The 142,139-nt window shown below is 46.2% G+C and overlaps 4 protein-coding genes across 7 annotated transcripts; 3 read left to right on the forward strand and 1 right to left on the reverse strand.

Annotated features, from left to right (window-relative positions):
- The first annotated feature begins 3,597 nt into the window (after nt 1–3,597).
- LOC142070179 (beta-1,4 N-acetylgalactosaminyltransferase 2-like) lies at nt 3,598–26,600 on the forward strand. Of its 2 annotated transcripts, none has more exons than XM_075123581.1 (10): nt 3,598–3,764; nt 12,923–13,060; nt 14,046–14,152; nt 15,014–15,051; nt 16,253–16,433; nt 17,091–17,177; nt 17,884–18,071; nt 19,927–20,067; nt 21,591–21,810; nt 25,126–26,600. In XM_075123581.1, the coding sequence occupies exons 1-10, from the start codon at nt 3,646–3,648 to the stop codon at nt 25,335–25,337; spliced, it is 1,431 nt and encodes a 476-aa protein (XP_074979682.1). In that variant the 5' UTR covers nt 3,598–3,645; the 3' UTR covers nt 25,338–26,600. The 2 variants fall into 2 exon arrangements, with proteins under 2 accessions (XP_074979682.1, XP_074979683.1); XM_075123582.1 differs by lacking the exon at nt 3,598–3,764 and adding an exon at nt 7,413–7,671.
- A 2,123-nt stretch (nt 26,601–28,723) lies between these two features.
- On the reverse strand, nt 28,724–94,641 carry IGF2BP1 (insulin like growth factor 2 mRNA binding protein 1). Of its 2 annotated transcripts, XM_048830239.2 has the most exons (15): nt 94,059–94,641; nt 92,685–92,745; nt 53,864–53,912; nt 52,595–52,646; nt 50,641–50,704; nt 48,390–48,671; nt 47,271–47,405; nt 46,804–46,926; nt 45,513–45,648; nt 44,395–44,517; nt 43,399–43,515; nt 42,496–42,570; nt 41,372–41,503; nt 40,587–40,700; nt 28,724–39,205 (listed from the first exon to the last, which is right to left on the reverse strand). In XM_048830239.2, the coding sequence occupies exons 1-15, from the start codon at nt 94,231–94,233 to the stop codon at nt 39,113–39,115; spliced, it is 1,731 nt and encodes a 576-aa protein (XP_048686196.1). In that variant the 5' UTR covers nt 94,234–94,641; the 3' UTR covers nt 28,724–39,112. The 2 variants fall into 2 exon arrangements, with proteins under 2 accessions (XP_048686196.1, XP_048686198.1); XM_048830241.2 differs by lacking the exon at nt 92,685–92,745 and having other exon boundaries at nt 94,059–94,186.
- Nucleotides 94,642–118,482: 23,841 nt separating this feature from the next.
- On the forward strand, nt 118,483–123,779 carry GIP (gastric inhibitory polypeptide). Its single transcript, XM_048829654.2, has 5 exons — nt 118,483–118,569; nt 119,224–119,370; nt 119,699–119,830; nt 121,304–121,396; nt 123,614–123,779. The coding sequence occupies exons 1-5, from the start codon at nt 118,496–118,498 to the stop codon at nt 123,621–123,623; spliced, it is 456 nt and encodes a 151-aa protein (XP_048685611.2). The 5' UTR covers nt 118,483–118,495; the 3' UTR covers nt 123,624–123,779.
- Nucleotides 123,780–129,390: 5,611 nt separating this feature from the next.
- SNF8 (SNF8 subunit of ESCRT-II) lies at nt 129,391–141,184 on the forward strand. 2 transcript variants are annotated; one of them, XM_048830170.2, is made up of 8 exons: nt 129,391–129,529; nt 132,481–132,531; nt 136,021–136,159; nt 136,984–137,088; nt 138,201–138,273; nt 139,432–139,573; nt 139,867–139,941; nt 140,640–141,184. In XM_048830170.2, the coding sequence occupies exons 1-8, from the start codon at nt 129,476–129,478 to the stop codon at nt 140,775–140,777; spliced, it is 777 nt and encodes a 258-aa protein (XP_048686127.1). In that variant the 5' UTR covers nt 129,391–129,475; the 3' UTR covers nt 140,778–141,184. The 2 variants fall into 2 exon arrangements, with proteins under 2 accessions (XP_048686127.1, XP_048686126.2); XM_048830169.2 differs by lacking the exons at nt 129,391–129,529; nt 132,481–132,531 and adding an exon at nt 132,789–132,839.
- Nucleotides 141,185–142,139: the final 955 nt, after the last annotated feature.

A 142,139-nucleotide genomic window follows, 5' to 3' on the forward strand; every position in this document is an offset into this window, starting at 1 on the left:
ATATTCTATGATATCAGAAGCGTAGCCGTGTTAGTCTGTATCCATGTTTGTAGTTAAAACATAGTTGTCTATGTATATCTCTACTAGTGGTCTATGTATATTTCTATTATTTGAACAGTGACGAAACCAAGGGGTTTGGGGGAATTCTTGTGTGAGAAATTGGAAAGGAGTGGCATGGCCGCTGGAGGAAACTGATTCAAACAACAGAACTGTGTCGTAAGAGTACAAAAGCACCGTTTGTAAGCTGAACCCTGATGCAGAGCAACCAAAGTGCACTGCCGTAGACTCTCCCAGCCAATTCACACCCCAACTCATCCTAAATGGTAAACCAACCCACAAAGCAAAGTGCAGAACAAAAGCCATTAAGCAGGAATTTGCTGTATCTGAAGAGTGACCAAAGTCCACAAAGAACAGCTCAACACTGAGGAGCTGACATAGCCATGAAAACCCTGAAATGTGGAACGGTAGCTGCTATATCTAACACACTATTTCTCTGTTTTGGGATGAGAGAACAGACATGGCTGCTTGACTTTTCCAGTTCCTTCTAGAGACTATGCAGATAATCCAGGTAGCACTACTCAAAGCATATGAAGACCCTAACTCTGCAAAGAGTTATTGCCCACTATCCTTCCTTTGTTCAACCTGCAAGGTGTGTGAGCAGAGGATAATGGGTAGGACAGTGCTAATAGTCGAAGGGCGTTTCTCTCCAGGATGTCCTTGCTGTTGCCAAGCTGTAAACCTAACTCAATACATTGAAGATGGTTTTGAAACCTATAAAATTACAGAGGCTGTATATTGATTTTTTTAACACTGTAGTACGTCTACTGAAACTTGCAAGAATTTTGAGAAATAGCAGGATGGTCCAGGTCCTCTCTCTGTTTTGAGAATCAATGTTTCTTTGTCGAGGTGGGTGGTAAGAAAAGTTTATGGTGTACTCAATAGAATGGCCTGCCCCCACATTCAGTGCTCTCACCTTTGTTTCTTATTGTATCCACAAATGACCAACCAGAACTCCCTGATGTGTGAAGATTCATTTGTGCAGATGATATTTGCATTGCTACCTGCCAGGAAAGATTTGAGGACACTGAGTGCATTCTAACTGGTTCCTTGAGTACACATGCAAAATACTATTGCACGTGGATTCTGAATGCCTACCCTAGTAAGACAAAAGTGTGAAGGGCCAGATTAACACACCGGGGCCATAGGCAAACACCCATTTTGGGGTTGCAGTGCAAACTCTGACAAACTCACTACACCAAACACATGTCTTATATTTTACCTTACAGAATATTTATCCATAAAGAGTATCTACAGACAGCTTGTTGGATCATATTAAAGAAGTTCTGTATTAAAATCACAAATGAGTTTGATTCCCCATAGTTTAAATTCCAGGGTATTACTAATTAAGAGGTCTCTTGGTTTTTGGTACTGTTTCTCTCCCTCTATGTGTGAAACTTGCAAGCTGCTAATTGCGTTAGTACATTCTAAGACAGAGTCTGTTCTCAAAGCAATTCACACAGAGAGACTCAAAGCAATACTCTGTAACAACAGAAACGGCACCCAGAGACTCCCCGCCGTTTTGTTGTATTAACAATTGTGATTAAAACAGAGATAGAGGATGTATGTGGATGGATGCTTGGTGTGGATAATAACTGAATGATCAGGGAGGTGCCAGCCTAAGAATCCAGTGTCCATCAGCTGAAGAAGGCGTCAAGTGGAAATAACCAGAGGACCCCCCGCAGAGGGCAGACTGGAATCCACCCAACAGCCTCAAGAATGGGAGAACCAAAGAACAAGATAACATCTAGCAGCACGGAGCTGTCAGGAATGTGCCATCTGCTGATTGATTCAGCAACAGCATGATGAAGCAATTCCCATAGATTGGCATAGGAAGAAATTCCTATAAAAATAGACTCTAGAAAGTGAGAACTTTGGGGTCTGATTCTGCAAACCAACTTCCAGGAGCATCAGATGAGCAACTCTAAGGCTGGTAACTATGATGATAACCTTGCAGAACACAGGTTCTGCAAGGTAAAAAAGGAATATTATCACAGGGAAATGCTTCAAAGGGTCTCGAAGATTAGGGTACACACCTTGTTAACCCACAAGGTGAGGACAGGGCTGGCATAGCCCAGAAGAGAGTGCTTGACTGGGTGAAAGGCTGGTGGTGTTAGGAAGTTGCAGCCACCATCTTCAATGAAGCAATGTAGCCCGGCCATTTTTCGTGAGTTTCCCTGAAGATCTTATGCACCGACCAGCCTCTGCTGACAGAAACTTCAGCTGGGGGGGGGGGGAAATGCTGAAAATAATGAAGTATGTGTATAGTTATCTCTTTTATTTCCCAAAGCTACCTGTTACACCAGATCTACTCACAAAAACAGGCAGTGGGGAGGGATGTGCATTCTGGTTGCTTTGTGGCATTCTAAAGTGTGTGTGGATGCGGGTGGGTGGGAAGCAGCCATAAAAGCTAAATCTTTTTAAAATCTGCAAGTTGATATTTCGAATAGAGTGAAGATATGAAGTATGGCGTGCTAAGTTATATGAAGATATGAAGTATGGCCTGTTGAGTTCTGTGTTTAGTGTGCATGCATTAAATTTTTAACTTGAAAACAATAAGATAATTCCCGAACAAAACAATATTAAGACTGAGTACATATCAGGAATTCTGTATTAAATACATTACAGAGATGTTGTTATTTATGCAAAATACCAAGTGCTATAAACCTAGGAAGTTCATTTTTAAGGCTACGTATTTAAGAGAAATCCAAATGTATTTACTCTGAATTTCCTGGGTTTATAATGTTTGGGGGAAGAGAGTTTTGTTTTTGGGGGATTTTTTTTATATATTTACAGCATCTCTGTAATGTATTTAACCGGGAATTACTGACATGTACTCTCAGCCTTTGCGCCATCTTAATGTAGTCTTTGGGGAATAATAAAGGTTGTGAATGGCAGAAATACTAACTGTGGTGTCTGGAGGAAGTGGCCTATAATTCAGGGTGTTCTTGCTCTGAGTCCAGCGCACCTTTCCCCTGTGTCACAGTCCAAATGGGTCAGCAGAACCCTCGGTGTGGATTCTAGGAGAGGCATTTGGTAGGTGGGGGAATGAAAGTAGCAGCAGGGATGCACTAGGAGAACTAATAAGATCTGTCTTAATATCTATTCTTAGCCAATAATTGCAACTAGTCAACAGGTAAATTCTTAACTAGTCATGCTCTAAAGGACACAGGGCTGTCTGGTTTAATAACACCCTCAAAAAGTTCAGAGAAAAAACACAATAAAATACAACAGTTTTTGTCTGAAGCTCATAAGTTTCTGTCTGAACAACTGTCCTATAATTGGTATAAGCAGCTTCCCAGCATGGGTAGTCAGTCTTTCCTAAGTATAATCAAGGAAGGAGGCTTTTTTATTTGTTTGGCAGAAAATTCATCTGAACATGAACAAGAGATTCAGATCTGCTGGGTGTGGGTGGAAGGGAGAAAAACCGAAGGTGAAATGCGTTAGAGTTTGGAAATGCAGCCACAGAGCTAACAGCTTCTAAATGCTGCCTCGTTGCTTACTGAAATCTTCCTTTCGTCTGTTTAATGCAGTATGAAATACTTCCTTATCCTGGTCTCGTGTACAGTGGTTGTGGTTTTGGCCTCCATGCACTGGCAGAGGCCAGCTGAAAATCAGATCAAGGGAGAAATTTCAGAGGCTCGGTCTGACATGAAACTTCTGTCTCCAGAAAAATACAAGTCCTTGTTTACCTACAATGGAATTTGGTAAGTTCCCTTGCTGATATTAACTGCTTCAATTGTTCTTCGTAGCTAGATTTGTGCAAATACTGCAAAGGAAAAGGTTGGCTAATGTTTGTTTGAATTGTTAGATTTGCTCCAGCTGTTAATGCCCATATTGCAGAAAGTTAATTTCAGGTTTGGGTTGGGGACCCCAGTTTGAGAAACACTGCAGAGAAATCCCACATTTTTTGCTGGGCATAAATGGCATACATTTCAACATCCATGAAATTTGCTATTTATGCCATGACGCACCTGCAAAAAATGTGGGTTTTCTCAACGATTTTAAGTAGACCCATCATGATTGATGCAATAATAGCTAGGTAGAAATGGGATTCAAATTAACTTTCCTTCCTCTTCCCTGTTGTTGTTTGACAAAATAGCAACTGCTCTCTCTCTGCCACCTGGCTCAGCTGCATCTTTGTTTTCACACAACACCTAATGGCCCCAAGAGAAATGAATAATAAAAGATAACAGGGCACAAATTGGTCCCTCCCATGCACTTTGATCTTTCCTGTTTTCTGCCTGTGGCATACAATGGGTTAGCTTCCTGAGGGCTGTAGTACTTTTGGTCTAATTCTGGCTGTTGGGGTGGGGGTGACCGAGTGGTGTTTAGTGCCTTGTGATACATAGGCCAGGCAAAATGATCTCATGATCCTGTCTGGCCTTAAACTCTGACTTCATTCCTGAAAATTTTGACAGGTTTCAGAGTAACAGCCGTGTTAGTCTGTATTTGCAAAAAGAAAAGGAGTACTTGTGGCACCTTAGAGACTAACCAATTTATATGAGCATAAGCTTTCATGAGCTACAGCTCACTTCGTCGGATGCAATGAACTGTAGCTCACGAAAGCTTATGCTCAAATAAATTGGTTAGTCTCTAAGGTGCCACAAGTCCTCCTTTTCTTATTCCTGAAAATGAGCCTGGAGTGCTGGCCTTTTATTTCACAGGCAATTGGAAAACAGCTACAGCTTCCTCCCAGAAATCTATTCGTCAGGGGCAGTGTGGTCTAGTACAGGGGTTCTCAAACGTCATTGCACTGCGACCCCCTTCTGACAATAAAAATTACGACACGACTCCAGGAGAGGGGACTGAAGTCGGAGCCCACCCAAGCCGCCCTGTCCCGGGTGGTGTGTGTGTGTGTAACCTAAGCCCCACCACCGAGGGCTGAAGCCAGGGCTATCCTTAGTCACATGCAGCGTATGCGGCTGTGTAGGGCACCCAGACATGTGGGGCACCATTCCCCACACGGGCCCCTGCTGGAATCCTCTCTTCTCCAGCTCCTCCCCCACACTGGGCTGACGGGCTTCTCCCCGCCCCCAACCCCGCCCCACCCTCACTTGCTCCTCAGCCGGCTCTGCCGCCCCAGCCCCGGGGAGCCCAGAGTGGCATGGACGGTCACTGGCAGCATGGTGGCCCGGCCCACCACTGCCTGGAGCAGAGTCCCTGCCTGCCTGCGTCGCTTGGTCTCCGATGGGGGCCGGGCCGCGCCGGGGCCAGGACAGGAGGAGCCAAACTTCCACTTGAGTCAGCGAGGGGAGCCGGGCCAAGCGGCGGGGTGAGGGGGACTTAAGGTGACCGTGCGCTCATGGTCTCTCACACTTCCCTAACACACACACACACTCTGCCTCTCACGAGTCACAGTCCCCCAATACAGATTGTCACACACACACACACAGAGTCTCACTCTCCCCAACACACACAGTCCGACAGTCACACAGTCCCCCAACACACAGTGTCACACACACACACTGGCTCTCTCTCTCTCACACTCACACGCACACACTTGTATTATTGTTATTACTGCTTGGTACTTCCTGTCCAAATGCTCATGGTGAGTCAGGAGTGGTGAGGAGCTGCTGGAGGGCCGTGGGCTCTGGCAAGATGCAGCCCCCATGTGGCCTTGAGCCACTGCCGCAGCGTCTGCGGTGTATGAAGCTCGGTGTGTGTCAGCAATGGGGGGGAGCTCTGGGGGTCCGCGGGTGGGGGTGGTGGCTGTGCCCCTTCGACACGCTGGGGTCAGTGGTGCCGGCTGGGAACCGCCTTCAGTGAAGCATAGGGGCACCAGTTTAATAATACTGCAAAGGGCTCCATAAATCTGAAGGACAGCCCTGGCTGAAGCCCTCGGGCTTCTGCCCCGGGCGGTGGGGCTCGCGCTTCGGCTTCGGTCCCGGGCTCCAGCAAATCTAAGGCCAGCCCTGACAACCCCATTAAAACAGGGTCGTGACCCACTTGGGGGTCCTGATAATAACCAGAAAGACAGAGGGGGGTGAGGTAATATCTTTTATTGAAAAAAGAAAAGGAGGACTTGTGGCACCTTAGAGACTAACCAATTTATTTGAGCGTAAGCTTTCGTGAGCTACAGCTCACTTCATCGGATATGCTCACGAAAGCTTGAGTGAAGAGCATATGATTTAAAGAGTCAAGGTAAACTAAGTGTGGGACGGAAAACAAAGGCACAAAGGGGGGGTGAGGGAATATCTTTTATTGGACCAACTTCCATTGGTGAGAGAGACGAGTGTTGACACTTACACAAAGCTCCTCTTCAGGCCTGCTTTATGTAAGCGCAAAAGCTTCTCTCTCTTGCCAACAGAAGTTGATTCAATAAAAGATATCACCTCACCTGCCTTCTCTTTCTAATATCCTAGGATCAACATGGCTTCAATAATGCTGTATATAATAACCACCAAAACAAGCATCTGGCTTGGGGAAGGCGCAGCGGAAGCTTCCTAATAGTTGGGGGGGGGGCACTAGCTCCCGAACCATGCCCTCCCCCCCCCCCATGCTGCCTCTTACCCTCCGCTCCCAAAACTCCATCCCCACTCACTCCTCTCCGCTCCCTCCACCCCCACCTCCTCAATTGCTCGCCCTTACGGCCAGTAAAAAGTGGGAGGGCTTGGGGGATTGGTGATAGGAAATGTGGAGTCTTTCACCTTGAGGTCTCTGGACTGAATCCATGCTGGGCTCGTAGCAAGTGAAAATACTTTCCACGTGAATTTTCTTCAGTGGCCTGGGTGAGATGAGACAGTACGTCTGAGTCCAGTTCTCAGGAACTCTTTTATATGTCTATTGAAGACAACCTCCCTGCTACAACTGGCATTAGTTGGCATAACGATTGAGTGAGCCATAGAGTCTTCTCAATCTCCCTGTCATTCCTATTGACGCTTCTAGTCAGGGCTGAGGCAGGGTGGGTTGGAGAAGCCGCCCGACTGCTGCTTGGCCTCTACCTGCTTTTGGAAGATCTCACCCTCCAGCACCTTACATGCTAAGGTCCAGATTTTCCAAAAAGATCAGCGCACAACGTGCTGAACTCTGCGCTGAGCGCTCTGGAAAGTCTGACCACTTCCTCAGGGACCTAAATGGGTGCCAAGGTCTGTTGAAAAATCTGGCCTCAGTAGAGCGACACGGAACAAACCTCACGTGTCCTTTATCGGGTAGAAGTGTGCAATAGACAGCAGCTCCAATTTCTCTCCTGCCTGGAGTCTAATAGGGGTGGGATGGGCCTACTAGTGTACTCACAAGCTCCGCCCACAAGCTGAGCTCTGCCCATCAGCCAAGCTCCCCCAAGGTGAGATGCCAAAACAAAGATAAAAGCCTGCTTGCAGCAGATCATATGCAACTTGTTTTCCTGTCTTGCCTGCTCTACTTTGCAGTGACAGAGTGTCATAAATATAAAGGGAAGGGTAAACACCTCTAAAATCCCTCCTGGCCAGAGGAAAAACCCTTTTACCTGTAAAGGGTTAAGAAGCTAGGATAACCTCGCTGGGCACCTGACCAAAATGACCAATGAGGAGACAAGATACTTTCAAAAGCTGCGGGGAGGGAGAAACAAAGCCTCTCTCTCTTTTGTGTGATGCTTTTGCCGGGGACAGAACAGGAATGGAGTCTTAGAATTTAGTAAGTAATCTAGCTAGATATGCATTAGATTCTGATTCCTGTAAATGGCTGAGAAAATAAGCTGTGCTGAATGGAATGTATATTCCTGTTTTTGTGTCTTTTTGTAACTTAAGGTTTTGCCTAGAGGGATTCTCTATGTTTTGAATCTGATTACCCTGTAAGGTATTTACCATCTTGATTTTACAGAGGTGATTCTTTTACTTTTTTTTTTTCAATTAAAATTCTTCTTTTAAGAACCTGATTGTTTTTTCATTGTTCTTAAGATCCAAGGGTTTGGGTCTGTGTTCACCTATGCAAATTGGTGAAGATTTTTATCAAGCCTTCCCCAGGAAAGGGGGTGTAGGGTTTGGGGAGGATTTTGGGGAGAAAGATGTTTCCAAGCAGGCTCTTTCCCGGTTATATATCTGTTAGACGATTGGTGGTGGCAGCAATAAAGTCCAAGGGCAAAAGGTAAAATAGTTTGTACCTTGGGGAAGTTTTAACCTAAACTGGTAAAAATAAGCTTAGGGTGTTTCCATGCAGGTCCCCACATCTGTAACCTAGAGTTCAGAGTGGGGAAGGAACCTTGACACAGAGTTATTGATGCTGACACTAAACTTGCAATTATTAGGCTTCTATTTTCTCCCAGAACTATTATGTCGGGCTGCCTGCAGATACAGGAGACCATGCCACATGACTTTATGCTCCTCCACCATTAGCAGTTTATCTTTGTAATGGTGACACTTTTTTTTTCCTTTTAAAACGAAAGCTCTGACTCTGGAGCGCAGGATGGCCCCATCCAATAAACGTACCAATTTGCTGAATAACCATGTAGCAGCCCAGTTCAACTCCTGCCTTCTTACTCTCTCAGCAATTGCGCTGCAAAGCACTGACTGTGGCCCGTAAAGGCGGAGCAGGAATTGGAGACATAGTCATGAACAGCAAGAGACAAGGAGGAGACTTAGATAAGCAGAAGAAGTAGAGATGGGTGTTGCATAAGCCTATCGTTTCATAGAGCTTGAAAAGCACATTAGATCCTATGAATGTAGCAGTAGTGAAATGCAGCCACTTCTGGGGTGGAAGGAAACAGCACACTACACCAGTAAGGGGAAGAGAGTTTTTTTTTTTTTTTTTTTTTTTGCCCGAGGATGTTATAAAAATATCATGGCACTTTCCCCCCCTAACTGACGCTTTATTTTTCTTAAGACTCTGGCCCTTATTTTTTAATCTCTCGTTGGCTTCCCACCAGAATTCTGCGACTGGACCTCAGTGGGGTGGCTTGGCTTTCCTTTATGCTGATGGGTAGGTGTAAAGTACCTGCACTTTCAAACTTGCCACTACATCGTTGTTGTCAAATACCTTTCTAATTTGCGGTATAAGGGTGTTGGTCTCAGGATATTAGAGAGACAGGGTGGATGAGGTGTAATATCTTTCACTGGACCAACTGCTGTTGGTGAAAGAGATTCTTCTGGTGAAAGATATTACCTCACCCACCTTGTTTCTTTAAACTCCAGTAGAATCATAGAATCATAGAATATCAGGGTTGGAAGGGACCTCAGGAGGTCATCTAGTCCAACCCCCTGCTCGAAGCAGGACCAATTCCCAGTTAAATCATCCCAGCCAGGGCTTTGTCAAGCCTGACCTTAAAAACCTCTAAGGAAGGAGATTCTACCACCTCCCTAGGTAACGCATTCCAGTGTTTCACCACCCTCTTAGTGAAAAAGTTTTTCCTAATATCCAACCAAAACCTCCCCCACTGCAACTTGAGACCATTACTCCTCGTTCTGTCATCTGCTACCATTGAGAACAGTCTAGAACCATCCTCTTTGGAACCCTCTTTCAGGTAGTTGAAAGCAGCTATCAAATCCCCCCTCATTCTTCTCTTCTGCAGACTAAACAATCCCAGCTCCCTCAGCCTCTCCTCATAAGTCATGTGTTCTAGACCCCTAATCATTTTTGTTGCCCTTCGCTGGACTCTCACCAATTTATCCACATCCTTCTTGAAGTGTGGGGCCCAAAACTGGACACAGTACTCCAGATGAGGCCTCACCAATGTCGAATAGAGGAGGATGATCACGTCCCTCGATCTGCTCGCTATGCCCCTACTTATACATCCCAAAATGCCATTGGCCTTCTTGGCAACAAGGGCACACTGCTGACTCATATCCAGCTTCTCGTCCACTGTCACCCCTAGGTCCTTTTCCGCAGAACTGCTGCCTAGCCATTCGGTCCCTAGTCTGTAGCGGTGCATTGGGTTCTTCTGTCCTAAGTGCAGGACCCTGCACTTATCCTTATTGAACCTCATCAGATTTCTTTTGGCCCAATCCTCCAATTTGTCTAGGTCCTTCTGTATCCTATCCCTCCCTCCAGCATATCTACCACTCCTCCCAGTTTAGTATCATCCGCAAATTTGCTGAGAGTGCAATCCACACCATCCTCCAGATCATTTATGAAGATATTGAACAAAACCGGCCCCAGGACCGACCCCTGGGGCACTCCACTTGACACCGGCTGCCAACTAGACATGGAGCCATTGATCACTACCCGTTGAGCCCGACAATGTAGCCAGCTTTCTACCCACCTTATAGTGCATTCATCCAGCCCATACTTCCTTAACTTGCTGACAAGAATACTGTGGGAGACCGTGTCAAAAGCTTTGCTAAAGTCAAGAAACAATACATCCACTGCTTTCCCTTCATCCACAGAACCAGTAATCTCATCATAAAAGGCGATTAGAGTAGTCAGGCATGACCTTCCCTTGGTGAATCCATGCTGGCTGTTCCTGATCACTTTCCTCTCATGCAAGTGCTTCAGGATTGATTCTTTGAGGACCTGCTCCATGATTTTTCCAAGGACTGAGGTGAGGCTGACTGGCCTGTAGTTCCCAGGATCCTCCTTCTTCCCTTTTTTAAAGATTGGCATTACATTAGCCTTTTTCCAGTCATCCGGGACTTCCCCCGTTCGCCACGAGTTTTCAAAGATAATGGCCAATGGCTCTGCAATCACAGCCGCCAATTTCTTCAGCACTCTCGGATGCAACTTGTCCGGCCCCATGGACTTGTGCACGTCCAGCTTTTCTAAATAGTCCCTAACCACCTCTAACTCCACAGAGGGCTGGCCATCTCTTCCCCATTTTGTGATGCCCAGCGCAGCAGTCTGGGAGCTGACCTTGTTAGTGAAGACAGAGGCAAAAAAAGCATTGAGTACATTAGCTTTTTCCACATCCTCTGTCACTAGGTTGCCTCCCTCATTCAGTAAGGGGCCCACAGGTTCCTTGGCTTTCTTCTTGTTGCCAACATACCTGAAGAAACCCTTCTTGTTACTCTTGACATCTCTTGCTAGCTGCAGCTCCAGGTGCGATTTGGCCCTCCTGATATCATTCCTACATGCCCGAGCAATATTTTTATACTCTTCCCTGGTCATATGTCCAACCTTCCACTTATTGTAAGCTTCTTTTTTATGTTTAAGATCCGCTAGGATTTCACCATTAAGCCAAGCTGGTCGCCTGCCATATTTACTATTCTTTCGACTCATCGGGATGGTTTGTCCCTGTAACCTCAACAGGGATTCCTTGAAATACAGCCAGCTCTCCTGGACTCCTTTCCCCTTCATGTTAGTCCCCCAGGGGATCCTGGCCATCCATTCCCTGAGGGAGTCGAAGTCTGCTTACAAAGAGGTTCCACACCCACAAGAGTGATTAACTGGGGTGTTGTGCACAGTGCTTGCATGGGGTTGGGCTAGGAGGGAATGTGGTATAGCAGGATGTTTCTTGGGGAGCAATGGAGTTCAATGGGAGGCAGGCAGGTTACAATATCTAGGAGGGGTGGGGGAAAGAAGAAGTAGGCTGTGGAGTCAGCCGCAGGTAAGGTATTTATTGCTGAGGGTCAACTTGCTCACCCCTAACAAACAAAGTTGGTCTTGCAACTTCTCACTGGACTCGGAGAGCTGCCTAAGGCACTATCAAGTCTGCCAGCCAAGGGACCTGCAAATAATTGATCTGTTCCCAGAAAGAGGAAGCTCAGACACAAGCCCCTCCATGCAAACCCAAGTATGTGTAGCTCCCCTATTGTCTCTAGTCACCTCTAACAGTGGAAAAGAGGCAGCTGAGCGACTTATGGGAGCTTTATTGCTAATGGCTTGCTGGGATTTATTGTTGCTCGACACCCGTTCTTGCAGGGAGACAGTGAAGCCTGGTGTGTCACAACCTCCATCAAGCGTATTACGGATTATGTCCAGATTTTCCAATGATCCCTGAGGCACATGCCCATGTGGTTGCTTGTTTTGTTGCTTGAGCTGGTTGTGGTTAGAGATATAGAGGGTTGCATTTGACCTGACCCAGCTTCTGGGATGAAAGAGGGGACTCTTTACTCTCTGTTCTGGATCTTAAGTGGGTTTGGAGTTTCCCTCCTCTTTATGTTCTGTCCCTATCCCTTCTGCATGCTGGATAGGAGGGCAGTGGTCACCTCTCCTAGCTACTGGAAAGATGGCCCCAGTCTGTCATTACCAGAAACTCTCTCCTCTGGCAGGGAGTGGAATCTTGCAGCATTGCTCCCTTCCCCATGGGGAGGAGGCATCCAGCGAGAGAGATTAGGTGACTTTTCTGAGTTCACAGAGAGCCTGTGGCAGATCTAGGAATAGAACCTGGATCTCCTAACTCCCAGTTCAGTATTTCATAGGGTTCTCCTTTCCAAACTGGGAAGAAGTGGTGGTGCATGGCCACTGGTTCTCTATCCCAAATGTTGGCTCTGGTTTTAAGAATGATGGAGTGGGTGGGGGGTTGTTTTGTTTTATGGCCCTTACGTTGAGCTGCAGCTTTCCTGGGCTCTCTCTGTAAAAAAAGCTAGTGTCAGTGGCTCTGTGCATTTACACCAGCTGAGAATCTGGCCCAAATGTCCTACAGTGTAACCCAACTTTCTTACAAAGGAAGCTACATTCACCTGCCAGGGCAGGATGGGATCCTATTCGCGTTTTAGCTCTGGCTCAGTCATGATGTTCCCATCCAGAGCTGAACATCCTGCAGTGCTGGGAAGGTAGTGTCCAGCTGAGATCAGAACTTTGCCAGTGTGCATTTGAAACAAGGGTTTCATGTCCATGGTTGGTGGGTTAGGCCCATATCACTAATATATATACACACGCCCATATAGATACAGGCCTAACCCACCAAGCTTGGCCATATGCATATTATTTTCAAAAGGTCACAAAACAGCAGATTCTCCCAGTGTCCTTGTACAAGCTGAGCCTTCTGGGTTTTCTTTTTTTTCCCTCTCTTCAGGCTAGCTCCAAAGAATCAGTGTGAGTGCGCCAAAGCTGACCGTGTGCATGTCTACCAGATGGAAGATTATATTGATAAGAAAGACCTTGCCTCCATTAAAGAGAGGCGACAGAGGGAGTTGGAGCACTATCAGAAAAGGTAAAGGGATTCTCCTGTCTCTCGACCTGTCCAGCCTGCATCTTTCCTGGCACTAAATTCATGTGGGAAAGTCTCATGAACTGAAGCCTTGGGGTTGAGTTGTACTGAGGTAGAAGAAACAGCTATGGAGGAAAGCAGAAATGATCCTTTCAGCTGTTACCATCAGTGATGGGGTATACAAATCCCACACTGGGCACCAACGGGATAAGGGATTATTTGGGGTTTAGCCAGCCCTGCCCCACCACACTTGCAGCAAATCCTCCATCTGCTGGAGGAATTAAAAGACACAGGGAGTTAGCTCCTTTGAGAGGCAGAGAGCTCCAGCTAAGCAGACCTGCAGCCCATAGCTCCAGTAGCATAGAGCAGAGGGAAGCCTAAAGATCTGATGCAGCTGCGCAAAGGGGCCCTCCCTGAGGGAAGGTAGGACCCATCCCAGAGAAAACCAGAGAGGGAAGTATCCCTGTGGACCCTGGACATAGTAGCCCCCTCTTACTTATTTTGGTTTGGACTTCCCCAACACGGGAAAGCCTCGCATCCCTCCTGCCCCCGTTAGTCCAAGGAAGAGGCCCAGGGAGGACAGCCTTAAGCAGCCTTGGTTGCCAGACCATTGGTAGCCCAAAGTACCCAAGTCGGAGCCTGGTGGAGTGGGAGGGCCCCTCCCCACAATCCCCTTAGCAGTCGGGGGTTGCACTCATGACCACTAGGCCATGCTCCCCAACCAGACCCTGAGTGAGCACCATTACATCATCTAAACCACGACCTACTCAGCACCCAATTTACGCACTCCACGTATCCTGAAAATCTGGTTGCTTCGTTTGGTGCCCCAGTGGGAGATGGTTTCTTTTCAAATTCCAGCTGCAAGCATCCAACAGATAGGGGATGTTGGTAGAAAGAAGTACTCATTCAAACTGTTTTACTGTTAACACAATTTTCATAATCCTTTATCCTCCCGACGCTGACTCTGTTCTATTCGCATTTGTTCCAGATACCCCTCAATGACTCAAGATCTACTAATAGCCAAACCAAACCTGCCATTAAGCTATCCTATTCAAGGAGTAGAGGTGATGCCACTACACACGATTAGGATTCCAGGTATACTTGTCCTGTGCCTTTTCATAGCCTGCTCATGGGCTCAACTTCCAGTGAAGTCTAAGACCTTGTCTCTTGTACATACCCTCTATATGAAAGAGGGGGGCTTTGTTCTTCATTGCACCTGTATTGGACTTGGCTTACTCTGAAGACCCAACCCTTCATACAAAACTGCTGAATTCAAAATCCATTCGCTGATACCCAGAGATCTGTTTTCCTTCCAGTAAAGTGCACAAAATGTCTGGGATGGGTTCTTAGAAGAATAACCATGTGGCACTTTGTATACAGAGCATTTTAAAAAACAATTATGAAAGGGGCTGAAACATCGAAGATCCCATCTGCATTTCACAATAAATCTCCCTTGACTCGTTTGTCATCTGAGCGCAGACCGGCTCTTCTATCTGAATGCAAAATGCTTTCTTGAAGAGCTCTGTGGTAGTTGGTTTTAAATTCCTCTTCCACTTATTTAATTGCTTCAAATGTTGTAATCTTGCAAAATTATTGATCTTTGGCTTTTATAAGGTGCAAGGAGAGGTGGAAACCTAAAGGCTGGCTCTCCAGCTGGTGTAAATCAGTGTAGCTCCGTTGCTTCCCTGGCTTATGCTTGCTGATGATCTAGCCCTAAATCTTTAGAGCTGCCCCAATGCAAAAATACTACTGACATCTCTAGATTTCTTCCAGGATAAAATTGAGGGGGGAAAATGCATAGAGAAGAGCTGATGTTCTATTTGTATCCAGCTCTGTGATCCCAGTTCAGGTGGGCTGACTGGAGTCTTGTTAGGGAACAATAATCACTTGAGTCAAAACACTGGCTTTAGGCTTGTTACTTACTGACCTTATGTATGTTTCCCTTTGTTCTTCAAGGGCTTGGTTTGCATGGAGTGACTGAAGAAAAGTACCAGGTATATTTCACGATGTTGCAGGGAAGTTTGTAGTCCAGGGTTACCTTGGCAAGTGCGTAACATGCTTTGAGATCTCTCTGCATGAAAGGTGCATTAGTTTTACATTTCTCATGAGGTTTTCCTTCTATTACGAAGGTGGGCTTGATTTCCCAGCCTTGTATTAGTATAGTAGCATTTGGGTATGTCTCCAATCCCGGCCCGGATAGAGAGACTCTCACTAGCTTTACTGGAGTTAGGGTGCTAAAAGTAGCAGTGTGGACATTGCAGGATAGATGGTGGGTCGGGCTAGCCATCTGAGCTCCAACCTGAGTGGGTGGGCGGCAGGCAGGCTTGGACTCGGGATCCAGCCTGAGCGGCCACCTGTGCCACAGTATGCCACACTGCTACCTTTAGTGCGCTAGCTCGAGGGAAGCTAGCATGAGTCCGTCGACCTGGGCTGGGAGGCATCATCCCAGCTGCAGTCTAGGCACAGACAAATCCTTAGAGATCTTACGAAGATCGGGGCCCCACTGTGCCAGGCACTATACAAATACATAGGGCTGGTCTATGCTCAGGCCATGTCTACACACGGAATGCTCTACCCGCATAGGTATAATGGTAAGGCATACTGGCAAGGTGGTCCAAGTGCAGACATGGCTATACCAGCAAAGCTGTGATGTTTCTGGTATAACTTATCTCACACACCTGAGCAAAACCAGCTGTATGGCAAAGGCGGGCATGCCATGGTAGAACTGTTTCTATGCTAGGGGCTTTTGCTGGCATAGCTCTGTCGGTCAGGGATCACAGCTTTTCACACCCCTGGCTGACATAGGTACACTGGCAGAAGTCTGTCATGTAGACGCAGCCTTCAAGTTTTGCTGCTCCATGCTGGCATAGTTAAAGCAACAACCCCCCCTAGTGCAGATGGAGATATACTGTTATAAAAGTGCTTCTGCCAGTACAGGTTATTCCAAACCACCTCGTACATTGGGGGTGGGAAGGTGGCCGTTCTACTGACCTCCACAGGGATGTCGTCTTTTTAGTGAAACCAGGTGAGGATAGTGGTGGGGTCAGAGCTCTCTTCTTTCCCTTTAAATAAGACAGTTATTAAAGAGATGGCCATGTGATTGACCCAGATCAGGGAGGGAGGAGAGGGGAAGCCTTGTGATTTTACCATGACACCTAAGATTTCCACCTCCGTGCCGCACGGCACTTAACGCAGGTGATCCTGCGAGCATCTCTGGGAACCCTCAATACACTTGCTGATGTCTCTGACGATGTTGTGAGTGGACGGGGCGAGAAAGAGCTGATCATCTTGACCTCAGATGTGGAGCTGCTGAATTTCATCCTTGAGCATGTCACATACACCAGTGTGGTCTACCAGCTCACTGCAGTAGATATGAGTGAGTATCGACTGGACGATTTCTTCATCCCATCCTTGGCAGTTTTCCATCAGTTTCTCGAGTGTTACTAGGCCACTTTCAAGCATCTGCTAAACTAACTTTACCTCCAAGAAGGAATCTTTCTGAAAGACCCATTATTTAACACAGCATGAGCAGAGAAATAGATGCAGGATGCTGCCATCTTCCATAGCTGTCTCTTTCAAAGCTTTGGCAGAGATTGGTGAGGTCAGTCATCATCCTCGAGAAGCTAAAGCCCCCTTCAATGCCCTGCTTCCTAGTGAATCAGGGCTTCAGTCTTTTTGGCTTCTAATTACACATGAGGTGAAGCAAGACTGCCAAGCCAGGAGAATTCCTGGTACTTGTCAAAAAAATTTATCCAGTTCTTTGAGTCAGTGGAAGAAGGGGTCTTTCAAAGAACTCTTTCTAGGCTTCCCACTTGTCCATTTTCCATCACTGAGGCTGGAAGGTCATTTAACACTATATAAAATGAGGGGGGCCACTTTTATCTATTCCAGCCTAAAGCATTGCCAGGGAACAAATGGATTTCCAATCAAGGTTCTTAGTTGGAGGTTTCCACTGTGTCATCAAAGATCTCCAGAATACCTGAAGACTTATGAGTGATGCAACTTTCCTATTCTGCTTTTCTTGTTTTCCAAGTGAGTTTCGAGAGCAGACATCATGTGGCTCAGTTTCCTGTGATCATCCGACAGCCCAGCCTTCCAAAGTTGTTTGATCCTGGAGCAGGTAAGTGTTTCTGAGTACCTCCCTGTAGGAAACCCCTTTTGCCCTTTTAAGGGGGTGTCAGGGAGTGGCTCCAGCAAGCTGGCAATTGCTGATGGTAAATCCTTACTCCAGACTTTACTGTGGTGGAAGTTAGTTACTCTTTTAGGCCTGATGCTGGGCTTCTTAAAGTCTTTCCGGTCTCCTGATGCCTCTCCATTCAAAAATGTGTGTAATTGACAAGGGCTAAACACATCAGCATCCTAGTTAATGTTTTGTGGCCAGTTAGGTTCTTCCAAAGTTACGTCCACTGAAAAGCCCTGAATGAACGGACCTTTTTAAACGTTCTAATCCCGGGAAAACCTTGGATTGGCTCCGACAACACTTAGTGTAGTGCCTTCCATTTGAGGATCTCAATGCACTTCACAAACACTAGCTAATCCGTGGGATGCCCCACGTCCCTACCTCCATTTTGCAGATAGGGCAACTTAGGGACAAAGAGGATGACTTGTTCAGAGTCTAGCGGTTGCTGGCCTAGCTCTGTTGCTCTTCCCCATGGTCTGTGGCAGTCTGTGCTAGGAAGAGAACCCAGCTGTTGTGTTCTAGTTCGCTCTACTAACCACATGCCCACCTTCCTCCTGCAGGTAAGATCTTTCAGGAATGGTGAGTAAAAGCAAAGAACTGCCGTAAAATGTTACAAGCCTCTGCACTTCCCTGTTTACGGTTACAGATAGGAAGATCAGCTCCCTGGTGACTATCACGACGAAGACTTTCTTGCGCTATCACAAACTTAGGCTCCTCATCAAGAGCATCCGACAGTACTACCCTGACATAAAAATCATCGTCGCCGATGACAGTGAAGTCTCGGAGAAGATCAGCGGGGAGAACATTGAGCATTACATCATGCCTTTTGGAAAGGTCTGTCACTTGCACAGGACTGGCCATGTAGACAAGTCTCAGCCCAGGCCCTCCAGCCTGCGTTTCACAGAAGGATTGTTCATTGGTAGAGGCCACATCCTAAATAACACACCTTTTTGGATTGGATTTATTAAAAGCTCCAAATGATTTAGAATCACAAATCCCATTGACTTTCACTCAGTTGGGGCCTGTATGTGCCGCCATAATCCAAATGCTAATAAGAGATGATATTTTCAAGAGTGCCTAAGTGTTTTAGGAGTGCAAATCCTAATGTAAGTCAGTGGAATTTATGTTCCTAAAACACTTAGGCACTCTTGAAAATACCATCTCTTATTAGCATTTGGATTATGTTAGCACATACAGTCCCTAGCTGAGACCAGGGCCCTGTTGTGCTGGGAGCTCTACGAACACATAGTAAGAGACAGTCCTTGCCCCAAAGAGCTCACAGTCTAAGTAGATGAGCCTGACAAAAAGTGGGAGGGGAAATGGAAGCACAGAGAGGAGAAGGTGACCCAGCAGACCCAGGAATAGAACCTATGTTTCCTGAGGCCCAATCTCAACACCATGCCCCATCCACTGGACCACACTGTCTGCTAAGGACTCTTAAGACTTATGTGGTCAGTTCCATCCCCCAAAGAAACGAAGTGGAATGGCTCATGGGATTGTTTGTGTTGTATAGAATCTTTCACCTGTAGGCCACCAGTTCAAATTTATATCCAGTTATTGTTCCATGACCTCGCGCCAAGGCTGCTTAGCTAGGATAGCTGGGACAGAGGGGACTGAATTCTCCATGTCAGTCTATGGGCTTTACCACTGGTACCAGAGCAATTTAACTTAAGCTACCGTAGTGGTATATGAGATGAGTTAGTGGTCTAAATCCAGTTCCTAGTGGTTTACCAACCTATTAATCTTCATGGACTTAGTCAACACGTTGTTGACTATACAGAATTTTTGGCCTCATTTTGAGCATTCACTGACATAAATGGGAATGGTGGGTGTCCAGCACATTTTGTGAATGGAGCATCTTATTGTGTAACTATTCAAGCTTTGTAAAAATAGTTACACTGGCTCACTGACCTGTAATGCTCTATGAAAGATCAAAGATGAATGTTTAAGGCTCCTGTCTGTTCTCAATACCCCCATTGGCTGGCAGCATGGGACAAGGCATGCCTCCATGTTGCTCAAAAGTGATTTTCTTGGTGCTCATTAACGAGTTTCAGAGGCAGGCCCACCCAGTCCTTGGCCGGCAGAGGGCTTGCAGCGACGTGGGGATAGGAGGAGGAGAGACAATGAGGGAACCTTGGGGGTCCATAAGGAATGTGAAGAGCCCTGGGAATTATACAAATAGAGAGATGTTATAGGATGGTGACTGAAGTCTCCTGTAGAAAAATCACCTGACCTAATGAATTAAAATCCTACAATTGTAAAAATGTAGGGTTGGAAGGAACCTCAAGAGGTCATCTAGTCCACCCCAGGCACTGAGGCGATATCAAATGTACCTAGACCATGCCTTCCAGGGGGTTGTCTAAGCTGTTCTTAAAAACCTTCAAAGATGGGGATTCCACAACCTCCTTAGGTAAATACTTCCAGTGCTTAACTATCTTATATACTGGTTCTTCTATCACATGGGCAAGTGATTGTCTTACTGTAAGGTCACTCCTTATTACAAAGGTGTTCTATTTCATTCTCATTCAGTAGTTCAGATGACCCTCCTTTTCAGAATAGTTTCTGGATAAAAGGGATTTGCACAAAGCTAAGCAGCTTTGTGTGTGTGTATTTGCATATATATAATTTTTCTTCTTATAAAGCTGTTCTGACCCTACCCTTCTGTGTCTTGATGATTCCCGTTTACCAGGGTTGGTTTGCTGGAAGGAATCTTGCAATATCTCAGGTCACAACCAAGTACTATCTCTGGGTTGATGATGACTTCTTATTCACCGAAAACACCAAAATTGAGAAACTATTGGATGTGCTGGAGAGAACAAACTTGGATATGGTAAGAAATGCAAAAAAATTGTACCCTTGGAAAATGTTCTGGGCTTTCTGAAAGAGCTCAAGTGTTACAATGGGTGCTGAGCCTTTGAAAATCTGGCCATTAGTCAGGAGGGAAAAGGAATATTGCTTCCAGCTCTCAAAATGTATTCCTCTGCAGACCTGTCTTAGTCCTCTGTTTATCAGATTATGCCAGAAACTTGCTTTCAAATGATGGGGAAAATCTTGTATGGATTTTTAGATTGACTGTGACCACACCAGAGGTTAGTGCTATCTGGCAAAATATTCTTTGAGAGTGGTGTGTGTTTCTCATCTATGTTACTTGGCTTTCTTCATGCATCAGATTGGTTTCACCTTCTCAGAAATGTGCCCATCTTAAATTGGTGCATTACCATTTGACCCTGGATATTTACTACTTAGTTCTGGGTATCTGCCTCCTTTCTGTGTTTTGGTTCTATACAACCACATAGCAGGCAGAAAAGTGAACAGATAGGGCACAGTATTGGTAAACAGTAAGCCTGATGCAACTGCCTTTCTGATCACTTTAGTTTACTACCTCTGCAATGGGATTCTTGGTTTTGTTCAAACACTAGATGTCTTCTTCTTGAAAAGTGACATCAGTTTGTGCCAAGAGCAGGACTCTCCTTGGCCAATTTTGGAAAAACAGCTCCAATCTGGATCACAATCTTCCCTCACCACCCATTCACCTTGGATCGTAACTCCAGAAAGAATACTTACCCAAGGTCAATAAGAACATTTTGAAGCCAGTTGAAACTGTTTTTGATCCCATTAAGTATTTTCTTGATTCAGAGTTTTTTAGAGTTTCTGGGAAATATTTCCACACCTTGGGCTGTGACAGCTGACCTGAGAGAGTGGATGGTTCTGAGGATTTATGGAACAGATGGCCTATAACTTCTGGTGATGTTTTCAAATCCAACCCAAATCCTTAGTGAAGGGTAACAAGTTTCCGATGAGAGCTGTTTGGTGCCCCGTGTGAAATGAGTAGATCTCAGTGCAGTTTTGGCTGCTTATTAGATTGGCCGTGTTGTCAGTAGGGCCAATGAAAGAATGTACCATGGAGACATGACTCCATGGTATGTCTCTAGGTTAGGTGGGAGGGAGGATTGTCCTGCTTCTGCATATGCCGTGTCTGATCTTGGCCCAGAACTTTGGTCTCTCTAGTGATCCCAATCCAGCAGCTTTCACCGGCACCTACACCACGCTAGTGGAAACAACATTCCAGTTTCTGAGCTGATAAACACAGACAGTGGTATGAGGAACAAGAAGAACGCGATGTCATAGGGAATGAGCTCCAAACAGCAGCTCACAAGAACCTAGAAGCTATTGTAAACTGGGGCTTGTTCATGTTGAGATTCCCACTGTGCAGAACAGTAACAATGTTCAGGGGGTTGGGCCAGTCAATGGAAGGGCTTCTGTTGATGTCAGCGGATGTTAGCCCAGGCTTTGAGTCTGCCAAGAGATGAAAAGCGATAACTGAAAAACGTGGGTGATGGTCTTGCTCTCCAGGTTGGAGGCAGCGTGAATGGGAACACCTACAGTTTTCAGCTGCTCTATGATCAGGGTGACGACAGCGGCTGTCTGCATTTGAGATACGGCTCCTTCCACAAGTTGGAAGGGTTCCCCAACTGTGTGGTCACCAGTGGTGTGGTCAACTTCTTCCTGGCCCATACAGACAAAAGCAGACACGTCGGCTATGACCCTCTTCTGCAAAGAGTAGCTCACTCAGGTAAGCCACACGCTCTCTTTCTCTGAGTGCAGGCAAGCAAGCTCTGGGCAGGGCTGCCGACGGGGGGACAAAGGGTCAATTGCCCAGGGGCCCAGGAGATTAGAGCCCACGCCCCACACCCATAACTCCCTCCCATAGCCTGCACCCCGCACCCAAACCCCAGCCTGGTGAAAGTGAGTGAGCATGGTGGAGAGCGAGCGACAGAGGGAGGGGGGATGGAGAAGGGGCAGGGCAGGGGCGTGGCCTCAGGGAAGGGGCAGGGGCTGGGCAAGGGTCTTTGGGGTTGCGCAATTGGACAGTTGGCAACTCCACCGGCGGGCATGTGGAAGCCCTGGCCATGCCAAGAGAGCGCGCCCAGCAGCGCAGTCAGCAGCTCACTGGGTACCAGCCAGCACAGGCGCAGCACCGCCCAAATGTCAGGCGGACCACGTCCACGCTGGCGTGGCTTGTGCGTTTGTGGGGGCCCACTGACTGTTCTGCCCTGGGGCCCGGCATTGCTGTCGGCAGGCCTGGCTCTCGGTGTCTGCCGCTTGTGGCTTGCCCCACAGAAGCTTTCTCTCACGCTATCATGTTTGTCTTTTTCCTTCCTTTGTTTCAGTCTTGGGGCTTCCAGCTCTCTGCTTTCACTAATGCTGCTGAGGGGCCTCTCCCAGGGTTAGAACATGGACTAGGACGCCTGGGTTCTATTCCCAGCTCTCTGGTAGGCTCTGTGGGGGTATCTGCACTGTGGCTGGAAGGTATCATTCCTAGCTCGGGTAGACGTACCTGGGGTAGCTCTGACCAAGCTAGCACTCCTGTAACTTGGGCTGGCCTCCCGACTCCATACCTAGGATCTCCAACAGATTGTACTTGGGCGGCTGGCCTTGGCCACGCTGTTTTCAGTGTGTGAGCTTGATCGGCGCTACTGTGTGCGAATCTCCCTGAGCAGGGAATTGCACCTCCCAGCTGCAGTGTAGAGGGCAAGTCCTATCCTGTCTCTGAGTCTTGGGAGGGGAGGGGCTTCTATGAAACAGAAGTGATAATGCTTAACTTTTGTAAAGAGCTTTTAGATCCCCTGACCTAAAATCCCACCGCTGGTTGGGTTAGATGCCCAACTCCCTTAAATTCCTTTGAAAATCCTACCCTAAAGTGTTTCAGCAAGTTAGATTAGACCTAGGGCTACCTGTAACCACGAATCCACGGAGAGTTCTGCTCTCTGCTTAATGCTCTGCAAAGACATGCTTTGATTTTAATTAGATGAAGAATGTAGAAAGCCCTGTGTTTAGGGACTAAAGTGCATCTGCATGGTAGGTAGGGCCCAGAAGGTTAGCTCAGGCAAAGGAGAAAGAAACGAAAAGGAGGTGAGAAGATGAAGCCAGGGCAGACCCATGTAGAGCAGAAGTGGGCAAACGACGGCCTGCTGGCCACATCCAGCCCCTGGGCCCGTCCTGTCCGGCCCCTGAGCTCCTGGCCCAGGAGGCTCACCCCCAGGCTCCCCACACATGCACAGCCATGCCGCTGCACGGGCAGCAGGGCTGCAAGCTCCTGCCGCTGAGCGGCATGGTGAGGGAGTTGGGTAGGGGATCCTGGGGGGCACTCAGGGGACAGGGAGCAGGGGGCAGTTAGGGGTGGGGGGTCCCGGGGGGCATCAGGGAACAGGGGGCGGTTGGATGGGGCGGAGGTTATGGGGCAGTCAGGGGGCGGGGAACGGGGGGGTTGGATAGGGGGTGGGAGTCCTGGGCGGCCTGTCAAGGGGCGGTGGTGTGGATAGGTCGGGACAGTCAGGGGACAGGGAGCAGGAGGGGGTTGGATAGGGGGTGGGATCCCGGGGGGGGATCCCGGGGGGGGGCACGGTTTGGGGCAGGGGGTCCCAGGAGGGGGCAGTCAGGGGACAAGGAGCAGAAGGGGTTGGATGGGTCAAGGGTTCTGAGGGGGACAGTCAGGGGGCGGGAAGTGGGAGGGGGCAAATAGGGGGTGGGGGCCAGGCTATTTGGGGGAGCACAGCCTTCCCTATCCAGCCCTCCATACAGTTTCGCATTCCAATGTGGCCCTTGGGCCAAAAAGTTTGCCCAGCCCTGCCCTAGGTAGTCCCCTTAAAGGGCCAGGTCTCCCTATGACACCCTGTTTCACAGCTAAACTAAATGGATGTTTGAAATAAAGCATTAGCAGCTGCTCTTGATTTTCTTAAAACATTTAATCATTAAACTTAAAGTAGGCTAAATGATGTTTAATAACCCATACTTTTAACAACGAACATTGTGCAATGCATGATTGTATGTGTATTACTATAGTGTGCCAACAAAGACTGGAGACCCATTGTTCTAGGTACTGTATAAGTATGTAGTAAGAAAAGTCCCTGCTTTGAAGAACTTGCAGTCTAAAATAGATGAGAGGCAGGAGGGGAGTTGGAAGCCCAGAGAGGTGAAGTAACTTGCCCAGGGTCACCAAGCAGGTGAGCGGCAGAGCTAGGAACTGAACCCAGGGGTAAAATCCTGGCTGCCTTGAAATCAAGAAAAAAACAATGAGGAGTCCTTGTGGCACCTTAGAGGCTAACAAATTTATTAGGGCATAAGCTTTCGTGGGCTAGAACCCCCTTCATCAGGTGCATGGAGTGGAAAATACAATAGGCAGGTGTAAAAACACGGTACATGAAAAGATGGGAGTTGCCTTACCAAGTGGGAGGTCAGTCTAACAAGACAATTCAATTAACTGTAGGATACCAAGGGAGGAAAAATCACTTTTGTAGTGGTAATGAGAGTGGCCCATTTCAAACAGTTGACAAGAAGGTGTGAGTAAGAGTAAGAGGAAATTAGTATGGGGGAAATTAGGTTTTGTAATGACCGAACCACTCCCAGTCTTTATTCAGGTCTAATTTGATGGTGTCCAGTTTGCAAATTAATTCCAGTTCTGCAGTTTCACACTGGAGTCTGTTTTTGAAGATTTTTTTTTTTTTTTGAAGAATTGCCACTTTTAAGTCTGTTATTGAGTGACCAGGGAGATTGAAGTGTATTCCTACTGGTTTTTGAATATTATAATTCCTGATGTCAGATTTGTGTCCATTTATTCTTTTGCGTAGAGACTGTCTGATTTAGCCAGTGTACATGGCAGAGGGGCATTGCTGGCACATGATGGCATATATACACATTGGTAGACGTGTAGGTGAACAAGCCCCTGATGGTGTGGCTGATGTGGTTAGGTCCTATGATGGTGTCCCTTGAATGGTTAGGTCCTATGATGGTGTCCCTTGAACAGAGCCTTGTAAAATAATTTCACAGCCGTTCTCGGGGAAACACAGGGTCGCTTAACTTTGCTTTTACATTTTTTTTTCCTCCCCAGAATTTTTCATGGATGGACTGGGCATCTTGCTTGTCGGTTCCTGCACTGATGTTTCTATCGGTCACCAAGCACATAATCCCGCATCTGATCCCAACCTGACTAAGGTAGAAGACCAATATAAAAGGTTCCGGATCAACACCAAAGCACAGGTGCAATTTAAGCTATCTTTGCACTACTTCAAAAACCAACTGAAATGCTACTCAACAAGATAACCCTTTTACCCTGCCGTGTGCAATTCCTACGGTAACCTCCCTGATGCCCACGGCAGGAGTATGCTCTGGGCTTCAGCCTAATTGCCTTATTTATGCCACACTGGATGCCTTCCTTTTGCACCTACCTTTCTATAAAAACTTTTTAATGGACTGAATTTGGGATTCTGGAATCTCTTGGCCCAAACTTGAAATGGACAACAGAGTCATGTGTGTTATCTGCATTCGGGTCCTGCTACAGGCCTTGCAATGGTGTTTTCTTCGTTGCAAAGTTTCTCTGATTATAGGGTGAGACAGTTTGTCTAATAATGAGCCAGATTCATCATGGCCCTGCACTGTATTCTTTCCAGCCAGTGCAGAGTGAAGGGGGGCGGGGTAGAATTCCTACTGATTTGATCTGGTAGCACTCCCCATTATTCCTGCATTTGAATGGATTAACAGGGATGCCCAGGTTGTGACGTCCTTCTTGGAAGAGTAATTGGAATGAGTGTTCTCAAGTCAAGTGCCAGAAGCACAATGACTTTCATGTATAGACTGAAGTGCTTGGTTTATCCTAAATGGAGTTAGTATGTTCCCTATGCAATATCTGTTGAGAACTTCTTATGGTTACTCCTTACTTAAAGACCCAAGTGGGGATGTTGGAAATCTGGTTTAGTTAAGAAGCTTTCACTTAAGAAGAGAAAAATGCAAACTCTCCTAACTGTCCTGCCTGAATGCAGTCCACATTCATGTGATCTGAGTTCTTTTCATCTGCTAGCTCATGGCCTATGTGAAATGGTGGAGTTCAGTTCCTAGCGGGCAGCTAACCACAGCATCAAAAACACCCCACCATTACCACAGTGGTGGGACCTGGATACTAATCTGAGACAAGTAAATGCCACAAGCAGACTATGGGTCTTACGCATCATGGCCCCATATTTCTGACAAGATGAGAGAACTTGGCCTTGGTATAAAATGTTCTGACATTGGTTAGGCAAATCACCTAGCTTTGATTTTTTTGCTCAGCTGTTTTGTTAGCTCCTCTCTGGCTGTCCTGAGCCCCTGTGAGCTCACTGGGATAGGGGCTATCTCTGTTATGATTGGACAACACCTACCGTGATCAGGGTTCCTTTACACCACTGTTGTGATGTGGATAATTAAAATATCTTGAGTTGAACATTGACTTAAAAGGAAGTTTCCTTGTGGTTCTGAAAAGTCCTTCTATCCATTCACGCAAGAGCTGAAATTCTTTGTGCTCTGTCTCCCCCGGTGGTGACACTGAGAGCTTTCTACATAATGGTGATTAAAGGAATTTTTTAGTACACTTACTATCCTTTTTATAATTAGGTAAGAGATTGTGTATTCTCAATGCTGCAGTGTTCTTCTTAAAAGTTTTTAAGGTGGGTGTTTTAAAAGCTACCATAAAAAGAAAGGTTTCAGAGGAACAGCCGTGTTAGTCTGTATTCGCAAAAAGAAAAGGAGTACTTGTGGCACCTTAGAGACTAACCAATTTATTTGAGCATGAGCTTTCGTGAGCTGATGAAGTGAGCTGTAGCTCACGAAAGCTCATGCTCAAATAAATTGGTTAGTCTCTAAGGTGCCACAAGTACTCCTTTTCTTTTTTCATAAAAAGAAAAGGGCCCTGTGTGAAAGCCGGTCCATACTGCTGTCTGAGAGTCCTGCTGTGTAGTACAGTCGAGGTGCATAATGATACCTTGATTCTATCGACGGCTTTAGTTGTGGCAGCAGAATACAAAGCACTAAGTTAATACGGTTAGGGAGGAATCCTGTACCTATTTGCTCCAGTTTTTAAACTTGAATGGCTGCCACGGTCAGGTCCCTCGGATTCACTTTATTACTGGAGCTCCAACCGAGATCACAGATTTAGGGCCTCATTTTGCTAGACTCTGTACATATGCATGGTGTGAGACCATCTCTGCCTATGGAGCTTACAATCTAGATGGAGAAGACTGGGTGGGAGAAAGGCAGTGTTACTGCGGGAGAACTTCGATGACCATGAGTGTCTGAATTTTTGCCAACACTAATGTTCTTGTAAGGCACAGAAACACCAATGTCTTGAAAAGCGACTAATGACTTTGGGTGACGCAATGAAGGCTCCATTTCTAAAGGGCCTACTTTTTTAGAGAGTGGGTGCTCAGCGCTTTCTGAAAACCAGGCCCCTTGAAGATGCCTTTCCTCAGCAGGTCCTCAACTCACTAGCCACTTCTCTCTTTGTACTGCAGTAGCACCTGGAAATCCCAGCTCTGACTGGCCCTTTAGGGTGCTAGGCACTGCCCAGGAAAGTCTCTGCTAAGCTTTTGTTCTGAGAGTGTTTGCTCCCCAAACCCTATCATCTGAACTCCTGCATTATCTAAATCCCTTCCTCATCTCTCATTTGGGGGGAGAGGGGGAAGAGGAGATAAGGAAAATCAAGAGGTGCATATAATAGAGAAGAGAGCGCTGGCCAGGACTCGGATGCAGCTGTGCTCCCAGCTGTGAGGGAGGTCACGTTGCTGCTGAATGGCTCCTGCCACAGTGCAGGGAGTCTCTGCAGCCCTGCTGTCACAGGAGCAGGTGAGTGGAGCCAATCCCTGCAGGTGCATGGTGCAGGAAAGGCTGCAGTCCTGGCACAGCAGAATACTGGCCAGGGGATTCTGCTCTGCCCTGCATCTTCCACCTGCAGGGATCGGGTGGCCCTGGCCCTGCGGCAGAGCCAGGAACCCTCTGCAGCCCCACTGTCATGGGAGTGGGTGAACAGGGCAGAGCAGAGACCCCTGGCCTGGCCAGCAAGGAGTCTGCCATGTGGAAGGCTGCTGAATGACACCTGCCTTCTCAATTATCCCAATTCCTGATGGGCTAAATCAAATCCGAGTCAGAATCATAGAATATCAGGGGTGGAAGGAAACTCAGGAGGTCATCTAGTCCAACCCCCTGCTCAAAGCAGGAGCAATCCCCAAATTCATCACTCTCAAATAAGCATTTAATGAAAGAAAATCATTTAACTATTTGTGTCTGAGCCAAAAGCAAGGATAGGCTACATTTGTCAGATACATTTGTTGAGTTACTTGTTCCGCTGCAATGAAATGTTCTACAATGGTCTTCACCTAAGGTGTTACATCTAGGCTGAGCTTCAGCAAGGAGCTTAAGCCAGGGGCAGGCAAACTTTTTGGCCTGAGGACCACATCGGGGAATAGAAATTGTATGCCGTTCAGATAATCAGGAGTATACTGTATTCAGTAACAAAGCTGTAACGCTGCAGAGAGTCCAGTGAGGCATCTGTGATAGTGTGAGGCATGCAGGTCTGCTAAGTCTGTGCCTTGAGTTATATTAGCACCCACCCATCCACACCTCAGCATCGCTGACCTCTTTGTTTCTCCTCAGAATGGAGATAAACACACACAGGTGCAGTATAATTTTTTTTTTGCTTTATTTTTAAAAATGAAACAGTGGAGTAAAGAGGTTTGTGGCAAAACCTAGCTGGAAGAAAAATGGAGCCCACGTCCATCCACAATCACAACTCCAGATCTGAGCCAACTAACCTGCCTCACAAAAGTACAAGGTAAAGAACATGGAGCAGAAGGGGAAAGGGGAGTAGAGAGAAAATAAACAATCAACCGAAGGGAGGAAAAATATCATTACAGTCAAGTACAACTTTTTGATGAATAGTCTGAAATTACATTGGATCAGTGACTCGGGGGCGGGGGGAAAGCAGCACTTTGTTCCACACACTTGTTTGAATAAATCAATCAGGTGGACAAGCTATTCCCCATGTCCCCCAATATCAAGCATGAGGGAGTACAGAACAACATGGCAGCTGACTGGGAATTTCAAAACCAGGATAACTGCAATATGCATTAGTTTTACCTCTATATGCACATCTGTGTATTGAACTGTCCTAAGCTTCAGATGATCATGTAAGAAGTCACTTTAGTCACACAATCCATTCCTGTTTGGTTGTTACTTTTATAATGCAGCCCTGATTGCTTTATCGTTAACCCATGCTGAGCACTGGTAAAAAGGAATCATCCAGATTTCATACCACTTAAAAATACTTCCCCACTTTAAAGGCATACCATCTGGATGCCGCTAAAGCAATGTGGTCCGAATGGCAATTGAATGCCAGTCTATGCAAAAGTGACCAGTCATCACACGAACAAAGCGTCCGCTGAGACAGAGGAGCGGAGAGAAGTTGTACTGCTGACAGAAGTAAATATCAAAGTTAAAAAGAAAAAAAAAAGTAATGGAATATTGAGCATTTTAAAAAAATTAGTCACAACTGAACAATTTAGCACTGCTGAGGTTTGGAACTTTTACAACGAATGAACACATTAAAGTGAAAAGAAAGCCCATACATTCTATTATTTTTTTTAAAAACATTTTTTCTTTGGAAAAAGAGAGTAATTTTTTCCTCTACACTACCGCATGTGGAGTTGCCACTACCTATTTTATTCTATTGTCACTAAGAGGTAGATAAACAAAAATGAATTGGTTATATAAGGTCATGTCCCCTTGTTTGACATGCAGGAAGCTAACGTACTCCATGGGCACTGGCTGTTTAAAGATAGCTGGAGGCTTCACAGAGGGGAGGAGTGGGATTAATCAATGTGGTGTGAAACTGCAGATCTGTAGGTTTTGTTCTTCACTGGAACAGATCTGATTAAAGGGACAGTGTCTTTTCTTTTTTTTGAAATGGGGAAGAAATTCATCCTTAAAGCCAGGGGAGATTATTTTGGGATGAATTGGATGCATCGTTAAAAAGCATAACTTCCTTAACTCTTTTAACACACACTAAATAATTTTGTAAAGACCCACTCTGCCCTGATTTATAGGCTGTGTAGTCCTATTAATTTCCCAGGACCTTAAAGCTAAAGCGATTTTAGCTAAGAATCTAATTTGTGTTCCATTAATAATTTCCTTTTTGCACTGTGGTCTGTTTGGCTGCTGTTTAGAATTAATTTAATTTTTCAGTTCCTTCCCAATCAGCACACTTGCTGCTGTTTTCAGGTGGGGAAATACAAATTTCCACAGGAATCTATAATTTAAAAAAGTATCCATGGAAACTGTTCTAGTTTGGCCAAATATTGCTTTTTGGGTCATAAAACCAACAGTGTGGGCCTGTGTTCACCTGACACCATCCCTTCAATCATTCACTGTTGAAGATCACCGCTCCTTTAACTGGTACACTGCACAGTTTACACCTTCCCTGCTGCCTTTGGGAATGGGGACGCTCACCTCTGTGGTGAGAAGGCGATAGGGCTTTTTCTCCCCTCCCACAGGCCAGTTTAAAAAACGGCCCAGCTTTGCCCACCGCCGCTCCTGCCATGTCACAAACAGACCCATGTCCGAGAGGTATTAATCTTGAACAAAAATTTTAAAAATTCTGTAATGTACAATAAAGCAGCAGGGTTCAAATGCATATTTAAATTAGGGATGGGCCAACTTTTAAAGGGTTCTGATTATCACCCTTCTGGCCGGATATCTATCTGAACCTCAGGGGCCTGAATGGCACCACGGCTCGTATGTCCTACCCTCCCCAGGCCTTGGCTCCCTCAAACCTGCTGTCGTTTTGACTCAGCAGGCTACTCCACCTTCTACTACCAGGTCTCTTCTAGGGAGTAGAGGGGTGGCACCTTCTCCCTCCTTCAGAGGAGAGCCTTAGCCCTACCTCTGAGGCAGCAGGAGCCAAAGGATCAGCCGCTGGGTGTGTCTTACCCGCCACAGCACTGGATTTCAGAGGTTCTTGAGAGTGCCCGGGGGCAAAATCCCCATGAGTTTGGCGGGATCTGACGTACGTTGACTGGTCTCTTATATTTTACGGTGATGGGATAATTATCGCCCTCCAGAGAGGCTCCCATTGCACCAAAGCAGGCTTCCTAGTCAGATTCCTATAAACGAGACGCCTGTAGTGGAAAAGGAGGAGGCATCATCTGTTCTCCTGCTTCACCAGCAAGAAGATCCCACACTGACTGGGAGGGGTAGTAAACTGCCCAACCACGCTTCTCCCTCCAGGAAACCTACCGCTGCGGAGGTTGGAGAGAGACCCTTCTCTGAGCTTTCAGGAAAGGTTCTGTTCGGGGCTTATTTCTGAGCCTAGGCAAAGCTGCAGGGTGGATACGCCCATCCTCTCCCATCTATCATTCAAATCTTATTGTAAGGTTTGAGGTAGTTTGCACATGTAAATTTCAAGCTTGCAGCACCTGCATGTTCTCAGGAATAAAATGATTTGAGAGCCTCTCGCTTATTTCATTCGCTCTGTATTTTACAAACTACGACTTAAAAAAAGTGGGGGGGCAAGGGGGGGGCGGGCAGGGATGATTCAACCGAATCACGGTGAATTTCTTTCTTCCTAAACAATACTGTAAGGGCCTGATCTGAAGCCCACTGCAGTCTTTATTGACTGCCAGTGAGTTCTGGATCAGAACTAAGGCTGCAATTTCCAAAGGAGTTAGGCATCCGGGCCAATATTTTCAAAAGTCACTCACCTTGACACTGGAAAGGGGTCTGATTTTAAGATAGTGCTGAACCCCGCCTTCTGAAAACTGGGTCTCCTTTAAAATGTCCCAGCTTGGACACCCAGTAATTGCAGCATCCAAACAATCACAAGTCGCTTCTGACAATTTTGGCCCTCGATTCCCTGGTAGGATTTGGACGCCCAACTCCTTTTACACCTCCAAGCAAAACCCCAGCTGAAATTAACAGTAGCACTGCTGATATGTTCACAGGCCAACCGATTTGTTCATTCCTTCCAGACCGGTCTCGAGAAGAGAGTGAATTAGAGTTTCAAAAACATTATCTGTGCCCTCTCAGGAGCATACGTGTTTCACAGGACCGCACCGATTTCATTAAAAAGAAAAAAAAAGAAAAAAAACCAGAAAACCTCTTGGCTACTGTATGCTTAAAAAAAAGAAGAAAGTTCCAAAAAAATTTTTAAAAGCCTATGATGTGTGTCCCATTTCACGGGAACAGTAAAGCAAATCCTGTATTTGTTTTTTAAAAAAATTAAATTAAAAAAAGTCTTCAACTGTCTCATACCAAGTCTGCGTTTCTGATATTTTTTTCCCCAGGATGTAAAAATCATCAAAATATTTGGAGCTAAACATTAAAAAAAAAGACTTTTCTGATACTATATTACTAATGTTTACGGGTTTTTTCTTGCTAAAAAACCAAAACCAAACCAAAATCTAATGCCCAGGAAACATAAAATGTAGCTTAGAGGCAGTTTCTTTTTAATATTTACACTGAATTTGAGTCTCTTAACTCCTTAAAAACCTTCCAAGTATGTCAGTTTGGTTAGGTTGCAATTATCACTGCCAGCAAAGGAGCACATCATCCGCCATAGCTACTCAACCATAGCTATGTGTTTTTAATTGCCGAGAAAGTGTTCAGAGCTCAGAAGAGAAAAATAACTGCGCATGCTGGTTTAGTCATTTTTGCCCCTTGCTGAATGGCATGACAAGATTACGATAGCGCTAGGTAGGTGAACCAAAAAATATTGTGTTGTTTTAGTTACTGCTAATAATAATACTTTGCACTCTATATGGCACTGAGGATTGCAAAGTGCTTCAAAAAGATTAATTTGTTAATCCTCACAACAGCCCTGTGAGGTAGGTATCATTATACCCATTCCACAGATGGGTAAACCGAGGCACAGAGAAGTGGATTTTTTTTTTTTTTTTTTTTTGCCCCTAAGCCACAAAGCAAGCGACAGCGCTGGGCACAGAAGCCTGTCTTCTAACCACTAGACTGCACTGCTTCCCTAATTTAAATTCTACACCTTGAAGCTACCTAATGCATTACAGCCTCCCCTGTCCTCCGGAATGAACCCAGATTCTGTCCCACTTTTTATTCCCCTCAAGTTTAAAACCCAGGGAACGTTTTCAGACCCTTTGAAAAGGATCTACAGGAACCAAACCAACCAATTTCCCTTAGTCGAGGAAATGTGCATGCTGGAGAAACTCTGCTGCTTCTGCTATCATCAAAATGAGGTGCCAGCTCAGAAGAGACGAGGCATTTCTCTGCTCCTCACCCTGTCCAAAGCCAGCCCTGGCTCTACAGAGGATGATGCTCTTGGTAATGCTTCCCTTTTGATTTCAAGCCTAAAGATCCTGCCACTTAACAAGGGTTTGCCTCCAGGGCTTCCGGTGCCTGTTGAACTTTAATAGGCCTGTTGAGAAATTGTTCACGTTTCTTTTTAATTCTTGGTGGACTAGAAATTTATTTGCATCATCGGATCCCTTTTACTTGTTATTCATTTCGGACTGGCTCAAAGCTCAGCCAAGTCTCCTTCCATTGACTTCGCTGGGCTTTGCAGCTGGTCCATACAAAGGGCTCCTTGCATAACGCTGTCGTCTAGGCTGGTGCCAGAGAACTACAGTAGGTGAACAGTACAAGAATCTGCACAGAACAGGCCTGTTGCTTATGGGGAGTAACTTCACTGATACTCAAAGCAACTCTGCACTGGGAGACCTAGCTCTCTCTGATTCCTTAAACAGGTGCCTAAGTCCCATCAAAGTCAATAGGACTGAAGCCTGTGTAAGTGCTTTCCTGAATCAGGGCCTCAGGGAGGAGATAAGTGATTTGCATAAGTCCACAGAGTAGAAACAGAATTCAAACTCAGGATATCCTAGCTCCCTGGCCTGTCCAGAAACTACTAGGCAATGCTGCCTTCCTTAATGGAAACAATGTTATTTCTAAAGCATTGATCCCAGCAGTCTCTTAGCACCAGAGTAATCACAACCGATCGGTGACAAAGATGCCCCCTTGAGCACACAGAAACAGTATTAAAATGGTGCAATGCTTCTGAACATTTTATGGGGCTAGGCCTGTATTATGGAAAATACCAGAGGTTTCCACTGAATAATCAAACTCTGGGTAAGTGGCAGGACCCCCTCAATAGAACACTGCAACAATCAGATTTACAGTACTGTGGGTTTGTTTGTTTTTTCTCTCGATGATACAGTTTGAACCAGTTATCAAAAATGCTTGCTGTTGGAAAATACAATTCACCGATGTCTGAATAAACTGTTCTGTGAAAGTCTGTAAAAAGTAGCGAGCCAGAGATTTAAAGAAGTAGGAAACCGTTTTTCATAGGACAAGATGACAAATGTAGTTAAAAGAAAAAAAAAATCAAATCAACTGCATCAACCTGAAATCTATTCCACTTCTTTCCTACCACGTCTTGTAACCTTCTGCCCTCAGAGGAGACAGGTGCAAGGAGTCAGAAATTAAAACCTTGACTACCCAAACCTTCCAGAGATAAAAAGGAGAATTAGCATCCTGCTTTCTCCTCACTTGCGCTTTGGAACGTGTCACCCATTCAAGGGGGATTTTTAACTCCCGGTTTGTTTGTTTGACATTTCCTGTCTCTACAGAAAAAGGGTCATTACTTCTTTAAAGCTGCAAACATTTAGGGGCTCAATCCAGCGTTCTTCACGCACCCAGAATTCCCACTGAGTTTTGGGGGCACGGGACGCAGGTTCAGCCTCTTTAGAATTGATTTTACCACCGCGGATCTTTTAACATGACATTCTAAAAAAAGGGTTAATTCCTGCAGGTACAATAAAAAGTAGCAAGATGTGATTAAAAATGTGAACCTTTCTAATAGTGATAGCTGGGTTCACATCTCTCTCTCTCTTTATTTTTTTTCCTTGCTGTCTGCATGTATAAAATTTCAGCTCCCATTTCTCTCTCTCTTTTTAATTATTTGTTTATCCTCGGTAAAACTGAGGCAATCTCTGTAAAATACTTAAAGCATCATAGTGGAGAAGATGGTCTGACGCTGCCTATTTAGATACTGGAGGCGGATCCATTTGGGTTGGTTAGTGAAGTATTTAGATTACTTGGAATTACCACACAGCGGGCCAATTCATGAAACATACCAGCCAGCCCCTCCGCATGACATATTTCATTGCTGATTTCAATGGCTAGGAATTATTGCTTGATAGCAAATCCATTCTACTCTCTTTCCCTTTCGTGAAATGTTTCTAATCTAAGGCTCTTTAACAGTTTGGGGATCTGATAAGAGTTGGGTTAAGCGTGGACTTTATTCCAAGGGCTAGATTAAAAAAAGAAAAGAAAAATCCTAATCAAAAAGTTGGTGGGTTCTAACGATCAAAATCCTTGATGAATTTCTACAGCCAATCACTCTTGCATCACGGTGAAATTAACCACCCCACTTTAAAAGGCCAAAAATTAGCTGCTGCCATCTTTTCCACTATGTCTGAAATTTCTGTCGTTCTCAATAGAGAGCTCATAACACTCTGTTACCTGCACATAACTCCTGGCTCATAAGAAATTATGAAACGTAACTTCTCTTTTCATTAAAAAAATAAAATATTCAAGACTATCAGCTTTTATATAAAATATCAGCAAGCCCCAAAAACAAAACAAAAAACAATGGCTGAGGTAACTTCATACCTTGAGGTAGCTTTTTTTCTTTTCTTTTCTTACCTTTTTTTTTTCTCCTTGTTGCTAAAACACACAGCAATACCTGACTTTCCCCACATCTTGTTGTTGCAATGTTTAAAGGACAGTAACTGCTTGTATGTTCCCTTTATCAAAACTAGCAAGCATCCCTGCAGCTGCGTAATCCAAATTCAAAGACGGTCATAACTCAGGCTACGTCTACAGTATGCGATAGCAGCTTATGTAGCCAGACCTGGGCTAGCATTGCTCTAGCTAGCATGATGAAAAAGAGCAATGAAGATAGGGGGCCGTGGACTTCAGTGTGGTCACCCTTGGTACGTCCTTGCATTGCTAGCCTGTGCCACTGAATCTTCACTGCTATTTTTAGCTGTGCTAGCTAGATTGAAGCTAGCGTGGGCACGGCAACCCATGCTGCAGTCACACCTCTGATTACAGTGTAGCTATAACCTAAGCAAGATGTACAAAGGAATGCACCGGCAGAACAAAAGGTCTGGTCTCCCCTACAAAAACAAATCAATGCAAGGGTGGTTCCCGGCTCGCTTCTTGGAGCCTAGATAGATCACTGAATTCCAATATCCCACCCGTCCTCTGGCTACACAGGCAGAGGGTGTTCTCAGTTATACTCCACTTCTCCCAATTCTCCACTGCCCTGCACTTCATGAAGACTCTTACGTCAGGGCAGAATCGGTGTAAAATGCTACCAGGTCAGAGCGGCCGCATTGATGCGATTGCACGAGGGCCTAAGGCAACGGAATGCCAGGCCCGCTGACTCCCGTGGAATTAACTCTGCTTTTACACCGGCATTACGGAGCGCAGAGTTGTAGACCTTAAGTTAAACAACAGACTTCCATGGAGCGTCTCTGGATTTACCCTGGAGTCACGGAGAGCAGGAGCTGACCCCTATAAATCCTCCTGCTTCTCTGGAAGTCACTTCCACCTGACCTCAATGGTGCAGGATTGGGCCTGAAGGCTGCCTATCCCAGCTGGTTCAGTGCTGTATGGGTGAAGGGTAAAGCAGCACTTCAGGGGCTGCTTTCAGCTAAGCCAGCTTGAGGGATCCATGCCTAGGGAAGACGAGACCTTGCCCTGTGTCTAAGATGCCATCACAGCAGTTACTGTCCCTTCCAAATACTCATATAAAAATCATTAAAATATATTTAAAATATAAAAATCCACATAAGAGTGACTGGATTCAGTAACCATATTACATTCTTTTGACGTATATATTTGGTTTTGTCTCATGAAAACAAGGTATTTTTTACTGCAGAAAAGTTTTGCTTGCGGGTTTACATTTTTATTTTTGTTTAAATGTGCTGAATTTCAGGAATTCCCCCACCACCTAGAGAGAATAAAGGGAAAAGTAAAAGACAAATAACCCCAGGAGAGTTTATTTGAATTGGGATCCTTGTTCCTAGTTAGCTGCTAAACCTTCCCTGGGTGTTTTCAAAGATTCTGTCCTTTTCTGTTTAGGCTGCAATTTTCAGAGGCCAGTAGGAATTGGGTGCTCAAATTCCGTTGGATGCCTGCTGTCTGCAGTGAGGTGAGCAGGTGCCTGATGATAATAATACTAATACCTAGATTTTATCAGCAGTAGATGTCAAAGCATTTACAAGAGGAGGTAAGCATCATTATCCCCATTTGTAGATGGGGAAACTGAGGCACAAACACTTCCCCAAGAACACCCACCAAGCTACTGGCAGAGTGGGGAATAGAACAGGGTTTCTCACCCTTTTTCTTTCTAGGCCCCCTCAACATGCTATAAAAACTCCATGGCTCACCTGTGCCACAACAACTGGTTTTCTGCATATGAAATCCAAGGCTAGTGTTAGGGTGTAACAAGCAGGGCACAGGGGGCCCCATGAAGCTAAGTTGCTCAGGCTTCGGCTTCAGCCCCAAGTGGTGGGGCTCAGGGCACCAGGCTTCTGCCCCATTTGGCTTTCCACCCTGGGCCCCAGCATGTCTAACGCTGGCCCTGCTCAGCGGACCCCTGAAACCTGCTTGGCGGACCCCTGAAACCTGCTCGCTGCCTCCTAGAGAGCCCCGGACCCCTGGCTGAGAACTGCTGGAATAGAATACAAGTGTCCTGTCCTAGTGCAGCGATCTATCCACTAGACAGTACTGCCTCCCAGGCATGAGCCTGTCCATTCATTTCTGTAAGAGCTTCCAGTTTTTGGCCTCTCTTGAGGTGTGAAGCCCTGCCTTCAGCTGAACACCTGACACTCTCAGGGTTGGTTAAAAATCCTGGCCTTAGTTTTTTTTAAAAAAATAAGATGATTATTAAATAGAGGAAGGTTTAATCATATTTCCTACAAAGCAATTTTTTTGGGGGGGGCGGGGGTTCATTGTTTAAAAGAGGGAGGGACCTCAGATGATTTCATTCTTGTGAATAGTGTCGCTTGGTAGGATGGGGCATCATGCCTGGTTCTTTCCAGTGCTGATCACCCAGAAAGGTTACTGTTTAGGTTTGCTTGTGCTAGGTTAGCCTTGGCATTTCTCCCCAATTCTGCAATCATTTCATAGGCTTAATTTAAAAAAAAACACCAAAAACAAACAAACAAACAAACATACATCCTGGAAAAAATAGCTGCTCTCCTGTCTTATAAGGCTTTGCAAAGTCATTGCACTGAGTTTGATACACAATGGAAGAGTTTTCTCTCCTCCATCACGTTCTCAGATATTCTAAGTGCAGGGTTCCCGTGTTATCCAAGTCCATTTTGTTCTAAGACCTTCACCCACGCTGGATTTTATTGTGAATGGGAGTAGGAGAGTAGGAACCATCCTATCTGCTGGAATTTCTAAAATCAGCACTAAGAAAAGTTACTTTGCTCTAGGATTTTTTTTTTCTTTCTTTTTTTTTTTTTAAATCAGTCTGATTTCTACGTGTAACATGATGGCCAGAAAGCAGCACCCTGGACTGGCCCGCAAAAGTCAACTTAAATGAGCATCTAGGTTGCATCTGCTGCAGTGCAGGGTGGCGGGAGGGGGACGGACTGTTTCCAATTTTAATTGCTACGCGCTAGATTCACTGCAGGGCTGCAGCAAGGGATGGTGGAACCTCCGTTGCTAGGCGCTGGCCAATCACAGCAGCAAGAGGGTGTGGGGGGGGGTGACACACCACAGCACATGTTGCCTCATTTAAGCAGCCTTTGCGGCCTAGAGGTTGTTTAGCTAATTGATCAAGTTTTTTCTTTCTTTTTTTTTTTTTTTAAAATGTAGGCATCTACCTTGGAAGCCAATCAAACTGCCTTTTAATCTCAATCTGGTCATGAAAAATCATCGTCTGTCTACGGTAACTGATTCCCAGCCACTCTTAAGCCCGGCATCGACTCATTCGTTTTCCACTTTTTGTCACAGTCGTTGCGCGCTAACCGCTCTTATTTCCGCCGCGCTTGCGTCTGGCCGCTCTGTCCCTTCTGATGCTGCTGTTTCACCTGGGCCAGGATATCACGTATCTTGCGCTGCGCCATCTGGGAGAAGAGGAGCCGGGGCGGAGTTAGCAATAGGCAGTGTGGTCAAGCGCTCAGAGGGCGGGACTGGGCATTCGAAGACCTGCCTCAGTGCACTTCATTGCTCTCCGCCCACCTTTTATCTATTTAGACCAGTGGTTCTCAAACTGTGAGTCAGGACCCCAAAGTGGGTCACGACCCCATTTTAATGGAGTCATCAGGGTTGGCGTTAGACTTGCTGGGGCCCAGGGCTGAAGCCTAAGCCCAAAACCCACCGCCTGGGGCTGAAGCCCGAGGGCTTCAGCCCTGGGTGTCAGGGCTCAGGCGTCAGTCCCCCCGCCTGGGGTCGTGTCATAATTTTTGTTGTCAGAAGGGGGTCCTGGTACAATGAAGTCTGAGAACCCCTGATTTAGACTAAGTTCTGGGGCAGAGCAGGGACTGTCTCTCACTCTACGTCTGTACAGCACCTAGCACAATGGGGCGGTGATCCTGGCTGCTATAGTTGTACAGCAGGAGAGAGAGAGAGAGAGTGTCTGTGTGTGTGTTTGTTGTGGTTGCAGTTTGGAACGTAATATACTTTAATCCAGTGCTCTCCCACCTTCTTATGCCCAAGATCACTTTTTGAATTTAAGGGCAACCCAGGATCTACCCTGCCCCTTCCCTGAGGCCCTGCCTCGCTCACTCCATCCCCCCACCGCTCGCTCTCCCTCACCCTAACACACTTTCACTGGGCTGGGACAGGGGGTTGGGGTTCGGGAGTGGGTGCAGGCTCTGGGCTAGCTCTTTGGGGCTGAGACCATGTCCAGCCCATTGGTTGCACAGTGCTCGGCAGAAGGGGGCCTCGATCGTGATCGGACCCTCTGGGGCCTCTCCTAATACAATATTAAATAAACAAGTCTAGTAAAAATTCTCGCCCTTTCTTTGGCGCCTTCCAGCGGAGGATCTCCAAAGCACTTTACAACCATTACTGAGCTAAGCCTCAAAAAACTCTGCAGCTAGGTTCCATTATCTCTTTTACACATGGGGAAACTGAGGCACAGAGTGGGGACGCAACCTGTTCACGGTCCCACAGGGAGTTAGTGGCAGAGAAAGAATGAGAACTCGGGGGTCGTGCAAAGTTCATAACTAATATCAATTCATTTCTTTAGGAACTTGTCTCTCCTGGGCTTAGCCTCTCTTGAGGCTCAGGGGTTCTCCCTGCTGGTGGTAGGTCTCTCCAATTGTAGGACCACAGACTACCCTGTCCTCTCCCCTCAGTGATGGTGCATGCACACATACAAACACACAACTGCAGGCTGCTAGCAGGGCTTTACAAGTTCCCATCTGCCTCCTATGTTCTCTCCTCTTCCCCTCCTCCCTCCCAGCACAAGCCCTGCAGAGAGAGAGATTCCAGTCTCCGTACCTGGCTGGCATAGAAGTGTCCAATGATTTTTACAATGACTTGCTCGTTCTCATCAGGCGTCTGGTCCCGGGGCACCACCACCTCTGCAGCCGTCAGGTTCTGCAGTTCGTTGACCTACAGGAAAGCGGCAGAGCCCACCCGGTTACTGCACCGTTTCAGGAAGAAGAATTAAAAAAAAAACAACCAAAAACCTGCCCCCCAGATTTTGCATTTCTCCAGCTGGCAAAAAATAATAATAAAAAAATTGCTCCCACCCACCACGCTGGGCTTTGCATGGAGCTCAGAGTGTGTGAGAGCTGCCCACCTCACAGGAGGACAGTAACCAGGCCTAGCTTGTGAAATCAAGGATGCTCACAGGCTGCCTTCGCCGATGGCCTCCTCTCTGCTTTGATACGTGTCCAGGGGAGCAGCAATTGAACCTTGGATCTTGAGATAGCCCCGCCTCCTCTGTGGCCCTGCCCTTGCTCCATCCTCTCCTGTGGGTTACCAGCTGTTTCTTCCTTGCTCCTCACCTGACCCTCCTGCCTTCCACACTGGTATGTGGGCCAAGGGAGGAGAACAATCCCCTGCCAGGTCAGCAGGGGAGCTGGGAAACAAAAGCACCAGCAAAAAACCCCTCCAAGCAATAGTCTTGACCCAGGTCTGCCTCACAGCATCCCCTCCTCTCCTCCCGCAGTGACTGCTTCCTAGCCATGATAGCCGATCTTCAAAAGCTTCCACACCTGGGGATGAACCAGGCTCCTAACCCTGTCTCCCTGATTCTCCTTCTCCTTGTTTTCACTTACAGTTTTGCCTCCTTTTCCGATAACTCGCCCTGCAGCCGAAGCAGGGACCCTAATGTGCGTCTCCAGCTTTACTTCTTCTTTAGGCCCAAAAAAGTTTTCCTCCTTGAGTTTGCCATAAATTCGTCCTTGTGCCTGTGAGAGGGGTTGGGGAAAGTGGTTAAACTCTGCTTGTGATCTCTGGATCCAAGGTAGTACTTCTCCTGGGGATTTTTTTCTCTCTGGTCTCGGGACACAAAGTTATTGATGGGGCCAGACCAACCTGAGATCTGATTGCACTGTTGCTAGAACAGTAACTGGGAGATTAGCCCTGTTGATACAGTCATGCAGCTCTCTAAGGCTGGGGGTTCTCAACTGGGTGGGCAAATAGGTGATGGGAGGCTTCCATGGGAGGGGGCTCCCACTAAAGAAAATGCGATCCTGGTAAGGAAATGGCTGAGAACCACTGCTTTAAGGGGCATTAAAAAAAGGCCTCAAGAAACAAAATACTAAGCTGCCCAAATACAATGGTGATGGGTGCCCATGTAAGAGAGGGAGCAACACTACACTCAGGAATGCCAGTGCCAGAATGCATGCCCACCCAAACTTCTTACCCGTTTCTACATAGAGTCATAGAAATGTAGGGATGGAAGGGACCTTGAGCAGTCATCTAGTCCAGCCCCCTGAGCTGAGGCAGGACCAAGTGAACCTAAACCATCCCTGACTGGTGTCTGTCCAGCCTGTTCTTAGAAACTTCCAGTGATGGGGGTTCCACAGCCGCCCTAGGTTACCTCTTCCAGTGCTTAACCACCCTTATCATGAGAAAGTTTTTCTTAATATCTAACCTAAATCTCCCTTGCTGCAGATTAAGCCCATTACTTCTTGTCTTACCATCAGTGGACATGGAGAACACTTGATCACAGTCCTCGTTGTAACAAGCCCTTAACCTATTTGAAAACTCTAGTTTAAGTAATCTGTATTATTGCCCACACCTAGGGTGCGGGTTTGCACACGTGTTTCAAGCTGGGGAGAGCTGCACTGGTGAAAGTCACATGGGCACTAAGGTTCTGCACCAAGGCAGCTACCCCCTGGGCTAAAATTCTCATGCAGACAAGGCCTATGGGGATTGTAGTAATGGAGGAAGGAACCTTGAACTGAGCTTCTGGCGGTCCAGTGATTATAACCATGCGCACTTTGGAATCTGGTGTCTCGGGTGGCGCGATCTGAAAGGGAGAAGGGAGACAATTTTAACACAGGAGAGGAAAGCATTAGGGGGCAGGTGGTTTCCTTCCTGCCCCATGCCCAGCTTGCTATTGTTATTCTAGTCTTTTAAACAAAATGAAATGGCGGGAGATCCCACTCTTGAGAACACCAAGCATGCAGGGCGAGCCATGCTAGCGAATTTCCACCCGGATATAAAATCACAGTAGGATTGGGGAGGAAGGGGTGTGGGGTTCTAAACCGAATCGCCTCCTGAGTTATCCAGCTCAAGGGGCATAAGGGAGACAAGCAGAGACAGCCAATTGAAAAAAAAAATCGCTGGGAATTATACTTAAGCCAGGCAGGACTGGGTTGCTTCTGGCCACAAAGCCTTTGGTCTGCTACTATAGGCTGGCAAAGAACAGAGAGGGCAACCCATTGCCATCTGGTGGCTCTCCAGAGATCTACATGCAACGAGTTTGCCAGATCTCAGCCCAGCTCCCAGCCAACAAAGTGTCCACATCACAGAAATCACCACCATGCCAGCGGGACTCAGCCGAGGCCAAGGACTGGATGGACGGTGGGGACTGAAAACGAAGGCAGCGAGGGTGCTGGGGGAAGCATGTAGTGTTGCGGCATCTCATCCTGGGAGAAACCCTCAGAGCTGCTGGGCCAGCTTTTTTCCCCCGCCAGCACTAAAAGTATGTCCAGTTGTTTGCTCAGAGCTAACCTGTCAGAAGGGCTCATCGGGATCACCGGACCACTGGCTGCCTTCCTTGCAGCTGGTTGCATTTTACTTACTAACGGGAAATACCGTATGTGGCGACCGCAAAGCCGCCTTGGAAGGCTACCTTGATGGAGGCGCTCGCAAATCGGGAGAGCTGTTTAATGTGCTGGCCTTTCTTGCCGATGATCGCGCCGACTGCCTGAGCAGGGATGAAGACGTGCACCGTCTCTTGCTCTGGGGGCTGCGGGCAGAATGCTCAGTATTACCGTTAAGGGTCAAATTAAATTGGACGGATCCAAACAAAGCAAACTGCCTAACGTAATGGGCACAAAGCCAGCGGGGCTGCTAGATGGGCACTGCGTGTCCTCAGGATCCATGGACCGTCTGTCTGCGGCTCGGGCTCACTGCAGACAGACACCCCGGGTGACAGCAGGGATCAAGCCCGGGACCTTCAACAGTGAGGGTCTACTCCTGCAAGGGGCTGAAAGCATACAGCACCTTCTGGGAGGAGACCTAACCACGAATTGGTAGTGGGCTCTTGTCTGTGTCGGTCGCCACTAGAGGGAGACACAATCACAGACACTCAGCCCGCGATTTGCACTTCGTAAGAGCTGGATCCATACAGTCATTTCCCTGGTTGCAAAGAGCCCCGGGGAACCAGTGGCTGCTGGTCCTTCATGTTCTCTTCTTGGGAGGGGGGTCTGCCTTTCATCTCACGTCCCAGGTGTGCCGCAGCCAACTGGAGCCACTTGCCGTGTTACAAGGAAAGCACAGAGGCCAAACATACCAGTTTCGTCCCTTTTCGAAGGAGATCTCCAGACCGGGCACCCGAGCTACAAGGGAATCCATGCCTGCTACAGCATGCCCAAGAGCCACGAGACTGGAGTTCAACCCATGTCTCAGATAGGAGCACTCCAAATTCTGGGCATGTAAAACCAGGCAACCCAAGCCCATCTCTGTGTAGAATAAAACCAGGCCGGGATCACAGACACAGGGCTTCGGGAATCATCATCTGAGCAGCAAGCCAGAGCACGTCCAGTCCCGTTCCCCCCTTCCCCGCCCAGGAGCCGCTCTCCCTAAACAAGCGGGATTGATTCAAGCAACCATGGCATCCGCCTACCATGAAGGAGTTATATGGAGCAGCCCCGGAGATGCTGCTTGGAGGAGGTGGCACCGCATTGGAAGAAGCCGGGAAGAGTCCGACAGCAGCCAGGTTAAGGCCGGGGATCAGATGAGACTGTAGCTGAGAGAAGGAGAGACAGGGATAAGACGGGGAGGGAAACACAGGCACGTTGTTATTGGGGTCACAGCAGCAACTACGGTGGCCTCCAACTGAGATCAGAGCCCCATCAGGCTAGACTCTGTCTGTGTTACTCTGCGCCCCTGGGGAGGGGGTGTCATGGGCCAGAGATGTCACGGGCATCAGGGACTGAACCCGGGAACTCTGGAGAACTAAATGGTCATCAACCCCCAAAGAGCAGGAACAGATGATAACACAGCTGGGTGACTCACTATAGCAGGGGTAGCCAGACTCTTTTATAGATAAAGTGCAGCTCTCGGAGCCCCCCACCCCCGACCCCCTCATTCTCTATCTACTAGACTGGGGGGGGTGGGGGAGGGTCGCTCGGGGGTTCTGCCCCGCAGCAGGGTGATGGGGCTAGAGGCTACTGCCAGAGACAACTGGTGCCTGCTGAGAGTTGGGGGGGGGGGGCCCAGGGGGAGGGGGGACAACAATTTAAACAGCTTGAGCAGCAGCCCCCTCCCTGCAGCTCCCAGCTGTTTAGCCATGCAGGGAGGGCGCCCGGCTGCACCATGTGACTGAGTGGAGCCAGCAAACCCTGGAAAAAATCTGGGTAGGGGGCACATGACCCCCCGAGCCCATGTAGGCGTGCCCCGTGCAGCTGAAGCTCCAAGCCCTGCGGGCGCACCCTGGCTCTCAAATTGTTGTGTGCGGCTTGGGCGGTCGGTACGTTTGGCCGCCCCGCTCTGTAGGGACGGTCCAGCAGTGGAACAAGCTGCCAGGGGCAGCTGGGAGACCGTCCGCCGTCCTGGGAGACCCCCGCTGGCAGAGACGGTGGTGACATGCCAGGCTCACCCATGCGGCCCATGCCGGCACTGCTCGGTGCACACACCTGGTTTTCTCCCCAGTGGCAGGCTGCTCCTCGGCTCCACGGCCAGGGGAGAGAGACACCAAGCCTTGGTGTCCCAAGGCGGGAAGGGGCCCTCTTTGACACTCACGCTCATGGCAGCCACGTCATTCTCGTAAGCTTCCCTCACTTTCTTCATGATCTCCTGCTCGGCTTTGCAGCAGTTCTCGATGGAGCCCTTCACGGTGATCGTCCTTTCAGGGTTGTAGAGAGTCAGATCCTGCAAACTGGAAGCGGGGGGGAGCCATCAGAGAGAGAGAGGGTGCCGCCGGCAACCCCGATTCGCTGCTGCCACGGCACGGCAATACCTGTGCGGCCCTGCGCAGACCTGATGCAACAGCCAGGACTTCACGACTCACCTTATGAAGCAGCCGCCATCCGGGATTGACCCGGGGCCTCCAAAGCTAAGAGCGGGAGCGGCTACGGCTTGAGCTTAAGAGCCACAGCTCCCCAGATGAGGCTGCCACAGACTCGCATCCTCTGCGGATTGGTACCGAGGGCGATGCGCGACACACACGCGCACCAGTGGGCTACAGTTGCATGCGCAGAGAAATGAACCCTTTGGGACTCAGATCTTCAAGAGAAGTTAAGGGGGGCCTGAATCAAACAGGTGTCCCAATCGATGAGAGCTGTGTAACAGCGTGTGCTCCCCCACTCCTGTTCCCCCCCCCCCCCCCCCACAAACGATGCTCCCGTGGGCAGGTATTGCCATGCCGTTGTTTATAGCGCTCACCCCACTTCCCATATGAATGCAACAACTCTAGTGACAGGGTCATTCAGCTTCACAACCTCCTTCTCCCCAAAGAGGGGAGAGATCTCTCCACCCGGACACTGCCCTTACTCTGGTACTGCTAGCCCCCACTTCCCCCCTCCCCCAGTTCCTTCTTGGTTTCCTCTTCCAGTAGACCTCCCCCTGCCAGGCCAGGTCTACACTTAAAAGTTAGATCGACCCAGCTACATCGCCCAGGGGTGTGAAAAATCTACCCCCCTGAGCAACACAGTGAAGCTGACCTAACCCCTGGCATAGGCAGTACTAGGTCGCCGGAAGAATTCATCCATCGACTGAGCCACCGCCTCCTGGGGACAGGATTCACTACAGCAACGGGACGCTGCAGAAAGAGTCTAGACACAGCCCCAGTGAATGGGGTAGTTAGCTCTCCTCAGCCCAGGCTGATCTGGTAATTAGCCCCTCCTTTCCTCAATCAGGCCATCTCCGAGGGAAACTAACTGGAGTTCCAGGGACCAGAGTCCTGGATCAGCTGTTGGTTCTCAGCAGTCTGTCACAGTTGAGTGACAAACTCTCTTCGGCTCCTTTAACCCACCCCCCAGCCTAAAAGCTCTGCTCGGGAACGTTTCCAGGAGGAGGAGAGAGAGAGACTTACGACGAGATGGTGATTTTCGTCTCCGTGTCCTGTTCCACCTTCTTCAGGTTCCGCCCCTCTTTGCCGATCAGCCGCCCCACAAAGTTATTATGGGCCAGGATCTTTAAGGGAACCTCGTCAGCTCTTGAGAAAGAGGAAAAGGAATGAAACCCGCCCCGAACGGCAGAGGTGGGGAGTGGGTGGGGCCAAGTGGGGACTTGCTAGGCCCATGGGGTAAGATCCTTTAGGAAGCAGCTGGGTATGTTCGAGCAGCCCATTGGCTGCATTGCCAGCACAGAATCAGGGAGTCACAATCAGGCCCCATGTTTCCAAGGTCCAGAACGGACCTCACGTGTTGGGGAGAGTCAAGACCTCCCATTTGGTCTCCCGTCGGGGCTAGTTTTCTAATGTACGGAAACCGACATCTAAAGTGTGGGAGGTATCCGGCTGGGAACTGCCTTTCCCAGCGAGGAAGCTGAAAGCCTTACGTCTTGGTGTCTTTTGCCTCCTTCTGCATAATCTCCAAGATCATCTTGCAGGCTGCCGAGCAGCCCTCGGGGGTGGAATGGATGCTGATGGCTTTCTCCGCTGCTCCCGCGTTCTCCTTCCTGTGCACGTCGATTCTGCATGAGCACAAAACACATAATAGTGAAACACACACACACACACGGGGCATCCTGCTCTGTGACCTTCGAATGGCTTGAATCCCTGTTTGCGAGCGAGGCTCATCTTTCTCCAATCTGAGCCCTCTCTTGAGGGAGGCCCAGAACTGGGTCAAGAACAGCATGGTGCTGGGTTCGCTCAATAACAGGCTAACCTGGAGCAAGTGCTTGGGGCCGTACGGATCAGAATCTAGACTTCGAATTCTTAGACTCCAAGGCTGTCTTGGAGAAAGGCATAATGGAAACCAAGGGCTGGAAGTTAAAGCCAGGCAAATTCAACTTAGATATAAGGCACCGATTTTTAACGAGTGAGGGTGGAACAAACCACCAAGGGAAGAGGTAAATTCTCCATCTCTTGATGTCTTCAGATCAAGTCTGGAGGCCTTTATGGAAGACGTGCTTTAGTCAAACCCGCTCAGTGCAGGAGTAACTTGGTGAAATTCTCTAGCGCGTGCTAGACAGGAGATCTGACTCGACGATCTAACGATCCCTTCTGGCTTTAAAAATCTATGGTTCTGAATGGGAGACCCAGGCTGTTTCAGAACACTGCAGGGGCAGGGTGGGACCCCAGTTACAACCAGATGTCCTAGGAGAGGGGAAAGAAATGGGAAGGTTCAAGCCAGCACAGCCCACATCTGTAGGTGGGTGGTGGGAGGGGAGGTGGGGGGAAAGAGGGAGGAGAAGAGCTGTTTGGTCTCTGTCTCCATTTGCTAAGGGATGGATGAGACAGATGCAGCCTGAGTGGGGATAATGGAGGATTGGAGGCTCCGGGATAATTCTTACAACTTAATAATACCAGTTCTTCTCCCCCCATGAAAAATCCAACCCCCGGCCAGTGCTCTGAACTCCTCCCCCACGACAGCATGCAAAGCAGCCCTTTCAGACTAGGGGCAGGAGACGGATGGACAGGGAAGCAGGCAGGCGGGAGGAGAAGGCAGGACTCACTTGGACTGCGTCTGCTTGGTGATGTTGCGGATGGTGGCTCCCTCCTTGCCGATGATGGCCCCCACGTACTGCGTGGGCACCAGGAGTCGGAGTGGGATGTCCACCGGCTGCTGCTTTACGGGCGCTCCTGCAGCGACGGGCGAGCCCTGCCTGGGGGCCCCCCGCGTGCCAAAGCCACCCCGCCGCCCGTTCTCTGGCCCCTGCGTGGACTGTTCGTCGGGAATGTAGGAGACTTTCAGTGCATGGTTTTCCAGCTGGTGCCCATTCAGTTTCATGATCGCTCTGGTGCAGAGAGAGAGAGAGAGAGAGAGAATATCCCAGGTTATGTCTCTTCACTGGCTCTCCTGGCCATTCATTCCCTGCTGCATCAGGTGTGATGTTCAGAGATCACTCAGTGCTTGGAAAAGCGCCGCTTTATTCCAGCGTCCGGTTCCAACGGTCTGGGCATCACAATATGACCTTCATAGCCCCCTGCCCAGACTCTCTGTCTGGGAAAGTTCAGCCCTTAAAGGCACAGACCCCAACACCATAGAAGGTACCAGAACTCACCGCAGTCAGGCTTTGTAAGTGGATGGCGGGGGGGGGGGTCCTTTAAATTGATCATTCTGGCTTGAGGACTATATCAATCCAAATTATGGAATGAAAACACAAAAAGGGGCCAGATTCATTCCTGGTATAACCCCCCACCCCCCAAAGCTGCCCCAAGGATGAATTCTGGCCTACTTTTTAATCGATTTTTCTCTTTTTTTTTTTTTAAAAAGCTGGCTGCAGGTTCGCAAGGCTACCAATAGGTGGCACTACCAGCATAAGCAAGAACTGTCCATGCTACAACTCCGTCTATCGAGCTCTCATTCAAACATCGGAACATGTGGAAGTGTCTCGCTTTACCCAGTTAATTTGAACCCCGGTTTATCCAAAAAGTCTTTGCTACTCCAACCCCCGTGAAACGTAGGATGACCAGACTTCCTGATATTATCGGGACCGTCCCGATATTAGGGGCTTTGTCTTATATAGGCAACTATGCACCCCCTCCCAAACCCCAAAAAAGTATCCCAATTTTTCACACTCACTATCTGCTCACCCTAGTGAAACGTCCCCTATAAATGGCGCTGTACCAGATGTGTATGGTTCCTTATACATGTTCAATGCCGTACAGCGGGAGATTTACTGAGCTCAGACTGTTTGGATTCTCAAAAAGTAGATAAGGAAGTGACCCGATTATAGCCTATAAGGACCATTGTGGGGGGGAAATATCAGATACTAAAGTGGGGAGAACGGCGTAACAAGAACTAGCATCTGGAAGTTAAAGCCAGGCAAATTCAACTTAGAAATAACGCACAAATTTCGAAAAGGGAGGGAGAGATTAACCAATGGAACAAACTATCCAGGGAAGAGGTCGATTCTCCATCTTTTGATGTCTTCAGATCACGACTGGATGCATTTATGGAAGATGACCTTTAGCCAGACTACAAGTTAGGAGGCTTTACCGTAGGGGTAACCGGATGACATGCTATGCCCTGTGTTATATAGGAGGTCTGACTGGCTGATCTAAAGATCCCTTCTGGACTATAAATCTATGAAATCCTCCTGTTTCAACTCAAAACTTAAAATGGTCTGAATCAATCGCTCTCTTTTAGGGCTTTCGACAGAACACATCTTTGTGGTACCGTCGCAAAAGGGAAATTTAATCTGTGCAGCTGCAAGATCCCAATTCACATCATATCAACAAGCCATTTAGAATCGGAATCATCCTTGTACAAAATGATCAAGTCGCGTTTGGCTGTCATCTCATCAGGGGCAATTTAAAACTCATTCATACCATAGATTTTTCTCTCAGAGGCGCTAACTCTCACAATTGTTGGCACATTTGTAAAGCCCCAGCTCCTGGAGTCCTGTGATTAGGTAAGGAATCTCAGCTTTCTTTCAAATAAGTACGTTTTCAGCCATTGTGATTGCAAAGAAAAACTTGAAAACCTAACCTGAGTGCCCCTAAAGGCTCAGAAACCAGAAGGCAAAGAAAAAGAACCCCAAATGTTTTAAAAAGGCTCATGATATTTAATCCAAACTCATGATTTTGGGTGGGGAGAGGGACGGACACTTGATTTTTGAATGCTTGGGGTTGGCCATGCCATTTTCTAGAAAATCCTGGTGGGGCCGGGACGGGGAAGGCTTTCTGTTTGGACAAAAGCAACTCCCTTCTTCGTTACCCTGAAAAGAGCACGGGGCATAGGGGCAGATTAATTTCACTTACTGTCTGGTCTGCTCCCGGTTTGAGTAGGTGACATTGACGACGGCCGTCTCACTGTCTGTGTTCACTTCGATCAAAACACACATGAATTAGTGGGAGTGGTGCAGAAGGGCTGCTTGGTTTCAGCCATCGGTTCGAGGGCTGCTTTTTAAATAAAAGGACTTACATTTTAAAATTAAGAACCCCCCCAGATCCTTTCTCCAGTAGCTTTCAGGGCCCGACTGACAGCCCTGAAGTCCTCTAGCCCCAGACACGGTAGAGCGTAAGCAGCAAGTATAACTCGCATTAAAACAAGCGAGGGTGTTTGTTTCCTTCTCATAGTTACACCATGTAAATAAGTAAGTCTGTTTGGCCCTGATCGTCACCTAAGTCCCATTGACTTCAATGCCTAAATATCTGGGAGGATCTGGGCCACACTGCCAACGAGCTAAGGCATTGGACTGCTCCGTTCAAGCAGTAGTGGTCCACGATTTTAGTTCTAGCAGTCTTGGGTTGAATCCCTGACCCACCATCGAGGGCTTATCATACAAACTTCCTAATAGGGATTTGAACCCCCATGGACTGCTGTCGCTTGGGACAAGCTGGCCCAGGTGGGGGAGGATGGGAAAGAGGGGAGCGTAACCCACATTATCCAGCAATATACCAAGGCAGGGGTGGCCAGCCTGTGGCTCGGTACCACATGCGGCTCTTCAGATGTTAACATGCGGCTCCTCGTACAGCACCGATTCCGGGGCTGGAGCGACAGGCACCAACCTTCCAATGTGCCCCGAGGGGGTGCTCACTGCTCAACCCCTGGCTCTGCCACAGGCCCTACCCCCACTCCACCCCTTCCGGCCCCCTCCCCTGAGCCTGCTATGCCCTCGCTCCACCCCGCCCCCCAGAGCCTCATGCATGCCACGAAACAGCTGATCGGGAGGTGCGCGAGGAGAGGGGGAGGCACTGATTGGCGGGGCTGCTAGTGGGTGGGAGGCGCTGGGACAGGAGCGGTGCGGGAGCTGATGTGGGGCTGCTGACGTGTTACTGTGGCTCTTTGACAATGTACTTTGGTAAATTCTGGCTCCTTCTCAGGCTGGCCACCCCTGTACCAAGTCATAAAGCTAGAGGAGAGATCGGCGTCTGTGGACCATTTAATCCTTGACACCTCTGCTGGAATGGCCTCTAAAACCTGTTCTTTGCTCATGCATCCTACACCCCGGGGACCTGGCCACTGGGAATAGAGATGCCCAACCCAACCCGTTTCATAAAGGACATGGAAGAGTCATCATTACTCCAAGGAGTTTTAGTCACTACCAGATTTGAACCAGAAGGGAAAGGCTCCCTTCTAACCCAAACCATTCCCCCACCACCACCATGTCCTGTTACAGGTTGAGGATTTGCCAGGAACATGACAAGATTCAGAAAGCGCCTTGGCGTGTATATGAGTAACAAGAATAACCACAGTTATAACAAACATCCTGGAGGGAATATTAAACTTCCTGCTTTAGGTCTACAGGCAGAGACCGAATACAGGGGGGCAGATTATCCCACTTCTGCCTACTGTGGGCTCTTACCTCTTCTTCTGACGCATCTGGCGCTGGCCACTTTCAGACAAGATACCAGACTAGATGGACCTCGGTTATGATCCAGTCTGGCAAGTCCAGACTTTGGATCAGCCCCAAAAATCTTTCCTGGTGCACCATCATAGGGAAAGTGAATGGGCGTTACACAGGAGTACAGAGGAGACAGTGACAACCCACTGGTCAGACGCACAGAGTTAAATTTGGCCCAGGTCAGAGGGCGAACACAAGGCCTATGGACATGTGACCCTCTGCACAGGGTTGAATTTCACCCTCTGTGAAATGGCTGAGCAAAGAAGCCTTTATGTCCCAAAAGCTTTTAAACCGAATTCTACTCACTCCAAACCGGTTAGTGTCTAACTTTAAAAATAATCTAACCAAACCCCCACGCACTTACTTACCTTGTTCACAATTTTCTACAGTACCATACTGAGCTAGCAAACCATCCAAAACCTAGAAAAGGAAGGGGAAACTACATTACATGGGGTGCATCTGACCAGACCTGGAAGATAAAACAGATCTGCAATCCAACCCTGTTTCCAGTGATCAGACAGCCTAGCTTTGGCAATTCTAGAACACGTGTGGAGAAGGCACTGGACTGGGAGTCAGAAGACTTGGATTCTATTCCTTACTCAACCCCTGGCTTGCTGCGTGACCCTGGACAAGTCATTTCCCCTCTCTGTTTGTCAGTTTCCCCCCCCCAACCCTGAGTTTGTCTAGATGGCAAGCAAGGACTGTTTGTACAGCCCCTAGCACAATGGTAGCCCAACCTCAGTTAGGGCTTCTTGGTGCTAGGTAAGACAAAGAAGGGGTGGGTGGGCGTCCGTTCGTTCATCCAGCTTATAGTATGAAAGCCACCATTTCCAAACATGGCCAGTGATTTTGGGTACCTCCATTTCTTGCTGCCCAATTTGAGACACTTTAAAGGGGCCAGATTTTCAGAGGGCGCTTTTCAGCACTTTCTGAAAACCAGGCCCCTTTAAGGCATGTCAAGCTGGGCACCAAAATAATCACCTGTGGCTCTCGAAGCCCCATGGCTCAGATCTAGAAGGGATGAGTCCACCACAGGGTTTAAAAACCAAGGAACTCAATTTGGAACTGCACCCTGACACCTGAGTCATGCTATGGTGAAGCTTCTCATAAGCATCAAAAGCAGCCAACACTTTGATCAGGAGAAACAGAACTTGGGGAGGTCACAAAGATGGAAGATGCAGCCATCAAGGTGATCCAAGCACAATTTGGGTATGTCTTTCGGAGATTTTTGTACCTTGAGTTAATTCGTTGCCAACTGAAGGAGCGTAATACATTTAAAAAGGTTTGTGTGGCTACTCCCCAAGTTTGTCTCAGGGTACAAATGTTTGTTCGTCACCCGAGAAATCAGACTAACTTCCAGCCAATGAATGAGAGGTACAAAAGGCTAGTGAAGACAAGATCAATAGAAACCTGTGCGAATACAAAATTTATATCCGCATCCGATCAGCAAACACGGTCCGCAGATATCCGCAGATTTTCAGGGCTCTAGATACAAAATCTGGATCCGCATCCATCCATGATCTGCAGACATAAAGCTGATATCTGCAGATCTGCAGGGCTCTAAAGATCAAGTGTCGGTATTTAAAAGGTTTGTATGTCATAAGTCAGGACTGTGGCTGCTCAGTTGTTTCACTTACCTCCCATCGTAACTGGGGTGGGATATTTCTTATCTGAATTTTGCGGCTTCTAAAATAAAAAGAAAATCAATGTCAAGCCCAGGTTTTTGCCTGAAATGAGGCCCTTTGCATTTCAAAGTATTTCACTTCGGCACACTGAGCAATGCTAACACTTATGTTTGCCCCAAAGCACTTTATGAGCAACAGTTAATCAAGCCCCACATTATCTTTGGCAAGGTAGACAAGTATCATTTGGTACCATTTTGCAGACAGAGAACTGAGGGACAGAGAGGTGAAAGTCACTCATGCAGACCAGGTCTATACTGGAAACGTTTGCCAGTACAGCAGTGTTGGTGAGGGGTATGATTTCTTTATGACATTTCTGTACCAGAAAAAGCTTCAGGGTAGAGTCAGTTATGCTGACACAGAAGTGCTTTTGCCATTATGGATTCATAGATTTTAAGGCCAGAAGGGACCACTCTGGTCATCTGTTCTGACCTCCTGCATAACACAAGCCAGGGGTCTTTCCCTGAATTAATTCCTGCTTTAACTAGAGCAGATCTTTTTGGAAAATGGACGGTCTTGATTTAAAAACTTCTAATGAAGGAGAATCCACCACAACCCTTGGTTAACTGTTCCAGTGGTTAATTACCCTCACTGCTAGAAACTTCTCTTATTCCTGGTCTAAATTTGTCTAGTTTCAATTTCCAGCCATTGGATCTTGCTAGACCTTTGTCTGCTAGATTGAAGAGCCCTCTATCAAATTTCTGTTCCTCATAGAGGTACTTACAGACTGTGATCAAATCACCCCTTAACCTTTTCTTTGATAAAACGAACAGATTGAGCTTCTTTAATCTCTCAAAATAAGGCATGTTTTCCAGTCCTTTGATCATTCTCGTGGCTCTTCTCTGAACCCTCTCCAATTTACCAACACTCTTCTTCAGCTGTGAATACCAGCACTGAACACAGTATTCCAGCAGCCGACATACCAGTGCCAAATACAGAGGTAATATAACCTCTTTACTCCTGCTGGATCTTCCCGTTCATACATCCAAAGATTGCATTCCCCTATTCAGCCACTCTGTTGCACTCGGAGCTCATGTTCAGCAGATTATCCACCAGGACCCCCATGTCTTTTGCAGAGTTGCTGCTTCCAGGATAGCATCTTCCCGCTCCTGTAAGCATGGCCTGGATTCTTTGTTCCTAGACACGTGACTTTTCTTTTGACCTTTTTGAAATGCATATTTTTTTGCTTGCACCCAGTTTACCAAGCAATCCAGATTGCTATTTCAGTGTCCTGTCTCTTATTATTTACCACTCTCCCAATCTTTGTGTCATCCGCAAACTTCATCACTAAATGATTTTCTGTTATTAAATATTAAATAGCGTAGGGCCAAGAACTGATCCCTTCAGGACCCCACTAGAAACACAACCACTCGATGACGATTCCCCATTTACAATTAAATTTTGAGACCTATCAGAGAGTTTTTAATCCATTTCATGTGCATCATGTTAATTTTGTACAATTCTGTTTTTTTAATCAAAATGACATGCAGTACCATGTGAAATGCCTGACTGAAGTTTATTACATTAACAATTACTTTATCAACCAAACTTGTAATCTTATCAAAAAGATATTATGTGGGTTTGACTAGATCTATTTTCCATAAACCCATGTGGATTGGCACTAATTTACATTACTCTCCTTTAATTCTTTATTAATTAACTCCAATATCAGCTATTTCATTATTTTGCCTAGAATCACTGTCAGGCAGAGAGGGCTAAAATTATCTGGGTCATCCCTTTACCGTTTTTAACCAGTGGCAAAACATTAGCTTTCTGCCAGTCCTCCAGAACTTCCCTGGGGTTCTAAGACTTATTGAAAATCAGCAAATGGTCCAGAAAGCTCCTCAGCCAGCTCTTTTAAAGCACTTTAAATCAAGTGATCCGAACCGGCAGATTTAAAAATGTCTAACTTTAGCAACTGCTGTTTAGCAACCTCTGGAGCTATTGTTGGAAAGTATTTCATCATCATTTAATATGAGTACATCATCTGGCTTTTTCCACAAAGACAGAACAGAAATATTTATTGAACGCTTCTGCCTTTTCTGACTGTTCACACTGAAATATTGGATTTCTGTTAAACACTTTTTTTTTTTAAATATGATCCAAGGTACAATTAGTGGAAAAATGATCCATCAATATACATTTTATAGAAAATCTTGTAGGAAATGAAGGACAGGCCCAAAACTAAACCTACTGCTTCAAATACCTCAAAGCTTGCGTTGTTTGGAATCTAGACCTAGGTTCCCAATACTCTGGCTGGAACCCATCTCTACAGAAAACTAAAATTTCATCCACCTAAGGCTGATCCCAAGAGCAAAACTGAACTGTAAGTAAGTGAAGTGGAATCTCTGGAGGTCATACAAAACTGAGGGGAATCTCTACACAGGGGTCGGAGGGAGGGACTATAAAACATGCTCTAATTTTAATGGTTTAGAAGAGAAAAGTTTTTTTTTTTTAATTTAAATTACACGTTCAAGTTGATAACAGGCCACTTCTCCAGTCACATCTTGGCTCCTCCTAACCTCAAGTTCCCAAAATAGAAAAGAATCTTTTTTATTTCAAAGCCAAATTTACCTCACTGACTCCCACTCCGACCTGTTCACAGCAGCTGCCACAAACAGCTGAGATGAGCGCAGCACCCAGGGGCTCAGTGGGCTTCCTGGCGTTCGCTTCAGAAGGGAGCAGAGTGCTGGGGACACCGGTACTGCAGTGAAACGCGTAGACATAGCTCCTCTGAAAACTACTGTTGCGTAGATTGTTACCCAATGTCAAACGCTCAGGAACGGGGTTTTTTTCCCCCCCATGGTTAGATTTAATCCTTTTAAATCACCTCCTACCATCGGAAGGTGGCTCACAATGGACCAAATCCTGCGTGACGTGACGCAGGCTGAAGGGAGGTGAAGGGATACAGTTGTCCCATGCTCAGTGAGTGGTCTGAACTCCAGCACACAGGTCCAATTTGGGAGTCCATCCGCATTCAGCAGAGACCTTAACGCTCATGCTCAAATTCAGGCTTCAATGGGATTTAAGTGCATGCTTTAAGGGGCTGATCCAGCAAGAGGAAGGATGGTTCATTGGTTATGGCGCTAGCCGACGACTTGGTTCAAGCCCCTGCTGTGCCTCAGGCTTCCTTTATGACCTTGGGCAAGTCACTTGTCTAGATGGACAGTTAATGCTCGGCAAGCTGGGGTATTAATCTATGCCAAGCAGTGTGCCATGCACTCTGTCCGGGACCCTGCTGCCACACTCTAAAAGCTTCCTACTGTGCTTTGATCTACTGCCATTTGAAAGGGACGTAGGTCAAAGCACGCAAGGGAACCTCTAGCAAGCGGCGGCAGGGTCCACACAAGCAGCTAGTGAGCAGCAGGCTAATGCGCAGTCGGTTTTCAACCCCAGCCTTACTGTTCTCTGTGCCTCTATTCCCCAGCTGTGAAATGGTGGTAATAGCACTTCTCTCTCTCTCACCGGGGCGGGGCGTTCTGAGAACAAAAGCTTGTGAGGTGCTTTGACAGCACAGGATGGGGGCCATATCAGTCCGTCACATCTGTAAGCGGCCGCGTTTCCACTGATGTCAGTGGCCTTTGATCAGGTCCCAGGTGCTTTGCTGAATAGCATGTAGCTAAATGCAGTGCTGAATGCCTTAGGCAGGACGCACGCCAGGAGTAGTTAAGGATGCATTTAGCTTTTTGATTTTATTTTCTTTCGATGTCGAACAATAAAAAGCTGCCATGTGTACTGGCCCTGGGGGCCTGGCCATTGATTTGAAATTACCCAACCAAATAAGAGTCAAAATGCTCCCAGAGAGCAAATATTAGGTTTGCCCACGCAAATGTGCTGAAAGCCTGATATAGGTTATGTTCATATATCCAGGGAATAGAAACCCTACTGTGTGACTTGCAATCGTAACTGTATCTATCGAAGTATTCACCAGGGTGTTTGAGAGCTCTTCAACCAACAGAGCTCAGAGAGCATGAGAAAGTAAAGGGAATTGGTTATATCTGTTTGGCTCATTCTGAATTATTAATAAATTCCAAAAAACTTGCTGGAGAGTTTTGCAGACCGTCCCCCAAATCAGGATAAATAAAAACCGCGTGGGCTTCATTTTTTAATCTGAATTTTTCATTAAATTAAATACATTTTTCCTTTTTAAAAAATAAACCTATTTAAAATCCAATGTGAAATTATGACAACCTATATTAAAGTCTAAATTTACTATAATTTATTAAAATTGTTTAAATTAAATAAAAATAATATTCAAGTGGTGCATGTTTACTGCTGATGTTTTAAAGAAAGCCAAACCACTGAACTGGTAGAAGTCACTCATTAAACACCTGGAACTAGAGAGTTTGCTGAAGTGCTTAACCAGCTTTCAACAGCAGTAGCTTCTTCTGCAGGTGCAGAGAGAATATTCTCTTCATAGAATCATAGAATATCAGGGTTGGAAGGGACCTCAGGAGGTCATCTAGTCCAACCCCCTGCTCAAAGCAGGACCAATCCCCAATTAAATCATCCCAGCCAGGGCTTTGTCAAGCCTGACCTTAAAAACTTCTAAGGAAGGAGATTCTACCACCTCCCTAGGTAACGCATTCCAGTGTTTCATCACCCTCCTAGTGAAAAAGTTTTTCCTAATATCCAACCTAAACCTCCCCCACTGCAACTTGAGACCATTACTCCTTGTCCTGTCCTCTTCTACCACTGAGAATAGTCTAGAACCATCCTCTCTGGAACCACCTCTCAGGTAGTTGAAAGCAGCTATCAATTCCCCCCTCATTCTTCTCTTCTGCAGACTAAACAATCCCAGTTCCCTCAGCCTCTCCTCATAAGTCATGTGTTCCAGACCCCTAATCATTTTTGTTGCCCTTCGCTGGACTCTCACCAATTTATCCACATCCTTCTTGTAGTGTGGGGCCCAAAACTGGACACAGTACTCCAGATGAGGCCTCACCAATGTCGAATAGAGGAGGATGATCACGTCCCTCGATCTGCTCGCTATGCCCCCACTTATACATCCCAAAATGCCATTGGCCTTCTTGGCAACAAGGGCACACTGCTGACTCATATCCAGCTTCTCGTCCACTGTCACCCCTAGGTCCTTTTCCGCAGAACTGCTGCCTAGCCATTCGGTCCCTAGTCTGTAGCTGTGCATTGGGTTCTTCCGTCCTAAGTGCAGGACCCTGCACTTATCCTTATTGAACCTCATCAGATTTCTTTTGGCCCAATCCTCCAATTTGTCTAGGTCCCTCTGTATCCTATCCCTGCCCTCCAGCGTATCTACCACTCCTCCCAGTTTAGTATCATCCGCAAATTTGCTGAGAGTGCAATCCACACCATCCTCCAGATCATTTATGAAGATATTGAACAAAACTGGCCCCAGGACCGACCCCTGGGGCACTCCACTTGACACCGGCTGCCAACTAGACATGGAGCCATTGATCACTACCCGTTGAGCCCGACAATCTAGCCAGCTTTCTACCCACCTTATAGTGCATTCATCCAGCCCATACTTCCTTAACTTGCTGACAAGAATACTGTGGGAGACCGTGTCAAAAGCTTTGCTAAAGTCAAGAAACAATACATCCACTGCTTTCCCTTCATCCTCAGAACCAGTAATCTCATCATAGAAGGCGATTAGATTAGTCAGGCATGACCTTCCCTTGGTGAATCCATGCTGACTGTTCCTGGTCTCTTTCCTCTCATGTAAGTGCTTCAGGATTGATTCTTTGAGGACCTGCTCCATGATTTTTCCGGGGACTGAGGTGAGGCTGACTGGCCTGTAGTTCCCAGGATCCTCCTTCTTCCCTTTTTTAAAGATTGGCACTACATTAGCCTTTTTCCAGTCATCCGGGACTCCCCCCGTTTGCCACGAGTTTTCAAAGATAATGGCCAATGGCTCTGCAATCACAGCCACCAATTCCTTTAGCACTCTTGGATGCAACTCGTCCGGCCCCATAGACTTGTGCACGTCCAGCTTTTCTAAATAGTCCCTAACCACCTCTTTCTCCACAGAGGGCTGGCCATCTCTTCCCCATTTTGTGATGCCCAGCGCAGCAGTCTGGGAGCTGACCTTGTTAGTGAAGACAGAGGCAAAAAAAGCATTGAGTACATTAGCTTTTTCCACATCCTTTGTCACTAGGTTGCCTCCCTCATTCATTAAGGGGCCCACAGGTTCCTTGGCTTTCTTCTTGTTGCCAACATACCTGAAGAAACCCTTCTTGTTACTCTTGACATCTCTCGCTAGCTGCAGCTTCAAGTGTGATTTGGCCCTCCTGATTTCATTCCTACATGCCCGAGCAATATTTTTATACTCTTCCCTGGTCATATGTCCAACCTTCCACTTCTTGTAAGCTTCTTTTTTATGTTTAAGATCCGCTAGGATTTCACCGTTAAGCCAAGCTGGTCGCCTGCCATATTTACTATTCTTTCGACACATCGGGACGGTTTGTCCCTGTAACCTCAACAGGGATTCCTTGAAATACAGCCAGCTCTCCTGGACTCCTTTCCCCTTCATGTTAGTCCCCCAGGGGATCCTACCCATCCGTTCCCTGAGGGAGTCGAAGTCTGCTTTTCTGAAGTCCAGGGTCCGTATCCTGCTGCTTACCTTTCTTCCCTGTGTCAGGATCCTGAACTCAACCAACTCATGGTCACTGCCTCCCAGATTCCCATCCACTTTTGCTTCCCCCACTAATTCTTCCTGGTTTGTGAGCAGCAGGTCAAGAAAAGCTCACCCCCAGTTGGCTCCTCTAGCACTTGCACCAGGAAATTGTCCCCTACGCTTTCCAAAAACTTCCTGGATTGTCTATGCACCGCTGTATTGCTCTCCCAGCAGATATCAGGAAAATTAAAGTCACCCATGAGAACCTTCATTTTGGTTTCTTCAACTTCTCCAACTCAATGACTAGTTCATTCAAAGTTGAGAAATTGATTGGAAGCTGAAAAAGCAGGAAAACTTGTTTTTCTTTTTCAATCTATGAATAAAAATTAGGTTCAAGAGGATGAGATCTACTAATTCTAAAATCTTGAAGGACGGGATGACCAGAACAATCAGTTCAATTCACTAAATACAGATCCTCTTTGTTTCCTATAGCAATTAGTTTTAAATACAAATCAGGTTTTGACAAACATATTCTGATGTATCCAGCACATTAAAGGTAGATTATTTAACTAACAAAAACTATTTTAAAATGCTGTTATATATTTTTAATTCAATTCCAATTTCCATCCAATTCAGCTTGACACAATTCATGAAGGAAAAAATGAATCATCTAGTAAAGAAATGTAATATTCACCCTTTTTCTAACATAAAATTCTTAAAAATTAAGAACATACGTATGTGAAGCTATATAATTGCTTAAATAAATGTGTATATATTTTGTGCATCCTCCTAGCTAGCAAAAAGTAGTACAATATTTAGTGCAAAGGCAATGTTTAGTTGCAAATCAACATGTTTTTAATGGATATCAACCAGTGAGAATCAGCCTTTCTTTAGGAAAATAGCTAAAAAGTACAAATGCCAAACAAGATTAAAATTGGATATTTAAATCAAGGTTTCCTGCTTGCCAATTTCAATCACTTTTGATTTAAATCAATCCACCCTGCCCCAAAAGGAAGGCAAAATGGAGAGCCATCAAATTATTTCACTATGAGTTGTTTGTTCTGCTCAAATAGTAACATACAGAACCACCACTCCAATAAGCTCTATGCTTGGGTGAGTTTTATACCATGCCCAAAAGGTCAAATACTCAGACCCAACTCAGCACGATTTTGAAAGCTCAGAATTCTCCAAGACTAAGAAACCCCTAACTCTTGGCATCCAAATGTTCAGATATAGGAAACCGTTAGCTTGCACATCACTGCTAATCAACTGTCTTGGCAGTATAAGGAGAGAGGATTGATTTCCCAGGTAGCTGATCCCCTACATGACTCAAGCGCTCAAGAGCAACCAGTCCACTTACTGAATTGCATCCAGCAATGACCTGGAAAGTAGTGCCATCCTGGGACCATTTTACACCACTGCGTCAGCCAGCCAGAAAGTCGGCCAGCGTGTTCTAAGACACCGCAGCTTCACTGAACCTCCCCCCACGCTGGCCCACGTTCCACACCACTAGACAAATATCCACTGGCCGCCCGGGCGCAGAATTTGTACAGATCTATCTTATCATAGACAATGGCGTGTTCTGCATTTAGGAAACCTGCAGCAGTGTAACAAGAGATCCACTTTATGAACGTGGGGGCCCTACCCTGCTTTTATGCAGCACCGTTCACCAGGGCACAGCAGCTGCATTAGATAGCTACGGCACTTCTATTGCTGTAGTATCTGAGCACCTCACAATCTTTAATGTGGTTAGCCTCACAACGCACTCCTGTGAGGCAAGGCAGTGCTATTATCCCATTTATGAGGGGACATTAAGGCACAGAACGATTAAGCAATTTGCCCCAGGTCTCACAGGAAGTAGACAACCAAGGAGGGAATTGAACCCAGGTCTCCCAAATCACAAGCGAGCAGCCTAACCACTGGACCACCCATCTTCTGTTTAGGAGGCTGTTATTGTAGACAGGGCCTACACAAAGACTAAGGGTTTGATTCACCTAGCTGCAAGCGACGACACAAAGTGCGTGGAGATGGAGAATCAGGACCCTAACAACTATAGAACAATGGGTAACCCCACTGAAGCCAAACCCGGGGGAGGGGGTATTGAGAAGCAATTGCTAGGGCGGTTCTGCCTCCAACTTCCCTTGCTTTTGCATCTCAGACGTCTTACTTTACTAGCAAAGAGTTGGCATATAAATTAGACTTATTTTAAGGCATTCCTGTATCAGCCCATAGCTGAAGGTCATCAGCAGGGATAAAGCCTTGAACTGTCAGCTCAGACAAATGGGCCTCTACCTCATGATTCCAGGTGAGTTAATTTAGTTAAGCTAGTAGCAGTAGTAGGCTATTATCCTCTATTGACACAACACACTTAGCTGGCATATTACATGGATAAATATCTACTTTCTTTATTACACACAGAACTGGGTTAAATAGTGCAAAAAATGTCCACTACAATTCCTTCACAATTTTAACTGCATTTGCTTCAACAACGTTCCTCTCCCTTTTGCCTTTGCTTTTCATGATCATTCAGAATTTTCAGTCCCACATGATTCATGGGAACCAGTTTGCAATGAGCCGTGCTTGTGTGTTCATTCAATCAGGGAGCAGAACCAATGCCACATGACTCCTCTGACCCACTGCAGCTGATCAAGACAGCTCAAAGAGAGACTGTTAAATAGGCTCAGATCTGTTCACACTTGCCCCAGAATTACAGAGTCACAAAATTGTCAAAGAAGAAGAATCAAGAAGATGAGATTACACAACCAGAAAGAGGGGATGCTTATTATTAGTCATTATTGATTGTTTGCTCTAATTACATGCTAAATCAGTAAATTAATAAACATTCAGAACGGGGTTTAGTTAAGTTCTAAGTGAGAAGAAGAAATGTTCCTAAATAAAAAGAGGCCAAAAGCAATTTACAGCATTTTTCCCATACAAGGCTACCACCATGTTCTGCTACAACAGTTTGCATTGATGACCTCTTTCACACAGCAAGCCTTTGAATGCAACCACCACCGCCCATAAATGAAAAACACTTTTTTATATTGAACACTATTATAAATGCTGGAGGTGATGCAGGGCTTGGGGGTGGAGGCTGACAGCTCATGACCCCCCCACGTAACCACCTCACGACCCCCTGAGGGGTCATGATCCCCAGTTGTAGAACCCCGGTGCTGCAACATCACAAATCTTTTGTAGGTTTCACCATGAACAAAGGATGAAATCCTGGCTCCATCAAAGTCAATGGCAAAGCTGTCAATGACTTCCTGGGGCCAGGATTTCATCCAAGATATGAAATCTGACATGGAGCCATGTTGGTATAAACAAAATTTAATGGGCCAGATCCTCAGCTAGTTTAAGTCGGTGGAGCTACACTGATTTACACCAGCTAAGGCGCTGGCTGAAATAATCTAAATCACCAATGACATTAAAGGATCCCCCATGGGTTGTTTTACCCGAAAAGGAAAAATATCTGACTCACTGTTCACCTTGGAATGATCCATATTACTAATCTGAAAATGCCCCATATCCAGCCCTACATCTTCCTTCCAGCTCAGTGAAACCAAATGGCTGGAAAACTCTGTTTACTGAGGTCTCTCAGCTGAACTGGAGGAAAAATCAAATCAACTCCATGCGACCTAAGAGGGAGAAAATCTTTTAAAACCTTTGCTTTTTTCTTTTGGAAGTTCCAGTCAAAATGAGACATAAAAGGCCTTAAAAGTGCGAATCAATTCAGAAGACAGGAAAGTTCAGATATGGAAAATGCCACAGCTCCCACAGAAGCCAACGGGTTGGGTTAGAAAAACTTCAGTCTGATTTGCTATTTTCTTTTGGGGGAAGTGTGATATGAAATCAAATCCCTTGCTTGGATGCTAGCTAAGCCATGCCCTGAAATGAATGGAAGAGTGATTGCTGAAGAAGTTGAGAATGCAAGGAATGTCACAGTTCAGAGAGGGTCAAAAGGATTTAAACTGATAGAAGAAAACATGTGTTTGACTACTGCTTACCCCTAAAACTTCTTCCGACAACTACAAGCATCCGCATGCTCAAAGAATGTATTCCTCACATACATGACCATAATCTAGCCTCCCAGGTATTCACTGTGCAGGCAAGAACTGTTCGTATCGCACCCCCTTCCCACGAGTTTGTAGGTGGAATCTGATTTTTCTTCATACAAACAAAAAACCCCTCTGATTGCAGCTTCTGTAGGTTAGCAAGAATGAATTGGGGAGGAGCGGGGGGAGAAAATGTCTGTCTGATCCCTAACTCTAGGTGAATGGAGACCGCAGGGTTCTATTTTCAGCTCTTGCGCAGTCTTGCTGGGTGACATTTTGGAAATCACTTAGCTCACCAGCCTCAGTTTCCCCACAGCAAAACGCAGAGGATATCTGCTTGCCTCTCACAGGGGCTACTGAGGCTTAATTAATATGAGTTAATTAACTTTAAGATCTTCTAATCAAAGATGCTACATATTATTCTAAGGCATTCTTATCAGCCTCCTTTCCATTCTTCATGTTGTCTCTCTTTATATCTATAGCTGAACATAAATGACTCCTAAAAACCTGTAACACCCACCTACTATAACAAACCATGGCAACAACAGGGACAAGACCCCTCCTGCCCGGGAACAACAGAGCTGTTAAATACTTAACCCAAAGGAGGTTATAGCAGTATAGGGCTTATTACAGAATTGTGTAGTTTCAATTCTGCCCAGTAGAGGGCAGTGGTTTGCATATTCAGCAGTAGAATAAAGGCCATTATAGCACAAGGGGTACAGCTTGAAATGAAGTTCACCAGCAGCGAGTGACAGCCCTGCACCTTCCGTTGTTGTTTGCAGTGCAGCTGTAGCCGTGTTTCTCCCAGGATATTAGAGAGACAAAGTGGGTGAGAGAATATCTTTTATTGGACCAGCTTCTGTTGATGAAAGAGACAAGCTTTTGAGCTTACACAGAGTCTTCTTCAGGACCTGAAGTTGGTCCAATAGAAGATATTACCTCACCTACCTTGTCTACTCACCTTTCAGTCAAAGACTAACAACCTTTCACATTCTGGCTCCTTCTGAAATCTCAGCAATGGCCGTGTCTGAGGGGGGAAGTAATGAATGAACAAACTTATAAATAAACTCTTATTTTTAAAAAACACAGAGTGGCACCTGCTTATGGGAAACTCCATTCATTGCAACACTGAAACGGACGGTCCGATCCTGCTCTCTCTGACCTCTGCTCAGAGCACAGCTTTTACTCCAAATAAAGAACTCACCGCAAGGCAGTTCCCCGGCATTCAACTCACGATGTGCCAAAGCCAGAGACTCCTAGGACCTCTTCCCTTTTGTGTGGCTGAAGTACCCTTGCTAAGGTATCATGATCAGTTTCAGTCTCTTGGAGGCAGGGGCTGCCTCTCAGTATGTGTCTGGTATAGCGCCTAGCACCCCAGGGCCCCGATCTTGATTGCAACCCATACATAATACAAATAATAATCTGGTGCTGCTTGATTCCTGGGAAGCTACCAGCTGCTAAGAGCGAGGAAGGGGGTGTTTTCCAACGGCACAAACTACTATTTGTCTTACACTGACAGCAAGATCCCACTTCAAAACCTTCCTTACATTGCAAGCAGCAATTCCACCTGGTAAAATGTGTCTCCCTTAGAGTCTCTGTCACAGGATTCTGTCCACATGCTGCTGCTTTTTAAAATAAATTTAAAAAAAAGAGCAGCTGCGGGGCTATTCGGGGGGGTGGGGGAGGGGAACCAAACTATTCCCAGAAAGGCCTCAATGCTAATGGAAACTCCTGTATCTTCCCAATTTTGCTACTTGTATTAAATAGAAAATGCCAGCAGCAGACTGCAGTGTATCCCGAACACCTTCCTCCTTCATTCTCTTCCAGACACTTCACTGACCCCCATGTATTTATGAAATCCAAAAGCAAACTTCTTTCAATTTTAGGTCCTTCTATGGCCCGTTACCAGAGCATCTCCCAATCTTTAAGGTATTCTTCATTTTCCCCAAACTCTTTGAGTTAGGGAAGTGATATTACCCACATTTAACAGGGAACTGAGGTACAGGCAGGCTAAGTGACTTGCCCAAGGTCACACAGGAAGTCAGTAGCAGAGCAAGGACTTGAACCCAGGTTCCCCAAGGCAGAGACTAGTGTTCTAATCACTGTACCAACCTTCCTTTCACAGCTCTCTGCAAATTTCCGCAGGTGGGGAGAGAGGAGAAAAGGCAGGGAATTTCCACCCTGTAGATTGCTTAAAGATCCATAGATGACGAGAAAGCACTATGTTAGTGCAACAAATCTGTGACCAGTCAGAACTTAATGCTTTTTACCATGCTTTGCATTGTGGGGGTAGAAACAAGACCCTCTTTCTCCAAACAGCACAGGTCTTCTCCATGGAGAATCTCTGTTATCTGGTAGCAGTAGAGAGCCTTTGACATGCATTTGATAATTGATTTAAATTTCCACAATTGTAGGAAATTTATAGGGGGCCAGAAATTGGGGCGGGAGAGGATATCAAATGATAATTATTTAATGATAGTTGGCACTGAGATTCTGAAAGTTAAAGCTTTATAACGGGTAAAAAATTATCATCACACATCAAACACACAGAGCAAATACCAAGTTATCAAGCTGCATTTTTCTTACTTTGCCAATCTGTAAATCTTGATTTTCATTGACGGAAACGTGTGCGCGCGCGTGGGGTGAAGTCAATGTTTACCAACATTTATCAATAAAAATCGAATCCTTCCAAGCCTAAATATAATCAACCCTAACCCTCACCCAATATGGTCTCATTGTTTCCGTCTGCTCCCCCATCGGTCTGTCTGTATTCACCTGTTGTCTTGTGTCTTATACATAGACTGAAAGGTCTTTGGGGCAGGAACTGAGTTTTTGCTCTGTTTCTACAGCACCTAGCACAATGCGGGTCTGGTCCATGACTGCAGATCCCAGGTGCTACTGCACCACAAATACATTTATCTTATATTAATTATATTATATTAATACCATCTTTAGGTTCCAAGGTGCCTTATAAATAACTAAGATAGTAAAGGCACAGTCTGAACACAGAACTAGGAGCCTCAGTTTCCCCACCCGTACAATGGGCAGAATGACGCTTACTATTCTTTGCCGAGCACTCGGAGATCGATGGACGAGAGGTGCTAGTTAACGACAAAGGATGAAGCGTAGCTATTACCGTCCCATGGAAAACCTAAATGTTTCCTAGCAAGAGCATGAATGCTCTCGGAACAAAATCTAGACTCATTTGAGAAAGAGTCCTCAAGGAGGCGTCTAGATTAAGTAGATTCAATATTAATGTCAGCATGTTACATGCCTTCCATCACAAAGATCACCAGGAGATCCCCCTGTTCAGGACTCTTTTCCTTTACATATCACTGTGAAATACACGAGGCCAGGTTCAGCTGTCAGACCCCAGGGCAGATCTCCAGAAACTGCCTTTATTTATGCATTCGAGGGGCTGACAAGAGCTTCCCACTTAATTGAGACTCTGCTGGTAATTCCCCTGGAGCAGACCGGCATGTCAGAGGTGGCATGGCCCCAAAGAGGGGGCATGGCCTGGTTTTAGTGGGTGGGCATGGCCAGGTACCAGCTTCAGCATGAAACAGGAGGATGGGGACTTGCAAGGCATGGAGTTTGGCAGGCGCTATTGTGCAGGGGAACCTGCCCTTCTCGTGAACCGAAAGCAGGGCGAGGGGGAATGGGGATAATCCCTTTGCCAGAGAACGAGAGTCGAGTGGAGGTTTAAAAGCAATGCAGCTGGAGAGAAGAAAAAACAGCTTCGTTTGGGGGTGTGATCAGATCTGCGCTGAGCATCTCACTAGTGCTTTGTCGTGCACCCCTCTTCTCCTGTGTGCGTCACGGCTCGGCTCCAATGTGTGCTGCCGTCTCCTGCTTTCCCATCTCCTCCCCAACTCAGATCTGCTCTGCACAGTTAGAGGAGCTCCTCTGCATTGCCTCCCCCCATCCTGGGTTCCACTCTCCAGCTCGCATCTGAATGACTAATTGTATGAGAATCCTGCCTAGAAGTCCTCAGCTGACATCAGGGTGCTCTGTGTATATATGGAAAGAGACAGTCCCTGCCCTGAAAAGCTCACAGTCTAAACAGATCAAAGACAGGAGAGGAAATAGTGGCTCAGAAACAGAAAGTGACTTGGCCATGGTCACACAACGGGTCAGTGACAGATCTAAGGAGAGGACACAGAGCTGCAGCATTATGGGAGTCCATCCCGCATTGACAGCTTTTCCACCTCCTCCCTCTACGCCCGGGCTCCGCAGCCCTGGCAATATTGCACTGCAATACCGCAGGGGTTGCTCCCATTTTGCCTTCTCTCTTTGGGCACTAACCTGCAGGAAGATGTGGTTTAACTTAAGTCAGTTCCAACCGTAGCGGAAGTAACTTGTGCTCCTGGGAGCCCTAGGCTCCAAAATCCAAATGCAAAAGCTAAAGGGGCACTGTGCTTCTGTGAGGTGCTCCCTTTTCACCCCAGGTCTTGGCCACATGTAATCTTTAGAGATCCCCTGGCACTTTTCATGAGAGATGGGAGGGCCCACGTGATACCCTGGTTAGCTAAAGTCCTCCTTGCTGTTTCAACTGGATACGAGAGAGTCTCTCCTGGCGTGTCACACAGGATTACTGTGTGCTGTTAACAGCCAATCTGAGCTGCCCGAAAGGCAGCTTGCACTTCAGATGTGATCCTTGTGTACACACAGGGGCCAAACCTGAAAGCCTCACTCCCATTTTAGCCAATAGGAATCTTGTCTGAATAAAGATTTCAGGATTGCATCAATCATTTGGGGGAGTGGAGGAATGCAAGGAGCACCGCTTTTGTGTGCAATGAACTGGGCCTCCAAGAGAAATCAAAGGTGTGACACTCTAGTATTATGATCTAGCATGCAAGAGAGCGCCTGTGGATTTGTAGAATTTGGTTCTACAAACCAACTAAGGATGGTGGCCAAACCAACACCCCGGATCCCAGCCCCCTCAGCCTTTGAGAGAACTTGGGTCTGAATCCAAAGGTGCATCTTGCATTTAGATGGTGCACGGGTGATAAGTGCTAAGGGATATTTATGCACCGACACAAGACACTTCCATCCATAGACCTCCATGCACTTTACAACGGTGTTAGCAGCCTCATATGGCAGCTGGAGAAACAGAGGCAGAGAAAGTCGTGATTTGCCTAAGGCAAAGCTGGAAGCAGAATGAAGTCCTGACCATCCAGTGCAGTTATGTGGACTACGGGGGGGTCAGTATCCGAAACCTGGTTACAGAGATGGTCAAGCCCACAAGAAATGAATGACAGACCAAACCTATCCCTTACTTGCTCCTTTATTTGATTTAAATGAAAACCAAGCCCACTTTCCTCAACACAGCCCTCCGGAAGTCTGAAACTTTCCACAAGGGGAGAGGGGGAAGTTTCTCTTGACACGAATCAACATAGCAATACATTTGTCGCCATCTTCTAAGTCTTCTGGTTTTCTGCCAGGAGCATAATGGGCGCGATGTCCCCACAGTCCCACTGACACTGACCCAAACTGGGTCAGACCAAAGGTCCATCCAGCCCAGAATCCTGTCTTCTGACAGTGAACAACGCCAGGTGCCCCAGAGGGAATGAACAGAACAGGGAATCGTCAAGTGATCCATCCCCTGTCGCCCATTCCCAGCTTCTGGCAAACAAAGGCTAGAATTAAATCATGCGTGAGAGAACAACAATCTTTTAAGCTTTTTCATCCAGAGGTCTCAAAGTGCTGCACAAAAGTGACATCATCCCCAACTGACCGATGGGGAAACCGAGGCACAGAACAGGGAAGTGACTTGCCCAAGGTCGGTGCCACAGATGGAAATAGAACTGAATGATCTTGATTGACACTCTGGGGCCTACTCTGGCTCCTCCTGCCTATTTAACAAAGTAATTGGATAATGTTTTGGCTGATGCACCTGGGGCGGGGGTGGCATTTTATTACTTATTAATAGTATTACAGCAGTGGTTTTTAACCAGTGGTCTGCAGACTATGTCTAAGGGGTCTGTGAAAGGTTGTTGTTACCATAGAACAGTGGCTTTCATCCGGTGGTCCGTGGACACCCGGGGGTCCGCAGACTATGTCTAAGATTTCCAAAGGGACCTGCACCTCCATGCAAAATTTTGTAGGGGTCCACAAAAGGAAAAAGGTGGAAAGCCCCTGTATTAGAGTAATGGCTACAATCAAGGACAGGGGCAGCATTGTGTGAGATCAGTGGTTCTCAGCCTATTTATCATTGTGGGCCGCATCCCGTACTACCTCTGTGGCCCTGAGGATGTCACATGGGCCGCAGCTGTGTGATGATTGGGCCGCAAGCGGCCCACAGGTTGAGAACCACTGTGCTAGGGGCTGTTTGTACATATAAAGAAAACAAGGTCCCTCCCCCAAAGCTCTTATAAGATTAGTGACAACAGAGGCAGTGGGAGAAGAAGTTTACAGTGAGACTTATGCAGCGGGGGCCTAGTCGATAGAGCAAGGGGCAGGGGACCCAGGAGAGCTAGGTTCTGTTTCTGGCTCCTGCTGGGTGACCCTGTGCAAGCCACTTCACCTCAACGTACCTCCATTTCCCCATCTGTCATGATACTGAGCTGCTTTGCGATCTACCGATGAAAAATGCTCAAAGTATTATTCATAAGGAGAGGTCCCAGAATGCCAGCTGCCTAATCTCTGCCAAATGCACCGGGTGGGGTAGCAGGGTTCTAAAGAGCGACTTAAAGGAGGATAACGTCGAACTTTGCAAATTTTCACAGGGAGCGCCTCCCAATTATGGAGTGGCATGGGAAAAAGCATGAAGTTGGCATGCAGCCTGCATGTAACTGGACTGAAGGGGGCGGAGCTGTGACGTGCCACCAGGGAGCCCAGACTCGGCAGAGCTCAGAGAGAAGCCAGCTGTAGCTGAAAGCCAGGCACACGCTTGCCATGGGAAAGGTGCAATCGCTTTTATTTTCCTCTAGCCTCTGTGTGGCAGTAGAAGGGACACAAGATTCAGGCCTTGTCCACACTAGACAATTCTGCTCTTAATGTTTTCCCACCACTGAAACTGGAACGACGCCCCTTGCCTGGGGTTGTCTGCAGGGATTGAACCCAGGACCTCTAGGTATATAAGCAGGTGTGTCTAGCCTGTTTGAGCTAAAGTACCAACCCTCCATAAGCCCTGGAGGCAACAGCAGACTCATAAACCTCTCTCTGTCAATCTAGCCTCTAGAGGGAGACAAAGAGACGCATGGCATTTGTGGGGGTACACTATGGCTGTTGGAAGCTTCCTGTCTATAAGACAGGGACAATAAGACACTACACGCCCTTTGGAATGGGCTCTCAACTATTTGGATGGGAGCTGCTAGGAGAGCAAATTATGAATTAATTCGAGATTTTTATTTTGCCCTATGGGTGTAAATTAGCGCCTTCCATCCACAGCTTCAGTGAACAAGCAGGAAGTGAACACATGGGGTCAGATTTTTGCAGGGAACTTGGGTTTCTGTTTAGGCACCAGCTGGATTTTCAAGAGAGATCAGCATGTGGGGGGCTGAGCTCTTTTAAAAACAAAAAAAGTAAAAGCTGCCAGGTGCTGATTTTCTGACTCGCGTTTAGGCACCTACATGGGAGCTGAGCCCTTGGGAGAATCTGGCCCTGACAGTGCATGCTGAACACTTGAAAGCCCGGCTTCAGACTCCTTCGAATATCTGGCTCATAAGGCCTGCCCCTGCTCCTACTCCCACTTAAGTCAAAGGCAAAATTTCCGTAGACTTTAAAAGTATCAGGATCAGGCCTTTAAACTTCTGCTTGATACTCCAATGTCAACCATCTTCGCTCCCTCTAAGTTTATCAGCTGTTCTGCTGACCCTGGGAAGAAGCCTTGGGCATAACAGGTGCTACCGTCTGTCCCATGTGAGGGATAGCTCTGTCCACGCCACACAAACGATCACACAATCAACCACGGCTGTTGCCCGGCAATCCCAACCTCCAGCAGAACTGTCCTCCGCTGACGGAAGCCTGGGAAGTATTTATGAGCATGCAGCTGAAGGGCCAGGCTGAGAAACCACTCCATAGGGCCACAAACCACTGCATTAAAGCCCTGCTTCCTATCCTTGGTCAGGAGGAAAGGTGGAAAATACAGAATGAGCTGGGAGAAGCTAAGAGAGAAAAGGGGGTGGAATGTGGAGCAGGCTTGGGGGTGGGGAGAGATAGGGAGAGGAGGAAGGAGATAGAGAGGAGAGAACTTGGCTGGAGAAACAGAGAGGGGGAAAGAGAACAAGAGAAGGAGGATAGGGCGAGCCAGCCAGAGCCTTTAGAACACAAGAACGGCCATACTGGGTCAGACCAAAGGTCCATCTAGCCCAGTGTCCCGTCTTCCGACAGTGGCCAATGCCAGGTGCCCCAGAAGGAATGAACAGACCAGGTAACCATCAAGTGATCCATCCCCTGTTGTCCATTCCCAGCTTCTGGCAAACAGGCTAGGGACACCATCCCTGCCCATCCTGATTAATAGCCTTTGACTGACCTACCCTCCATGAATCCATGAGCTTATCTAGTTCTTTGTCTACACTGTAATTACAACTGTGTTAAGGAATCCAGTTACAACACAGTTGCATCCAAGTCACGTTGTTATAGAACCATAGAAATGTAGGGCTGAAAGGGACTGAAAGAGGTCATCTAGTACAGTGGTTCTTAACCTTTTTTCATTTGCAGACTCCTACAAAATTTGGACTGGAGGTGCGGACCCCTTTGGAAATCTTAGACATAGTCTGAGGACCCCCAGGGGTTTGTGGACCACAGCTTGAGAAGCACTGATCTAGTCCTGCCTCCACACTGAGGCAAGAGAAAGTTTACCTAGACCTAGGTTATCACACAGTTGGTTTTAGATCAGGTCAAACTGTGTTAAGGGAACCATGGTCTACATATGTACATCGCTAGTGTCTTAGAGTTCCAGACCAGGTCAATGCTACAAAACTTAATTGTGGCCCAGTCTACACACACACACTTTATTATTTGTATTACCATAGCACTTAGGAATTCCAGTCATGGAGCAGGAACCCACTACGCTAGGCGCTGTACAAACAGAACAAGACGACAATTCCCTCCCCATAGAGCTTACAATCTCACGCTTAACTTATTTTTAAGAAAAAAATTAAAATATTTTCAACATTTTTGTAAATAGGAAAATGTGGTTGTCAAGCCACAAACATTGGCCGGGTGAGTCCGACAGGTACAGAAGCTGAAACTACTTTTAACTTGTTCCTTTTTATAATATGAGCAGATTTCAAGTTGTCAACAACTCTGTAAAGATAAGACTATGTTATTATAGCCACTTCAGAGAGAGGGAAACTGAGGCACAGACAGACGTGTGCCTTTGTGTATATCACCCAAAGTCAGTGGCATTGCTGGGACTTGAACCCAGGAGTCCTGATGTCCTATTCCCCTGCTTGGACAAAATCCCATGTAAGTTTTATTAAATCCTTATGCCTTTTCTCCAGAATTCTGTATATCTTCCACTTTGCCCTATGGACTAATATGTGATTTCTCTTTCTGGCATTCTTATTTTTTAATTAAGCAAAATACACTATGCATTTCACAGACTATATAAGAATGCAAGATCCTGCCTGGGAGAGTTTACAGATTAGCGAGACATGACAAAGCACGTTCCAAGCTTCACCAGGTGATGCTACAGAATAACCAAAGTTTCTAAATTCTGTGTTTAACCCAATGCTTCCTAAAGTGTGGGCCATGTGCCCTAGGGGGCACAAGAGAATAGTCCTAGGGCACAGACAGACAACTCGATTGTCCTTCAGGATCTCAGCTTTCACTTCATTTCACTTCACTTCCCCCGCTTTTGAACAGTAAGTCTCTAGCTAGTGTGGTTGTGAAGAAAACCTTCAAAGCATGAAGTGAGAGTACGTAACCCACGCAGAAAGTGCAACCCATGCAGAGAGCCTGCCTGAGTTTCCAGAGAGCCTGAAACAATAGCTTTGAGGTTCGAATGGTTCATTTCAACAGGTGCTAACCCAGTGCCAGTGACAACGTATTTGAAATGTCAGCATTGCTACCTATTTCACTGCTCACCGAAGCATGTGAGAGAGGAAGTATCATATCATGGAGATCTGTACTAGCATTTCCCAAAAGGGATAGCAGGGGGGAGGGGGCACGCAGAAGATATATAAATTACAAAGATGTGTAGGCTTTTAGTAGCAGGACTGCAGGGTAGACAGGGAAACCGAGTTAATTTCATTTTTCTGAAATGGGGCTTGGACTTTCAAATTTTGGGGAAACCCTAATTTTGTTGTTATTTTTCCTGTATTGCCACCGCACCTGGGAACCCTAGTTATGAACCAGGCCCACATTGTGCTGGACGCTGTACAAACACAGAACAAAAAGATGGGCCTGTCCCACAGAGTGCGCAATCTAAGTATAAGGCAAGATACAACAGATGGCTACAGACAGACAAGGGAGGTACAAAGAAACAATGCGACAACGTTGGTCAGAAAGAGCAGCCGTGGTCACAGCATACCAGCAGCCTAACTGCGGTCAAGGTTTTTGTAGGCATCATGGAACAGGAGAGTTTTCAGGAGGGTTTGGAAGGAAGACAATCGGTTTCTCAGAGATTTCTGGGGAGCACTGTCGGACGGCGTGGGAGAAAGCACAAAGGTGCTTGTTGGAAATCTTAACAAGGGGGCAACGGAGGCTGATCACTGGTGAGAGCAATAACTGTTCGCTTAATAGAAGGAGCGGGGGGGGCGAGGGGGAGGACACAAGTGCTCAAGATAAGAATTATCTTCCTTGGCCCAGGAGTTATATTTGATCCCAGCCCTGCAATGAGTTCATTCGAATTACTGCGCTACTCGTCTGGATAAATATTTGTCGCTTGTCAGATGTCTTCTTCTACAAGCATTTTTTTGAGCTGATATAGGCCAGACAAGTGTATTGCAAAAATTTTGCTCTTTGCCTTTCTTTCCACGAGAGCTGCAGTGAGTTATGTCAGAAATTCAACCTGCTAATCGAGCCCCTTTAGGATACCTCTGCAAACCCGCACACGCTAAGCGCCTCTGGTTAGGCCATAAAGGTTGCGAACCTTTGTGGTGAGCCAGCAAAAGAGAGAATATTTCCAGTTGAGCACATGTAACTGGGAAACCAAAGAGAGCGATTTGGGGGTGGGATAAAAGAAAGAGAAGGTTGTGGGGAGCTACCACTGAGGAAGAAATCTGTAAAAATATATAGAGTCACTAGATTAAAGTAGCAACAGAAGAGAAAGCAGAAAGAAAATAGGACTAATTCCTTGGAGAGTCACTGGTGCAGAGAAGACGAGATCTAGGAAACTCATGCTGAGGAGATCCGGCCGTGCAAGATCAACAAAGGTGAAGATTCTGGCTGAAATCTTCCTGCAGTCACAACCTTGGGGTATCTCAGAGAATCCTACACTCGTGTTTGTGTGTGCGGGAGAGATGCACAGACATGCACAATTCTATTTGCCCAAGCCTGTAGTTATTTTTGAGATGCAAGGACAATAGCATTAATTTTTTTCAACCAATCAGCTTGGTAAAGGATAGGCAAGGGGTATCTGTGCTTGGATTGGTGATAGCCAATCTGTGGCTAGAGAGAATCACATCTAGCGTTAGGCAGATATACGGCTCTGGGTATGTCTCCATTAGAAACGCTACAGAGACGGAAGGGGTTCTTCTATCCCTGCAGTAAATCCATCTCCCCGGAGAGATGGTAGCTAGGTCAATGGAGGAATTTTTCCTTCGATCTAGCCCTGTCTATAGCAGGGCTTAGGTCACCTTAATTAGGTTTCTCAGAGGTGTGAACTTTTCACGCTCCTGAGAGACACAGCTGGGTCAACCTAACTTTCTAGGGTAGACCGACCCTCAGATTTTCCAAAGGGATGAAGAGGTTCAGGCATCCAAATCGCATCATCCTTTGGGTCCCCATAGAAAATCGCAGCCTAAATTATTCCCTTTTTTTCTTACCCATTCCAGAGGTGAGTTGAGAAGGAAAGGCGCCCTCTGGTGGGTAGAAGACAAAGAATGATCTGGGTTCTAGTCCCAGCTCTGCTAGGCAGTCATGTTACCTGCCTCAGTTTCCCCCATCTGTAAAACGGGGATAAAAATATTTCCTTACCTCACAGATGGTTGCCAGACTAAATTCATTAGCATTTGTAAAGCAGGTAGGGATCCTGGGATGAAAGGTGCCTTATTAATATCAATGTATCTCATCAGAATTGCCACCCCAGACCCATGGTCCATCTAACTCAGTGTCTAGTCCCTGACTATGGTCAAAACAGGATGATCCAAAAGTGCAAGAAATCCCATGACTCCTCTAACAGGAAAGTTTATCCTGCACTTGCCCAGAGAGGAACTATCTATTAATCTTGCATACAGTTACTGCCAAAGTCAATACATCAAGTATCTGTGGACAGGGCCAATTTAACAGTAAGTAATAGGCGGGAAGATAAATGGATTTTATACGTGTCCATTTTGCATTATTGGCCAATTCTAATTTGCTGGCGACCTGCCACATATTGAAAGGCTCTTTCTGTTGTTCTCCTCGTGCCGAAGCCAGGAACTGTAGCCCCAGCTAAGCTTTTCGTACAACTACCACCAATATCCTAACCCCACAACAGAAATGGGGCTCAGCACAGTACAGTAAGGACCGAAAGTTGCTACCATCTCATGGCTGTTCAGTGGCCCATGTGAAATAAGTTGGTCTCCACCCAGCCACCAATAACCACTGCAGATCTGCCACCTCAACTGGCACTAACTGGGTCCCCTTGGTGGCAATATTAGCTCAGAGATCAAGGACAAAATGGACTACTAGACTAAATTCACCCTATCATCCATAGGCATCATCTACTGTAGTATTCAAGGCCACATTTCTTTATTAAACATTGCATGCAAGCAGGGACTGATATGTATGACAATAGCTCCAAGATTCACAAGCTGGATGACTAGAAATGAAAACTCCAGGAGATGGGAAAAAATCAAAACAATACTAGACTCTTGATCCACATGTACGTTGGGAGGTGGATGAAAGATGGAGCAGAAAATTTAAGAGAGCTGTGAGAATGGAAACATTTATTTCTTAAGGCTGGTCTACGTATGAAATTGCACCAGCTTACTTAGAGCTGTGATTTTATCATAATTAGTGAAACAGGTACAATTTTGTATGTGGACACTCTTAAACCTGATTTAAATCAGTTCAGCTTGCAGAGGTAAATTTGCAGGTGCAAGTTAAACCAATATAACCAGTTTAAAAGCAATACCAGAGTGTCCACACAGGGGTTTGGACTACTTTAACTATACTTTTTTTCCAATCAATTTAAGTTAAACTAGTGTAATGACTGCATGTAGTCAAGCCCCGGGGGAGACAGTGAAATTGGAAAGGGAATCAATGAGACTATTGAGAAGCCAGAAATTACAACGTGGGTTGTGCTGTCTCCTGCTGCCTTTCCCAAGATTCAGGCTCAAATTGTTGGAACTGTGGGTGTGTATCAACCATGAAAGTTTGAGCCAAATCCTGGGGACTGATTCCATACTGTGTCTCCGAGAAGTATCTATTTTAACGTGAGCCAGTTGATTATTAAGCTAGGTATTTTCCACTAAAAATTTCAAATGGAATGAACATTTTTCATTTCATTTGAAATTTTTCATTCCCTCCATCCTACCTTCTCTCCTTTTTCCCCCCACTGGAAAAGAAGTAGGAGGTGACAGGGAGACCAGAGGGGGTGCAGGATAAAAATTTTCAAATGAACGGAAAAATTTGCATTTCATTTGAAATTTTTAGGAGGAAATACATAGCATTTTTAAGCCAGCTCTGGTGAAAAACAGGCCGTCTTTTCCCTCCTTTATTTCCATTAGAAAAAAAAGGAGGAAAGAAAAAAGGAGAGAGGAAGGGGAAATGAAAACAAAACCAAAAAAATCTCAGAACCATCAAAAACAACCCACAGGGTTCGTTTTTTCATTTGAAAACATGAAAAATTTCAACAAAAAACAAAATCTCCCACAAACGTTTTCATTTTGGTCAAAAAGTCATTCTCATACAAAAATGCTTCAATGAAACAATTAAAACCAGCTTTCATTTTAAGTTACACAAAGGCACTAATGATTTGAGATGTATACCACCATTTCCACCCCCCCACCCACACACAAAAAAGACCCCGCTTCCTTCCTAACAGCAACAAAAAAGCTCCATTCAACATAAAATTCCCCAGCCATTTCAAAGGAGACTATTCCCTCCTGTGAGACAGGAAATACAGCCCCTGAAGGGGAAGGAGTGGTGTCAGGGAAGCAGTTTAGGATTTGTTTAAAAAGAGACCATGCTGCCGAGTTCAGTTTGAGGACCACAGACTGGGGTTTCATCAATATGGAAGGACAACCATAGCCCAGCTGGGCCCTTTAAGAACTAGGGGAACAGGGTTGCTGGGAAATGTAGTCCTGCCTGACAGCCATATTGTAGTCCCAGGCTGTGGCAAGGCATGCTGGGAAACAAGGAGGAGTATATATACTCTACCTTTCCGCAGCTGGAGAGAGAGTTGTAAAGAGACAGGTTATGAAAGTGGTCTTGCCTGGATGCAACGGGCAAACAGAACTGGTCTCTTTATTTAAATTGCATAATATTTATGTTCACCCAACCTGCAGAAAATCCTGTCCACAATTTCTCAGAAAGTTGGATCAGGCACTTATCACAGATGCTTGCTTTAAAAAGCATAAATATTATGCAATTTAAAAGCCCTGAATCGGTGATTATTTTTTTGTTTGCTTATTTGCTTGTTCACAAATTGCACTGATGTGAGATTTTTTTGTCTGGCTTGTCACAAGGTCTCTGTGCACTCAGAGATGCAACACAAATTTTAACTATACTTTTCTTTGATGGCTGAAGTTGGAAACTTGGCATTGAAAACCCTCATTGTGGATTACTGAATTGCTTAGTCTGAAAGGGGAAATAACTAGTTATAAGTAGAACTGGGCAATTTTTTTTAAAATGTCAAAATCCTCCCCTGCCCCAAAACCGGGAAAAATACGTTGACGATTTTCATGATTTTTCGGAGCCATTTTTGGATCAGCTCTAGTCTGAGCGTGCTCAGTAGGCATCTACTAAAATTCATTAGACTCTACTATAGTCCCAGCCAATCTGTGACATCACTACACATTTTTCTGGTCTGACCTGACCAAGAGGCTCTGGCAGGGACAGGTTTTGCTGTTGGGACAATTAAATATTTACCCGTGGTACAAACCTTAAGTGCTTTAACATCAGGAAGGAGAGATCATCATAGGAATGGGAGCAGCGGGAGAAATTGATAGTTTCGCAACAGATGCTCCAACTTGTCTTGCATGGATGCACCAGCTCACATTACTTTGATGGTCAGCTCTTTGAGGCACGGACCATCTTTTGTTCTGTGTTTGTACAGCACCTAGTACAATGTGGTCCTGGTCTATGACTGGGTTCCTCGGCACCACAGCAGTACAAATAATAATAATAAGTAGTAATTCAACAAATGTCATGATTGGCGCTTTGGCACTTATCCTCTTTTACTGCTCCGTTGTAAAACAGTCTACAAATCTGACATGTGTTCAGTTTATAGCCTTTTCTTTTGGGAACAGGCAGCCACCACGATGCAAACTAACAATGTGGTTTTGGACACAGACGTTTTCCCCCTAAAATTTCCCATCCTTGCTATTAGTGGTTTAGCCCCCACCGGTCATAACTAGTGCAGACCAGCTGCTGGCGCTCTAGGCACTGCTCCGTCTAAACTTGCTTGCAATAGGGCTAAGTGACACCGTGGTTAAAATGTCCCCCAGTCCCTTGTAGTTGCAAGCACTGGAGACGAACTAGTGGTAGAAGCCATTATATAAAAGCAGTTTAAATATCTGTAGTATAGACAAGGCCCAGGAAAATCATTTCCTTTCATTCAGCAGTGAAGATGGAACTTTTTCCACACCCCGTGCCTGTTCACCTTAATGAAATGTAAAGGCAAATTACATAGAATCATAGAATATCAGGGTTGGAAGGGACCTCAGGAGGTCATCTAGTCCAACCCCTGCTCAAAGCAGGACCAATCCCCAATTTTTGCCCCAGATCCCTAAATGGCCCCCTCGAGGATTGAACTTGCAACCCTGGGTTTAGCAGGCCAATGCGCAAACCACTGAGCTATCCCAGTGCCTAAGTAGGGCCTGGGAAATGCTGATGCTAAAATACAGGCAGTATATATATATATATATTTTAATGCAAAATTAGGCAAATCCTGCACAAATTGTCTGAATATTTGCTCCAATTTTTAAATTAATTCCCTTCAGACATGCTTGTCCTCGCCTTTCCTGTCTGCTTTCCGTGAACATTCATGTGATCACATTTCATTGGCATGGAAGTTTGCAGAAAGTAGATTCCAAAGTTACATCCACAAATATTCAGGAAAACCCAATGTAAAAGTCTCACCTGCCTGCACACTCATCCTGGTCAGGGGGCAGAAACAGTACCATGTGGCTTATCTGATCCATAAAGGATAACCAAAGATAACTCTCTGATCAATCCATTGAGTAAAAACATACACGCAAATTCATAGAATATCAGGGTTGGACGGGACCTCAGGAGGTCATCTAGTCCAACCCCCTGCTCAAAGCAGGACCAATCCCCAAATTCATCACTCTCAAATAAGCATTTAATGAACAGAAATCATTAACTAATTGTGTCTGAGCCATAAGCAAGGAGAGGCTACATTTGTCAGATACAGTTGTTGAGTTACTTGTTCCGCTGCAATGAAATGTTCTACAATGGTCTTCACATAAGGTGTTACGTCTAGGCTGAGATTCAGCAAGGTGTTTAAGCCAGGGTGGGCAAACTTTTTGGCGAGGGCCACATCGGGGAATAGAAATTGTATGGTGGGCCATGAATGCTCAGAAGATTGGGGCAGGGGTGCGGGAGGGATGAGGGTTCTGGTTGGGGGTGTGGGCTCTGGGCTGGGGCTGAGGAGTTTGGGGTGTAGGAGGGTGCTCTGGGCTGGGACCGAGGGGTTCGGAGGCTGGGAGGGGGATCAGGGGTGGGGCAGGGAATTGGGGTGTGGGCGGAGGCTATGGGGTGCAGGATCTGGGCGGCGCTTACCTCTAGCAGCTCCCGGAAGCAGTGGCATGTCCCTTCTCCGGCTCCTATGCGGAGGCACGGCCAGGCAGCTCTGCATGCTGCCCCATCTGCAGGCACTGCCCCTGCAGCTCCCATTGGACCACCAGAGGGGGTCACTGGAGCACGTCGGAGCCGGAGGAAGCCATGCCGCGTCTTTTGGGAGCCGTGTGGTGCGGCCCCCAACCCTGCACCCCGGCTGGATTGGGGCAAGCCCCACACCCCACTCCCCAGCGGGAACTTGCAGGCCGGCTTAAAACGGCTCACAGGCCGGATCCAGCCCACAGGCTGTAGTTTGCCCACCCCTGGTTTAAGCACATGCCTCGTTTTAGCTTGTGAGTAGCCCTGTTAATTTCAGCTGGAGCAATCACATGCTTAAAACGAGGCCGCATCTGTACTAGGAGCTAGTATATATTCTATGCTTTGCAGTATAGCTACACTTGCATACCGCACTGGTAAAGGGCTCCGTGGTGTGATTGTTTTTATACTGGCAAAGCTGACTGTTACCAATTTAACTTATTCCACCATCGTGAGAGAAACAAGCTATACTCTTAAAAGCACAGTTTTACTGGTAGAACTGTCTACTTAAGGGGCTTTTGCTGGTACAGCTATGGTTAGGGATCCCATCTCTGCCCACCCCTCACCAACACAGCTATGCTGGCAGATGTCTGGAGTGTAGACGTGGCCTGAAGCATGTGCTTAAATACCTTGCTGAATCGGGCCCTGAGTTACTAGAGGTCAGGAAATGCAAGCAGTGGTTCTAACGGCAGAGCTAACTGAGCCTCAGTGCACACCCCGGGATGTGGAGGCAGAGAGAGAGGTGTATATAAAATATTACTGCGGTAAAATGTGCATTACAAAAAAATTACACAGGGCCTGATTCTGCTCTCCTTGCCCCAACATAAAACAAGGCTAAATCCGCCCTGAAATCAACAGCATTCCACTGGGGGAATATCAGCATTGGGACCCCATCACTGCTGCATTGGCTTTCGCATTTGCTGACATCTTGTGGCTCAACATGTAACTTTAACTGTGCATGAATATGAGGGGTTGGTTTATTTAAGGGTTGGTTTTTACATTTAATGTAGCCAAAGGACCTGATCCTGGAGCCTTCAGTCATGCAAAGCTAACTAAAGCGAGTGGGCATTTGGCCTGATTCTGGCTTCACGGATCTCCTCTGGCCCGTGACTTAGTCGGGTTATCATTTACTTCCCATCCAAACCTGATATGGAATAACTTTGTACCCAAAAAACTTTATCTTGAAGGAGTTCTTAATCCTGCGAGTTTCAAAAAGGTTTGACAAGCTCTTAGCAACAGCAAAGACCAACTGAACTGGAAGTCTCAAGACACAAAAAACAATTGTACTAACCATTTAAAACATTTATTTGGCTCTGATAAAATAAGTGGCCTTTTAAGCAGCTCGACCAAGAAGACTCTGATAGCACCCACCACACTGAAGAGATCGCCTTGTGGAGCTGGAAAAACATCTGGCATATGGGGGCAGGGGTGTTTTAGGGAATAGATGCAGGCAGGAAAATTTGGCTTGGAATGCAAAATAAGATGCTGGGTACAAGTGCCCTGTATGCTGCCTGGTTTTTAAGGCCACGCATAAAGGAATGAGCCTGGTTTACAGGAGCTTGATGCAATAAGCTACGTCACTTGCTCCACTCCAGGTCTGAAAACAGCTTGTTATTCATTTTAGGCCTGCCCTGGTTTTAGAAATCTTTGCACTAAAGGAGAGAGGGGGGCAGCAAATGCTCCACCCCTTTCTCCAGACCCTGTCAAAGCACCTCTGGAGTAGGTGCCCCATAGAAATGAGGACGGAGTCACTATCCAATCCCCCTCCACACACACACACACGTCTAAACGAATGCAGCCTGGAGCAGTATTAATTCAAGGCTCTGTTGCCAGTGTTGCCCCCTTCTTGATGGGAGAAAAGGGGGCATCTGTTTTAAAAGAAAGCAAGAGGAAGCACAGAGGAGCTAACCCTCCCTGGGACTTGTAGGGAGGGTCTGTGGCCACAGATCTTGTGCATCCCTAGGGTTGGCAGGCTAAATCCCCTCGCTCTTCCCCAGCAGCCCAAGCTCATCGCAACAGCGGGACTGGGACGACATCAAGGGAACTCTCCAAGTCTTTTCAGTGCCTCCTAGGGAGCATCTCTGGGCCACGGAGGGCAAGGTTTTCTTGAGTGCTCAGCACACTGGGTGCTGAATATTTTTTAAAAGGTGGCTTCTAGCTAGATGCTTAAATGGAAGGCGAGCTCTTGAAAAATCTAGCCCTGGTTCTTAAAAAAACGTGGCTCTCAATCATTCTTTTCTTATCTACCTTGGGGTCCATAACCATAGGATCTATGCCATTGACTTGATAAAATAAAATACAGCAGGCTCCTCTTCAGAGCAACACCCCCCCTTTCGTTTTTTTTGCACCACTCAATTGAATTCCAATCGGAAGTGATGTTTACACCTTACAATACACCCAACCGACCCAGGACTTGCATCTCGCTGCACCAGAAGTGGAGTTTCACCAGAGCTGAGCGTCACCCTTGTCATATGATCGTGTGTCAAACGTATCCATGGGTGCGCGCGCGCGGTCGGATTGCTCTATAAAACCCACCCCGGTGTTTGACTTTTTTAATCACCCTCACGCGTGTTGATTGGACCACTACAGCAGCCAGAAACGTGTGAAATTTCAGCTCCAACCACGTCATGGCTCACCAGTGTCAGTTACAATAAAATAAAATGACCCGTTTCCTGAAGGATCAGGAGCACTCTTGGGAGGGTTGGGTTTGGTGGGGTTTTTTTTGGAAGACAAGCTTGGACTCCCCCTCTTGAGCTGCCCTTTCTGTGAGGAGGCAGGGCATGAATTAAGGATGCACCTCTAGCTGAACCAGTCACGGTTGCCTCTCGCTGCCCTCATCTCGGGATTAGGGCCAGCAAATGCTAAAATTATAAATACCCGTGCCTGCTACCCATCTCCGCCTCTGTAGTCATAGCTGTGCCCCTCCCCCACCTCTTCACTAGGCTCTATCAAGAATCTCAATCAAATGTCTTCCACTGTTCCGATTTTATTGCAAGACCTGTTGGGGAAGCCCCCGGGTGGGGGGCTGGAAAGAAAGCTGGAAAGGGGACAGTTCAGGGCAACTGCAAAAGCAGGAGCGGCAGAGGCTACAGGCACAAATAAAGACTTGGGGTAGAAACGTCAAAAGCACCTAAGTGACTTAGGAGCCTAAGTCTTATTTTCAAAAGCGATAAACACTTAAGAGCCTAAATCCCACAGACTTAGGCTCCTAAGTGCCTGAGTCACATTTGAAAAGGGCACTTAGGTGCCTAAGTGACTTGGGAACTCAGGGTAAGATTTGCAAAAGTGCTTAACTCCCACTGAGAGTCGGGTACCCAGCTTCTCTTTGTGCCTTTGAAAATCTCCCCCATAATAAACTGAGAAAGTGCCCCATTGTTTGAGACACTTTAAAACTAGGCTGGACAAAGCCCTAGCAAACAGACTGGAGGGAACAATTCTGCATTGCCCCCTGTGGGGAGGTGGGGGAAGGGGGATGAACTAAATGAGCCTTACCAGGGGCCCTAAGCAGCCTGGCCCCAATCCAAAGCACAGCGAGTAAGTGCTCAGCTTGAAGCAAACGAACAGTCCAATTAAGTCAATGGAACTAGTCACTGCTTAAACACGTGCTTTGCTGGATGCAAACCAGAATACTGCGAGCCTTATCTATCCCTGGCCTTCTCTATGCAAGAAAACTGCTCATTTAACTTACGTTCCGTCTACATTTAAACCACTCCAGCAGCTCAGCTGCAACATAAGAATTATTCCATTGACCTAAAAAAACGAGGAGTCCGGTGGCACCTTAAAGACTAACAGATTTATTTGGGCATAAGTTTTCGTGGGTTTTTTACCCAGGAAAGCTTATGCCCAAATAAAGCTGTTGTTAGTCTTTAAGGTACCACCAGACTCCTCGTTGTTTTTGTGGATACAGACGAACACGGCTACCCCCTGATCCATTGACCTAGAGATGTCTATACCACGGCTTAGGTTGGCTGAATTACTTTGCATGGGCCATGAACTTTTTCACAGCCCTGAGCAGTGTGGGTAAGCCAACCACACTTCTTAGCGTAGCCCCGTGTAGCCACCTAAGAATAGCATATAGTACCTAATCTTCAACTGATTAGGAATTGGACTAACCTAAACTGCATTAAGCCACTTTTCAATCAAAGTAAGAGTTTGCACTGGTTTTAACTAAATCACTTCAAAGTAACACTTTAAATTAACTCTCTCATGTAGGCAAGCCCTCAAATTTCACATGGACACCATCACCAGGAAAGTGTAGAGGAGCGTCTGTTTGGCTGGAGAAGTTTTAGATGTTTTCCATTCTTTCACCCCTATAAATATCCAGTTTCAAAGCTTGGACTAATAGAAATTGGAAGAATTCTGCTGAAAAGTGAATGAGGCTCAAGTAGCTATTCTAAAAGTCTATCGCAGCTGATCATCTTATCAATGAATATAACACATGGAGAATTCTCTCTCTTCCACGTGTTCTCTAACCGAACTCTTCTTCTAAGGGGTTTCAGAAATACTTTCCAGCAACATTCAGTCTGTTAACAAGGGGTGTATGCCTCATGCAGCCTTCATCACTGCAGCTACACTTTGGAACTTGTAGAGTCAAACAAACAACTATAATTAAATCCTAAAAATGTTTTCCTAGCTGGATTCCCAAAAGACCTGGACATTTCTGGGGATAACAAGAACACCCAGAATTGTAGTGAGAATAAAAAAAAAAAAAGTTGGATTTTATATAAACCCTCAAGCTTCAGGGTGTAATCCAACCTCTGACTGATACAATTAGGAAGAAACTGTCCCTAAACTGACTAGCCCATAACTGCCTTCTGCAAGGTTTCCTACACCTCCCCCTGAAACAGCTGGCACTAACTGTTACTGGAGACAAGACCCTGGATTAGATGAACCCTTGGTTTTATCTAGTATGGCAAGCCCTATGTTCCTCTTCTGCCTTTTTATTTTAAACATTTTTAAACTTTGCATGTTAAGTACCTTTTTTAAAGTATCAGCATTCCTTTCTGGAAGACCCTCCCTGTTCATTCACAGTTTTCAAACCCAAAGCAAGTGGAATAAGAATTCAGAAGACCCAGTGGGCTCACGGACAAAGACTGACAAAACATTGACAACAGAGGTAGAATTTTCAAACTCGTCTAAGGGCTAGTCTACACTAGACAATTACAGGTTTCAGAGTAACAGCCATGTTAGTCTGTATCCGCAAAAAGAAAAGGAGGACTTGTGGCACCTTAGAGACTAACCAATTTATCTGAGCATGAGCTTTCGTGAGCTACAGCTCACTTCATCGGAGCTCTAGCTCACGAAAGCTTATGCTCAAATAAATTGGCTAGTCTCTAAGGTGCCACAAATACTAGACAATTAGGTTGGTATAATTACATCGCCCGGGGTGTAGAAAACACACCTCAGTCCCTGTGCAGACAGTGGTAGGTCGACGCAAGAATTCGAGCTAGCAACTGCCTCTCGGGGAGATATATTATCTACGCCAGGGGAAGAAACCCTGCCATCGGCACAGGTAGCGTCTACACCAAAGCGCTGAGTGTTTTAAGTGTAGACAAGCCCTGTGTGACTTAGGAGCTCGTGTCTCATTTTCAAAAGTAACTTATGAGTCTTGGATTTAGGCACCCAAGTGTCTAAGTCACTTTTGAAAATGAGACACGAGCTCCTAAGTCACTCAGGGCTGGTCTACACTACGGGGGGGGAGCGGGGGGGGGGAGATCGATCTAAGTTATGCAACTTCAGCTATGTGAATAACATAGCTAAAGTCGATGTACTTAGATCTACTTACTGCGGGGTCTTCACTGCGGTGTGTTGACGGGAGACACTCTCCCATCGATTCCCTTTGCGCTTCCCGTTGAGGTGGAGTACCGGAGTTGACGCTAGAGTGATCGATTTATCGCATCGAAACTAGACACGATAAATCGACCCCTGCTAGATCGATCTGGCCTTAGACCCTTTTGAAAACATTACCCCCATCTAAATAAGAAAACAACCTAACAATGACTTTCTGGGTAGGTTTTGTTTCGTGTTTTGTTGGGGTTGTTTGTTTGTTTTTTTAGCAATTCACGTGCAGTAGAGATTAAGCTTTTCCGATCACTGTTAAAGTCGTCATCATCCCAATTCATCTGCCCTACTCTCTACTGTAAGAGAAACATGCTGAAGAATCCCTTGGTGTTCACAAAACAGTTTTACACATATAAATTCTCCATCATCAACATTTTTTTTAACACTTTCCTGTTTGCAAAAGCAACATCTACTCTCTAAGAAACCCTTAAGTTGCCACAAAATCGGGGGGGTGGGGGGGGTTTGATGGGGTCTTTAAAAAACGAATGGCATAATTAATAGAGAGTGAAAACCTTTTACACACTGACACTGAGTGAGGTACCTTCCATTCATTAAGCCAGCAAAACCTGTAAATTACTACTAGAGGCAGAAGGGGATTCTTTCTGTTTCTTCAGCCTGGAATTTCAAACACTGGACTAACTCAATCTTATTTTTCAACAGCCTCTCCTGCTTTCTGAACTTTCCCAAGTCCTAGTGGCACATTCTGGAAAACATTAACATTTCTATATCTGGGGGGAGGAAGGGGGACGGATGCCTTCTTAAGTGTCTAAATTCTTAAAGCTGTAACTTTTTTAAGGAGAAAAAAATATTTATTTTTTAAAAAATGGTTTTAATCTAAAAGGCAAAAGTATAATCAATCTCTATGGGAGAAACCGATCCAGACCCAGAAACTACTACAGATGTTTCCTTGAGCACCAAATTCACTCTCCTTCCACAAGGAATACCATCAAATGCTAAAAAAGAAAAAAAAAAAAAAAAAAGGGCATCTACAGGTCTTCATTTTTCATTGGTCTAAAAGCTGAGACTAGAAAGTTTGCAATCAAGTTGCAACTTCTGGTAGACACTTGCCAGTTATAGTTTTTACTGAGAAGGGGTGAACCAATTGCTTCAAACTGTAAATTATTAAGATTATCTTTTATTTTCAGTTATATTAAAATTGATCACATCTCAAGTGACCAAAACTTTAAACCTAATTTTTTCAAATTTACTCCAGAAGAACATGGAACTAACAAATTGTGTCTATCCTTCATGGTTGGAAATCACCAACAGTGTTCATTTACTACAGGTATTGAGGGTGTCAAATAAGTATTCATAATCACTGATTTAAATGTATTAAGTCCAAAGCGAACCTATTAAGATAACCAAAAAGGAGATCTTAAATAAAAGCTTAGAATATTAAAATGGAAGTTTTTTTTCCTTATATCAGGCATTTCAACTTTCAGAAACTGCTCTAAACAAGAATGGTGCTAACTTCTCTTGAAAGGCAGAACCTTTAAAAAGTTAACAACCTCTGATTTGTGGGAGGTAAGTGACCTCAAGAATGGGTTATAGATTTAATTTGTCTCAGCATTCAAGAAAGTTTTCTTGAATTAAAACAAACAAAAAAACCTACCTAGATTTTCCATGAATTTTTTGTAGAACCAAGAAATCAGAAGCAAGTAAGATGCAATTTTTGTCAACTAATACTTTTTTCTTTTAAAGTGCCACTTGGTGTTTAAACAAAATTTTAAAATATTTCATTATGAACACACATCATGGATAAGATTACAATATTTCTACACAGGTATTAACTTGAAACAAAGACTGGGGGGGAAAAGGTAATCCAACCCCCCTCAAGCAAACTTGTTAAATTATACCCAGAGCAATGCAGCAGACAACTAAGTATCTGCTTGTAATTAATAAATGTCCTTCTTCTGTTTGGGGACACAAACTTTTCTAACTGTATCTGTTCTTTACAAGTTGCCTTTGCTTAAAAATAACCTGTGCAAATCCTTTTAGTTTTAAGTGTATTGGCTGTTATCAGCCATATTCACTATTTCCCTCAATTACTAAGTTTCATTCTCTCTGGGCTACTCACTTCCACATTCCTCATATTTGGAATGTTTGCTTGATGGATTCACTTCTTTCGTTCTTTCTTTCTCCCCCCCCACCCTTTATTCATTCATTCTTTTTTTCAAATCTATCCACTTAAGTCTTTTCAGTTTCAGACAGATCTACCCCCCCTAAAACATTTCTTAATCTTATAGGGGTTTGGGGGTAAAAATTCATTTATCGAAGGGATCATTTCTTCAGTAAGCCTTTCAACATACACACAATTTTTCAGGTTTTTGTGTTTTCCTTTTAAACCATAATTCCTAATTTTGCCAACCCTTCCTCAGTAAAGTCACAGAGTAGCAATGAGAGAAACTTTAACCTAAGCAAGTTTCATAAAACTTTCAGGTTTAGAATATTAATCTCCAAACAATTACATTGTGTATTTAGCATCAGAGTATTTTCTTTCTTAATATTTTTAAAGTATTTATTTAAAATGGTTTCCTAGCAGCATCAACAAAATCACTCTTAATGAATGCGTTTCTCTTATATTTTGGGGGCAGAAATACATACCAACAATTCTCTTGTGTACTGTTAGTTTATTCTGCATGTTTTAATTCATATTTATATTAGAAGTGAGGAAAAGAGAAGAAACATTTTAAAGAAGAAAGGAAACCCTCATGAAAGATGCATTCACTATATGAAGTTTAATCAAATACATTCAGTTCCAAAAACATCCTTCAGTTTTATTGAGCATTATTATTTTTAATTTCTAATCAAACAGATCCAATCCATAAGACAACTTTTATTTTTAAAATTCTCAGTAAAGTACATGAGTGAATGTAACTTTATTTTTTAAAATTTCTGTACTTAACAACCTTGTCAGGTTTTATTTCATTTTATTTTAAAGAAATCACAGTAAGAACATCTGATTGAGTCCTTGCCTATCCTACTTAATTAACTAATTCCTGTTCTATATGTTCTTAGACTGGAAAATTCAAACTCAAAACAACCAGAAAAACAAACTCACTTAGAAACATTGCCTCTAACATAATATCACTCTGAATTTAAAAAAGAGAAAAATATGGTCTACCATCTAGTAAAGATTATATTTGTCTAACAACTTCCAAGTTTACTATCATTTTTAGAAAAAACAGAAATACAAGTCTGTCTTAGGAAACTGAGACAAAGTTACTTTCTCAAACCATAGTTAAGTGACAGAAGAATATATCCAACTTGAACACCACCGCAATATTGTATTAATAAAAGTTACTTGAAGTTAAGCACTTTAAGGAGAAAGTCAACATCAAAAATGGCTTCTGTAGCTTTAAATAAAGCAGACTAGTGTGTGTATGTGTGAACACATATATATATGTGTGTGTGTATATATATAAAACCACCACACTATGGCATACAGAATCTATATGTAATTAATTTTATTTCTCTTGTTTCTCACTAAAATTTGCTAACTAACCTTAGGTCTGATTTCTCTTCTTATAAACTTTAAACCACAATTTGTTTGAATTACACTGTGTTTACATTTAAGAATAGCTGCTCTTTGACATTATTAATAAAGTCTGAAAAGGGTTAGGAGAAAGCAAACTAAGCAATATTTTGAAATCTACTGTGTTCCATGCAACCTATAGAGTATAGCTCTTCTTTGATATTGTTAATAAAGTCTGAAAAGGGTTGGGAGAAAGTGAACTAAGAAATAGCTTGAAGTCTACTGTGTTCCATGCAACCTATTGATTTTCTAGCAGTGCTAAGAAAAAAAAAATTAGACTTTTTTTTCGATTTTATAATGTTACCTTCAGACTGTAATTGCCTTTCCAATAACATTTCATTCAATTGAAATTTACACCACAACCAAGTCTTTGAATGCTGTATTAAGCAATATTGATCACCAATGCATGAGTTGGGGGCTTACTGCTAAAATATTTTGTATTAAAGGATTAGATCAGTTTTAAGGTTTGAGCTAAACCTACGGGGTCTCACTGACCTATAGAACACACTGCATTCAGCCCTGCAGTCTCTGGGATTCACATGGACACACTGGTGTGTAATTTTAAAAGGCCAACAAATGGAAAAGAGAGAGCTGGGAAGCAAAAATTAAGGCTTACCCTTTGCTAATAACACAGATTCCACTAGTCTTCAGGTATATTTTTTCAGTCATAAAAAAGCTAAAACAATCTTTCAAGAAGCCACCTCCTTCCTGCTCTGTTGTTGAAGTAACTGCCTGGTCACGTGGATCAAGCATATTACAGATTCTGCTAGAATTCAACGTAGACTATTTGTATTTTGGGCCAACTTGCCTGCTTCCTGTGGGGTAGGGGAAATGTATCTTTTCTAGAAAATATTTCTTTTCTTTATGTGGCATCTGCCCTACACTGCAAAATATCTGCTGGTAACCAGAATAAATCATCAGCCCAAGGTGAGCACCCAACAACAAAAGGCCAAGAACATGGAGAAGATTGTAGACTTCTGAAAAAATCTAGTGGGAGAAATGATACTTGTAAAGAAAGGAGACACTTTTTCATGTTTAAAGTAAAGATGAAGGAAATTTAATAATTACAGCTCAGTGAGAGTTCTTCTCTACAAGAAGCTGGGCCAATGTCCTTAATTCAATTAATTTACACTACACCTTAGCATGAAATGTGAAAACAAGGCCCTATTTTTTTTTTTAAAAAAAATCCAATTTAACTTTTTTTTAAATATTAGGTTACAAATTTTAAAAATGTGTAAAAGGTATTTCAAAGTGAACAAAACAGCCTGCCTTCAGCAAGAGCTCAGCAATACACCACCTTGGCCAAACCACTATTTTGTACCTGGCTTTTGGGGGGTTTTTTTGGTTTTTTTTTTTTTAAAAACTTACTTTCAAAGTAACTTAAACAAACAAAGGCGAAATGTAAAAGTTGATTCTCAGAATTGACTCATGCGTAGCTTTGGGCAGCTCTAAAACCCAGTAATCCCCTCTTACATTTAATTTCACATGCACACGATTGTGATGATAAATCCTCCCCCTCCGCCTCACCCCCCCATTATAGTTGAGCTATACCCTTCCAAACAGGGAAAATAAGAGGAATTAAAACACTGTGTTTGTTACCTTTGCTTTTTGGGTACTGAATGTTCAATCTCTAGCTGTTTTCCATGTAGCTCCACTTTCCCTACAAACAAAATGTGTCTTTTTTAAAAATCTGAGCAGGGCTGGGATGCAGAAAGGTTTGGGTAACATTCTTGCCCCTGAACCTTTTCGTTTTAATTCTAATTACACAGCACAAATACATGTTCTGATTCCTCTGCCAGGGCACTTTATTAAATACAAAACTGCTTTCGAGCTGGGGAGCATTGGGAGGTACAGGCCAGCAGCTCCCTGGACAATGCTGCTGAGGAAGATTTGATTCCTTCGCTCGCCCTGAGCGGTGTTTTGAACAGAGAAGTCTGCTTCAACGAAAGGAAAAGGAATTAAATATTAAGATCCATTCTTTGCTGTTGCTTCTTTGTGTGTGTGTGGGGGGGGGGGGGTGGCTCTCAGGTTTTTTTTCACACAAGGGCTGAAAAGATCAAATGTTTCTCAGTGGAACGAAGGGCGTTTTCCTTTCAAAATGGGGAGCTCTGCCTAACTGATCTATTTTGGGGGGAGGAGAGGAGGGTCGAAAAGGAGGATCTGAGTTTGGGAGAGCCTGGCATCAGCTAAAAAAGATGATCTGCTCCCTAGGAGTTCCTCTCTGTGAGAGCCCAGCATGGCGACCTTCGCGCTACTACACACAACACATATGCCCCAGGAAACCCCACGTTCAAATCAAAATGGCTAAAGTCCCACGCCCCCCTCCCCTCCTGCTGATGGGACCCCCCCCCCCAACACACTGATTACGGCCCCCACGCCTTGGGGGGAGCCACGCTGGGGGCGGCGAAGGCTGCTGGGAACCCCGAACGGCCTGGTGCTGCTTGGAGGGAGGGGCTGGATCTAGGGGGGACCCCCCAGCCCGGATACGGGGTGCTCTGGCTGAAGGGAAGGGGGAAAGCAGAGGGGAGAATCGGCCTCGCCCAGCTTCCCAAGCTAGTCGGGGGAGAGGGGTGGGAATCGGGGATTTCAGCTCCCCCACGCGTGACTTTGCTGGGGAATCCCCTGGTGCTGGCCCCGCGTGGCCTTCGTTGCACCCCCCACGATTTGCTGGGGTGGGGGGGGGGAGGAAAGACGCTGATTCGTGATTTTGGTTGCTTAAAGGCGATCCGTGTAAGGCCCTGGGAAAAGCAAGGGGATCCGGCCCACTGGCGAAACAGGAGGGCCATGGCTGGGTGGTGCGTTCATCAGAGATGAACTGGGGGAGCCATGAGAAAGAAGGAGGGGGGGTTAGAACAGCAGAGCCCCCCCCCCTTTCCTTATTGGAATTATTTTGCAAGGGCTAAGAGATTTGGTGCAAAAGCAGAAGGGAAGAAAGGGGGGAGGGGAAGGGGAGAGAGAGATAATCTTGCTTACCAGAAAAAGTTTCGATGGCTTTCATAGCCCATTGCTCATCAGGGCAATCCACAAAGGCATAGCCCGATTTCACCAGAAACTGACCACTGAAGGAGATCTTATGGTCATTGAAGACTTTCTCCAAGTCGCCTGGAGTCACGTTTTCGTTTAGGTTCCCAATGTACAGCTTGTTCATGGTGGATCACAAGAGATGTGGATAGTCGGTGGGTGGGTGTTAAGAGAGGGAAGGGGGGGGAGGGAGGGTTGATAGGGCTGGGGGAGGTGGGGAACAACTTTTCTTTATGGATTCTTCAAATTAAAAAAATCCCAAGGAAAGTTCCCAATTCAAACTGGAGCCCAACAACTGGGAAAGCGAGTTGTTATTTTTTGGGGGGGGGCGGTTTGGGTTTTTTTGGTTTTTTAGGATTTTTTTAGGAGGGGCTGGGGGGGAGGAGGAGGTGGGATTCCTGGTGATCACAAGCTCAGTGGGGGGAGTTGGTTGGTTCCACTGGGATGGCGGGCTGGGGGGAAAGTGCGGCTGTTTTTGGCTCAGCCCCCCAACTCCTTGGAGTCGCACTCGTGTGTCACAGGACGTTGGGTGAAGCTGCCTGGCACCGCCCCTAAATAAAATCGACCTGAAGAAAAAAAATGAGTGAAAATGTTTGCGAGAGGAAGCCACGTGGTGGTGGTGCCGAAAGCCCCGCCCCCCTGCAGTGGGAGGGGCGGGCACCGCCAGGGGGGAGCCTGACCCTTTATTCAAAAATAAAATAAAATAAAATAAAATAAATTACTATTTGATTTCCAGTTGGCCAAGGGAGCCTTTAGATGTGGGGACGTTGGCTTCATCTCAGCAAGCATCCCTCCAGCTTCCTCCCCCCCCTACTCAGCCTTCTCTAAAAATCAAGCCCCCCCCCCGCCCCCAGCCTGGCTCCCCTCCCCCCATGGCTTCCCAGGGCTTGAATGGGGATTTGCCCGGTGCAAACTTCTTCATCTAAGGAGCGAGCTGGAGTCCCGGGGTCGCAGCATCTCCACCGCACTCTGCAGGCGGTGTGGGGACACTGGAGTGGGGAAGGGGGATCCGGAGAAAAGAGGTGCTGGGGTGGGGGGGGGAAAGGATGGGGGGAGCTGATCTCATCTATGATGGCTCCCTAGGAAGGGACAGGAAGATGTGTCCCTTTCGCCTTTGAACCCTTCTGTCGAGGATCGCTAAAGCTTTGGGCGGGGGGAAAGGAGAAATCAAGCCACTCCTGGGGGGGGGGAGCGGGGGGGGCTGGGAGGAATTCTCCAGGAACTCCCAGCCCCCTCGGCACGAAGGACAGGCACAGAGACCACGTTGCGGAGAGCAGGGGGAATGAATGAAGCCCTGGCCTGCCCCCCTCCTCTTGCAGCGATTTGTGCTTCTTTGCATGCTCCATGCGTTGAGAGCACCGTGGGGGGAGGGGAGCACACAGGGCAGTGCACATGGTCTTTTCTTTCCCCACTCCCCCCCCGCCTTCCAAAGGGCGCATGTTTTGATCAGCCAAGAAGCGAAGAGGGTCGAAACCCACCCAGGATCGTAGCAACAGGGGGATGGGTAGGAATGGCTTGGACGCAGAATGCCCTGGAAAATGTCACTCATCCCAGGCCAAGGGATGGGAGCTACTTCATCTTTCCCATCTCTGAACGGCTGGGATTCTCTGAATTGCAACGGAATTGGACATCAGCCTCCCAATAACTAGACACCCCCTCCCCGTGGGCCCCCCCCCTTCCCCTCCCTTCCCGGCTTGCCCTATTCTCAGCCTTTCTTCTCTGCAGACTTTATTTTTAGGAGCGGTTTAAAATAGCAACAGCCCAAATCATTCCCCACCCCCCACCCCAAAAAAAGGGAGAGAGGCGGGGGTGAAGGGAGCCCAGTTGTGTTCATTCCTTCCCCGGGCGCTGGGGTTAGATTTCATGAATGGAGTGGGAGCCGGTGTGGAGTAGCTGATCGCTTGTGAAAACAACAAACACCCCCCCCGCCCGTGGCAAACGTCACGTGGGGGTGGGTGGGTGTGTCCCCCCCCCAGTCTTGCGGGAGCTCCCACGCGCCTTCTGGTGCTGAGTGGGGAAGGATCGGGGCAGCTGCCTCCTGGGAGTGGAGTTCCCTTCATTGTCTGGGGGCGGAGGGGGAAAGGCTAAAGAGTCCATGATCTTGTAAGTGAAGTCACCAAGATGGGGGTAGATCTCTTTCAGTTCCTACAATAGCCTGGTTTGAGGCCAGCCCCGTCAGTGAAACACCGGGAGAGGAAGGAAGCCGGGGAGAGGAATAATTTATCAAGCTCCTTCCAGATTCCCAAGGCAAAAGAGGTGCAGCCGCAAAAGTGGCTCAGGAGAGGCGCCAGTTATCCCCCCCCCCCCCAAAAAAAAAAAAAGGCAACACGTTGTTGGCCAGTCCCCTTTGCTAGCTGGGATCTTTTCTAAACGTGCCACCCCTCGGTGCAAAAAAACCCCTGGGGGTTTGTGTTGCAGGGAGGGAGGCATGTGTGTATTGCATCTTCGGAACCCGCCCGCTAAGTGGTGGCTGAGTGTTTCTAACCGGGTGGCTCAAACCGATTCCTTTGCAAGCTTGGGGGGGAAGAACCGCTCCAGCGGCAGGTTGTGCGTGTTTAAAGATTTTGCTGGGCAGGAGCAGATCAATCCTGGCTACGGTTTTGTTGGGGGTGGGGGTGTTGAAGCGTAGCCTTTCCAAACAAAACGCACAACTGCTGACTGAAGTGAGGAGGTCGATGCTAATTCTTAGCAGTTAGCTGGACTTTTTTTTTCTTTCTTTTAATCCCAATAAGATCCACTTTTTGAAACAGACATTAAAGGGGAAAAAATATCCCCTGCCCTTTTCTGATTTGTTATGAACACATTCCGGACAGGCAACCAATGATGTATAAACTCCCAATAAGAGTATACACAAGATTCTTCCCTTTTATTGTCTTTAATTAAAACAGATCCTAATAACATTTACCAACACGTGTTTTCTTTCCCGGCGGGGGGGGACGAGCACCGCAACGTATTTAATTATGTTAAGGTTAGGTTTCAAAAGCAGTTTAATAACATGTGCATGGCATTTCAGTTCTTTTAACCCATCAAGTAAAACTCATCTGGAAAATCCTTGTTTAAGGATTATTATCTGCATTATATCTATTGTGTCTGCATCGATAATCGCCCAGAAACTTTGGTATATAAACATACTTTACATTTGCTTTTCTTTTGGTAACCATTTTTTTAAACTGCTTACTTTGGTTTTGGAGGGTTTTTTGGACACAAATTGAATGATACATGCCCTACTAATATGTGCTACTTAAACAATGTGGTTATTCTCTATAAATACATTTCCATCTGTAAATTATTTGGTTTCTTAGTTTTTTAAATAGTATTTATATATTAAAGATTGCTTTGATGAGGGTTTGCATGCAAAGGTTGGTAGTCAACAAACTTTAAATCACTCCAAGACATGAAGTTGTTATCTAGTGCATGTAATTTACTCCTATACCCAACCGAATGTGTCAATTATATGCCACAGATATCTAGTTTCATAAAAAATGACTTGTGAATTACTTTTTGTCTCAGACTCTTTTAAAAACCTTCACTGCATCTAAACTAGTTTGTTATACCGAGATCCCCTCTTTTTAAACTGGGCATACTGCTCTGTAGGATAAAGTGTGTTTCCTCCCTTCCAGAGGCATTGCTTATTGGCTCTTTTAAAAGACCCAAACTAAATTCACTCTTTACAGGGGCACTGCTGTGGCCATATGCATGTTATTAATGCATTCAGTTTGTAATTCAAGCTTGAAATTTACAGGTGAAAAGAACAGAGCAGTGAAATTTGTAAAGAAACTTACTAGTGCAGAGAATAAGCCCTTCGAAACTTCTTCTTTGCAACTGATCTGAAAACTCTTCAACCTCACATTGAAATGTGGCTGAGATAAATGCAGCCAGGTAAAATAAATGAGTTGTTTTGACCACTACTTAGTTCAGATCTTTTTCAAAACTTGACCAAAATGCTTTTGTTGTAGTTTATTAATTTCCAGAGGACAGACCCCATGGAACATTACCCTCTAAAATTAACGAAATCAAGGGAGCCTCTCCTAAAAACAATCCAAACAAAGAGGGAAGTCTTTAATTTAGATCTGAAACAAGAAAGAATATCAAAGGACTTCCCCTTGGTGGAGCATTCCAGATGCAAGGTATTTAGGGAATGCAAACAGAAGAGAAGGCTAAATCATTGATCTACTTAGGGAAAATAGGCTTGCATTCATTCACTTCAAGAAGATGGTGTGAGGAGACTGTCAGACAATGTTGAACTTCCATGTCTCAGCTGAATGTGGGAGAAAATATACTTTTGGTAAACCAATCTACTAAGAGACACAAAATTTCTCATGAAAATTTAAATGTTCTTACTAATTGCAATAAAAAATCCAGTAAGGAAGGCTTTATAAAATGAATGGCTTAAACAACAGTTTTCCTGCAGTTTAAGAACACTGCCAGTTTTATAAATGTGTAGTTTTTCTTAAATATTTCCCTAAACACGTTTGTATTTCTTTTTAAAGTCACTTCAGACAGTTGCATTTTTGTGTATGGTTGAGGCACTATGTAGAATAGAAGCTTCTGTACTTTTTGTTTTTTAAACATCAGCTTAAGGCTTTTGACTTCATAAATATAGTCTGATTTTAGCATTTGTTTTCTTTTTATTCTGGCATTTTTTGCTCAGGCAAAAAAAGTGTTCTTACTGGGTTTTAAAAATTTGTCTGCAAGTATAACAATGATTTTTCCTTAGATGTTTAGGAAAGTTTCTTGGCATGGAATGTTGCAAGTGTTTTGGGGGGCAGGGGGAAATGTGCATGACATTTCATTGAAATGTGGGATTACTATGAAAAGGCACGCTTAAAGTCTATTGTTTTCTGTTTCAGATTAACACCAATAAATTATCTGTTTCAGAAATCTTTTTGGTACATTAGTAGCAAACAAGAACAAGTTAAATGCAAATAGTTATCTACAAATTCTCGTTTGAACCTTTCCTGAATTTATTTCTCTAATTGCTTGTGGAGTACAAAAGCTTATTTATACAATGTTGCATTTTAGTTTAAAGAAAAACTTGGAACTTTGAAAAGTCTAAATTAGTATCAGTTTGAAAATGTATCATTACTAGTGCCAAACAAATGTGTGCTGAGAGCTTTAAATAAAATACACAGTATATAAAGCAAGAAGAAATTGTGGTTTTATTTTTTATTTAATTGTAATTAACCATTTCAATTATATAACAAATCTTTGGCTGGATCTGAACATAAAGCAAGAGCCTGTAGAATATACAAGTGAGAACTCAAGACAAAAGAAATAAGGATGGCTATAATTGTGAAGTATTTCATTTTACTGTAAGTGGAATCACAATTTCAACTATATTTTGCTTAGTTTGTTTAGAAAATATTCATGAGAGGGAAAAGAAATTCCCCTCAGAAAATTCAGTTGATGATAGCTAGTTCTGACAGATTTGTTTGAAATCCAACTCACTATTAAATTAGCAATTTGCTTGTACACCAGATGAAGGTCTGAATTAGCCTATGAATATCCTCTGAGTTGCTGAACATTAACTAAAATCTGCTAATTTAAGTAATTTTTTGTCAAAACACAGAGGTAAAAGAGGATCTGCAATTCAGGACAAAAGATCAGAAATATACTTTCCTTCTGTGAAAGGACACTTAAATCAGGAATATATGTGAGATTTAAACATGGAAACAGGTCTGCCTCAAAGAGAAGGAGTGTTTCAGATGAAAATGGTTACAGTTGCAGCTTCCCTGGGGATCTGAACATTTCATAACCTTGTAGGTGCTTCAGTCAAAAACAAAGCAAACACTGAAAGGGGCTTTGGCTCAAACACCAAATCACATCTGAAAAAGTTCCCTTACCTTTGTTACTAACACCAACTTGAATTGTTAAACCTTAAAGATGGAGGTTTTGAAAATCTACATTTCTCTCCATCGCTTTTTGGTTACTGTTTTTGCATTTGATTCAGTCTCCGCTGGTCAGTTTCAGGTTTGTCTCTAGGCACTTTCAGCTTCTGGATCTCCAGGACTAAAGCAATGTGATGCTGTGTTTGGGTTTACAAACTTCCAAAGAAAGGTTGTCATTTAAACAAAACAAAACACCATTTTCATTTACATGTATCATGAAAATGCTTTTGTTCCATTTTGGTTGTGCAAGCCCCCTCCTTCTTTGCTTTAGGAGAAAACTTTAAATTTGGAGTCTTGAGCAGGTTGGGGAAAGACCTGTAACTGTATTTCAAGGGCTACTGTGAAAGGATACCATATTCCCTATAATTTTTCACCAGATAACAGGTTACTATTTTTTACAGCAGAATTTTCTAACCTACAAGTTATGGTCTCTCTATCTCTCCCCTCCACCTCCTCCCTAACAGCTGATGTGAAAAAAATGCTAGGGGCTTCCCCTCCCTCCCCTTCATGGTTTGTATGAGTGATGTAAAGAGTGGGGTTTGATACAGTGAATAAACAAAATTTACTCAGCACATAAAGCATTTAGGAGGATGAATTCTGCCCCTGCTGAACTCCCACTGACCTTACCTCAAGGAGGAGGTGATCTCTTTAAACCTCAAATCCCCCTCAGTGGTTACAAAACACAAATTCAGTGTTGTCCTCACAGTGTATCTCTATCAGAGCCTGATGGAGTTTGCTTTTTAAAAGGGAAACGTATGATCTGTGAGATTAGGTTCTGACCTCACTCATTCAGAAGCTAATGCCCCTGTTCCAAATTTACACTACTAAACGAATTCAGAACCTGGCCCTGTATTTTCAGGTCATAATTCAAATCCTCTACTGAATGGAGAGATCTCTATCATCAAATGTCCCCTCCCCGCTTACCTTTGTAAAGTCTCTGTAACACAGAGAAATTAGTTGCTTGCTGCCTAATGCCATTTGACTTTTGTCTAAAGCTAATTAAATCATGCACAAAATCATTGCCTCTCATGGCATAGGACCCTCAAGCACTGGTTTATATTGTGGATCACTTAATAAATTAGAGATCTCTCCTGGACCAGCCCTACACACCTGTCTTGTAACAACAGTTATACTTGCCCAAAGAAAAAGTGATGTTAAGACAGCAGTAAACTCACTTTACTGCAGTGGCTGCTTGGTCCCAACTGCTTCCTGGTGTAACTGTGCTGTTAATTTCCTCCCCCTGCCATGAATACACTTCATCAGGACTGATTCTTTCCCCTCCTTACTTGAAGCTTCCACTGCTCTAATCTCTCCAGCTCAATTGGCTGTTTCCTTCTAGCTAGGTCTTTGCTGCAAGAAACAGAAAACCTTTTTCCATAGGGAAAATAATAAACAAACTCTTAATGGAGACAAGACACAGGTAGATTTTACCTTGATGGCGCTAGTCCAGGTGAACCCTATCCCACCATCTGGGGTATACTTCATCATCATCTAGACACACTGAGATAAAAACAACAGGGTTTTGTCTCCACTAAGGTTTTTACATTAAGGTAGCTAGCTTGATGTAAAAACTTGCCTTTTTTTTCTTTGCATTTATTTAGCCTTTCTTTCTTTCTTTCTTTCTTTCTTTGTATCACTATAGAGCCCATCAGCCCTCATCATGGATCAGGACCCCATTGTGCTAAGGGCTGTACAAACACAGACCAAAAAGATGTCCTCTGCCCCAGAGAGCTTGCAATCTAAGAGCTGGATACACACAGACAGATGGGGGAGTATAAGTAAGCCTTTCTCCTTTTCTGTGTTGTACTCCAGTTTTTTGGATTTGTCCAAATATCTTGATTGTGGTTGAATTTTCAGCAAGGAAGGATCTGGAGCAGCCACACAGGTGAGTATAGTTGGTCAAGACCAACCTCTGGAAACAGATTCTAGGGCTTATTTGCAATTAACAGGGAATGTCACTGCTTAACGGCATATCAGGTGTCTCACCTCTGTAACGAAAACTGTGTCATTGGCCATCTGAGAGCACAGCAAGCCAGGGCAGAAATGCAATTTAATATCCAGCACAGAGGGTGAAGCAGTGTTCTTCAGTTGTAAGATTCCCCGTGAGCATGATCTGAATCTTACTTGATTCTGAATTCAGATAAGTTTGATTCTTGGGGGGTGATTTTAAAGGCAGGTGACGGGCTTTGGATGCTGAGGCTGGCAAATACCACCACAGGGATCTGGAACTGTATTGGCAGGAGATGTGTAATGCCACACTCCTTGGTGGGATCAAACCTGTGAGCTCTGGATCTTAAAGCATAACCCTCTGGTGCCTGATCTAAAAGATTTACCTTTGTTAGCCAAGGCTGTAGCAGATTGATCAGCTTTATTAAGGGGGACGGACAGCACTCCACTGAAGGGGTTTAGGTCACATCTACGCAGGGACTGACACAGAGAGTGACAGTAGACAATGCACCTGCCAAGACACAGGAGGAAGTGTGGGAAGGAAAACCTGCACCAGGGTTTATTCCTCTGCAAATTAACTGACTGGACCCATTGACTTCCAAGTTTACTTGTGTCTTAGGCAGGGGAAGAAAACTGGACCCTGAGATTCAGATGCCTCTAATCCCTTCTCCTTTACAAACAGCAAGGCTGAGCTAAGGATGCAACCAGGTCTGAAGTGGAGCAACTAGTTACTACAGGCCACGGGTGCATTGTAAATGGGATTGGTCATACTTTCACATGACCAGGAATGTGGGCTCACCCCGCAGCATAAAGTCGTTTTCTCATGGAAAGTATGTAACTGAAATCTGTCTGGCACTGAACAGAACTGAGATTCTTTGGGTGAAGACAGCATTGGTTGGAGCACGCAGCCAGATTCCATCCCCACCCATTTATTCCCCACAGCCTGGATCCAGCATCCACCTAAGTCAATGGGAATCTTTCCATTGCCTTCACAGCAGGCTCGATTAGCCCCCATGTGTCGATCCCTGGACCCATGGAAGGATGATAGTTAAGAGGTGGTTAACCCCATTAGGAAAGGGTTAGATCAACTTGTGGCGGGGCCCCCCTGTGTGTGGATTTCGAGGTGGTGGGGAATCGGGGATAATCAAGCAGTTGGGAAGTTAGCAAGAGGCATCCGCATGGTCTATTCTGACACAATGGATGGGTCCACACAAAGCAAGGAAGCCCATTGCAAAGGTACTAAAAGCATAAGATGCTCGTTTCACTTGCCCACGCGGTGCTTCAGTGCCGTGTTGTTTCTGATAAAACCATTGGGTGTATCCCCCACAGCTGCGCTTGTCCCAGTGCATTCTGGGGCTCCTGAAACCCATTTCTCATAAGTCAGCTTTGCTACTGAGACAAGGGGAATTTGAGTCACCTCCAGGCGTGAAGCACTGCATTGTGGATAGGGTTATGGGGAACATGGAGAACTGGGGCAGCTGCGGCTCTCACGGCTTCCTGTGTATGCTGCAGAGAAACCAACACAGGTTGCACCGGTTGAGCGAGACCAGAGCGAAATGGTCCGACTGATGCTGGTGAAATGCCTGCGGTGAGGGCTCTGTGTGGATGTGAGGCATTGCAAAGGAGTTTCCAGCACAAGGCAACCGAAGTGCTGGGCTTTTGGCAACATCTTTTTGCCTAGTGTAGACAGGGCCTGAGCGCTGTTGGCAAGGAGCGCTATCTTCTTATTGCTGTGGAAACCAGGAAGGAGGAGATGGAACCGCTGCTCTCTCTGAGCTTCAAAGGGTGCATAGCAAGAGTGTGCTCTTAGCAGGGCCTTTGTTCTGCAGGCTCACCTGAGAAAAGGGAGGAAGGATCAAGAAGCTGGAGGGCAGTTCCCGGTAGGGGTTATTGCCTGGGAGGGTTGTGAATTCTGCCGATTCCCAGCAATGCAACCGTGTATTTCAGTGCATTATCCATCAGAGGTGCAAACCCCAGCTGAAGACAGCTGGACGTATTAAATTGCCCTAGGACAATGCACTAACTCAGCGGCTGTTTCACCAGGTCTGGCTCAACATCCCATGTTCCAATGAAGGCAAGAGAGATGGCAGGGCTTGTGCCACCGAAGCGACCAGCAGAAATGCGGTATCAGCCAGGCTAAAGACAGGTCTGCTCCCTCTTCCTGCTGCCAGCCACGTTAATGAGGAAAGAAGATGAGCCACATCGGACGCTGTCAACGGAAACTCTCTGCCCAGATCGATCACCACCCTGTGCAGCAGACAGACCCCTGCCCTTCTGTCTACAACAATCACTTGCTATGTTGCTTTTGGCAGGGAGGAATAGGTCAGTGGTTTGAGCATTGGCCTGCTAAACCTAGGGTTGTGAGTTCAATCCTTGAGGGGGCCATTTAGGGATCTGGGGCAAAAATTGGGGACTGGTCCTGCTTTGAGCAGGGGGTTGGACTAGATGACCTCCTGAGGTCCCTTCCAACCCTGAGATTCTATGATCTTTACCCTGGGCCTTTCAAAGGGGCCTTAGGGATTTAGATGCTGCTACCATTCAGTGGAGCACCTAACTCCTCAAACTTCTTTAAGAATCCCAGGCTTACACTCTTCCTCTCTCTTTTCTTGTTGAATGTGAGGATTTTCCTTCCCACCACCCCCAGTGACGATGTAAGACTTCAAACTTGTCTCCTCCTCAACAAACTCACTGAACGGAGCCCCACTCAGCAGTGACTGACATGCGGTAGGGCTGGATGTTGGGTGCCGTTGGTCATGTTTGAAGGAAAGGCTCCGATTTTCTCAAGTGTGAAATGGGAATGTGTGTTTCACCCGTGCTGCACTGAACAGCTGCCTTGACAACAGCTAGTGCAGCTATCTAAATAAGACCACCAGGAGGAAACTCTGTTATTCAGTCACTCGGACAGCAACCCAGGGGTTTTCGTGGTTATCACAGGCATGGGCAAGACGTTGCAGAAGAAACCTTTACCTCCCAGCATGATAGTTCCCCACTAGTTCCAGGTTAGGTGAGAGAAATGCCCTTCCTAAACCCCTCATTATTTTTGGTATTGAGGTATTTCCTGGGAGCCCCATCATGGGACCCCATTGTGCTTGGGGCGCACAGTGAGTTAATGTCTCATGAATTCTGGCTCCCATCCAGTATTCTTTCTACCCACTTGATCTTACTCCTTCGTGTCTGGGTTCTCAACACCTGACTGCCCTCGCTTTTATTTGAATGGCCTGTATAACCCTTTAGAAGCTGGTACTATTTTCTCCCATATGTACAGCTGATATTTTAACCCCTCCTAACTGTGTCCTAGGGAGGATCCATTTGCTTAACCTATTGTTTCCTTTAAATTGTTAATATAAGTAACTTTTTGCATTTACTTGTTGCTTTTCATGATCAGCTACTTTCCAAATATTGGGCCACATTAATCCCTGGCATCATTCCATTGTCATCAATTACTTTATAGGGTCTTGCATGTGATATATGCCATCATGTGCCAGCAATGCCCCTCTGCCATGTACATTTGCCAAGCTGGACAGTCTCTACGCAAAAGAATAAATGGACACAAATCAGACGTCAAGAATTATAACATTCAAAAACCAGTCGGAGAACACTTCAGTCTGTCTGGTCACTCGATTACAGACCTAAAAGTGGTAATTCTTCAACAAAAAAACTTCAAAAACAGACTCCAAAGAGAAACTGCAGAACTGGAATTAATTTGCAAACTGGACACCATCAAATTAGGCCTGACTAAAGACTGGGAGTGGATGGGTCATTACACAAATGAAAAACTATTTCCCCATGCTAATTTTCCCCCCTACTGTTACTCACACCTTCTTGTCAACTGTTTGAAATGGGCCATCCTGATTACCACTACAAACGTGATTTTTCCTTCTGCTGATAATAGCCCACTTTAATTGATTTGTCTCATTAGAGTTGGTAAGGCAACCCCCATCTTTTCATGTTCTCTCTGTGTGTGTGTATATCTATATCTATATATATATGTATCTTCCTATTGTATTTTCCACTCCATGCACCTGATGAAGTGGGGTTTAGCCCATGAAAGCTTATGCCCAAATAAATTTGTTAGTCTCTAAGGTGCCACTCCTTGTTCTTTTTACTTTATAGGGGTGTTTGTGAAAGTGCAGTTCAGCAGCCATTCATTTGCCACTTGTCCTCCTCGGGAGTTATAAACTGAGTGGGAATGTTCTGAAATCTGATGCTTTATAAGGCAATAATTAAATGATACCGGAGCTCTCCAGGCTGCTTGTCAAGAAGATGGCCCCGCATTTCTGTGCCTCTATCTGAGTGTACGCTCCTTCAGGGCAGGGTGCTTGGAGACACTTGCCTTTGTTGTATGATTTCTTATGTGGATACTTGCGAGGCCGTGTCTGGCGCAACGTTGCTACTTTTGTGCGGTGGCCATGGATTGAGGGAAGGGGAGTGTGGCTCTGATCACGTCGGTACCAGCAATGGCAGATCTGGGGTTAGGCTACAGGGCAGAGTGGAATGTCTGTAATAATATAAATGCTGTGAGAGCAGCTGTGAATTAGGGTTTATGGGTTCACTGGGGATGCATAAAAGCTAATGGCTCCCCAGTAAGACTTCCTCTCCACTCCCCTAGACAGACACTTCCTCCGTTTAGGGGGGACTCTCCTTCTGAAAACCCATCACGGATTCCTAAGTACACCCTCTGCTCTCGCATCTTTGATCCTTCTCTCAAGTGTGATAGGCCAGGCCACTCCAGGGGGCATTTCCATGGCAGCATCAGCTGTGAGCTACGCCATCTCTGACTCATCCCTCTTGGACTATGGGGCCTGGAAACCCAAGTGTTCAAATGTCACAGAGGAAGCTTTTGGTCCCCCGTAACTGCACACAGACACTCACAAGTCAAGTAACACCCTTCCTTCACACCTGATTTATTATCCACCATCACTGCAGTCAGCATCAACTTGTCTCAACATGAATCTGAACAGTTGCTGCCTGAAACCTGGCTCCTGGTGCCTAGTTGTTAAAGCCTCACTCTCCCATTCACACTTCTGCAGGTGCTTCCTACCAGGTCTTTTGCCTGGCTAGTTCAGACAGCCCCTTCCCTGACTCTGGGCCTCTCTTCTCCATTCAGACCAGCTCCCTCTTATGGGAAGTGCCACCTCTAGGTTGCCATCATGAGACCCGAAGTCACCTGAGCCCACCACGGGCTCAAGCCTTGAAACCAGCACCAGTGACTCCATGTGTCCCCAGGAGTGTTACAACAAGTAACTTGCCTTAATCCACCCTTGGATGGGGTGATGAGAAGAGATTAAATGAATGGTAAAATGGCTAGGGAGGAGCTCCGATCTGAAGTGGGTGTAGGCTGGGATGGGTCGAGTCATTTCCACAAAGCAGATCGATCCCCTCCCATCTTTGAGAAAGCTTGCTTGACTGTGTGGTATTTAAGGGGGTGGGCGTGGTTTCTCCAATGTATGTCTACGGGGTACGTTCAGGCAAAGCTGGGTGGCAAGGCGGGTGAGCGAAGGGCTTGCACTGTGATTTCAGCTGTTTGGGGCATGCTTGGACTGTGGAATAAGTAGCCCAGCATAAACCTGTCCTAGAAAAGCGAGCTGCGTTTGATAACAGGTGCCAGCAATGGCATCCACTCCCGTAGCCCATTGAGCAGTCTCGCTAGGGTGGACAAGGCCAGCTGAGCTCAACACCCCATGTAGCTGGACACCCGTTTGAACGTAGTGCCTGGCACACTCTGCGGCAATCAGGAGTGACCTCAGAGGTCCAGGCCAATGGGGAAAATAGCTGTCAACACCGTGCAAAGTGGTAACGGGGGGGAGCCATTTTGGCCCCTGGTTTAAGCTGCGGCTGCCCCAGGTGCAGGCAAGGCCAAAGCCACGGAAGATTTTGCCAGTAGATAGACAAAGGAAACGAGTTGCTGGCCCCATCTACGCAGGAGTTTTAGCTGTGCTCGGAATCTGTTTGTAAAAGGGTTGTTGCTTAGATAGCTAAGATACTTTAGAGTAGGCAGCCTAAGATGGTTTTCTGGCTGCTGTTATCCAGGAGGCAGACCGGCTGGATCTCAATGTAGGAGATATCATGCTTATAAGCACAAGCCATGTAAGACACACCTCTTCTTGGGGTAAAATGGTCGGTATTTTTGCCTGGGCAGACACAACTTTTCAGGGTGGCCAGCCAGGCAAAAATACAGGCCATTTGACCACTCTGGTGGTGGGAGGCTGCCCAAGCCAGCTGGGGCTCATTTGTTGAGCCCTTCTGAAAAAGCGGCCCCCAGGATATGCCGACACTGCACAGTTAACCCAGGCATCTGCCTTATACCTGGGTGGGTTAGCCAAGCCCAGATCTGAGCATGCCCACGGCAAAGCCTTACCTATGTCACTGTGCCCTCTTTGCTTCTGCACTCACCCCTGGGTGCCCAGATCCTGTGCTCCTGTGTGCTGAGACACCCTGAGTCTTTCCCAGGCTACTGTGTCACTTGCAGGGGAACTTGACTTGTCCTTTGGGAGGACTATCAGCCGGTGATTTAGCCAGGGTCCTAACTGCAAAGAGAACGGGTTCCAGCCCAAGTGAAAGCAGGGCCTGGGTTGTAACTAATACCCCTGGCCAGGGAAGCTAGTCTTAAAGCACCTCCAAACCCAGCTCAGAGCGTTTTCTGTGTGGAGGGTACAGGGGGTTGGGCTAAAACCCAGATAAGAGCCCGGGTTAACCATACAGTGAAGATGGGTGACTTGCCCACTACCCAGAATCACAATGAGTCTGTGGCAAAGCAGGGAATTCAGCCAAGGTCCCTCCCTGAGTCCCCCTCCAGTACTTCCTTTCCTGTGTATCTACTTTGCAGGGTTTCACTAATTAATTATTTCAGATGCTCTGAAATCCTCAGCTGAAAGGTGCTACAGAGGTGCCGAGTGTGAGCATACCAAATATTGAGAATGGCAGGCAATCTTGTACCATAGATTTGTTAACGGTAAGTTCGTGCTTTCATTATTGTCCTGAACTGGGGCCTGAATTAGTACACAAAGATCAGCCATTAGCATTATTAAACCATAGATAGTTGGGAAACAAAATTAAATGCAGGCAACGCTGGTTCCATTCTTTAATTTCAGAGCAATGCTACAGTTCAGTGTGGCTCCCAGGTGAATGCACTGAAATCACCCTAACTCAGAACAGCCGGTCAGTATTTAATGTTGCTGGATTTTTATTTCACCCTATTAACTTCACATCCTACAAAGGAACTTAATGAAGGGAAAACAAATGTGTTGCACTTTGGAGAAACAAGATATCAGAGTTGGTTGGGAGTTCAGTACTCAGAATACATATAATAAAGGGCTTGGGATATACTATTCCATCTTATTGATTAGCAACCACACTCAGAGCGCAAATTGGCTATTTGTAGCTATTTAGCACTCTTATATCGCATCATTAGTACAAGGACATTAAGGTAGCAGCTTGGGGTGGGGGTGGGGGCTGGCATAATAGGTCATTGGTTCAAATCCAGGCCAGATTAAAAGTCATTACTTTTTGGTTAATGAATAATTTCCCCTCTTCTCACACATTCTACCTAAGGATCTCGAATGCTAAAGAATAAAATCTCAGCACCCTTCTGATGAAGGCAGATGGGGAAACTGAGGCAGAGGCAAAGTGACTTATGAAAGCTCAAACATCAAGTTGGTGGCAGACCCAGGAAGAGAACCCAAGGTTCCTATCTCATGGTGGAAAACAATGATTTTTCTCAGTCTCAACCATTTCCAAAGTTTGACTAGCCCAAGAGGCAACTACAAGGCACCCTGTGGTACTCTATGAAATTGCCAGGCATGCTGTAACCAGGGTGTAGTGTGATGTAGCGCTTACGAGCTCTAATAAGACATATGAAGATGGGCAGTGCAAAATGAGGTGGTGTTTCTTACCCTGCTGCAGTGTGGTTAACAAAATGGCTTCGGTCGTTACCATGTCATGATCTCTCCATTTCAGATCCAGCCATCCGTATGCACCTAGTTAAGGACGGGGTTATCCAGGCTTTGAAATAGCTGGCACACACCTTTCTGAAGCTACTGGCTCATACTCCGGAATCTGTTCCATTTAAAAGGAAAATGAAGGCCTTCACTAGAAACTTTTGCCAGGATAGTGATTTTGCTTTCGGGGGTGTGATGATTTTTTTTTTAAGGACATTTTTATACGGGGAAAAGCCCGAGTGTAGATGCAGTTTTACCGACACCATGTCCTTCTGTCAGGATAGCTTATTTCATTCATGGAATTGGTGTAAGCTGTATGGACAAAAGCATTCTGTTGCTGGGATAAACTGCATCTCCGTGGTGCGGGGAGAGGGTAGCCGGCGCAGCACTACCAGCAAACCCTTTACAGTGTAGACAAGATCTGAGAGCTTGTCTGCACTTGAAACACTACAACAGCACGGCTGCAGCTGCTCCATTATAGCACTTCAGTGTAGACACTCACTGCAGCGACAGGAGGGCTTCTCCCGTCAGCGTAGTTAATCCACCTCCCTGAGAGGTGCTAGTTAGGTTGTCAGAAGGATTTTTCTCTTGAACTACCACTGTCTACCTTGGGGTTACGTCAGCTTAACTACCTTGCTCAGGAGGTGTGGATTTTTCACACCCTGAGTGACATAGCTGGTTCGTCTTAACTTTTGAGTGCAGACCTGGCCTGCGTCTCTAGCTGTTATGGTTGCTAAGAAAACGTGATCCAAATGTAATGGATGTGTTGCTGAGTGTGCAGAAAGCCTGGAACAACAGCTCCGAGAAGTGTGCAACACTGCATTCATCTCAGGATTTGTCTGCCCTGGAGCTGAAAGGTGTAAGTTCCAGTTTAGGCAGACATACCCGCACTAGCTGTGATCGAGCTAACATGCTAAAAATAGCAGCGTAACCACCATGGCACAAGCCACGGGACAGACTGGCCATCCTCAGTATGATCTTTTCTTAAACCCTAGGTATGTTCTCAGGGCGGCTATCCCCTCCCGCTGCCCTTGCAGCCCTGGCTGCTATTTTTAGCTCGGTAGTCAAGTACTCAAATACCCAGTAAAGATCATTTAAATATCAGTGCTGTTAACTATTTCATTCCATAGGTCTGGACTACGCAAATGCTTGTACCAGAATAACATTTTTGATTATTCGGGTTGATTTTTTACCAATGTAGTTATACCAGTGCAGCTCCCAATGTGGATGCAGTTATACCACCGTGAAAGTGTCTGATACCAGTAAGGCCTTGCTTGCTACCCTCTAATGCCAGCCCTAGCTTTTATATGTAGAAAATAGTTATTGTGGCACAGGTGGGCTATGGAGTTTTTATAGCATGTTGGGGGGGGGGGGTGGAGGCTCATAAGAATGGCCCTACTGGGTCAGACCAAAGGTCCATCTAGCCCAGTATCCTGTCTTCCAACAGTGGTCAGTGCCAGGTGCCCCAGAGGGAATGAACAGAACAGGTAACCATCCAGTGATCCAACCCCTGTCGTCCATTCCCAGCTTCTGGCAAACAGAGGCTAGGGACACCATCCCTGCCCATCCTGCTAATAGCCATTGATGGACCTATCCTCCAGGAACTTATCTAGTTCTTTGTCTACATTGTAATTACAACTGTGTTAAGGAATCCAGTTACAACACAGTTGCATCTAGGCCACGTTGTTATAGAACCATAGAAATATAGGGCTGAAAGGGACTGAGAGAGGTCATCTAGTACAGTGGTTCTTCACCTTTTTTCATTTGCAGACTCCTATGAAATTTGGACTGGAGGTGCAGACCCCTTTGGAAATCTTAGACATAGTCTGAGGACCCCAAGGGTCTGTGGACCACAGGTTGAGAAGCACTGATCCATCCCCTCTCGCTCATTCCCACCTTCTGGCAACAGACGCTAGGGACCCCATTCTTGCCCACCCTGGCAAATAGCCATTGGCCTCAAGAAAAAAAACCTTGAGAACCCATGCTCTACTCAGCACCGATGAGGCCTCAGCTAGAGTACTGTGTCCAGTTCTGGGTGCCGCACTTTAGGAAAGATGTGGACAAACTGGGGAGAGTCCGGAGGAGAGCAACAAAAATGATCAAAGGTTTAGAAAACCTGATTTAGGAGGAAAGGTTAAAAAAATATGTTAAGGGCTGTTACAAAGAGGACAGTGATCAATTGTTCTCCACGTCCGCTGAAGGTAGGAAGAGAAGTAATGGGCTTAACGTGCAGCAAGGGAGATTTAGGTTAGAGGTTAGGAAAAGCTTTCTAACTATAGGGGTAGTGAAGCTCTGGAAAAGGCTTCCAAGGGAGGTTGTGGAATTCACAGGAGGATTTTAAGAACTGGCTGGACAAACACCTTTCAGGAATGGTCTAGGTTTACTTGGTCCTGCCTCAGCGCAGGGAGCTGTATTGGATGACTTCTCAAGGTCCCTTCCAGCCTGCCACTTCTATGATTCTATGAAGACATGGATGGTTCTCATTTGATAAATTTACAAATGGAATTATATGATGTGGTCGCTGAGGATAACAGGGGATTGGACCCGCTGACCCAAGCGGTCCCTTCCAGCATAGGTGCTCAAACTGGGCATGCTAGGCGGCCTGCCACACCCTCAGCTTGAAGTGGGTTCCATCATATACAGGGTTTAGAGTTTGGTTCAATGGCTCTCAGCACCCCCACTATACAAATTGTTCCAGCATCCCACGTCCTATGTTCCTTTCACATATACCCCTTTTATACTAGTATAACTCCATTGGGTCAGATTCTGTGCTGCACCTCAGAGCTGATGCAGCACTGGAGACTGAGGGAAAAGGTGGCTTTACCCCCCGCTCCCTTTGTGCTACCTTAATTCTGGCATGGTTAAGGGCCTGCCCAGCTCAGTGTTCCCAGGGGCTGCTCTAAGTTATGGAGGTCATGTATAACTGCCTATGAGCGGCTCTGCTGTCCAGAGCCTTCCTGCCATGCCTCTGATCCAATCTCTCTCACCCCTGGGAACACCCCAGTACCCCGGGCTGCACAGGAAGGCAGAGTAAGGCAGCCTACAGCACCTCTAGGCTGGAGCGGGAAACCTCCCATGCCAGGTGAATTCCCCAGGGATTCTATCAGAGCAGCATAACGGGGCCATAGTGGGGGAGACAGAATTGGAGCCACTGGCTTTAGTGCAGTGACTCCTGCTTCATACCAATGTAAATGAAAAGAGAATCAGTCTCTGGATTGAGTAACAGCTGGCCATTTGCATTTGGTAGAGGAAGTGAGGGGAATTAAGTAACATTGCCCCACTTTATCAGACCCTACGAAACTGGATCTGAAAGGAGGCACCATGTGGAGTTCAGTTCTGGGCCAACACAGTTTATGCCATAACTATTATGCCCATAACGTGCACTAGTTCTTAATTTTGTGATACAACCATGCTTAATTGCCATTAATGTAAACATATTTTAAAAGCGTATTTTTCTGCTCTGTAGGTCAATGGACCTAATGTAGCTGATCTAAGTGGCTTTGATTTGTTTTAATTAGCTGACTGGTTTCCTGTTTATTTCATGGAAATAGAATTGGTCCATCGCACCGGGTGTATATAAAGGGTCTGAAGGTCCCAAGTTGAGACCTGAATCTGCTGGAGTCCTAAGTGCTACATCAGAGGACCAGGAAGGTAAGAAGCTAAAATCCAATCTCTTTATTTTTGTAATCTCTTCTCTAAAATAATAGTGTGATGGCAGCAAAGGGCTTTGACATTCTCAGGTAGAAGGAGGTATAAAAAGTAGGAATGTAAGAGCTTCCTTACTGGTCAGATCAATGGTCCATCTAGCTTACTATCCTGTCTCTGACAGTGGCCAGTAACAGAGCTTCAGGGACAGTGAACAGAACAGGACAATTTTGGAGTGATCCACCCCTGTCTTTCTCTCGTAGCAATGAGAGGTTTTGGGTCACCTTAAGCATGGTGCTGCATCCCTGATTATCTTAGCTAATAGCCATTGATGGATCTATCCTCCATTCACTTATCTAGTTCTTTTTTGAACCCAGACATACTTTTGGCCATCCCAACATCCCATGGCAATGAGTTCCACAGGTTAATTGCATGTTGTGTGAAAAAGTATTTCCTCTTGTTGGTATTAAACCTGCTACCTATTAATTTCATCAGGTGACCCCAGGTTTTTGTATTGTGGGAAAGGGTAACTAACACTTCTCTATTCACTTTTTCCACGCTATTCATGATTTTATAGACCTTTGAACCGTAGCACACTAGTGGTTAAAAATCTCCTGGAATGATGGAAAACTTGCAGGCTTGTTGGTAAATTTGGCAGCAGTGAGGTAGAATATTCTGCACAAACGAGAAGAATCTTGGGTGACCAGGGGCTTTATCTTATATAGGCAACTATCTCCCCCTACCCCTGAAAAAACAAAGTGTCCCTATTTTTCATACTTGCTATCTGGTCACCCTAGAAGAATCAGACGGTGCACTTACAGCATTGCACAGGACAATATCAATTCTTTAGAGCAGAAGCCAGCTGTCAAGAGACCTGGGGTCAGCTCTGTGCCTCTGTGGGGGCGCTGCATGGAAGGCTTGGTCTAAAGAAGAGGGGAGGGGTGTGTGAGGCAAAAGAGACTTTAAGCTTCTTTTTGTGTCCTTCCAATTCTGAACTGCTGTTGGGGCCAAAACAACCACTGGTGCAATCCAGGCAGCCCAAGAGTGGCTCTAGAATCAGATCATGGCAGCCTCACCAGGGCTGCCTGTGGCTTATGGTGCTAGCCCAGAATAGCTCTAAAGGACTGTCCTGTGTATGACCTTGCCACCTCCCATTCCTGGCTCCTCTCCCAGCATGCCCCCAAGAACATAAGAATGGTCCTAATGGGTCAGACCAAAGGTCCATCTAGCCCAGTGTCCTGTCTTCTGACAGTGGCCAATGCCAGGTGCCCCAGAGAGAATGACCAGAACAGGTAACCATCAAGTGATCCATCCCCTGTGGACCATTCACAGCTTCTGCCAAACAGAGGCTAGGGACACCATGCCTGCCCATCCTGGCTAATAGCCATTGATGGACCTTGGCCTCCATGGATTTATCTAGTTCTTTTTTGAACCCTGTTATGGTCTTGGGCTTCACAACATCCTCTGGCAAGGAGTTCCACAGGTTGACTGTGCGTTGTGTGAAGAAATATTTCCTTTTATTTGTTTTAAACCTGCTGCCTATTCATTTCATTTGGTAACCCCCTAGTTCTTGTGTTACGAGAAGTAGTACACAACACTTCCTTATCTATTTTCTCTACACTAGTCATGATTTTATAGACCCCAATCTTATCTCCCCTTAGCTGTCTCTTCCAAGCTGAAAAGTCCCAGTCTTATTAATCTCTCCTCATATGGAATGCGTTCAATAGCCCTAATCATTTTTGTTGCCCTTTTCTGAATCTTTTCAAATTACAATATATCTTTTTTGAGATGGGGCGACCATATCAGCACACAATATTCAAGATGTGGGCGTACCATGGATTTATATAGAGGCAACATGATATTTTCTGTCCTATTATCTATCTCTTTCTTAATTATTCCCAGCATTCCGTTTGCTTTTTTGACTGCCGCTGCACAGTGAGTGGATGTTTTCAGAGAATGATCCACAATGACTCCAAGATCTCTTTCTTGAGTGGTAACAGAATCGGAAAGCATAATCCCATCATTTTATATGTATAGTTGGGATTATGCTTTCTGATGTGCATTACTTTGCATTTATCAACATTAAATTTCATCTGCCATTTTGTTGCCCAGTCAGCCAGTTTTGAGAGATCCTTTTGTAGCTCTTCACAGTCTGCCTGGGTCTTAACTATCTTTAGTAATTTTGTATCATTTGGAAATTTTGCCACCTCATTGTTTACCCCTTTTTCCAGATCATTTATGAATATGTTGAATAGGACTGGTCCCAGAATAGATCCCTAGGGGACACCACTATTTACCTCTCTCCATTCTGAAAACTGACCATTTATACCTACCCTTTGCTTCCTACCTTTTAACCAGTTACCAATCCATGAGAGCACCTTCCCTCTTATCCCATGGCAGCTTACTTTGCATGAGAGCCTTTAGTGAGGGACCTTGTCAAAGGCTTTCTGAAAATCTATGTACACTATATCCACTGGATCCCCTTGGTCCCCATGCTTGCTTGCAATGCAATGCTTGTTCTGGCGGAATTCTCCTTTGGCTCCTTGTAGGCTGCTTATGGCCCCTGTATACCATCGGAATAGCATATAGAGGCTGATGGGGGTGGGGAAGATCCTTCCTCTAGCATCTTGCCATGGTGGAAAGGCTTGTGTGTTCCGGTGACCCAGGGAGGTATGTTGGTGGGAGTTTTAACTCCTGGCAGGGCCACCCAAGCTGGACAGGTCAAAGGGTAGGGGCCAGACGAAAAGCAGACCACTTGCCTTTCAGGTTGGGAGTGGAGGGACAAGCCAACAGCCCATCCTTGTAAACAAGTTAAGTTATAGTGACATGACAAGGTAGCAATGCGGGCAAACTGTATGATCGAGGGGGCCGGCAGAGCCGTTTTTATGCCGTACGCAGTGGCTGATAGTGTGGGAGGAATTTGGATTCAGAATTTCATATCAGAACCCCAATCCTGCAATACCGTTAAAAACATCGTCACATTACTGCTCTGACTCAACTCTGAGTTTCATAAAGTCTCTTAACCGTTTAAACCTTTTTCTCCTGGCTCGGGTAAATTTAACATAATTTGGGAATGTTTTACTACGTTTTCCTTCTCTTTCATACATGGTAAAATTCTACCCCTAGCCCAGCTTGACCAAAAATTACCTTTTAAGTAAAACAATGTTCTTCCACAGATTAACTATTTTTATATATGTAACAAAAAGCATTTGCAAAAAGGAACAACACCAGTTATTTTAGCTTTATGCCTTTTAAAATTCAAAATTAATCAAATACTATTCAACTTTGCATTTCATGTAGATTCTTTTTGTAATTCTTTAGCACATTCTGTAAACATTTGTCTTCTATTGTTTTAGATATAAGCATTTGAGGGGTTGTTGTTTAGCTATACATTTGATTTAAATATGAAACATTAGATTCTTGATTCATTTGATCTTGATACATTTGATTTAAACACTATCCCTTTGATTTAACCACTATAATGTGATCTTGATTCATTTGATTTTTGATATATTTGATTTAACCACTATACCTTTGATTTAAACACTATCCATCTGATTGCTTTTCACTTAATAAAAGGGCTTCACAAATACTTTTAAATGCTCTGTTTTTTCAGAAGTGAAAAAGGTGTCATTCATGAAACAGCATCTAAAATTTTCACAATTTCTGTAAAATCATAAGTAAGGGACTGATCTTGGAACTATTTAAGAATATAAGTAACTTTATTTATGTGACTAAAGTTACTCTCATATAAAAGTGATTGCTGGACTGGACACCTAAATGCTGATATATAATGATCTTTTTTATTGTTGTTAATAATATTAAAACTCAGCACAGCAGCACATTTCCCAAAATATCTGTAAAAGAGAGTGAGATGCTGAACAACAAAATGTTTTCAATGTGTTTTGCTATAAATACAATGAAAAGACAGGATGATATTTTTGAAAAGCACTTGGAGAGCTGAGATGTTAATTCAAAGCAGTCAAATGCCCAATGCGTTTTGAATTTAAATCTGGAAAAAAACACGTGGACTAGTGACAACTCAAAGACGATAGCTTCTTGGGGACTGATCCAAAGTGCTTTCAAGTCAACAGGAGCCTCTCCATGAACTTCAATGGACTTTGGCTTATATCTTTAGTCAAAATCCTACCCAACTGAATGGAAAAAGGCCCGTTCATTTAAATAGAAATTAGATTGGGCTCATAAATCCTGCAGAAATGTTACATAGAATAATCTTCCTATCAGGATGTCATATTATTACCATTTATTATGTAAGGCCTAATCTGAAGCTATTGAAGTCAATGGCAAGACTCCCACCCATTTCACTGGGCTTTGGAGCAGCCCCTAAAGCAGCATAGGGGTACGCAGCCCTTTTGCAAACATGGAGGAAGATAGGGTCTTTGTGTTTGTCTATGCTAGGGGCACTCCGGCACCTTGGCTATGCCATTATAACCCTGTAGTGTGGATGCAGGCTACAGCAACGGATGGGTTTTTCTGTTGTTGTAGGAACTCCACCTCCCCGAGGGGTGGTAGCTAGGTCTATGGAAGGGTTCACCTGGTGCCCGAGCCGTGTCTACGCCGGGAGGTTAGGTCAGCATGGCTGTGTTGCTCACAGGTGTGACTATTTCACACTCCTTAGAAATGTAGCTCAGCCAATCTACATTTTAAGAGTAGACCAGGCCCTTGCCTCAAGGAATTTACAATCTACCATGTATTGATGATTCCGATATAAAACCGTAAAGTGGCAGGGAATGGCTTTGGGTATGGTGTGTGCAGAAGTCACTTTGTGTTCAGGAGAGACGAGGCTGTTCCAAGCATAGGGATAGGATTCATGCATTACAGTCACACATGCAAATTACACACATCTCCTTCAGCTTGCTTTCCTGTTCGTAGATCACTTGGTTGTCTGGCCTTGTTGGTCATCTGTATTGCTCACACTTTCCGTCTTCCTTCAGAGAAACAAGCCAGGAAAATGGTGTCCTTGAAAGTTCTTGCTCTGCTCATGGTCTCTCTGAGCCTTGTTCTGACAGAGGAGAATGACTTCAGGTAAGCCACAAACATTTTCAGTGCACTTTAGACCTCCAGTGATTTCACTGGGCACTGGATCAGATCCTTAGCCAGATCTCACATAGTGTATCTCAGTGCGCAGAGAGGCGAGCAGAGAGGATGATCAGGTATAAGGGAGATTTGTCAGCCAAGTGCCCTGAGCACAGGGATGGGAGCCAAGAATTCCTGAGTCCCCAGCTGCAAACTTCACATGCAAATGAGCTAGAAATAAACGAGGATGGCTAATTCCTCAGGGGTGACAGGCTTGGATGGCTCTCATGTATTGAAGCTGGTAAAGCCAAAGGCAATTATACAAAATGGACATATGATATAACTCCTCCCCCCCGGCCCCCCGTAAACTCACTCCCACAGTGGGACACAAGTGACTCCCACTGAAATCAACAGGAGTTACTTGTATCCTGAGGGATGGAAGGAAAGGTGGGAAAGGAGGATCCGGCCCCTGTGTACTTCACTAAGTTGGGCAGGCACTGGGGAGCCTCGTCATGGCACTAGAGATATTGCAGCTGGTAATGAAATGTCACTAACCACAGTCATGAAATGGGGCATTTGCCTTGAGCTAGAAGCAGGGGGGCCTTTGCAATGTTTTCTCTCTGCCTAGCCATGATTCGCTCTGTGTCTCTCCTGCATTCTCAGTGCCAACCCAAAGAGTCCCAGCACCAGAGCCATACAGCGACGTTACTCCGAGGCCATCCTGGCCAGCGATTACAGCCGGACCATGGATAACATGCTCAAGAAGAACTTTGTAGAGTGGCTGTTGGCCAGAAGAGAGAAGAAAAGCGAGTGAGTCTTTAGTGTTGCCGTTGTCCAAATTTCAGGCTGTCGTTGGCCACACGGAAGCGTATGGAGAGTGCAGAGCCCAGAATATGTTTCTTGCATGACAGCAGCAATGTTGTGGGTGCTTGAACCCCAGGAAATGCTTCTGTTCCATGGGGGGGACACAGCACAGCAAGTCTCCCCTTTGCTATCTAAGGCTGCCTCCTTTGACAGCTGTGCTGCTGGTACATGGCATGGGGAGGGAGATGTGGCTCGGAAATCAAGGAAGGGAAGTATGTTACCACACTCTGGTGGAAACCCAAGGTCAAGTCCTCTTTGAATTTTGCCTTTCCAGGAACGCCATCGATCCATCCAAGAGGGAAGCTGAACCCCAAATGTCAGTTGTCAGTGGCCCAGGCTTGGAGCTGGCCTCCCAAGGGGCTCAGGACTTCTTTGTCTGGCTTCTAAAAAACAAAAGAAAACAGAGGTGAGTTCTGTGACTGGAGAGCTATTTGATTGTGGAATAGTATCCCCATTGCAGGACGGGATCCCCAGTGGTTGAGTGATTTGAAGGAACACTTTCAGATTATAAAGCTTTGTTAAGAATTAGAGAGAGTTGAAACTTGGCATTTCCGATCTTTAATTGGGACGCTGGTAACAACATGACTCACAACAACAAATTCTGCTGGAAAACAAAGTGTATCCCTGGTGAATTCCAAATGCAACTGTAAATTCGTTCCATTCATGGCCCTCACTTTTATGCACGGCAGAAGGTTTAGGAACAGGTGTGGGGGTGTCAGAGAGTTTGTAGAATACCCCACACCCACAAACACACTGGTCACCATGCACCCTAGAACTGCAAAGAGGAGTGAGCTCGACCGACGGACGATCAGTGCCACATTAATGACTCTGTCTGAAGGGCTTGTCATGTCGGAAAGGGGTTAAGTCACTCACGTTTCCTTCCTGGTTAGTCAGCAGGAACGCCCACAGCCGTTGAGATGTCCTCTTCATTCTGCCTTCCTCACTGAAGCTTTTATATTGCACAAGAGAGCCTGGTTATTAAGACCAAAACACCCTTTAATTTAAACTGCCTGTCACTGCTTATGGCTTTGCTGGGATGCTCAGACAGCAGCTTGGGGTCTTCTATTAAGGAGCAAATGACCGAAGGGAGATTGTCTTGCCTGCTGCAATAACCAGGACTCCAAGTGGCATCTTGAGGGACAAGCCTGGATCCATGCAGGATTACCTAGATCAGGTCCAGATTACCTAGATTGGTCCAGATCAGGAGGCAGAGATTTATTTGGGAGGTTCCTCAACACGGGGGGTAAGACGGAGGGAAAGCCATGCTGTGCTTTCAGAGGGAAAGAGCGTGGAGTGATACATTTCGTAAAGGATAATGCGGAGCATTGAGAGAGGCAGAGAGGAGGGAAACACATGCCCCTGACTGGGGAGTCCTTGAACAGTTAGAGCCAGACAGCAGGTGAATTCAGACACGACCCTGAGCTGCAAAATTTGAATCTCGCTCTAAACTTTCCCATTCAGATCCAGGGGGTTGATCTGGGCCCAACTGAAATTCTCTTGGTTTTACCCTCTGATAAGAGAATCACTGTCCAGTCTGCCCAGCAAAGCAAGTTCTCTTTGACATTGGCACTGCTACCTGTGCAAAAATTCTCACCTTCAAACCTCTCTTCCGGGCAACCTGAATTGCATGAGCAAATTTTCTAGTGAAGACAAGACTTTGAAGCGGAGAAGGAAGCTTGCTCTGCCAATGCCCCATCCTGTACCTGTCCAGTGTAAGACTCCAGTCTCCAGGGCTGGCAATCAAACATCTTCCAATAGCACTAAAGCGAGTGACTATATTTGCAAGCGAAGGAAAACACAAAGCTGCGGGTCATGGGGGGAGATTTGTATTCCTGGCTTCTTATCAAATCCCTGTTCCTCTGATTTACATTTGTTGCAGTCTTACTGCTCCCAAAGAATCTGATCACTTGAAAGACGTTCTGAGCCCGGAGCTATTGGCGTGGCTGATGTCTGCTGATCTCTGCAGACCAACGTGAGTGGCTGTTCTTCCTATTCCTGTTTTTTAATGCTTCTCTTCAGTTCCCATCCCCCTCGCTCTCACTGTACAAATAGCTGCATAGAAGTGCTGGGCTGCTTTGGTGACAGACTTTAGATTTCTTCAGCTAATGTTCAGGTCAGATCATTAGCTGCCCTGGCACAGCCCAGGAATAATGTCTTCACCCCACCTTAATAATAACATAACATACAGGTTTCAGAGGAACAGCCGTGTTAGTCTGTATTCGCAAAAAGAAAAGGAGTACTTGTGGCACCTTAGAGACTAACCAATTTATTTGAGCATGAGCTTTCGTGAGCGACAGCTCACTTCATCAGATGTATACCGTGGAAACTGCCACATAACATACATGAGAACAGCCACACTGGATCACACCAATGGTCCATCAAGCCCAGTATCCTGTCTTCTGACAGTAGCCAATGCCAGAGGTTTCAGAGGGAATGAACAGACCAGGGCAATTATCAAGTGATCCACCCCCTGTTGTCCAGTCCCAGCATCTGACAGTCAGAGGCGTAGGACACCCAGAGCATAGGGTTGCAGCCCTGACCACCTTAGCTAATAGCCATTGATGGACCTATCCTCCATGAACTTATTTAATTCTTTTTTTGAACCCAGTTATACTTTTGGCCTTCACAACATCCCTTGGCAAGGAGTTCCACAAACTAACTGTGTATTGTGTGAACAAGTATGTCCTTTTGTTTGTTTTAAACGCGCTGCCCACTAATTTCATTGGGTGACCCCAGTTCTTGTGTTATGTGAGGAAGTAAATAACACTTCCCTATTCATTTCTCCACCACATTCACGATTTTATAGACCTCTGTCATGTCCCACCTTAGTATCTCTTTTCCAAAAATCCCAGTCTTTTAAATCTTTTCTCATATGGAAGTTGTTCCATGCCCCTAATAATTTCTGTTTTCCTTCTCTGTACCTTTTCTAATTCTGGTATATCTTTTTTGAGATGGGTTGCCCAGAATTGCACTCAGTATTCAAAGTGTGGGCATACCATGGATTTATATAGTGCCATTATGATATTTATTGTCTTATTATCATTCCTGACATTCTGTGTGCTTTTTTGGCGGCCGCTACACATTGAGTGGGTGTTTTCAGAGAACTATCCACAATGAATGAATAGTAAGAGGGGGGCCATGATAAAAGGATGTAAAATAAGGAACGGTCTAGGGAAGGAAGATCAGGAATTTCTGTTCTCACAGTCTCATAACACAAGAACAAGGGGGCATTTGATTAAACTAAAAGGTGGGAAATAAAAACTGTTTAAAGGAAATATTTTGTCACACAACATGTGATTAAACTGTGGAACTCACTGCCACAGGAAGGTGTTGAGGCCAGGAATTTAGGAAGATTCAAAGATGGATTGGACACTTAGAAGGATATCAAGAATATGTACCACTGTCATAATTAATTATGACAATTTTCAGAAGGGATATTAAGCCTTGTGCATCAGGGTTTAAGCTGATCTCTTTTAGAGACCAAGATGAGACCTGGAGGGTGGGGGACAGATTGTCTCATATCTGCCTACTGTGGGGTTCGTGCACCTTCCTCTGAAGCATCTGCTGCTGGCCACTGTACTTGTCAGACTTTGGATCTGATCCAGCCTGGCAATTCCTGTGTTTCACCTTGACATGTCATGAATTCTGGGAAGGTCTGGGAGTCCCTGCAGCTCCCTGTGTAAGTTAGAGCAGTCCTAGGGAAAGGAAAGACTCTCATTGACTTCAGTGAGCTTTGGATCAGGGCCTTGGTGCCCATTGCTCTGCACAACAGTGTGTGTAGGTGGGTATTTAACAGCCAAGAACAACAGGGTAAAGGCCTATTCTTATGAGAAGTAAGATGCTTAGATACAGAGGTGATGGGCACCTTAGAAATGCCATAGAAAGAAAGCTGGAGAGGATCTGTAATATCCACCCAGAGCAAGTAGAAGCTTGGGCCCAGCTCCACAAAGTTATTTAGGCTACTAACTTCCATTGATTTCAATGAAAATGCAGATCTGGGCCTGTTTCTAGATACCATCTAGGAGACCCCAGCAGGGTAAGTTGCACGGAACGCTGTTTAGAATGATGGGCTCCTCCTGAATTCGAACCCACAGCTCAGAGAGAGAATTATTCCTGCCCCCCCACTCCAAAAGGCTTGAATATAGCAACACATAACATTATTCCTTCTCCCAATTATCTGTTTTCCCAGGACCCAGTAGCCCCAGGACTCTCCAGAGGAGCTGTCTATGCACTCTAACAACGGACGTGTTAAGAATGAAGAAGGATTTTGTAGCCACTTAGCTCAGTATTCCCCCTCTGTGCATATTGTGCTCTTTGCTGCTGTAAACAATAAAGAAGGTAGTCTGAAGCTGAAATGAGACTGAGATTTTTTTTTTTTAATTAATGGAAATATGACAGGATGACTGGGAGGATTGCCAACCCTCCAGGATTGTCCTGGACTCTCCAGGAAGTAAAGATTAATCTTGAATTAAAGATTATGCCATGTGATGAAACCTCCAGGAATACATCCAAGCAACATTGGCAACCCTACCAGTGGTCCCTTTAAGAGTGAGTGGGCTCCAGGGTACCAGTGATTGGTTACCTTCTGCTGAAGTGGGTCTAAGGGACGGCCCCTGAGCCTTATATAGGGAGGAGACACAAAAACAAGGAGGAGAAAAAGGAAGAAGGTAAGTCTAGTAAGAGGCACCCAGAGTCCTGTGCTAGAGAAGAAGCTCGTCTCCAGAGAGAAAGCTCTGAAAAGCTGGGGAAAGGTGTCAGGGTGCAGATAATGCTTAAAGAAGAAGTTTGTCTCCAGATTGAGAGCCTGACAAGAGATCACCTGGTGAGGGGGCAGTGGGATGTCTAAGCATTGATTTAAGATGGTTCAAGGAAGAGTGGAATTGTTGAACTGGAGAAATTGAAAGAAGGAGAGACTACTATTGTCTCCAGACTTTGGGGTTTAGGACAAGGTGAATCCTCCTGTCTGTGCGAGTGAGAAGGTGACTTTGTCCCAGTAAAGAAACCCAGGTTGGGCATCAGCATGGATCATCCTGGTGTAATTCTAACGTGGAAGCCCTAACTTGTGGGGAAACTGAGGCAAGAAAGGTGCTGCAGAGCCACACTTGGCCAGAAGGGGCTATCCCAGGGCAGGCACGCTCTTTTACAGGGAGATATTAAAAGAACAACAACACTGTGCCCTGGCAACCAAGGATCTCCAAGAACTTTAGGAACATTTATTAATTTTACCCTCGTTTTACAGATGGGCAAATTGTGATACAGACAGGTTAAAAGCCAGATTTTTAAAGGCCCAGCTCCGATTTAGGCACCTGACTAAGGGCCTGATTTTCAGAAGTGCTCAGCAGGCTGATCCCTTCTGCAAGTCAAGCCCTGACTGGGGGCAGTGACCTTTACTAAAAACTTAGCGGTAAATGGCCTGCCTAAAGGCATAGAGTGAGTCTAGGGCCGAGTCTGAAACAGAACCCAGATCTTGCCTATGCTCAGCCCTATGTCATAACCACAAGACAACCTTTCCTGTCCACACTCTTGGTTCCTCTTGCACACGTGTATATATTATCATCCCAGTAGGGCTGGGCAGGGCCGAGACTGGAAGTCCATTGCAAAATAAATCCTTTGTTAGAATCCATTTTGGAATTAAAAATGGTTGCCTGCAATTGTTCTGGGCCCTGATACAGCAAAGCACTTAAACCAAGCATTGCTGAATTCACACCTGAGACGTTTCAGGATTCTAGTTTGATTGGCTCACCGCTAGAGGGAGGGCTTATAAAATAAATCAAGGAACACACTTTACCAAGCTCAGTTTACTATGGTAGGACTACATTTATCCATGGTGTAACTCAGCTGAGGCTGGCTCTATGCTACATAGTTTTGCCGACACAGCTATATCGGTAAGAGGTGTGATCCTCGACTGCCATAGCTGTACCAGCAAAAGCCCTTTGTGCGGGTGCAGTTATAACAGGAAAGACTGCCCTTTTGCTTGTTTCACTGGGGGGGGGGGGGAAAGAAGGGAGGGTGGAATCAACTAAGGGGGGATATGATGTAGATCTATAAAATCATGAATAGTGTGGAGGAAGTGAATAAGGACATGTTATTTACCCCTTCACATAACACAAGAACCAGGGGTCCCCCAATGGAATCAGGTTTAAAACAACCCTAAAGAAATACTTCTGCACACACTGCACCATCAACCAGTGGAACTCCTTGCCAGGGGATGTTATGAAGGCCAAAAGTATATCTGAGTTCAAAAACAAATTAAATAAATTAATGGCAGATAAGTCCATCAATGGCTATTAGCCAAGATGGTCAGGGATGCAACCCCATGCTTGGAGTGTCCTGAAGCCTGACTGCCAGATGCTGGGACTCGATGACAGGGGATGGATCACTTGACAATTGCCCTGTTCTGGTCATTCCCTTTGAAGCGTCTGATATTGGCCACTGTCAGAAGACAAGATACTGGACTAGATGGATCATTCATCTGACCCTGTATGGCCACTGTTATGTTTTGCTGGTATAAGTTGCATCCACATTAGGAACCCTTTGCCAAATACTGTATACCAATATAGCTGTACCAGCAAAGCTCTCCTAGGGTAGACTTGGCCTGGGGTTAATGACAGTATCTCATGAATTTGGACCCATAATACAGCCTCATCTAAGGAATGTGCAGGGCACGTTGTCAAGATACCACTGTGTCAGTCTCCTCTACTGGTTGATGCATGGCCTGGGTAAAAGGATTGCAACCCATTTCACTGTGGCCACGCGTCCATGCCATTTAAACCAAAAAAAAAAAAAAAAAGACACAGTGTTCATTGTCACCTCTGCAGGCAGACGCAGCAGCAAGGCCAAGGACTGAATGGAGACTGAGCTGCCCTTTCAGTCCTAGAGAGGTCTGCTACAGCTCAGCGTTGAGACACATTGGCAGGAGGTGTAAACGTGTCCAGCTACTATGCACGCTATTCCTGCTGCATGGCTAAATGGAGGACTTTAGTCTCCAGGGTTAGCATTGATTCCCTTGTTATCTTCTTGGGGCATGCACTACTTTGTGGCTCTCCTTTATTACCCCGCTGGAGCCAGCCCTGCAATTTTGATTTGTCCTAAGGAATCAGCTGTCCTCCACTTCATTTTGGCCCATCCCCTCCAATTTTGTCTGCGGGCAGGCCCTTTCAGGAGCCATCCCACCACCTGCTGGAGATCAAAGGGGATAGCACATTTCACCACCGCTTCATTCAACATTGTGCTTTTTAAAGGCAATTACTAAAAAGCAAAATTGTCTTTTACATGGATTTTTAATAATATTTGGATAAGAAAATCTTAGAAAGGACCAAGAGTTCTTTTAACTCTTGCTAGCATGGTTGTAAGGGGAGTTTGTCTATAGACAGGGATTGTTTTATTTTTGACCCATGCGACAATTACCAAAAACTTCATTAAGAATTGAGATTGCCCACTTGTATCTTGTGCCCTACCAGAATGTCAAAAGCGGCTAAACTGAAACCTCTGAAAACCAGAAAATACCAATTTAGGATAATGCCACACCCAGCAACACAAACTCTTTGAGCGATGCCCTAAGATGCCACTAACATGCACTACCGTCACGGATGCTACAGGACACTTTGGGAACAGAGCACATTAGTATTACAGGACAGAGTCTAATGCATTAAGACCTTTAAAAATCTGGAACTTTGTTTTATTTTTACATAGATCATCTATATATAGATTGAAATTTAAGACAGTTAAAAGCAGAAGTTCCATAAAGCACTTTTTTGTGTGTGTTTTAAATAACCAAGAGCATTGGAGATAAGGCGGGATTCATTTAATGCATGACTTCATTGAGGGTTCATGAATATCAGGGGGACTGCAACCATCTCGCAGCCTGCCAATGTTGCTTAAAGATAAGAGGATCCTGGGTAGATCAGAGGGAAGCCCTGGTATGGAAAAGGTGTCATACCACTGATTTAATGTATGAAGTTGGATAAGATCTGGTTCAAGATTTAGCAGGCAGGGACTCTCCCAGCAAGTGACATGACTATCTCCATGGGCTTAAATCATTTGTGAGTTTCACACACAGCAAGGGTGGAGTGAAGCCCAAATGTAAATGTGAAATGAGCAATGTACTTTATAATGAAAGACACCTGAGAGATCTGATCTTCTCTGACTCTGATCCCTGCCTTCTTCTATCATTAGTTGTAATTGAATAACACCTGCAGGGTCTGGGAAATAGGGACAACCCAGTACTCACGGTTTATCAAGGTCTGACCCCCTCGTGAAGTAGGTGTGAGGGGAATCTCTTTTAGATGCTGGGCTGCAGAGTGTGCAGTCACTCAGCATTCGGGGGTGAGAAGGGACAAGGAATCATCAGCCTTTGGGGTACAAGGGTTCGATCATTCCAAGGGACAGGAACACAAAAGTGGGGAAGGCAGGCCACACAGGGTATGTCTACATTGCAATATAAGCCTGGGATTCAAACTCAGTCTCAAGACTACCCACCTTCCATCTACATGCAAATCACGCTAACACAGGGCTTGGTCCCAGCACCCCATGGCATGGAGGGTCCAAGCCTGAGTCAAGCTGGGACCCAGGGTTCAAGCCCTATTGCTATGCAGTGCAGATGCAGCCCCACTAGACTTGTGATCTGGGAGCATGCCAACAGTACTCCATGAGCCCATGGGCCAACTTTCTTTGTCATCTGATCAGTCAAGTTTGGTGGACAGTTAAGTTTTCCCACACTTCACCATGAACAAAGGGCTACAGCAGATGCCTGCCACATTTTGGGAGGGTGCTATGAAGTCTGGGGGAGTCACAGGTGGGGATCCTGCATTCAACAATGCCTAGCCTATGGTTACAAATGAGTGTAGACACTCAGACTCTAGCTTAGCAAACCCAGGGTCTGCTAACCTGAGTTTTATTAACCCTGAGCTTACATTTACTCCTGGGGGAATTGTGTGCCACTGTGCATGAGCAGAATTCATGTCCCCTGCAGATTTCTTTGCTTCTCCGCAGAAAATGACTTTCAGACAGGGAAGCAAAGAGCAGTCACGCACTACTCCCTAGCAGTGCAGGTACATTGTTTCAGGCACCTGGAGCAGCTGGCGGAGAGCTCCCACCTTTGTGCAGCCAGTGGCCTGTGCTCCCCACTGCCATGCTGGAGCCTCTGCATGTATTTATTGACAAATAAAACTGGCAGAATTTTAAAACATTGTGCGCAGCATTTTAAATATTTTGGTGCATAATTTTTAATTGTTTGGCGCCGAATGCCCTCGGGAGTGCTACACTGCAGTGTAGACAGACCCACAGCGTTGGAGGGAAGGCAGGGGGTACAGTGAACCCTGCAGGGCTGAGGTCAGGGGAAGGAAGGAATCAGAGAGCTGCTGGGGGCAAGTGGGACTCAACCGCCTCTGCCGATTATTTCGAGGCTGCCAGTGGAATTGGTCTCCCAGGAATGTGGGGAGTCAGCCCCCAGATTTTGGAGGGGATGCTAGCAGGATTATCCCTCCCCGCCCCCGGCCCTCAGGATTTTGGTAGACGGGGAGATTAGACTCCAACACCCAAGATTTTGGTAGGAGGTTGACCCCCCCACATTTGTGGGGGTACACATTGGTATGAGCCCCTCCCCCAGGATTTGGGGTGGTATGAGCCCCTCCCCCTATATTTGTGGGGGTACAAATTGGTATGAGCCCCTCCCCCAGGATTTGGGGTGGTATGAGCCCCTCCCCCTATATTTGTGGGGGTACAAATTGGTATGAGCCCCTCCCCCAGGATTTGGGGGTACAAATTGGTATGAGCCCCCCCCGGATTTGGGGTACAAGGGCGTATTACCCCCCGGGATTTTCGGTAGTAGGGGAATTAGCCCCACCCCTAGAATCTCGGGGGGGAGGGGAATCAACCCCCACAGCGAGAAGGCGCAGGCGCATTGGCGGGGAGTGGGAGTTAGCCCCACCCCCTTAGGACGGGAGGGAGGAAGCCACTTCCTGTCGCAGGGCGATGACGTTGCCGCGAGGCATTTCCGGTTCGGCGGACGCTCGAGCGCGTCCCGGGAGCCGGGCGGTTCCCCGTCGCCGGGATGCACCGGCGCGGGGTGGGGGCGGGCGCCATCGCCAAGAGGAAGCTGGCGGAGGTGAGCGCCGGGGCCCCTCCCGTACCCCGGAGGGCCGAGACCCCCTCCCTCCCTCCCTTCTCTGGGGATCCTGGGGATCTCCCCAGATCTGGGGGCGCGTCGCTCCGGAGCCTCCCCCACCCTCTCGTATCCCGGGCCCGGCGGGGGCTGAGTCGCCTTCCTCCGCCATCCCGCAGAGGCTGCGATCCGCCCGCTGCTCCAGAGAGAGGGGCGCCAAATCCGCCGCTGCACCCGGATCCCCCGCAGCTGCCTCGCCCCGGACCTTGTAGGCGCCGAGTCCCCCCCCCTTTCCCTCGTCCGAGGGGGCGCCGAGTCCCCCCCCCCTTTCCCTCGTCCGAGGGGGCGCCGAGTCCCCCCCCCCTTTCCCTCGTCCGAGGGGGCGCCGAGTCCCCCCCCCTTTCCCTCGTCCGAGGGGGCGCCGAGTCCCCCCCCCTTTCCCTCGTCCGAGGGGGCGCCGAGTCCCCCCCCCTTTCCCTCGTCCGAGGGGGCGCCGAGTCCCCCCCCCTTTCCCTCGTCCGAGGGGGCGCCGAGTCCCCCCCCCTTTCCCTCGTCCGAGGGGGCGCCGAGTCCCCCCCCCTTTCCCTCGTCCGAGGGGGCGCCGAGTCCCCCCCCCTTTCCCTCGTCCGAGGGGGCGCCGAGTCCCCCCCCCTTTCCCTCGTCCGAGGGGGCGCCGAGTCCCCCCCCCTTTCCCTCGTCCGAGGGGGCGCCGAGTCCCCCCCCCTTTCCCTCGTCCGAGGGGGCGCCGAGTCCCCCCCCCTTTCCCTCGTCCGAGGGGGCGCCGAGTCCCCCCCCCTTTCCCTCGTCCGAGGGGGCGCCGAGTCCCCCCCCCTTTCCCTCGTCCGAGGGGGCGCCGAGTCCCCCCCCCTTTCCCTCGTCCGAGGGGGCGCCGAGTCCCCCCCCCTTTCCCTCGTCCGAGGGGGCGCCGAGTCCCCCCCCCTTTCCCTCGTCCGAGGGGGCGCCGAGTCCCCCCCCCTTTCCCTCGTCCGAGGGGGCGCCGAGTCCCCCCCCCTTTCCCTCGTCCGAGGGGGCGCCGAGTCCCCCCCCCTTTCCCTCGTCCGAGGGGGCGCCGAGTCCCCCCCCCTTTCCCTCGTCCGAGGGGGCGCCGAGTCCCCCCCCCTTTCCCTCGTCCGAGGGGGCGCCGAGTCCCCCCCCCTTTCCCTCGTCCGAGGGGGCGCCGAGTCCCCCCCCCTTTCCCTCGTCCGAGGGGGCGCCGAGTCCCCCCCCCTTTCCCTCGTCCGAGGGGGCGCCGAGTCCCCCCCCCTTTCCCTCGTCCGAGGGGGCGCCGAGTCCCCCCCCCTTTCCCTCGTCCGAGGGGGCGCCGAGTCCCCCCCCCTTTCCCTCGTCCGAGGGGGCGCCGAGTCCCCCCCCCTTTCCCTCGTCCGAGGGGGCGCCGAGTCCCCCCCCCTTTCCCTCGTCCGAGGGGGCGCCGAGTCCCCCCCCCTTTCCCTCGTCCGAGGGGGCGCCGAGTCCCCCCCCCTTTCCCTCGTCCGAGGGGGCGCCGAGTCCCCCCCCCTTTCCCTCGTCCGAGGGGGCGCCGAGTCCCCCCCCTTTCCCTCGTCCGAGGGGGCGCCGAGTCCCCCCCCCTTTCCCTCGTCCGAGGGGGCGCCGAGTCCCCCCCCCTTTCCCTCGTCCGAGGGGGCGCCGAGTCCCCCCCCCTTTCCCTCGTCCGAGGGGGCGCCGAGTCCCCCCCCCTTTCCCTCGTCCGAGGGGGCGCCGAGTCCCCCCCCCTTTCCCTCGTCCGAGGGGGCGCCGAGTCCCCCCCCCTTTCCCTCGTCCGAGGGGGCGCCGAGTCCCCCCCCCTTTCCCTCGTCCGAGGGGGCGCCGAGTCCCCCCCCCTTTCCCTCGTCCGAGGGGGCGCCGAGTCCCCCCCCCCTTTCCCTCGTCCGAGGGGGCGCCGAGTCCCCCCCCCTTTCCCTCGTCCGAGGGGGCGCCGAGTCCCCCCCCCTTTCCCTCGTCCGAGGGGGCGCCGAGTCCCCCCCCCTTTCCCTCGTCCGAGGGGGCGCCGAGTCCCCCCCCCTTTCCCTCGTCCGAGGGGGCGCCGAGTCCCCCCCCCTTTCCCTCGTCCGAGGGGGCGCCGAGTCCCCCCCCCTTTCCCTCGTCCGAGGGGGCGCCGAGTCCCCCCCCCTTTCCCTCGTCCGAGGGGGCGCCGAGTCCCCCCCCCTTTCCCTCGTCCGAGGGGGCGCCGAGTCCCCCCCCCTTTCCCTCGTCCGAGGGGGCGCCGAGTCCCCCCCCCTTTCCCTCGTCCGAGGGGGCGCCGAGTCCCCCCCCCTTTCCCTCGTCCGAGGGGGCGCCGAGTCCCCCCCCCTTTCCCTCGTCCGAGGGGGCGCCGAGTCCCCCCCCCTTTCCCTCGTCCGAGGGGGCGCCGAGTCCCCCCCCCTTTCCCTCGTCCGAGGGGGCGCCGAGTCCCCCCCCCTTTCCCTCGTCCGAGGGGGCGCCGAGTCCCCCCCCCTTTCCCTCGTCCGAGGGGGCGCCGAGTCCCCCCCCCTTTCCCTCGTCCGAGGGGGCGCCGAGTCCCCCCCCCTTTCCCTCGTCCGAGGGGGCGCCGAGTCCCCTCGAGTAAGTGGGGTCTGAATTCTCCATCTTCTCAGGGTGCAGAGAGTCTGTACCCCCCTGCCCTAAATTCAGCTGGGTCTGAGTACCCCTTTTGACAACTTAAAGTCCTCCCTCCTCCCCCAGCAACTTCGAAACGACTGCTTCTTTTCTTCAAAGCAACTGGCTGTAGGACACCCCTGTCACCCAAACCCAGGAGTAGCTGATCCTCTCTCTTGAGGATAAAGGGTTGGTGGGTGGGGAGCAAGTCTGCGATGGGTTTTCTTGTTTAAAATGCAGACATACTGCAGAAATGGTGGCGGCACTGGTGGGGGACCCTGCAGAGGAGAAGTGGTCTCAGCCCATGTGTGACCTCTGAAAAACTTAAATAAAATGATTAGGGGGATTTTTTTATCTCCTAGGCCAAATACAAGGAGCGAGGGACAGTGCTGGCTGAAGACCAACTGGCACAGGTGAGATGCTGGCTCCAAGTTGAGTGTGAAGGGACCATTGCTGGTATGCGGTGGACTTGAAAGTTGGAAGGAATGTGAGGTTTTGCAACATGCTCAGGAACTGAAGCTGTCCACCTGTATATTATTGTGGCTTGATGCGGTGATGTTGGTGAAAAACAAGAGTACTGCACCTGTTAGTTTTACTTGCTTTTATGCTGGAAATCTGGAAGTCATGGGTGACTGTGAAGTTTCCTCCCACTTACATTTTAGGGCCCTTCTTCGCAACAAGAACTATGCTTAGAACAGCCTTCCTCTTCTGTGTGCACCAGGTAGGCCTTCCATATCTCTGCCTCCACCCCAAAAAACACCTGCCAACAGTCTCTTCAACCTTGCCTCCCCTGCAAGGTTGGTAATTTCCTGGGGAAAACTAGTTTAGGGCAGGATGCAAGTAAATACCAGCTTAATCCCACTTTAAACTGGGAAGTGGGGAATTGCCTCAGTGTCCAGCAAGTTCAGCAAGCCCAGAATGAACCTTTTCAAACTTTGGATACATCCATTCAAATGCTCAGTCGATCCACTACATCAGAGTTGGTCCATTACAGAACACTGCATGACCAAATGGACCTGAACTAGTAGGCAGCAAATCTGCATGCTTCTGCTTGCTGTGACAGGGTCGGGCCGGATGGCTACAGGAGAGTAGATTTTTTTTTTTGAAGCGCAAAAAAAAAAAAAAGCAGATGTATTAGCCCCAGGTTAAGTAGGTCCCTTTTCCCTGGGTAAGATAACAGGGAAGATTCCAGAACAATCAGGAACCTTCTGGAGACAATTAAGACAGACAAGATGATTAGAACACCTGCAGTCAATCAAAAAAAACTGCTAGAATCAATTAAGGCAGGCTAATCAGGGCATCTGGGTTTTAAAAGGAGCTCACTTCAGTTTGTGGTGCAAGGAGCTGGGAGCAAGAGGTGCTAGGAGCTGAGAGTGAGAATGTGGACTGTTGGAGGACTGAGGAGTACAAGCATTATCAGACACCAGGAGGAGGTCCTATGGTGAGGATAAAGAAGGGGTTGGGAGGAGGCCATGGGGAAGTAGCCCAGGGAGTTGTAGCTGTCACACAGCTGTTCCAGGAGGCACTCTAGACAGCTGCAATCCACAGGGCCCTGGGCTGGAACCTGGAGTAGAGGGCAGGCCTGGGTTCCCCCCAAACCTCCCAACTCCTGGTCAGACACAGGAGGAGTTGACCTGGACTGTGGGTTCACGAAAACGGCCAAACTGAGGGCTGCTGTGAAGTTCCAAGGCGAGCAAATCCGCCGATAAGCGCAAAACCCACCAAGGTAGAGGAGGAACTTTGTCACATTGGTTAATGCCTCAAGCCTAGAACTCTGCACTATTGGCGTTTTCATATAATCGATTGTCTTTGACTTTTGTTTCAGTAATACTGAAATGAGTCATTACATATATAGCTTCCTTGAGGAAAACACTGAACCAAAATGTACACAGACATTCTGATGTTCAGTATTTCAATTACCTATATTATTATTATTACACCCACTGCAGTTTAACTTCTTATTTGTGCAACCTTAAATTAGTCCACGCATCTACTGTCTTATATAACCACAATTTGAATATGTAATGAAATCTAAGTGTAATATGGCCTACGTTAATGAAAAAGTTTCTAAAATAGAAAATGCCTTAAACTGGGACTAACTAGTTTTTTCGGGGACAGTAAAAAAAATAAAATAAATAAAATAAAATAAAATAAAATATGATTTTACCTCTGAAAACTGCCTCTGGTAAATGCCAGGCCATCCCTGCCCTAGTGTGGTCTACTCCATTATTTATGCCTGCTTGTTTAAATATATATTTAAACACACAAAATGATTCTGATTTCTCATTACGTGTCTTCTGTTATATAGTCCATCTAAGATCCCTATGGTCAATTGTCTTGTTGTTTTTTAAACGGCTCCAGAGGCGATCCTGGAGTTTACAGTCCAGTAAACCTAACTTTACTACCAGGAAAATTGTTTGAAACTGTAGTAAAGAACAGAATTATCAGACATATAGATGAACACAATATGTTCGGGAAGAATCAATGTGGCTTTTGCAATCACGCCTTGCCAATCTGTTAGAATTCTTTAAGGGTATCGTCAAGCCTGTGGACAAGGATATTCCAGTGGATATAGTGTTCTTGGACTTTTAGAAAGCCTTTGATGAAGTCTCTCACCAAAGGCTCTTAAGCAAAGTAAGGAGTCCTGGGATAAGAGGGAAGGTCCTCTCCTGGATCAGTAACTGGTAAAAACATAGGAAACAAAGGGTAGGAATAAATTATCAGTTTTCACAGTGGAGTGGTAAATAGTGGGAGTCCCCTAAGGATCTGTACTTGGACCAAGGCTGTTCAACATATTCATAAGTGATCTGGAAAAAGGAGTAAACAATGAGGTAGCAAAATTTGCAGGCAATACAGAATTACTCAAATAGTTATATCCAAAGCTGACTGCAAAGAGTTACAAAGGGATCTCACAAAACTGTCTGACTGGGCAACAAAATGACAGGTGAAATTCAATATTGATAAATGCAAAGTAATGCACATTGGAAAACATCCCAACTATACATACAAAATATTGGGGTCTAAATTAGCTGTTACCACTCAGGAAAGAGATCTTGGAGTCATTGTGGATAGTTCTCTGAAGATATTTGCTCAAATGTGCAGTTACAGTAAAAAAAAAAAAAAAAAAAATTAAATGTTAGGAAAGGGACAGATAAGGCAGAAAATATCAAATGCCACTATATAAATCCATGGTATATCAACACCTTGAAAACAGCACGCAGTTCTGGTTATCCCATCTCAAAAAGATATATTAAATTGGAAAAAGTATAGAGAAAGGCAACAGAAATGATATGGGATATGGAACAGCTTCCATTCAAGGAGACATTAAAAACATTGGGACTGTTCATCTTAGAAAAGAGATGACTAAGGGGGAATACAATAGAGGTCTATAAAATCATGACTGGGCTGTAGAAAGGGAATAGGGAAGTGTTAGTTATCCCTTCACATAACACAAGAACCAGGAGTCTCCCAATTAAATTAATAGGCAGATGGTTTAAAACCAACACAAGGAAGCACTTCACACAATGCACTATCAGCCTGTGGAACTGGGGGATGTTGTGAAGGTCAAAAATATAAACTGGATTCAAAAAAGAATTAAGACTCTATGCTCTGGGTGTTCCTAAACCTCTGACAGCCAGAAGCTGACAGGAGATGCGTCACTTCATTATTCCCATTCTGTTCATTTCCTCTGAAGCACCTGGCACTGGCCTTTGATGGAAGACAGGATACTGGGCTAGATGGACCATTGGTCGGACCCAGTCTGGCTGTTCTTGTGTCTGTGGAGGTTAGCCAGGGAGCTTGTCATGTTTTGTACGTCAGTGCCATGCCATGCTTTTTTATGTAATGTTATAAAGCAAGCGTTCAGTCATAGATGCTTTCCTCTCTTTACCCGTCACTTACAGATGTCTAAGCAACTGGACATGTTTAAGACCAACTTAGAAGAGTTTGCCAGCAAACACAAGCAAGAGATTCGTAAAAATCCCCAGTTTCGGGTCCAGTTCCAGGACATGTGTGCAACCATCGGAGTGGATCCATTGGCATGTAAGGAATATATGCAGGAGAGGTTTAAGACTGAATGTCGTGATTGAGTTTGGAGACAATTTGTATTGTCTTTTCTCAGTAAAATCTCTCATTGAAGTTGATAGGAGCTGTGAGTAAAGATGATGGGATTTGGTTCTTAGGGTCTGAAAACTGATGGGCTGTTTTGCCAGCCTGGGAAGGGAAGCAAGCACCAGGCATAAGGCCTTTCCTTTAGGACAGGGGTTCTCAAACTGGGGTCAGGACCCTACCGGGGGTCACGAAGTTTTGACATGGGGGGTTGTGAGCTGTCAGCCTCTACCCCAAACCCTGCTTTGCCTCCAGGATTTATAATGGTGTTATAAATTAAAAAACACTTTTTAATATATTTAAGCACTCAGAGGCTTGCTATATGAAAGGGGTTACCAGTACAAAAGTTTGAGAACCATTGCTTTAGGACATGTTTTATTGTTTGAACAAAAAAAGACATGAACAACCCAAAATAAAGTAACTCAGTTGACAAGCGTGACAGTCTCTAGTCTGTCAGCCAGAGGAAAAGAGGACAATCCTTATACATCTTGCCGAGCCTGCGATAGGCAGAGCTCCCATAACTCCTTCTGGGCTGCTGTATCACCTTTTCGCAGGGCCCAATCCTGCAAACCCTACAGGGGACGGTGCTTGTGACTGAGAGTAGCCCTACTGCCATCAGTAAGGCTCAGAGCTGTCAAGGTATTTAGGAGCCTAAATACCTTGGAGGATCTGGGCCAAAGTGCTTGCAGGATTAGGCTGTTAAGGAAGAAGAATAGCAGTGATGCTTAATTTGATTTTTCTTCCCCCTTCCTTTGCAGCTGGTAAAGGATTCTGGTCAGAGATGCTGGGAGTTGGAGATTTCTACTATGAGCTGGGTGTTCAGATTGTTGAAGTTTGTCTGGCTCTGAAACACAGAAATGGAGGTGAGGACTCTACACGTTTGCCTCTTGAGCACAGGAGCAAATACTGCCTTCCGCCGGCTGTATGTTACAAGGTGCTTCTGGAAACCGAGCCGCGCTTGGTAAGACGCTCAGTATGTGGTGTACTTGAGTGGGTTTCAGAAAGTGCCGAGAAAACAGTTTTGGCTTTGGCTCCGCTCCAGTAAAAAAGGGTAGCATGGTTTTTACAATGAGGTAGCTAACGCACGCAGCTTTTGTGAAAATCCATTGGAGGCAAGGCTCTGTGGCTTTTTCACCGCGCTGTAGCTAGGTGAGCTGAATTGTGGGTGAGAGGGGATAGCGTTGACGTCGCCTAGCTACAATGCAGTAAAAGCTACCTACGGGCAGTCACCAATAGGATTTTATAGTGAAATAGCGAACGTGTGTTATTACAATGTAAACTTCCCACACCTTTTTTAGCAGCAAAGATGTCGCTTAACACTGCCATAGAATATGCTTGGTGAGCCTGTAGCAGTACGTCTGGTTCACAGCAAGAATTGGGGGATTAGTAATTGATCTGATTTTTTTTCCAACTATACAGAGAGAGAGAAAGAAAAAATGAATTTCTGGCCCACTATTGCTAAAGAAAGAACTTGACCAAACTCTTATTTTAAAGAACTGGCCTCATATCCTGCAAAGTAAAAGTGATAAGTAAGGGCCTGATTTAGAAATACTTCCGACATCTAGAGTAAGCAACTTATTATGCAAGCATTTATTGTAAGGTAATGTCATGTGTGTGACATCTGCTGTTAGTTTGAATCGCAGCCCCAGTTTTGGACCAGAACTTCATGGTGGTAGGTGTTGGACAAACACAGAACAAAAAGACAGTCCCTGCCCCCAAGGACCTTGCAATCCATTTTTAATTAAATGTGCCTGATCCATTAATGGGAGAAAACAGCAACCAACTCCACAGTACTCTCAATTTGGGGATAAAAATGTTTAGACCTTTAATATCCTACCTAAAGCTGTGAAATCGAATACAGTGAAAAACACATTAAAGTGACTACATAAATGAAAGGAACATGTAAGATAATGGCAAATGTGAAAAGGAACTGTTTCTCTGTATTAACATCACCTCCCTCATTTGTTCTCTCTAGGTCTCATAACCCTGGAGGAACTTCATCAGCAAGTGCTAAAGGGAAGAGGGAAGTTTGCCCAGGATGTCAGCCAGTGAGTAGCTGCTTGAGCTGTGTTGTAACCCAGGGGAGCCTGAAAACAGCATGAATAAAAAGTGACAGTTAATCTAGGCAGGCACCTGAAGGTGGTTCTGCTGCTAATATGACCCCAGATAGCTTCATAATTATGAAGCTATCAGTAGTGAGTCCATAATTAAGGTTGCAAGCAATGCCCTATTATAAATTTATATGCCTGCTGGAGGAGCTCCTCTCAAGATTACAGTATACAAAATATTGCTGTGATAGCTTAGATACTCAGTTAATAATCAGAATGTGTGGTAACAGTTGCAAATCATATATTAAGACAAATTACACTAAAGTCTTGCAAGTGAAACAATTCAATCTGTATTGCAATGTAATCAGTCTACTTGCATAGAGGAGAGTTGACAGACTAATTTTTAAAAAGAAATCTTATTTTTGACTTTACATTGCCTGTACATTGAGAGTTACTTAAAAGGACTGCTACGATAGGGAAATCTGTATTTAGTATGTTAAGTGTAATGTCTTATGAAAATTAAATTCATACTTTTGCCACAGATTCACTTGAACAGTGAAAGTAGACTGAGTTTCACTTTCTTTTCTTGCATTAGCAAGGTGTTACTATGTACCCGTCCACCTGCTAGAGAGTATTACTTGAACAAATAACAATTTCTACTGAACTTTCATTATTTCAACTTTCTTCTGCTTGGAGATCTTTCTGTTGATAGGGTTTGCAAAAGGTTGTCTTACAGGATCTGAATTTTGGGCCTGAGATTGTCTTTTGAATATTTTATTTTGGCAACTTAGCGTTGGCGTTCACAGGACTTGTAGGATGAGTTCACTCAAACAGTTTAAGTGACCATCTTATGATCCTGTTGGAATCAGAGCACACCTAAAATGGAAGCAAGGCAGGCAATCTTTTTTCGGTTGCTGTTGCCTCTTGGTAAATATGAATGAAAAATTAAACAGATAGCAGATAACTTTTCAGAGGTGCTTAGCATGAGAAGAAATAACTGTAGCCACTTAACGTGCATGGTTCGCCTCTGCCTTTCAGACTTTAACTTTGCCACTTGTACAGCTGTTGTCCCTTATTTACATCACTTAGGGTCTGGCTCAAGTGAAGAGCTAAAGCTTTTCTTTCAAAGTCTTATGTTCACTCCCACCGCCTCTTCAGGGACGATCTCATCCGAGCTATCAAGAAGCTGAAGGTTCTGGGCAGTGGCTTTGGGATTATTCCTGTTGGAGGGACATATCTGATCCAGTCTGTACCAGCTGAACTGAACATGGATCACACAGTGGTTTTGCAGCTGGCTGAGGTACTGTGGCAAGAGATTCTTTTGTATAAGCTGCCCCTAAGGGGTCCCAGGGTACCCTTGATTCACTTGGGCAGGCTCTGTAGATAAGGAATAGATGGTATGAAGAGTTTAAATTCTAATATGAGTGAGAACCTAGGGTCTCAGCTTGTAAAGATATGAACATGTAGGCAAGTAGACTTACCAAAACATGGACTCTGATATTAAGTCCAGCTCATTAGCAGATAGTTAAGAGCTTTAACTGTGCATTGAAATCATTGTCTTACTAAAACACTTTTTTTCTTCTCTTATTTCAGAAAAAGGGGTATGTAACTGTCAGCGAGATCAAGTCCAGTTTAAAGTGGGAGATGGAACGTGCCAAGCACGTGCTGGTATGTATGTGGACCTTGTGTGGTATGCTTGTTTGGATTACATGCTGTTGTAGTAGGATTAGGGTTGCATTTACACTACCAGCTCCACCGTCATGGTAGGACACAGTAAAAACAGTTTAATCCCATCTAGTCTGCAGGACCAAACCAAGGAGAAAGTAAATGAGTTCTTTACCCCGTAAGACTTAATGTAGACAGGATCTAAGGCAGAATCCTCTTAAGGGCAGGTCCATACCTTTCACTGGTGCTGCTATGAACTATGTACATACTTCATTTCTTGCCTTGGGATCTGGGCTGCACCTTCCTTAATTCTGTAAAATTTACTCACCAGCTCTGGCTTTGTATCCATGGTTCTCGAATACTTTTTGAACATAAAATCTTCACTTACTGCAGGGACAGATGGAGATAGCTGTAGTGAAGTCAGTATAGCCACTTGCCCTTTAAATATATTTGTAGCAGGTGAGAATACTTCCAGTAATGGAGGGGGTGATCATACAGATGTCTGAACTACCTGCAGCTAGAGTGGGGCGAAGGAAGCCCTGTCTAGTGCTAACTTGAGTCATGGGGCTCTTCCTTCTCCTGCCTGTAGCAGAGCTGGAATGCAGAAGTGGTTCTTGTGTACTTGTATGCCCTGCTTCACTTTTTTGGGCAGATCCTTGTTTTCTCCATTCAGCTTTTGAGCCCTTGGTCTATTTTGACAGGAACACCTGCTGAAGGAAGGCATGGCCTGGCTTGACACACAAGCTCCAGGGGAATCTCAGTACTGGCTGCCTGCTCTCTTTACAGAACTTTACTCTCAGGAAATCACTCCAGAGGAAGCAAAGGAAGCACTACCCTGACTGTTAAGAGGAACCACTGAGCTGTGTGCACCTGTACATATTCCCCCTTTGCTGTTGTGTTACCTGAAGGAGGACATTTAACTTTAAATAAAGTTGTTTAAAAAAAAATCCCCAGGTTACCCAATTGATCAAAATTATACATGCTTAACTAACTTCAAATTGTACCAACCAAACTACCTTTACCATCTGTGTGATCCAGAGGTCTACTGTTCTAAACTAGAACATGGGAGAGATGCAAAAGTGATTCTACCTCCTTAAAGGGTAAATTTCCACTCTGAGCTTATCAGCTGTAGAAACTAACTGTCCCCAGCAGCATCCCTGCTCTGGTGAAGTGTTTTAGGAAACTACTGTAAACTCAAGTCCCTTCCCCATGAAAAAATAAATAGTCTAGATTCTGCCAAAACAAACTTTATTGCACAAAAAAAATCTTATGTACAATTATATATAAACAAGGTGTTTTATAGTGACTCTTGTGCATATATTTTCAAATCATTAGGTCTAAAATTCTGTCACTAAACCATGTCTGCCTAGAGCAGTCATTGAGGATTGTCACTTTGAAATGGAAACATTCAGAAACAGCAGGACAGGTAACAACGCTATAAAACTAATACGTTCACAGCCACATGCTCAGGTGAATGGTGTCCACAGTAAGGCATTTTGTGTGTGGATGGTAATGCCACATGCACCACATACATATTTCTGAACCAGATCTGCCTTATGAAGGCATTAGAGGCCCAGCTCTAACCCATTTTAAAGTGGAGATGCTATTGATTTATGAAACCAGTGAAATTTACAAGGGGATTAAACAGGCATCACAGTAGCACAGCTCAGACTTCTCATACCAATATGCCTCCATGAAACCTTATATCAAGGAGTAAACTGCTTTATTTACTTCCAGCTGGTGTGTCCTATGTAAGTTTCCCTTCAGAGAAGATAGACCCAAGGTGAGATTTTGTTAAATGGCAGCTTGAATTCAGGAATCTTTCAACTTCTCAAAGCTCCTTAAGTAGCAGGATGAAATTTACAATAGTTGATATTCTACAGAAACAATCTGTATTGAAAATAATTCACCGACCCATGGGACATTTGAAAACAGCAGTTTGATCTACAAAAAAGACAATTTCTTTAGAACAAAGTTACCTGACCTGGAGCTTCTTTCCATGCCACAATAAGAATCAGAGGATTATAGCAAAGGAATTTTTTTTTGTGGGGTGGGGGGGGGGGGAAAGGTTGGTGCACCATAGTATGTGCTCAACTTTTAAATCAGTGCTCTTGTAAAACAAGATTAAGCCCTTCATCTGGGAAACATTTTACCACCCAGTTTGGTGGTGGTAAACTCAATCAGGCCTATTTATCTGCCTG

This window comes from Caretta caretta, chromosome 27 (genome assembly GCF_965140235.1).
Source record: "Caretta caretta isolate rCarCar2 chromosome 27, rCarCar1.hap1, whole genome shotgun sequence".
Classification (NCBI taxonomy): Eukaryota; Metazoa; Chordata; order Testudines; family Cheloniidae; genus Caretta; species Caretta caretta.

Excerpts from the sequence above, each read along its gene's own strand:
- LOC142070179 (XM_075123581.1), top strand. The coding sequence starts at position 3,646 with ATGCACTGGCAGAGGCCAGCTGAAAATCAGATCAAGGGAGAAATTTCA. Across the intron at positions 3,765-12,922 it reads TTTACCTACAATGGAATTTG|GCTAGCTCCAAAGAATCAGT; the intron begins GTAAGTTCCCTT and ends CCCTCTCTTCAG. Across the intron at positions 13,061-14,045 it reads TTGGAGCACTATCAGAAAAG|ATACCCCTCAATGACTCAAG; the intron begins GTAAAGGGATTC and ends CATTTGTTCCAG.
- IGF2BP1 (XM_048830239.2), bottom strand. The coding sequence starts at position 94,233 with ATGAACAAGCTGTACATTGGGAACCTAAACGAAAACGTGACTCCAGGC. Across the intron at positions 50,705-52,594 it reads TGTAGAAAATTGTGAACAAG|TGAACACAGACAGTGAGACG; the intron begins GTAAGTAAGTGC and ends TTTTGATCGAAG. Across the intron at positions 45,649-46,803 it reads ACGAAAATCACCATCTCGTC|TTTGCAGGATCTGACTCTCT; the intron begins GTAAGTCTCTCT and ends CCCCGCTTCCAG.
- SNF8 (XM_048830170.2), top strand. The coding sequence starts at position 129,476 with ATGCACCGGCGCGGGGTGGGGGCGGGCGCCATCGCCAAGAGGAAGCTG. Across the intron at positions 129,530-132,480 it reads CCAAGAGGAAGCTGGCGGAG|GCCAAATACAAGGAGCGAGG; the intron begins GTGAGCGCCGGG and ends TTTATCTCCTAG. Across the intron at positions 136,160-136,983 it reads CGGAGTGGATCCATTGGCAT|CTGGTAAAGGATTCTGGTCA; the intron begins GTAAGGAATATA and ends CTTCCTTTGCAG.
- GIP (XM_048829654.2), top strand. The coding sequence starts at position 118,496 with ATGGTGTCCTTGAAAGTTCTTGCTCTGCTCATGGTCTCTCTGAGCCTT. Across the intron at positions 118,570-119,223 it reads ACAGAGGAGAATGACTTCAG|TGCCAACCCAAAGAGTCCCA; the intron begins GTAAGCCACAAA and ends CTGCATTCTCAG. Across the intron at positions 119,371-119,698 it reads AGAAGAGAGAAGAAAAGCGA|GAACGCCATCGATCCATCCA; the intron begins GTGAGTCTTTAG and ends TTGCCTTTCCAG.